The sequence below is a fragment of the Anoplophora glabripennis genome, unplaced genomic scaffold (assembly GCF_000390285.2).
Source record: "Anoplophora glabripennis isolate ALB-LARVAE unplaced genomic scaffold, Agla_2.0 scaffold57, whole genome shotgun sequence".
Lineage (NCBI taxonomy): Eukaryota > Metazoa > Arthropoda > Insecta > Coleoptera > Cerambycidae > Anoplophora > Anoplophora glabripennis.
The window spans coordinates 1,123,845-1,268,023 of NW_019416296.1; positions in this window are offsets into that span (position 1 = coordinate 1,123,845).

The following is a 144,179-nucleotide window of genomic DNA, read 5'->3' on the forward strand; positions in this document are numbered from 1 at the left end:
GGCATTTTTTTTCCGTTTTGGAAAAATTGCCAATTTTTTTTGCCTTTTTTTTTTTTTTTTTTACGAAAAACACTTCAGCGTTTTAGAACATAAAAGTATTTTGCAGCTAGTTGACAAAAAGGATTCAATTTACCAACTGAAATTTTAAAGAAAATGTCGACTTTTGATGATACTTTTCAACAAATATATATTTTGATGATCCTTGGTCAGAAATATAATCAAATTTATTTCAGTTTATGTCAATTGTGAAATGCACTAATGTGTGTCCTGTAGAAGATCAGAAAATGTACCTCCGTTTCGGTAGTAAATGTATAAAAGTTCTTGTTAAATTTCTATTTTCTAAATTCTACAAAATGTTTTGTATATTATAACTATATATACAGGGTGGTTCACAAGTTATCAAAAAAAGATTAGGAATAGATGCGGCATGAGAAATGGAGTCGATATCTTAAAAAACAAATTTGTAAAATCCTTATAGTTTCCGAGAAAAAAAATATTGAAGTTGTAGTACATTCAACCATTACATGGCTGAACAATTGTAGTCTCTAGCGTCATTCGCAATACGAGTGGAGAGCCACGTGGCCTCAGCGACTCCAAATACTGAAATCCGATTTTACAATCGTCGTTGCGTTAGTGTTTACCTGTTATCTGTGGTGTTTACATTAGTTTTTTTAGTAGTTAGTGTCAAAAATGTTTTACGTGTATAGCAACTCGGAATTGATGGATATCGTTTTAATTTGTGCTGAAGCAAGACAACATTTTGTATTATGGTGAAGCAAGACAATAACTGTGTTAATTCGTAGAAGACGGATCCAAATGTGTTTATACATCGGTGAATAAAATTTTGAACAGTTGTTAACACTAGGTATGTCAAATTATTTTATTATTAAAAACCACAAATTGATTATATTAATTAATAATAACAATAACGGCAAACGCAGTTGAATTTGCTGATATAAAATAGGTGCTATAAAATTATATTTATTTCTTTCTTTGCGAAAACTTTTGTCCGTTTTTATCACACTTTGCCGCCATGCCAGTCGCATTGTGCGCGGTCAGGTTTTACAGTGGACCAGTTTCCAGTGCCGTGCAGAAGTGTATTTTTAAATCATTTTCGAACTGCCCTTTTTGATTTTTTCTTTACAAAATCGTATTTGTAAGAGTCGCCCTGTACATTAAAAATTTTTTTTTTGGATACGTTCTGAATCACCCTGTACATTTGTCTTAATTATTCACATTTTTTTTAACTGTATCCGATACAAACCGACTTTCCCTTGACAACAACCTTAAGAATCGTTCAAAATAATGCATTTATAACACACTTTGTGAATTTTTTCCTAACCTCAAAAAATAAATCAAAATCAATCTCGATTTTTTTTAAAAATAGTAAAAAATTTTAATTAAAATACACAGAGGTATTAATAGGGTCAAAATAAAAACTGTTAACTGTTTTAACAAAAAATGCAGATTTCCTCAAATTTTGAGCTATTTTTTGGGGTTAGGGAAAAATTCTATGGTGATGGAGCATTTCTGATAGCTCCATCGTCTTCAACGGGTCAAAGTACAGGGGAGGAGTGGGGTATTTACACTCTATTAAAAAGTATATGAAATTTATTTTTGCCTGTGTTATCAGAAAATGAACTTTACTCTTTCGGACTAAATAATTATTGAATCAATTTTTTCTGAATTTATTTATTTTTGGTAAAGTACCAGAACAAGCTAAAATTATGTCAACAAACGTAATCATCGATGGTTTCCTGTTTATTTTAACGAAAGGAGTCAATCTTTAAACCTTTTAATATTATGAACACCCTCACTAATTTGCTAACAATGGAAACCACCGAAGCCGGAAGCCGGAGTAACTTGTTGCTCTCAGATACGCCGAATCTTGAACAGTAACTAATTGCCGTGCATTACATCTACCAGTTTTAACCCGACGCGCACATTTATTATCTCAGATTGTGGTAATAAGTACGGTGGTTTCTGGTTTCTTATTGCTTCGTACTAACCGTAGAATTTATCAAGATAATGTCCAACCCGCGATAAGTCGCAAGGGAAGTTGAATTTCAATACTTCTAGATAGAAGTTAAATTGGCGTCCTTAAAAACTTCGCCACAGCTTCGAGACTACAGTTGCAGTTTTTCGGTATTTCAGAATTATCGAAGGGATATTAAAAGGTTACGTTAAATTGTAGTTGGATATTTACAGGGTGTTAAAGAAATTATTAAACAAGCCACAGTTACTTCTGTTTTTAAGACACAAGCATACGCAAATGCAAATAAATACTTTTCAGTTTTAAGCATCACTCTTTGATTTTCTCGACATGGTGAAGATGAAAAATTGAAAAGCATACAAAGAGAATTAGACTGAGATTTTTGGTTAGGCAAAATATTTTCATAAATAATAACCCATGACTGATCCTTTTGGCAAAATTTTTTATTTTTTCAGATTGCAACATGCACAGATATATAAAGAAAAAGCTATGCCACAAATAAATGACTTCAGATAATAGATTTGTATGTATTCAATGGCCTGCAAGTAGCCCTGATTTAAATCCGCAGGATACATTTTTGCAGAGGTTGCCTTTAAAATAAATTTTATGATGTGGACTGGTTTTTAAGACATTCGTAATTAAATATCTGAAGAAATAGAATTAATAACAAATACAACAAATAAATTAAAAATTGTAGGTCGAGGCCAGTTTGAACATTTATTATGGACAATAATAAATAACAGTCTTAATGTTTCGTTGAAACGGAACAAAAAAAAAATATCCTCCTATAATTTAAAAACTGTTACTGGCCAATATAGTCTAGATAGCCGAATTGTCGCGGTGTACATTGACTCGACTTTTTCGCGAAGGCAAACGTAAGAGGCTTATGGTCGGTGTAAATCGCGAATGTTCTTGCCTCGACCATATGCCGGAAGTATTTGACTGCTTCGTAAATCACAAGAAGTTCGCGGTCGTAAGCAGCGTATTTGCACTGAGCTGGGTTAAGTTTTTTTGAAAAATACCCTGGCGACTTCCAATCGTTCTCAACTTTTTGTTGCACTACAGCACCAATTGCAAAATCAAGCGTCACACACAAAAACGCGAAAAATGCTTTCGAGGCGGCTACAGAGAGCTTAGCACAGGCAGCTCTACTCGTGCACCCCGGAGAAAATACGCAAATCGCTCTAATGGGTCACTTGCGAACATGTGCACCCACAAGACATCCCTGTTGTGAGAAGCGAATTTGTAACAGCCTGCATAATAATTAAAATATCATCCCAAGTAAGTGAACAAGGACAAATGTTTGAATTCTCGCTTTATACTTAGGAATATTATAACAATTAGCAGGGAATACCTAATGAATCCTAATGAGCTAAGGTCTTTCCCAAGATACAATCCTAATTTAGAAAATTTACATAAAGCCCCTTTATCTCTTTGCTGACACATAGATTATTCTCTAAGATGTTTTAAATACTTTAATGCAGGTGTGCAGTTACAGTTAAGAATTTCTATAATTATTTAACTTTCTAGTATCATCCCAGAACTCGTACACACAATATAACAGTTGTAGAAATATGAGCATTAAATGGACCACAGTTTGTTAACAACAATGCAAATTTTGTATTTATTGAGACATATTTATAAACCAAATTCGAAGCGATCGAAATTTATGAAAGTACACAAAACACTTCCGTCCGCGCATCTTTTGCAAAGAAATTTTAGTTAATTCCATTACATTATTATTAAATTCTTTTCTTATAACCACAATTTCACCTAATTCTATAAACCTTATAGTAATACCAGCCTCATTGTACTCCAGGAATTTAGTATAACATTAGAGAACATTCTTATATTGCAAAAGAATACATTTTTCTATGATTCGAACGTTTTTTTTATCTTATTTTTGTAAAACATGAAGTTTTCATGACTGTATTAAATTGTTTTTAAGATGCATTCTTTTATTAACTGCTCTCTTCTCTTGAAATTCAAAACAATGTCTAACAAAAAAAATTACTACGTCTAATTTTGATAGATGTTCTCGAAGATACTTTTATGTGATTGATTCTTACTAATTCAAAATATAAAGGCTTCCCAAATCTAGCAGTAATTGTTTTTAATTGTTTTACAAATAATTTAATGTGTTTGCTAATAAATATTTCAAGAGACAATGTCCAACTTGTATTCCTCTTTCTTAATACCCAAAACCAAATCCAGTTCCAGCAATAAAATCGAACGCAGTATATCTCATATACGTTGCTTGTACGTGACCCCAGCTTACGACATCATTTCCTGGTGCCGCTAATATACGACAACCAGGGGAAAATTTAATCCGACGCCAAATATTATGGCAAATAGCAAATAAATCTTGTAAATTGTTTTCGGAGAAGTGTCCGACATATGGCCGTGATAAAAGCCAACATTATTTTCGTTAGATTAATTAAAACCTTACCGATTAATTAAATATATAAAAAAATATGTATAATGTAATTAAATATAATAAATATATAATATAATTAAATATAATGTAAATGTCCCTTATTTAAAAACGGTTATTAACATTTCGAATACAATTAAAGACCCTGTATATTATTTCTTTGAAGAAATCTGAAGGATATTTTTTACAAATGTATTATATGTATGAAGTTTATTTAGTAGATATAACTCTCTGATCAGCAAGCATTTTCAAATGTTCTCAATAACAAAACTATACCAGATCCCCACAACATAACAATGTCTGAATTTTATTCATGTTAATATCTTTTAGGTCTAGACGTTTCACAGACTATGTTGTGTTTAGGACAAATATATAAACTGTTCCTCCTCGATCTTACAGCACCAAATAGCATCGATTACTTCCAATATTAACTTATACCATTGTACAATGAATTAGACAGTGGTTTTTACATTTACTGTCTATCTTTTTTTATCATATATTTCATCCAAAGGTTAAGTACCCATTTATGTAAATTATGCGCAGATTAACAGTTTTGTAACCATTTTTGGTTAGGAATATTTAATATTAAATAATAGTACATAACATTTATTCCAAAGTTTCTTCAATTATAAGATATAATTAAAATGTGGATACTTATACCAATTAGTCATTACTAACTATAGTCACCAACAATCACTAAAATGTTGATATAAGGTTAATTAGAGTTTAAAATATTACTAAGAATGTATGCGTTGTTTATGAGACATCCAAAGTCACTTATATTATACACCGTAATATTGTAAGAGTTCAATTAAAAGTATTTTTTCTCGAAAACCGTCCACATTAGGAAGTTCTAACAAGAGTACATTATTTTTAGAATATAAAATTGTACATTAGAAATTGGAGACCGAATGGTAAAAAACCTAACCTTAAAAAAATTAGAACTTAAAATGTAATAGGAAGGTAGCATAACTAGCGCCCTCTATGAAATATCCAAAAAATAAATAGACCAGCGTATTTGGCATCCTTAAAAACCCAGGAATACCAAATTTCATAAAAATATTTTGCACCGTTTTGAAATTTTCGTAAAAATTCTATTTAAAAAATTATATTTTGTCGTAGATGTGTATCTCGAAAACAAGAGGAGATAGACATATAGTCAAAAGACAAATATTTTTATTTTTTGCAGTACTATCACCTCCTGTATTTACGGGAGGTCTTGCTGAAAAACTCTGTATATTACACTGTTACTAAGTCAACATTTCGTCTACTTAATATAAAACACATAGAAACATTTCACTATCTTCATCACCAATCATTATTTCAAGGACGCCATCTCTGTAATTTGATTGTATAAAATGGCGAAGTCGCCAATGTGAAATGATAAGTAAAATTAGTAATAACACGTAATTTTTTTGTTACAAACTTGCTAATGTAACTGTTGATAACAATAATATGGTACATTCACAACCGAATTTAACAGTTAGATCTAACATGCAGCGTAAGTTTTGTCAACAAAGGGAACACAATTTGCGGTGAATCTTGAAGCTTTCTGGTTGATTCGGATACACATAAACAGAAGGGGGGACAAGCTCTCTCTTTAAAACGAATAAAACGGTGCAAATCACGTTCGGTAAACTTATTTATACTTTGCAGATTAGGAATAATTGGAATACTCATTGCAAATATTTATTTTCTGTGCTGAATACATCTGCAATATCCTAATTGTATTAAAATATTAGATGAAGACTTACCCAGAAGCTATGGACTTGGAAAAAACTTGAATAGGAAAATGCACTTACCTGAAAATAAAATAACATTTTTACTTTTAAATATATATTCTAAACTGAACAGGTAATATCAATGATATGGTAATAAATTTTTTATGCGAGAAATAAAACAGTACATTATTATTACCGTTGCCATTTTCATAAAACCAGGTGTTAATATACCAAGCCTACTACATTAATTTACGTTATATTAGGTATTATTAGCAAAGGCAAATTTTAATTAGTAAGTATACAATTAAAATTTAAACGCATGAGCTAAATTAGTATATTATACAGTGTTATTTAAAATCATCGAAAATTCAAAAGTTGGCTATGAATTTAAATGTCAAACTTGACGATCAGGAAAAAAGTTGCAATAAGAATAATTTAATATAAAAATAAACAACTTAAAAAACAGAAATAACATACAATTTGCACTAATAAGTTATAGAAATTGTTCAAAATGATCACCGTTTTATCTCAGGCACAAATTTATTCTTCATCGGAAATTTAAGTCTACTGTAGCCAACAACTACGGATTGTTTCTAATGAATATGCATTTATCCGTAATGCGATTCCACAATTCTGCTCGAGGCGCAACTGACGAGGAATACACAAATTCTTTTAACGTTCCCCAAAGAAAGAAGTTACATTTGTTGAGGTCTGGTGATCGAGGAGGCCAAATTTGTGGGCAATTATTTCCTCTTCCGATCCATTTATTTAAATACTGGTGGTTTAAAAAGTCTCTAACAATATTACTAAAATGAGGGGACGCTCCATCATCCAGAAACCAATTAGTGGAGTCAAGATAGATTTTGACTTCGCCAAAATTACTGGAAGAAAGAACTTTTTATTTTTCGCTTTGTAAAGTTGTCAGAAACAACATATAAAAAGTTACCAACTGTAGAATGTACGCTAAATTATTTATTTAACAAATTAGTTGCAAAATTACAGTTTTTGCAAAATATATAAAAAAAATTATTTTAAAAAACAAATTATCTGCGCCATTCGAAAGAACAGGAAATTTTACATAAAATATATTAATAAAGTTTTTTTCTAAAATGCGAATTGAAGGCTGTAGATTTTTTTTTCTAACGTACGAAAAATGAGACGGGCGGTCCCCAAGTATAGCTCTCGAAGAGCGCGCGGCCCCGAGCGCGCTACACTAAATTTGTTATAACTTTTGATCTAATTGATCAAATCGACCTCACAAAAATTTAAATGAAAGAAGAGTCATCCGGCTATCAAAATTTTATGTCTTTAAACTTGAGAAAAAAAAATATATAGTACGTATACAAAGTTACGTCATTCTATAATTTTGTACAATAATAATAAAATAGCTGTCATTCTTTTAATTTTTAAAATAAATATCTGTAACTTTCACAGATTACTCTTCAAATGACGATTGAAACAGTGAGCGATATGGAAAAAATCTTAAAAATTTAATTTGAAAAATATTGAGCCCAACATATTCAATAATTTTAAAAAATCACAAATTTGACTTTTTAGGCCATACTTTATAGATCAAAAACTATAGTTGTAAACGTGACACTGAAACTTTATGAGAGCACTTTTTAAAGCTTAAAATCTCTACTTTAACATGGTGCATTATATTTTTCTTAAAAAATTTAAATAATAGTTGAAAAAACAGAAAATAACAAAAATTTTTGTTAAATAAAGTTTAATAATGTACAAAAAAAATTTTTTTTGCAATAAACCATCAAAGAATTAAGTTAAGAACTTAAAAAAAGTAAATCCAGCGAAAAATATTTTTTTTTATTTATAGTAATAAGTGGAAAATTGTTATAACAGCAAAAAAAATAACGTTTTTTGATGAATTGATTTAGTATTCATTTTTAAAACGTGTATTCTGTATCTGAAATTGTGAATATAAGTTCTCTTGTTGATGTAGACACAGATATGAGTTTAAGTGACGAAGCTAAGCAGTGAGCACACCAAATATTTTTTTGTTACAGTTTTATTTATTTTAAAATCGTTTTTCGTTTATAAGAATTAAATAATTATTATTATAAATGGTATAAGANAAAGTCATTTTCATAAAACCAGGTGTTATTGTTTATATAAATGAATGGTACCAAGCCTAGTATATGAATTAACATTATATTAGATATTATCAGCAAATGGAAATTTTAATTATTAGGCATACAATTAAAATTTAAACGCATGAGCTGAATTAGTATATTACATAACGAGCGTGGAAAGTAGCGAATAACATACAATTGTGACATTTCACACGAGTGTGTTAATGCTCTTTCCAGCATTTTTTCCCACACAACCCACAACACAACGTAAGAAGAAAAGAAAAACATTACTAAATATTTTATTTTTCTAAACACAAACTAATAATAATTGTATGGAAAAAATTATTATACATAATATTATACACGAAGTTTTACGTCATAAGAAATATTTATAGTAATTGTATTGTAGTTACAATTAGAACAATGTATGGAATGAGACAATGTTTGTGTGTTTACAGTATCGGATAACGATTGATCCTGAACGATGTATACATTTTTAAACTCAATGTTAAAACGAAAATGAAAATTAAAATATGAAAAACATTCACTGGAATAAAATATTGTTTTAAAGATATAAGCTTCAAATAATAGAAAATAAATATATAATTACAAACATACTAATTTGATCTATAAAATATTCACATGTCAGTTTTACAGCACCCAATTTGGGAATTCGCGTCAATAAATAAATTTCACAATAATATGAGTTTAGATATCCCTCTCAAAATGAATTATTTGTGACGTTAAATTTAGTATATACTCGCTCGTATGATATTTGTGTATCTGCAACGGAAATAACTACTGCCTGTAACCATTCTATATTGTTACTCTTGAAATTGAATTGCAATGCGTAGGCTGTAATTGGTATGAATTATAACATAAATAAAGTGAACTAATTCAACACATCCATAAATGTAATTAATGCTTAAGCCCATTAATAACTGTATATGTCTTCTATATGAATACTGTCGTTTTTCTGTATACTTTTACATATTTAGTTAGAACACATTCTCACGAATGCAGGGATATGGGATATGGGGGATATGTTGGGTGTATATCTAACAATAAGGGAAATATGACCATAGTGACGTGTATTGGCAATATTCACCATTTTTGGCCATATTTCTACCACAAGTGGTACACCTACCAAACCTTTTATACATACAGGTATATACACACTGTATATAACTGTAATGATAACGATTTCTAACCAAATATGTAAAATTATGCAGGTTCTCCCAAAAAAAAAACAAAGCACTTTTGTTTTTCTTATTTAACACTTTTTCAATGTCCCTTTGTTTGATTTGATATGAAATTCTAGTGCTTTAGGAAAATTTGTAACTATTATATTTATTTCTCTCTTTTTCTCAAAAAATAACGTATATGGGTGGAATACAAAATATATAGAAACACACGTACTTGGGCAAAAAAATTCAGATTTTGACAGAGGTGCACATAAAATTCTTCCATTAAATTTAGTACATAATTTACATCCCCTTCGTTAATCAATAATTTTATTGCTTTTTTATTAGCTTCAAAGTTTCAGAAGTATTAAATATGACGTTGACACACAGCTCCATCATTTTCTTATATTTTTTTCCCATATCATATTTAAGAAACATCTTATAATAAAATCTACTAAGTATTCATACAAAAAAAAATTGAAAACTGAAAAAATTATCAAAGAGTATGTTAAACTATACAAAAATTACTTAAAACAACAATTTTCATCGAGGAACTACTGCTTTTCAAATTCATACTTTATTTACCACTATTTAAAATCTAATATAAGGATATTGCTATTATAATTGCGTTTGGTCATTCATGGGTTTAAAAGTTCAAAACAAATTACCTACTATACAGCCGATAATCTGCTTATGTCAACATCAACAGGAGTCTGGACTGTTGAAGTATCTCCAAATCAGGAAATTAATTTAAACATGAACATATGTTCGTCTGGGGTTCTATTTGCTATTATTTGTCTTTGTCCAATAGAACTGACTGTATTTCAATTCAAATAACGTTGACTTGTGGTGTGCAGACTACTCATTGTGTTACAGACAACAAAAGACTTGTAGCTTGTTCCAATTTAATGATTAAAGTTCTTTATCCATATTAAGTTCACATAGTTCGACTATTAAATATCTTAGGAAACAAGTTCTATAATTTTTTGACAACATTGTCTCAGTATATTTACCGTTTTTGATCCTTATTTATTACTTTGACAAACTCGTTAAATGCACAACATATTGTTTAATATAAAAACTACAATTTTTGACCCTTTTCATTTTGTAAATAAATTAAAAGATATTCAGGATTTTTGCAACATTAAACCAATACACACATTTCTCTGACCAAGAACAGGACAAAAAATTTATACGAATGGAACACACGCTTGGCTTTTTAAATACAGGATGAACGTTATTTATTTTTATTGTTTGTTGATTATATCCAACGATAATAATTAGTATATTCTGTCGGTCTTAAAAATAGTGTTAAATAATTCGAAATCTAGTCGAGTAGGATCATATTCGATGCAAAGTAATAAATCATTGCTTGTCAAGGGATCCAGTGCAATACGGTTTTAAGGGGTTTATAAATTGAATAATTTCCTTATGCATTATGAAGGGATGATGGGATCAGTTCACGTCTGGGACCCTGTTCCTACAAAAATCCCTTTATTCTGATAAACTATTTATTTTAAATGTAATTTATTATAAATCCAATTTATTTTTTAAATTTCACATATGTACTACATTTCATCTCTGTACGCGCCACTGTTGTTTACTTGTTTTTCGAAGGCAGTCTCTGATTTACGACCAAGCTCACCAGATTAGTATTTGACGTATAACCGACCACTTCGTACATTCGATGAACCTGAGCGACTACAGCTACTACCAGAACACAGTGCGTATGCAGCGGTATTTTATTTACATTCAATTTAATTTTAAATTTGAAATGGTTCATCTTACGCCTCCTAAAAATGATGACACGATTTTCCTTTGATAAAAGACCGACAATTTTTTTTTGCTCTACTTTACAACTCCATGTAACAATGGATTTTTGTTCTCATTTTTGTTCAGAAAATTATCTACAGAATTCGGTTGGAGAAATACTGTAAAAATTTTAAACTGAAAACAAAAGGAAAAGAAGTGATTTTTTTTAAATTTCATATATAGAGCAAAATTAAGTTTTCTGCATTATAGTCAGTATATTCGATGCTCAAAGCTACTTAGAGAAAGTTTACACAATGGCATCGACGCTATAAGAACAGTGACAAAGCTTTTGAATGTCACCAATTACAAAGGCCACTATGGAACGTCTCAGAGCACCACTATTGTCTAAAGGGCGGTTCGGTCCATAACAGCCTTAGACCCAACAACAAGAATCGAAATAAATACCAAGACGGATCTAGGGGTTCTAGTAGTGGGTCCACCCCTTCTGAGCCTAGCCTAATAACAACAAGGGCAGGTCAAAGAGTCCTAGCTAAGGCTAAAGAAACGTAATGTAAGTCTGTAACTGGCGTCAATATAGGTATAGAAAATCAATTCAAAACAAAAATGTTACTTTTGTTCTTTTTGTTTATTTTGGAATATGAATTAACCCTGAATATTTGTCGCAACGTTGCTCCTACATCGTGTATATAAATTTAATAGTCATTTTATAGCAAAGTAAAAGTACTGAGACTACATTCAAGGTCAAGCTATTGGGAATAGAACGCGCGCTCATTTGTCTCAGTCTGTTGAGAACTGTTGTTGTAATGGCGTGTTGAAATGAGGGAAAGACGCAAATTCCAGATTTTTAATGAAATTAAAACTGTTTATGAGGATGGTGCAATGAATCTTAGTAACGTTTCGTGAGAATAAAGCTGGCAGAATGAACATGGTGAACAAATGAGTGAGCGTCCCTCAATCATGACTGATGAGATAGTGAACAAGATCGAAGAAATGCTTCGTGGCGACCGTCGGACGAGATGAATGCAGTGTTTTCACAAATCTCCAAATCTCTTCTTCGTTAATGTTAACGAAGAGAGTGTGCTTATTGCATGACAATACACGTCGCCACAAAGCAACTCTTGGAGTCATTCGGTTGGAACATCATCAACCACCTCGCTCACAGCCCTGACCTGGTACCTTCTGATTTTCATATTTCCTCTTCTCTGAAGGTGTATGTGGGTGGAAAAAGATTTTCTACCAACGATGAGGTCCACAGTGCCGTAAAACAATGGGCACAAAGTTCATTGAAGCTGACTACGTCGAAAAATAGTGTTTGAAGTAGGTACCTTTCTCAATATGAAAAATTTTCATACTGATATTTCGATTTTTTTAAAATTAAGAACTCTTACTTTGTGGATATGCCTCGTATTCCAAGTTTTACAATAACCTTGTCTGACCTTCATCCATCGAGAAATAAAATTTCATTCATCTGATAACCCAACGTTGAAACGTTTATGTTTTTGTATGTAAATTTCGCATCATCTCATCTAAAAATATAGCCCAAGCGAATGCGTGCCGGTTCCGCGCGACGATTTTTTGACAAAGAAACGTAACCAGAAACTGTGTTTATCTCTCCCTAGAGCCGTATAACAGACAATAAAGAACCATAAATATAAATATTATATGTACACTTACGCGTCGCTTTTCTATGTGATACTCTCCCAACAACACTGTTATTGTATTATTACTGGCTATTTACTATTATTGTAGTAACATCTGCAGACAATTTTAGTAGCACGTGTAAAAGATTTACCTAACTTTGTTTGCTTTTACAGATAGCATTTTCTACGTCGAAATTTAGGTTTATTTGAAGTGAGTAAAGTGTTATACATATTTAATATCGCACAGTTGTGTCACCCGCGGTAACGGGAATAAAACAGTATTTCTCGGAATGAGTGTACAAGTTGAAAATAAATAAGTTCAAGGAAATGAAGGTGATTCCTTGTTGAAAATTAAGAGAATTATAAGAAATCGCCTTCCTGCGGATTTTTGACCTTTATAGAAAATGAGGAGAGAAAAATTTAGTTTGTATTTTTCTCCTTAAATGCGGATACAGTTACAAAAAATAAATTTTGTTTAATTTTCCTGCTATTCACTTCAAAATCTATATTAGATAGCTTGATTTACCTACTTGACACAATTAATTTTCTCCAGTTTTTTTCTTGAGCAATAATATTGTATTACAATAAATAGTTATTTGTTTAAGTAGGTAGTAAAGTACAAGATTTAATACCACAATTGATATTTAGACGAGGCGCAGCCGAGTCTATTAAAGCGGCTAAGGCATTAAATTGCGAAGTAAACACATAATTTTTTCGCCGATCAATTTTAATTTTATTATAATATCAAGCAAAGGTAGGTATTTATTTTATATTATTAAAATTGTATGATACTTTCATGAATTTCATCAGGTCGGCTGTGGTTGCTATGAAATGAGCGTTATAAAATAAATAACTGAAGTACACAATAATCGCCATATTGTTCCTATTGAAATCCATAAAAATAGGTACCTATTTATTACTTGAGATAGAAGAATTTACATTATCTCCGCCAGAAATTATTGAATGAGCGAAGCAAATAGAATGTAATTTATTACCAGAAAAATCGAAGAAAGTTCATAAACCATCTGCTAGTGAAAACATTTACAACCTATATTTAGCGACAATAAAAATGATTCTAATGCCTAGGCAGCAAATATGATACTTTAGTGCCTGACAGCTGTCACTAAAACTACGCCTTTTATGTCGATCGGCGAAAAAATACATTAAAACGAACGAAAATATGGTCATTCACAATTAATTTTCTCTATTTTTAGTATTACAATAATAATACATTAAAATGAGCGAAAATCGAATTAATTAATAATGAAAGGAAACCTGTAGAATTTAAATCGGGTGTTCAAGGAGGCCAGAACTGAAGTCCACTACGGCTTAGAAAAAAATTTATAAATTGTAAATTGGAGTAGGAAATATCTATATATCTACAGACTGTCCTTTGTTTTTTATTTTTTTTTAATTTTCACCTCCTAAAGCAGTTCGTTAAGATACTGGCCACGCGTAACTCTTAATAAAGAGCTATTTTCCAGTTAACTTAGTACCAACATATTTTCTACTACATTTTAGAAGTTATGTTCTGTGGTAATAAAAGTTTTCGTGCTACTCTGCACGTCCTAGAATTTAAATGTGATATTTACGACAACATAAAATTTAAATATCGTGCTTAAAACGCCTTAAAATATGTACTGATTTCATATTCAAACTGGAAACCTGTGGGATAGCCTAAATAAGTCTAATTATCATAACGTAAACAAGAATTCAATTAGAATTATAAATATGGTAATAAATACAAAATTTGCACAAACAATTTCTTTGGGTAATGTAGATTTACACCCTAGAAACTGTTGAAAACAGTTTTACAACGCATTATCACAAAATCAGTGTTTATTAAAAGAAAAATGGAAGGAACGTAATAAATTCAAAAAGAAGCCGTAAATAAGAATACAAAATCTAGAAAAATGTATTACTTTTTGATGATAATCCTTTGTACTTAGATACAGGGTGTAACCTTAAGTGGAGATCAGTTTTTTGTGGGTAACAATATGTGTTCCCTAGAACATCTTCAATCAATATCTTTGTATGACTGCGACATCGTAAATTAATCCAAAACAACAAAAAATTTAGCCGCGAATGATAAGCACGGAATGAAAACTATTATACGATGAGCAGTCTGGTTCTGTATGTTTGGCGGGGCCAGAATTTAGAAAATAAATTTAGGATACGTTTTTCTAAAGTCAAAGGTAACTATATAATACGACCTCCGTTTACACTTGTAAAAAGTACAAAAAAAAATAAAGTGAATTTAAAATACACTTTCGCTGAAAATATCATTTCATTGTCATAGGCCCACGTTTTCTAACACCCTGTGTAGTTCCACTACATGTAACTTTTAATAATTGCTGTTTTTATAAATTATTGGATATGATACAATGTCTTGTTACTTGACAAAGGATTAAATCTACAATTTTACATGATTCTTTAGAACATCAATAACATTGCTTTGATCAAACAAGACGTGGGACTACTGTCTCTTGTCCATTAATTACTTTTTGTTTACAGCAGTGGGGAACAATGCCAGTTAAACGGATAATACAGTTGGCTCGCCTTAAACAGCTGAAAACTTAACTTTTAGTTTTCGTATTTCTTTCGAATATTAAATTTCTGTGTTCTTTCGATACTAATAAAATTGATATTTGTTGTCATTTTGCCAAATTTATTAGACGAAAGACAGAATCTGTCTAATATTGTACGATTCGTGCATTTCGGCATAAGTTACAATTTTCTTCAGTGCAATCATTTAGTCACATCTAGAATAATACTGTCTAAGGATATACAGGGTAGCCCATCGAAAACGTACCGCAAGGCATTACAGGGTAGTAATGAACTTTTCGGCAAAATCCAAAAACAGGTAAAGTTTGCTTCTGAGGGGGACAACTTTTGGCCAAAATGCATAGCAAAATCATCAACCCCCTAAGTGGGGGCGCCATCCCCCAAATTTTTTTAAATGGGAATGGGGGTCAAGTGGGGGGTCATTAGAAAGGGCTTTTAATTCTCTATACATCGATTCTTACTTTTTGAAAATCGATCCATTATTTTAGAAAATATGCAGCTTTGAAAATACGAACAATATTTTTGACGAGAAATGCGAAAATCGATTTAATTTTACTTCAAAACTTACGGTATTAGCTTGGTAAATTCCTTCAAAAGAATTCGCTGTTTTTTTTTTCTGATTTGCGAATTCTTTAGCCTGATTTTGGTGAGCAAAAAATTGTCCGCTTTTTGTTTCGTATTTAGATAGGCCACAAGAAGTTGCTAGATAACTGTCTTGTGACTTGTAGTTGAAGAGTACCAATACTGCCGAGTCTTTTAAATTGATTAATTATGGTGTACTCAATTCCAGAAAGAGTAGAAATTATTGAGCTTTTTTTCAAAAACAATGAATGCGGAAATCGGGTCGCCGAACTGTTCAACCAACGGCATCCTGAGAAACATGCGTCTGGAAAAATTGTTCGCGAATTGGTGGCCAAATTTCGCGAAACTGGCTCCGTTCATAACAAAAAGAGGCAGGTTGAAAATCCGGTACTAAATGAACCTACGGAAATAGCGGTATTGGGGCAAGTGGCAATGGATAGTACGCTGAGTACAATGCAATTGGCTACTGCGACAGGAGTGAGTCGTACAAGTGTCCAACGAATATTAAAAAAATACAAATTCCATCCTTATAAGATTCGGCTAGTGCAAGAGCTAAATGAAGACGATTTTGATCGTCGTTTGCAATTTTGCGAAATAATGACTGAACGAGCGATAAACGATAATTTCCTCTTTAATGTGTGTTTTTCGGACGAGTGTACGTTCTTCTTGAATGGTTTAGTGAATCGCCATAATTGTCGTTACTGGGCTGATACCAATCCAAGGATTTTCCATGAGACACACTCCCAACACCCCCAGAAGTTGAATGTATGGGCAGGTATTTTTGGAAATTCCATTGTAGGTCCTTTTTTCCTTCCTGGAAATTTGACAGGCGATATGTACTTGGATTTACTACAAAATGTCATCGACCCAGCTCTAACAAATATCATAGAGGACGACCCTGCTTACAATGAACACGAACTGATTTTCCAGCAAGACGGAGCTCCTCCACATTACTCGCTCAATGTGCGCAATTACCTAAATGAGACGTTTCCAGGACGCTGGATAGGACGAAGAGGTGCAATTGAGTGGCCCCCTCGGTCACCCGACTTAAATCCTTTAGATTTCTTTCTCTGGGGGCACATTAAAAGCAAAGTTTACAGCACTCCACCTGATACCTTGGAAGATCTGCGAGGACGAATCATTAATGTATGTCGCGAAGTAACACCGCAAGTGCTCCAGAATGTTCGACAACGGTTTGAAGACAACCTGTATCATTGTATGCAAGTTGGCGGACAACATTTTCAGCATTTACTTGACTAATACCGTAAGTTTTGAAGTAAAATTAAATCGATTTTCGCATTTCTCGTCAAAAATATTGTTCGTATTTTCAAAGCTGCATATTTTCTAAAATAATGAATCGATTTTCAAAAAGTAAGAATCGATGTATAGAGAATTAAAAGCCCTTTCTAATGACCCCCCACTTGACCCCCATTCCCATTTGAAAAAATTTAGGGGATAGCACCCCCACTTAGGGGGTTGAAGATTTTGGTATGCTTTTTGAGCCAAAAGTTGTCCCCCTCAGAAACAAATTTAACCTGATTTTGGATTTTGCCGAAAAGTTCTTTACTACCCTGTAATGCCTTGCGGTACGTTATCGATGGGCTACCCTGTATGTATAGTTTCCAAATCTAATTACCTCGTAAATTGAGATTGACATTAAACAGTTGGATATCATTTGCGCGTTTCTGACACGTTGCTGGATCATTTTATGTATTAATATATATTCTGAATGACGTTCATTTGCATATCTTCCGCCTCGGAATATTTTGAAAGAAAAAACAAAATTATTCAGCTCTCAAGTATAATAATCTCACTCACTCAATGTCAGTAAACTCGATATTAATGCACTTTGGTATCAAAATATTTATAGTAATACCACAGAAAGCTTTCAGTATAAAAAAAAATCAGAGTTCAGGTTTTCCCCATATACTTTTTTTTCAAAATATTTTAGGAATCTCAATTTTCAACTGGTATTGTGCAATAAAATCCAAAATCAAACACTATTTCTATTTTTCAGGCATTATACATAATGCCTCATTAATTCTAGGAAGTTCCTATGCCAACGAAATAATTGTATCTAAACATTGTTGTATTTCCTAGCAAATGATTCAAAGTTTCAGATAGCGGTCCTGCAGGCGCTATTAGCATTCATACTCCTATTAATTAAACTTCTTAGCACCCTATTAAATCGTAATTCTAGCAGAGACAATAAAAAGAATCCCTTTAGGGGATGAAAGTGTCTAAGAATAATAAACTCTTTCTTTAAATTTTCATTTAGGTACTTGAGAAAATTTAAGGAGAACATCTTCTGTCTATTTTTATTTATAAAAAAAATTAGAATTCGTTAACTGAAAATATACGGTGGATTTGAGTTGATTTGAAACAGTGTCTGATTAATGAACTGTAATTTTTATTATGGTTATACCTTCATCAAAAACAATAATTCAGTATATTAAATAAGAAAAAAGGGCAATGCTTTAAATAAACCCACCATACTCGTAGATTTTTCTGTGTTGATGAAATAGATAATTTCCAATTTACAGAACTGTTAACTTTGGATATAGGGAACTAAGTATCATTTTAAAGTAAATTCTGCATTCTTTAACGTAATAATATACAGGGTGTACCATTTGAAATTTTTAAGTAAATCCAATTTCAACGTCACAATATTGGCCACACGTTTTTTAAAGATTCTGTATGAATTTTTGCAAATTTGACATAAACTGGTTGAATTCCATTGCTTTTAAATTATCCATGCCAAATTTCATAAATAAATAAAACAAAATGTCGGAGTTATTCTATTTTCAAAAATCACTTACATCCCTCAATTTTTTCAGAAAATTAATAATAACTTTAAAACTGTCACATTTTGGTCCATAGTACCTTATATGAAAATAGTCTAGAATTTACCGTAGAATTAAAAAATGCATAAATATACCTACATAGTGCTCCATTTGAAATAACAGAGCTGATAATGACTTCTGGTATAACCGAAAGTGCGAGGAAGTGAACACTATTTTTATTGGATAGATCTTTTTGAAAAACCCCTCTATACAAATTTTCAGATTTCAATTCAGACTACTTTGAGATGGGGTCCTCTTCGTGATACACCCCTCTATTTATTTTCCTGCTTCAGTAATTTCGAATCCATTATTGTTACACTTCTGCAAATAGTAAGGGTATTATAACAAACAGGTGTTAAATTTCGCAGTAAATTAATATAAAGCTGAAATACAATTTAATATTGAAATGCCATTAGTTCTCTACTTCAGCAATAAACCATTAATAACTGTCACAAAAACAAGCCTATGAAATAGAGACACTAAATTAATAATACCTAAGTTGCAAGAAAACCTAGAAATTATATTTCTCGTACTGGAAATCTAACCTTTTGTAGACATTTCTGACAACTTTTGATATGTTTATTAATCGCATGATTAATAGTAACTAAATCCCTTTGGCCTGGTTCATATAAAAAGACATTTTCACTTTTCAGTCAAATTGTGTTTATTCTTCTTGTAATGTTTGTTCGTTTGTTCGTATCTCTATTAACGAAGATTAATTAAACTCTACAACTCCAACATTTTAGGTTAATCTATTCAGTACAAGAGTAATTATCGTAAATGTGTTGCATGTTTTTTTACATTAATGCTAAAACTTAAAGATGTCTTTCCATTATACATCAATAAAAGAGGCTAAATAAATAAAATACACAATTATGTACTGTTTTTAAATTAAAAATTAAAAAAATGGCTAAACTTTAGTAACATAAGGAACTTTCTACGTCTTCTATTAACTGGGCTACTAATGCTAATTTGATACATACTGTACAGGTTCAAAATTGGATACTTTAGTGGATTTAAATAAAAAGACAAACGAGGTGGACTCCGTGTATACCGATTTCAGTAAAGCTATCGAAATTTAACAGAATATATTTATTGCTAAGTTAGCTGGGATTGGTATGCATGATGAACTCTTACGTTGGTTTACTTTTTACATTTATAACAGATCAGAAACGGTAGCAATTAGTGGTCAATTTCCTAAATCGGTTCACATTACATCTGGTGTTCCTCAGGACTCCCATGTTGGACCTCTGTTATTCCTTGTTTTCATTAATGACATGGGTGGATATATTAAAATTTCTAAGTTTCTTATCTACGCTGATGACCTAGATTTGCATAGTATTGCTATAAATTTAAACTTTCATTAAATATTAGCAAATGCCATTCTATTATGTTCTCTAACAATTTTAGCCCTAGTGACTTTTATTATTATATTAACACTCCAATGATTAAGCGCTTTTCACAAATTAATCTTGGTATTATCTTTGACTGTAGGTTACATATTGATGTGTTCTTAATTTTATCCTCTATCTGGTACTGTCATGATCCAATATGGCGTGGCGCCCATAAAAAAATTGAATGTTGCATAACTGAAATTTTGTTTCGTCGCAAATAGATTCCTCGCATCTTCTTATCCCCCAGTATCAAATTTCAGCTCTTTCTGTTGTGGAATAAGGACACTAAATGGCATTTTCTAAAATCGCTAATTTCAGTTTTTTTTTACAATATTTCAGGAACCGCAGCAGATATCTTTGATCTGTTTGGTTTATTTTAATGACCCTGAAAAGGCGCAACTTTTTTCTAATTTAAGCCACCCTGTATATCTTACAGTTTCTCAGATGCCAATGGTGAGCCATGAAAATCGGTCCACCCTGTATATATTGAATTAATTTAAGAAATTTGGGATGATTTTCATTTTGGTCGTTTTTTTCTTCTAATATGGAATAGCTTTTTATTTGTGAAAGTTGCTGATTTTTGTAAGGAGATTTTTTAAACAGATATTTTTCTGTACCTATCTTCGGTTTACGCAAACAAATTGTTGACATGTGATATGTTACATTTATTTTTAAAAGTAACTAAAAAAATATTTCAAATGGATAATATTTACATTTTTTTGAGATATAAGCACCAAGAATTACGATTATTTAAAATTTTTTAACACCAAGTTTGTAGTTCAATGATAATAAAAAACTATATTTGGGTTATAAGTGAAAAATATAATGCATAGAAAAGTATTGCGCCGAATTAATAATAATGGCTTCATTATAAAAATCATTTTTCACAAATTAAAGAAGGTTCAATATTTCTTCAACTGCTTTATAAATAGAAATAAAATAAAATTTTTGTCGAAAATCGAGCCGTAATATCTCAATCATGTTTGTCTATTTCTTCGGGAGGTATGGTAAACCCCCAGTAATTTCAAAATTGGACCACTCTATATCTAAATAACTATCCAATGTATTGCAGAACGAGATTTTTTTAAATTGTTAGGGAAACTGCCGTTTCACTAAGCAAAGTGCTTTTCGGTACCATAAAATATGTAACCACGCGTCATTAATTCTAGACTCTGTCCCTTTTCCCTTTGTCATTTAAATTTTTCAGTCGTTAAACCCCCCCAAAATGAATGAATACGATTCCCTTCCCTAGTCCCAAATCTTCGTACGTTACAGTATTACAGTAAATTTGAAACTAATAATATCAAATAAAATATATTTTTTAAGAGGTTACTTCAAATGATAGCAGCAAGTAAATTTATGCAATTAATTAATTAATTAATTAATTGGTTAATTAATTTACTTTTTCGCTAATTTATACATTAATTAAAATTGTTTCCAAATATCAATCAGCTCTTGTATAGTAATTACGCTGGAAAATCTCTAACGTTAATACAGTGGTAAAGTCAGCAAGAATGTATAAAACTGAAACGAAATATAACGAAAAATGTACCGGATGAAACAAGACATTAATCGCAACCAATGAACCGACAAATGATTGATGAGTTAACTGGAAAAATTAATCCAAAGTTGATGGTAGCGGATGATCCAATTTGTAATATTAAACCCATAAACGAAATATAAAAGCCTTACTGATTAATTAAAGACTTAACGAATTACCAGTTACAAAAAAATAATTAATTTTTCTTTTATTTTCTTTGATTCTGACCTTTGTGAGTTAAACAAAATGTTCACAATTTGCAGATGCTCTCCTAGGGGAGTTATAACTATTTACCATCAACAACGGGGGTGACATTTTTAACAGTAAATTTGGTTAGTGCATCTCTCTCGGTTTTTCAATACCTATGTATGTTTTCAGCCACGAAAATTAAATAATTCCAAATATTTCAAACCATTTTTAACAGTAAAGCGATGTTTCTCATTGTATTAGCTGCGTCCTGTCCAAATTTGGTTAATACATCTCGCTCGGTTTCGAAAATTCAATATCTATGTATGTATGTTTTCAGCCACGGTAATTGAATAATTCCAAATATTTCGAATTTTCACCAACAGTAAGAAAAAGCTAGTAAAATATATAAGTTTAATGAGATGTAACCTACAAGTATGTCATGCCTAAATTACTACTAATACTACTCGATGCCTACTGAATTTTACGTTCTTCTTTTGCTAATTTAAACAAACTTTAATAAAAAGAAATGTCATAAAACTTCTCTGGCCACACTGTATATTTACTATTCTAATAATGGGCAAGATTTATAACAGACAGTATTAAACCGGAGTAATTTTAACCCGAAGAGGAGACATATTAACTCTACCCTCCTTTGTCATTTGAAGAATTACCTCCCGTTGCAGCCGTAAAACTAACCGCCAACAAATAACGAAGGGTCCCTGCTTTTATTTTCTTGTACAAGGCAGTCAAATTACCGCTGACGAAAAAGGCCGACAAAAAACAATCCCAAACTTTTTGTAATAGAAAATACAGGCGATAAGCTTTCTTATATAAAACTAAATATAAATGAATAATTAATCAACGTGTACCTATGCTTATTCAAAAATGATTGATTGATTGATTTTCGTACCTATATAAAGGTCATTCTTTTGCTTGTGATTTGAACTTTCAATTTAGGAACTAACTTTCTTCATCTATTAGTAAAAAAAATCCTTAAATTTAAACATTTTATTAACTTTTCTCTCACAGACCATACATTGTTTGACCAAACCCACAGAACATTATGGAATAAACACAATACAATAACTACATAACATAACCATTGATCATAAAACTCAAGGTATATACAGATTGCGGTCATAGACCTATAGGCCAGGCAATATAGTTTTATTTATGTGACAAAAATACTAACAACATATCACCTGTACAATCATTTAAAAGACTGTCCGTAGATATACTCTGATGAATTTTCGACTTGCAACTCTCATTACTTAATTTGTTATAGCAGGAAATAGTAGGAAATTAAATTTCGAAGAAAATGAAAGGTCGAGCGATTCGATCGGTTGATTAGAACCGGAGAAAATCTGGAAAAACCCGGACAATTCAGCATTTTTTTCAAAAATTCGTAACTTTGTCATTTATGAACATTAAGAGCTGAAATTTGGCACAGAAGTAGATAATGATATCAACTTTAAATGTGCAAAAGGCAGGCGCTGCCGGCCGGACCATTAATTTTTGCGCAATTGCAATTTCAAATTTTTTATGCATTTTTTGCCGGAGATCTACTTGCATTAAAAATAGTCCGATTTTAATTTTAATACCGGTTTTCAAAACTAAAAATAAAATACTATAAAACGTACATTGCAAATTTTCGTTAAAATGCAGCGAGCGCGCAGGTAGTCAGGGAAACGCTTAAAGTTGATACAATTATCTACTTCCGTGACAAATTTCAGCTTTTAATTTTCATAAATGACAAAGTTATGAATTTTTGAAAAAAATGCCGAATTTTCCGGATTTTCTCCGGTTCTAATCAACCGATCGAATCGCTCGACTCTCATTTTCTTCGAAATTTAATTTCCTACAACTTTTCCAAATACGAAATTAATATTGCTCTAGTAGTTTTGGTTTTATAAGCAAAAAACTAAAAAAAAATTGGTTTTTTACACTAAAATGTTAATAACAAATTAATTAATGAGAGTTGCGAGTCGAAAACACATCAGAGTATATCTACGGACTGTCTTCTAAATGATGGAACAGATGGTATGCCATTAGTATTTTTATCACACAAAAAAACCTATATTGGCTGGCCTACTAGGATAAAAACGTTGTTCATAAACAAGAAATCTGATTTGGAATTAAATAGCATATTAAAATAATAGAAAAATCAAGATTATGAAATATTCTATCTCGTTAACAATCTTACAGAAATCCCCCTTAGAGTGGGTGTGCAAATCTTTTGCCGATCCATTGCTACGATTGAACTTTTGTCTCAATGTCGTAGCCGTAAACCCAGTGTTCGTCTTCCATTATGATCCTTTGAATGAATGTTTCATCGTCATAGGATTGTTCAAGGAGTTGCCGACAAACGTCCACACAATTTTCTCTGTGTTGTTCATGAAACGAGGAACAAAATTTCCTGCAATTCGATGCTTACTCAATTTTTTAGTCAAAATTTCATGACATGTACCAATTGAGATGCTAACCTCTTCGGCAATTTCTCTGACAGTCTATCGGCGATTTGCACGCACCAGATCTTTGACTTTCTGAACGTGACAGTCATCAGTTGAAGTCAAGGACCTTCCTAGTCATCTTCAGTTGACTTAAGACCACTTTTAAATCGTGAAAACCATTCGTAACATTGTGTACGACCGAGAGCATCATCTCCGTAAGCTTGTTTCAAAAGTTCAAACGTTTCCGTGAAAGTTTTCCCCAATTTAACGCAAAATTTTGCATTGTTGTTCCAGAAAATCGCACATTTCAAAAATCTTCACTTACACTTCAACACATTGCACTCAAATAACAATATCACGAAAACTAAATGAGATATCAACAATCATATACTTATTATCTATATGGTAACCGGCTATAGGCCCCTGTGTACGGAATTGTCCGGAGAGAGGGAGATTCTTTTCTGTCTTTCCCGGGGAATTAGAACCCAATGCGCATGCCCTGCACACAAAATCATGAACGAATAGAGAGAGCACGACGGCTGTGGTCCCTACTACGGATTGTCCACTGCTTAGATTGTGACAGTTTGCTTGTTGTATCTAGCGTAATTGTCACATTCTCGCATCGGCATCCGCTTCTAACGCATGCGCACCTTTCCTTGTTTACTCGGCAAGGACAGAGCGATGAGGCTTTCCTTCCGGTCAAGATCCAAACAAAACTAGTATATAGATAGCTTATTTTCTGTTTTGTGATAGATAGTATGTATATGTCAACAATTTAAGAACATGTGGTTACAGAGGAGGTTATGTGCGATGCAATGCCAACCGCATATCACTAAATATCTCTATTAGCACGTAATTCTTCTAACTTCGGTTATTTTCTGAACAGACCTCTTGTACTAGCTGTCTTATCCTGTCTTTATAAACACATCTCTCTTGAAAAGTTATAGTGTTTTTGCAGGATTCTACTAAAATTTGAAATTATTATTATTCCATTTCAATCCAGTTTCTATCCCCTGAAACAGCTATAATAAAAATTTCACAACAACGCGATATACATTGTACTTCCTACGTCATACTTAATTTTTGTCAACCAATCTCTTTCGGCTGCGAAGTTATATTCTCTTTTATGGCCGATATTTTTAGTAACGCAACGCAGTCGAGCAATATGAAATTTAATAAACCCGATTGTCCGGCCTATTTTAAGAGTAGGTATATTCAAATGTGCCAAAAAAACCGCGGGCCTACCCTCTACCCACCCTGTTTGTTTGTGTGTGACATTTATTCCACGCTCTAGTTTCGACTTCACTGGACGATCGTTAACGGAATTTATTTCTAAAGCAACGACTGCGGTATTTAAATAAACCCATTCTAAGAGGTATTTCAAACATGCAAATGCAAATTACTGGAATACATAAGTAAGTAGCTGTAGCTGTACATTTTTTCTACTGTTTTGTAAACCTATGACATATTAAAAGGATGATATGTAAGTGTAGATAACACAAGGCCAAATGGAAGCAATATTCGATCTGCATCAGATGTGTTTCCACAGACAGTGTAATTTTGAATTATGCCTTATACAGTTGTCCTAAGTGTTCTGTGGTTAATCGTGTCCAGAGATCGGTTTTTAATAGATGCTATTTTTACTAATGGTGTACGTCATTGTCATGTCTGCGTCTGATTTAAAGCCTCGCATCGATCAATTTATTCGTTACGTATCTAGTGGCACCCTAATTCCTGATTCCTTAAAGGCGTGCCGGTGAACAATCCAGGTTTTTTGCTGAAGGACGTTGCCCATTGCAATTCATTGTCGTTTGTGCGTGTGTTAGTGAGTTTGTCGCTATGCTTGGTCGGGTGTATGGCACATGTTTTTTCGGCAGTTAGTAGCATTGTGTATCGTGAGCATAGAGCGACACACGGGTTGATTATAAATTTAGCCTATTTCTACTACTACAACGCGTATTTCCGCTTACTAGCATAATAGATTAATACTGTTTATTTATTTAACAAAGTTTCCAATGTCTAGTTATGAATAAACTTCAGAATTATATTATTAGCACTCGTATTTGCTCCTTTTACTCAAGTTTATTTTTAAAAATCATATTCTGTTTTTAGCTATCGTAGTTTTTACTCTATTTTAAAGCTAATTCAAACAAATTCATTTTTTTTCTAAAAAATCTTATCAAATGAAGTCAAATAATGCCAGTTGGAACATGCTCCAAAAAGTAATTGTGTCCCGCAATATCAGCGGTTAAAAATCTTATTTGTGAGGTTAGATATTTCTTGTTTACCTAGATTTCTGAAATCGAAAAACATTGTTCATTTGATAAAAGTTTTTAGAAATAAAATTATGAATTGGCTGAATTAGCTTATTACCGTTCAAAAAAGTATATACTAGGTGTAATTACTATTCCTGCTTGCATTCAATTTAAAGAAGGGTATTTTGTAAATGTATTGTTTTTTAAAGAATTTAAAAAAAATTAACACCCTGTATCTCGGAAACGAAGCACTTGTGGACCCATGTTCATATGAACTGTTTTACATATTTTGCCGAGCGTAATCTCCCACATACTTTTGTCACTTCGACTCTGAAACACCCGGTATTTAGTGACAGCTGTTGTCATTCTTCTATGACAATTTGTCCAAACTAATAAATATTTTGTAGTGGTTGATGATGCGTATAAATTTTAAGAACATTCCATACATGCTCTATAGAGTTAAGGTCAAATAGGCTGGCCATAGTATTCCATAACTATAATTTTTTAATAATAGAGATGAAACAATGTCTCAAAACACAATTAATTTTACAAAATGGGCTACTTTAAATCGAATGCAAGCAGAAATATATTTTTTTCTTCCATAAATTCAAATATTAATTTTTGTAACAAATAGTTTAATTATACCGAAATTTGGACAAATGTAAAAAATAAGGAACAAATGCCTAAGCAGCAAACATTCATCAGTGTTGTTTTTTATGATTATAAGTGACAACAAATATATTTTATAATTTTCCTCAATTTCATTTTTGGCATATTGGAAAACTTAGTGCATGGTTGATTAAATTATAACCCCTACTTTTTTACTTTTACAAAGTAAGAACTATTTTTACTACAATTTAGATGTGTGTTAAGTGTAACAAGCCTCGAAAAACAAACAATCCATCTTTGAGAGTGAGGTATAACCCAACGGGATTTTAAACCAAGACCCGAATGAAAGTAAAGAAAACAGCACATCACATTAAAATGTATAGGGCGGAATTATTATTTTTTTTTCAGTTATTTTCTCAATCTAATACATGCACGAATACGCTGAAATCTGCACTGAAGGCGAGTAAAAAGGATAATTAATTACCTTTTGAGCCAACTACTGACTTATGGTTAATTGCCTGTGATAATTCAGTTTTAGATATGAGATTAATTTCGGGAGTGCAAAACCACTGCTTACAATATTAATTTGTACCGGGCACTATTAGAGAATTTTGCCGTGTTGTTATTTTAAATAACACAGATCAACATTTTATTTGAACAAAAGTACTGAAGGAACTTCAAGATTGGAAAAGAAGGGGGGGGGGGGGCTGAAAGGCGTAAATTGCTGGCTTATTTTTTCAACTTAAGTGAGCCATTCATTAGCTCCATCCACTTTGTGGATTAAATATTCCATGTTAAAGTCAACTTTGAGAGTTTACAAAAACATTGAAATTTCTAAATTCGGAAGACTAGTGGCATTTCTAAAATCTAAGCATAAACATTTTCAACCCAAAAAATCCAAGGTCTTAGAACGGGAACAAATCGAACAATTTTTCCGTGAAATCATAAACGAAGATCATCTTCTGAATACGGTAGGTTCTACTGAATAGTTTGACTGCGTTATATTTATTAAATTTGTTATTTTTAGGTGGCGTTGATATTAGGAGTTTTTGGCGCTTGCCGTCGCGAGGAATTGATTTCAAATACTAAAACAAACAAATCAAGAAGCTTCGCTGTGTTAAATGAAGGATTTTGTGTTAATCCAATTGAATTAATTAGAAAATATTCTAAGCTAAGGTCTCAAAATGTGGAGCATAAAAGGTTCTTTTGCAATTTTCAAAAGGGAAAATGCTCATGTAAATGTGTTGGTATTAATAAGCTATCAAAAATCCCAAATGTTGTTGCGCGATTTTTTGATTTGACAGATTGTAATTGAAGACACCGGTGCAAAAAAGAGGTTTTGGAGGACCATTTTAGCAAATTTTTCAGGAGAAGCAAAAACTGTTTTACTACGAATTCTTTGAATTTATATGTTTGATTCATATGTAGGGTTAAGCTGTAGTACTTAATACATAATATACTCACAAAATACGCTTTTTGGAAATTTGGTTAGATAACAATAGCAAAAAGAAAACGTTGGAGCTGCCCCCTTTTTGCACCGGAAAGTAAAAAAAATGTCAAACAAATTTCAGTGCGATTTATAATCATCAAATGTAATAAATGAGGTCTTTGGTTTTCTTTGATTGGGTCTTTGGTAGTCTCCTTTGGTTAGTCTTTTTTTTTAATGCCGATGTAAGATTTTCCTTCAGCTTTCCTTTTCTTAGCAATATTTCTTGTCCACTTACTTCATCTTTTGCTCGTTTCTTGACAACTGTTTTTTTCACAACTGTTTGTTTCTGTTCACTGCCATCACTTTCAGAATCACTTAGAACCAGCGATGAAATTTCAGCACTAAACACAGAAAATTGTCTAACGCTAGGTCCAACGTCATCGGGAGACAAATCAGGATCTCTGTTCGAATCGTCAAATTGTTTGCTTGGACTATTGCTAGCCGACATTTTACAAAAACTATATTGTTCGACACACTCTCTAAATTTCATAAAATTCACGGAATAGCAAAGTGAATTGAAGGTTAATAACCTACTAACGTCAGGGCGAAGTCTTCTACATTGCAGGGGTGCATCCAAGCAGCTAAAGTATGAACTATTTATTCCGTGCAAAAATGAGGCAGCTCCGGAGCTGTCCCCTATTTGCACCGAATCCAATAAAGAGTCATCTATATATTCATTGTATTTTCCTTATGAGTTAACGGAGCTGCCTCGTTTCTGCACCAATCGATGGAGCGCCTTTGAATAAACTTGTACCGATTAAACTCTCTGTAACTCTCTTGGTCAATGCTGGAGGGGATATTACAACACTCAAACGTCACGGTAGATGGAAGTCATCTACAGAGGCAGAAGGTTATATAGAAGAGTCAATTTCCAGCAAAATTGATATTGCTAAAAGGATACAAGGGGTGCAGACTCCTGAAGCAAGCACAAGCGAAGGGGCAACTTGTTCTATAAATTTACCATAATCACAAAATGATTTCAATAAACCTTTAGCATCAAACTATGGCTTTACCATAAATGTTAATGTTAATATTAATAAATAGGTAGATTGTAATTTGTAGCATTTTAGATTATTTGTTGACTTATTACTGTTTCAAATTGGTTTCCAAACAAAAACTAGAAAAATAAACCAAATATTTGTCTTTTTATGATTTCTATAAGTCACTAGTGGGTTATAAGTCATAACTTACTTGTGACTTATGACTTATAACTCACTAGTGACTTATAGGCCACATTATTCCTTTAAAACCAAAGAAATTTTAGTATCATTATAACGAGCGTTCAAATAAAAACGTGGTCGAAGTTGGCTCTGACACATTGGACGTAGGGCGTAGCTTATAGCGACCAACTTAACCTCATTTCTCAACGAGCTGCATAGCAGCTGTCAGTTTCAATAACAAAGCGGCGATACAGCGCTTTGACAGATGACGTTTAAGTTCATTTGCTATACGCTACGCCCTACGTCCAAATTTTCAGAACCAACTTGACCACGTTTTTATTTGAACGCTCGTTATATACAAGTGTTAGATAAATAAATATTATCGAAACGTTTCTAATACATTCCTATACCACAAGAGCGTCGCCAGCCAATGGGCTAGGAGGAGGCAAGATAAGAGAATAGAAGAAATATAAATTATAGGCAGAAATAGATACAGTGTATTAATTTTTTTAGAAATATTTCTAATAAAATCTTTTTAATACAAGAAAAACATAAAAAAGTATGAATAACTAAAAAAATTAAGAAATTCAACGAAAATTAGGTAAAACATAATCTTGGGTTTTTTGAAAATTTGTCAACCATTAATAAAATATTTTTTAAAATATGGAAACGTATTACTTTTTAACATAAAATGTTACTTATACTTTTAAATTCCTTTGTCAACAAATATTTATATTAATTTATTACAATTGTTTTAAAAAAAATAATGAAGTAGTATATTAATTTTCAAAATAAAAGTTTAAGTAAATAAAATATTTTATAAAAAAATTCCAGTCTAATATTTTCTTAGCTTAAGAAAATGTTTGTACTAGCGACGCCCTTGCTATACCATATCTTTTTAAAATGGATGTGCAATTATTTTTCACTTTGTACGTTCTGATTCCTCAAAACATTTACATTTATCTATATATTTTTTTCAAATATGTAACAAGAAAGTTGTGTAATACCCTGTACACAAAAGGCATCCTCATGCAAAATATGACCTAGTAATTGCCCCTCCACTGCTTCCCGATGTATGTTTATACTGTAAACCATGAGCTTAAGAATAAGCTACCGACAAGCGTTGATGAGGTGCACGTCGTGATGTGAATTATAAAAGGGTCTTTTAGCGTTGCCCTAGAATATGTTGTCGCCCATGCGTTCCTCTTGAAGGAAAATGTAGTTCATATAGAGAAATTCCATACATACCAAAATATACACAATAAAATCCGATGATTTTCATAAGAATGTCGTTCAAAAATATACACTGTAACAATTTTTAGAAGATAATAATTATTAATTACAATATACAAGCGATTATTAGGTCTCTTTTCAATTTAATTTTCCAATATTGTACTTAGCTATTTTACGAATATTAATAAATTACGTTTCTCTACATCATTTTAAGTTTCTCTATATTTATTTTAATAATATTATATACAGTGCTATTTTTTAAAAACCCGACATAGACCAACTTTTTTATTTGAAGTAATAGACTAGTACTTCCAAATGCAAAGTTGTAGGAAATAACTTGAATAAGAAAAATTTACAAATAATTTTTTCCGGTGCTGTCAGATTTCTGCAGTAGCTACTAAAACGATATTTTTTTAAATGGCAACGCCTTATTTTTTTAACACAATTTGACAAACCATGAAATTCTAAATAAAAAATGTTATGTCGCATTGCTTTATTGCAGTAGCCGCTTTAGAACAATCAACAAAAACAACGAAAATAGTCTGCAGTCGGCAGGAACTAAAAGAAGCTAAAATAGCAGCAATAGTAGACCTTGCATATTAAACAAAAAATGTGTTGTTTGAAAGGAGCCATCATAATTGTACTGTCATTGTGGTATTTGAATATGTATAAAAATAACGCTATAATTAAGTTGCGAATATGATTTTCAGCCTTTTGCAGATCCTTGGGCACACACTACCAGTTGCTTTTAGTTTTTTTAAAAAACTCCGGATTTGGAAGAGGCGTATCGGGATCGCTTGCGTGGAATTAAAAATTAATTCAACTTTCTCTTGTGGATTGATTGTGGAACTGATTCATCTTAGCAACTGAATTATAACGTTATTTTTTATACACATTCAAATACAACAGCTGTCAAATACCACAATGACAGTACAATAATGATGGCTCCTTTCAAACAACACAATTTTTGTTTAATATGCAAGGTCCACTATTGCTATGTTAGCATCTTTTAGTTCCTGCCGACTGCAGATTATTTTGGTTGTTTTTGTTGATTGTTTTAAAACGGCTACTCCAATAAAGAAATGTGACATAATATTTTCTATTTAAAATTTGATGGTTTGTCAAATTATGTTAATGAAATATAGTGTTGCCATTTAAAAAAATATCGTTTTAGTAGCTACTGCAGAAATCTGGCAACACTGAAAGGAAATATTTTTAAATTTTTCTTTATCAAGTTATTTTGCTACAACTTTGCATTTGGAAGTACTAGCCTATCACTTTAAATAAAAAAGTTGGCCTATGTCAGGTTTTAAAAAAATAGCACTGTATAAGGAAATAATAATAATATTGTAATATTGATTAACAGTTACCCAAATTTACTGAATATCTCCAAAAGTATTTAATTTTTCGTTGTTCTACTAAAGCCAGAAAAGTTAATAAATAGAAGCTTAAAATGAAAATACCCGTTTATTATGTATATTAGTTCTCTAAAGGGACATTATGAAAAGGATGAATGTTTATTTTCTCAAATTTACTTCAAATTTTGTTTCAGACAGTGGCTGAAGGCTCGACACTTTCCAAGGATTTTTTAGTTTATTATTTAAATGATGCAATTTTACCACGTTAGGTTTACTAGTATATTCGATTTTCATAAGTTCTATTTACAAATGTATTGCTTCATCTTACAAGATATAAAAGAATAATCTTTTGAATTAATATAAAATTGTATCTACTCGGAATGATTTAATTTGTTCTTCATCGAATAAAAAGAAATATATAATGTTTAAAATACATCTTCACCTTACTGAAACATTTAACTCAGATTTTGTTTAATAGTTACTTAATTAAATTTATCGCAGCAAAGGGGTAGTTGTTATATTCGCATAATTTCGCTTTGTTTCACATTCATTAAAATGCATTATATTTAGAAATGCAAATGCAGCACAGTTATAGCAACTCATAAATTATAAACTATGACTTTGATCTTATCTGGTTCAACTGCATAGAAGGACGAATTTACGATTTGAATCAGTGTGTATGCGGAAATATGTACACTGTAAAAAAATCGATGTGAGTGAAAGCAATAAAGGTACGAGGTGAATCCATTGAGTGAAATGATTGAGTACATGTTCACTCAATATTGAGCATTTTAATAATTTTACTCATTTGTGATAACATATGAGTATTTTCACTCACATATAGGTACCCATAAAATAAATTATCTAGTTAAACTCGTATTTGGTACACTTTTACCTAAAACGGAGTAAATGTCCTCATAATTGAGTGACCCCACCTCATTATATGGTTGTCGTGCGTTGTCTTTGTATGTTCCCATCGTCCTCATGAAGTCATCTCGTGGCGTGTACTGCTGGACAAGTATCCGTTTATCCGGTTATTTTAGTCGGTATTCTTTTAATCGAGACCTAAAATATTGTCTCCAAAACAGATCTGTGTAGAAACCACTGTGGCATATTAGTAGTTTATGACTTTAATACAATGGTATTTAAATTAAAATTTAAATAGAATATAAACCAAGTCTGAGTAAAAAATTTCTCAATAGTAGTTAAATTTAGAGAAAAAGTCAACTCTTAATTTGTACCTACTCATACAAATAGCGTGAATATTTCACTCGATCGGGTGTGGACATAAATTATTGAGTAGAATTAAGTGAAATTGAGTGAAATTTTGTTTACAGTGTATATTAGGGTGGCCCAAATAAACGAATTTTTTTTCGTGTCTCTTGTGCAAATATGGTAGTTTATCATGTTTTAAGAGCCCCCTCAAAAAATCACCTTAAAAAAATTTTTTTAGAGGTCGCTCAAAATTTTTAAAAATTTCCAGTCGTCAAAAATTGAATTTTTTTAAAATTTTTTCTTCTCGTTATTTTATCATTTTCTAGGTTGAAAAAATCTCTATTCTGAAAGTTTCAAATCGATATTTTAATTTCTAAAGGTCACTCATAATTATTTTAACTTTAAAAGTAATGTACCTAAAATGTTTTCGAGCTACCTCTAAAAATAAATATGAACGAACTAATTTGGAAATTTTTTAAAATCTTGAGCGACCTCTAAAAAAAATTGTTGGAGCTGATTTTTTGAGGAGGCTCTTAAAACATTATAAACTAACAGATTTTTACAACTTCTCTTTAATTTTTAAATAAAATTTGGATGCTCAAAACAATTCCCAAAATTAATTACGGCATGGAAAAGCATACAAATTATGCATAGGGCGTAAGTGACCCATCACCGTGAAATACGCTTTACATGCAAATGGTGTAAATACAATTCATTTAAAAGCTTTAGCTAATAGAGAGGCTGTTCAAATTATTACTACAAGCATTTAAAACTCTTTTCTGAATAAAACTTATGACAATTTAATGTCTGACTAAACCGTCGCATGTAGGAATGTCATTAAATTCATTTAAAATTAAAATACAAGTATTTAATAAGAGTCAATGCCATACAGTCCTGTTTATTATTTGTGCAAGACAAAGTAATCTTGCGTTGTAATCAAAATGAACATGAACGGGGTTTGCTTCCTTTTCGGCATTAATGACTAAGGCAAAACTTGTACCACTTTCTTCCTTTTTCGATAATTAAGTTGGGTATACAAAAATATAGTCCTATTAAATAAGCCTTTAAATCGAAATTTTGGTCAACTTGCCTGAATTTTTGATATCAGTTAGTTTGAGGAATGTTATAACAATAAGTGACAGTAATTTTTTGTTCAACTCCCGGTCAAGGGTGAAAAAAGATAAAACAAAGGGGTTTTTCAAGATAACTCAAAACGGGTAAGGACTAGAAAAAAAAGTTTCGTATAAAAGCATGCAATTCTACATGAAAATGGCCCCTTGACTTTTTCTTGTATTATTAAAATTAACAAAGTTAGGGAGGCTAGAAGTTAAGGGAAGATTTCAGAAATTTAAAAAAATCATAAGCAGAAAAATTATGAATTTTGTAATTTTTTCTTCGATCTACTCTAAAAAATTTAATCCTTTTTTTCAGAGAAACAGATATAATTTTTAATTTTTAATAAGAAAGTTATAACAATTTCAAATTTGTTGTTCATCCTCCTAAACAGAGATTTTAACGAAAACCTCGAAACAGGTCAATTTAAGTCGTCAGTGCCGCGAAAAACAACTACTCCGAGGGCTATTTGCCCCTACCGGCATTGAATTACATTCGCGACACCCAGTACAACAGCTAGGATCGTTCATCAGCTGGTCCCACCAGGCACAGACCGGTTTCGGACTTATTAGTCCTCATCAGTGTGTCATAGGTAGGACAACCGATGAACGATCCAGCTGCTAAAAGTCGTAAACTCCCGACAAGAGGTACATAGTACGCGAAGCACAAAGGCTCCATCTATCGCGCTATATAAAGTACCTGGCAAATTTTAGCAGGTCGCTTCCACCGTAGTAGCCATTTGAATGGCATAGTGGAAGTCAGCGCGATAGATGGAGCCTTTGTGCTTCGCGTACTATGTACCTCTTGTCGGGAGTTTACGACTTTTAGCAGCTGGATCGTTCATCGGTTGTCCTACCTATGACACACTGATGAGGACTAATAAGTCCGAAACCGGTCTGTGCCTGGTGGGACCAGCTGATGAGCGATTCTAGCTGTTGTACTGGGTGTCGCGAATGTAATTCAATGCCGGTAGGGGCAAATAGCCCTCGGAGTAGTTGTTTTTCGCGGCACTGACGACTTACATTGTGTTTCGCCCTCTGTAGGCGACATTCGTGCAATAAAGTACCTGGCAAATTTTAGCAGGTCGCTTCCACCGTAGTAGCCATTTGAATGGCATAGTGGAAGTCAGCGCGATAGATGGAGCCTTTGTGCTTCGCGTACTAGGTCAATTTAATTTTGTCAATTTGTTTACATAAATCATATTTTTAAATCTTTTTGAGTAAATATGATTTTTTATAAATAAAAAATATAGTTCTTCTGAAATAAAAAATAAGAGTAGCAACCCCCAAACACGGAATCACTTGCGAAATATTTGTTTTTTTCATAAGTAATTTCCATTTTGTTTCATTTCAAAATGTTGATTAGAACCCCAGATATTTTGAAAAAACTGTTTTGGGGGGCGAACTTTGAGGGTGTATTTCGCCCCGTAAATATGTTTTTCCGCCGATAAAAAAAAATACGTGTCTCTTTACATTTTTTAAAGTAGATTGAAAAAAAATACAAAAATCATTCGTTTTTCTGCTTGTTATGATTTTTTTAAATTTCTTAAATTTTCCCTTAACTTCTAGCCTCCCTAACTCTGTTAATTTTAATAGTAAAAGAAAAAGTCAAGATGCCATTTTTATGTAGAATTGTATGCTTTACAACTTTTATAAGAAACTTTTTTCTAGCCCTTGTCCCTTTTGAGTTATCTTCAAAAACTCCTTTGTTTTATCTTTTTTCACCATTGGCCAGGGGTTGAACAAAAAATTACTGTCACTTATTGTTATAATATACCTCAAACTAACTCATATTAAAAATTCAGGCAAGTTGACCAAAATTTCGATTTAAGGGCTTATTTAATTGAACTAATAACAGCGATCGAGGGAAGCTGGTGCAAGTCAGTCGTTCTTGCGCATTCAAAGTAAATACTGGGTACTCAGAGTCGTTAATGGATTCTGGGTGTGACTCGCCCTGGGGAGATGACCCTAAGACCTTTTGGTTTATAATATATTTATAGGTATCTTTGTATGTGTAACCCTCCAGGACTGTGGAAGAAAGAATTGATTTGTTACACCCATCTGTTTTTCTTTCTCTTGCAACCTTCTACCTTTGTAGCTGAGCGGGACAATATAAAGTCATAATAATTATATTTGCTGACATTACTTTTACTAAGATCGCTTTTTACCTACTTGGCTTCTTTCAAGACCTATCTCTCATCAAATATAAATCTCTTATTTTGTGTTTTTGTTTGTACGCAATACGTAGCTTTTTGGTGGCGTTTTAACGATACACTACTTGACTTTTCGTAGCTGAGAGAAATGCATTGTGCTTATACGTTATCTGCAGATTCTGATTGCGCGCACGTAATTTGATTGATTTTTCAAATATGCAATATTAGTCTATGTCTAGTAGATGCCCCAGTGGTACCTATTTGGGTATATTATATATTTATACCGAAAAATTCGGGTCGTTAATTATCAAATATAGCTGTAATAGAACAAATTTAAATATTTTACATAAGAGATAACCTTACACCACACGAAGATAGTACATTAAACACAATTTAATAAAATATGAATATATCCTCCATTCTCTTTTATCTTTTCTGCAGTATTTATGGCGAACAGTAAGGCTTCCATTTTTTCTATTAGGGTGACTACTACGTAGAATTTCCATATGCAGCAAGTTTCGATAATGCCTTTACCCCTACCGTGGTCGTTATCCCAGTATTAAAGATATTTTCACATTTTCTCAACTTGCAACCGATTCTTTTATGCCAGGCATTTCGGGAAACATCCCGAAATTTATTATACTACTACAACCCCGGTCGTAATTTAAAACGAACTGGTGTGCGTCGGGATCCCTTGCCGAAATGGATTGCTCACTAGTTCTCTTACATTGTACCGTAAAGGAGAAAGATATATCAAGACCGAATAAAACAATACACGTGCCCCTCCTTAGAACTACCACATCTTATGAGTTTTATTGAATTATATTGACATTTCAGAGCCATTTATAGGTACATGCTTCAGTACCTTTTGGAAGAAATGGAGGCTGAGTAAATTCGGAAAATTTTGAAAAATGTACTGTACACAATTTTACAGCAACAACAAATTCCTTTTGTGTTTCGCTGATACAATAATTGATATTAATGCCAAAAATTGCTGGAATTGAATTTGACCAATAAATTGGTTAGGCCAGAAAAATAAGCTGGGAAATGCCCATTTTGCGACTTTTTGTTTCGGCAAGCTGAATTTATCACTATAGATGCTAAATATTATGTACAATCACATATTAGTTTCCAGTCATAAAAATGGGGGGGAGATTGTTTACAGGGTGGTTAATTGTATAATTTTTACGTAAATTCACGTTTTTCGCTTATAACTTTTTTCCGTTCATTTTCACGAGAAAACAGTAAAGTACTTTTTCGTCCTCCAAAGACCTACAAAACTAGACCTCGAGCGTCAAAAGATATTGATTAGATCAAAAGTTATAAACAGAAGAATTTTATTTATGACTTATGAATTAAACATTTATAAACTGCGTTATTATTACCAGAACGTTTTGGCATCGCATCCTCTTATCACTGTCTAATAACTCACACGAAATCTGGAATCCGTAAGTTGAATAGTTTACAAGCTATGGCCTTATAAACAAATTAAGTAATTATTAGTCTGGACGATCCCGAGCATCTTCCACAATCGCACTGATTTTTTTCTTGGTAGATTTCATAATAATACATTGAATTTTTTTTTAATTTCAAATTTGCAACTTGGATTTTTTTTTATTTTTTAGTCTTGCAAAATGAAATATACGACGCACGAGCGTGATATAGTTATATATTATTACATATTCGGAAAGTTTATGAAAATAGCTTTAAGTTAAAAAAAATCGTCAAGATTCGTTGAAAAACAACGGAGTTACAGACTGTCAAAGTTGACGGCCTATTATTAAACAAATTAGGTTGGTAGCGGCAAAAAAAAAACCTGTCATAACTGGTAACCCGAGTACTGCCCCAGGTAAAAATATTTTATTTGTGGAAATATGTTAATTGCATAAGAAATATTGCAAAAGTCAGTGAGTCGCTTGATTTTCGGCGAGCCGTGGCGCGGCGGAAGGGTGGGGGAAGCGAATCCGTAGAAAATAACGATAATATTCATAGTCCTGCCGTTAAATAAGCGAAATTCGCTTGAAAATTATATATTTGACAGTCTGTACCTCCGTTGTTTTGACGATTTTTTTTTTAACTTAAAGCTCTTTTCATAAGCTTTCCAAATATATAATAATATATAATAACATCACGTCGTGCGTCGTATATTTCATTTTGCAACTAAGGCTAAAAAATAAAAAAATGATAGACTTCAATGTATTATTATGAAATCCACCAAGAAATAAATCAGTGCGATTGTGGAAGATCCTCGGGATCGTCCAGACTAATAATAATTAGTTAATTTGTTTATAAGGCCATAACTATTCAACTTACCGATTCCAGATTTCGTGTGAGTTATTAAACAGTGATAAGGAATGAGAGGATGCGATGCAAAAACGTTCTGGTAATAATAACGCAGTTTATAAATGTTTAATTCAAAAGTCATAAATAAAATTCTTCTGTTTATAACTTTTGATCTAATCAATATCTTTTGACGCTCGAGGTCTACTTTGTAGGTCTTTTGAGGACGAAAAAAAAGTACTTTACTGTTTTCTCGTGGAAATGAACGGAAAAAAGTTATAAACGAAAAACGTGAAATTATGTAAAAATTATACAATTAACCACCCTGTAAACAATCTTCCCTCCATTTTTATGACTGCTGAAACTAATATGTTATTGTACATAATATTTAGCATCTATAGTGATAAATTCAGCTTGCCGAAACAAAAAGTCGCGTCCAACTCTATAGTTCCTGGCCTATGGTGGATTTATTGCATATGTAGAAAGGTGCCACAAATACAGCAAAAATTCTTCATCGCTTTCTTGAAGAATTAGTTTGTTCAAAAAAGAAGAATTATTCTTAGTATTTGTGGTAGTCTTTTATTTCATGTATACTGTCGATTATTTATTTTTATTAACACAGCCATGTCGTATTTCTTATCTCACGTGATAGCAGCCCTTGAACATTTTAGAAATATAAAATTTTGTAACAAAATTCTTTGTTGAAAAGTCAAATAGATACAGCGATCAATATTAATATGGCTAAATTAGATTATAATCTAATCTAAATGCCTCAAATAATATTTAAATATTAGCACCGTTTGTAAAAAAGTATAGTATATTTATGTAAATAAAAAAATAAAATATAATATATGTAATAACTAAATAGCTTTAAGTATACCTATTATAGATAAATATCTCGTTAGGTTCTTGTTCGTGATCAGGAAACATAACTAACATTGCATGTCACTGCAATAACGTAATTATTATTACACAATCATTAATTCGAATTAAAAAAATATATAATATAAATAACCTATGAGTTTACATAATTTACATAATAAGAAAACTTGCCGCCAGTGTGGAATGTGCAGGGGCACCATCATGTTGGAACCACTGACTGTTTAAGTCATCCGGTGGAATATGTCCCTGCAATTGGAGCAAGTCGTTTTGTAAAAATTGCAAATACCCATTACCAGTTAAGTTTCCTTCAAGAAAATGTGGTCCAATGACATATTCTCCGCATATTCCCGCCCAAACGTTGACATTAAAGCGCTGTTGATAATCGTCTTGTCTTATTAATCTGGGATTATGATCGGCGTAATGGTGATAATTATGTCGATTCTCTCGACCAGTATTGGCAAAGGATGACTCGTCAGTAAATAACACCTTTGAAAACAATATTTCATCTTGTTGTAGCTTTGTAGTTGCCCACTCACAAAACTGTACCCGCTTCTGAAAATCTTGCTGTGTTAAGAATTGGTGATGCTCAGAATGATAGGGGTGGAAGTTGTTTTTCTTTAACGTTCTATTAACCACACTTTTGGAAATACTAATTTCATCACTAATTTCTCTGACACTTGTAGATGGATTTTGGACTGCACATCCCAAAATGTCAATTTGACTATCCTGATTACTGCATGCGTGTGTTCTTGTTGTCTTCTCATAATTTGCATTTGCCGTTCTTTCAAGCCTCTCCTTCAGTTACAAAACACTTTGTACGAGGATATCTTTGTAAATCTGGATTATTAGCTTGGTAAATACGACTTGGCAAGTCTAAACAGTTACCATGAGTTTTACTAATTATTCTATTATTTATTTACTAATTCTTCTTTAGAGTAATTCATTTCACAATTGTTAATGTCGCTTTTCTATTAAACCTTATGTGAATCTAAAAAATTTTCCAGATTATCATTTGACAGGAGCCTACTTTGTTATTTTACATATAAGCTATTTGTAAACTTCGCATTTTTTCATAGAAATGAGAGTTCATGAAAAACTAATGAATTTTGGTATAGGAGCAGATATAGCAAAGTTGTAGAGAATTTAAATCTGCATCTTATGGTATGAAAATATACAAGGTGTTGTATTTAAAAAAATCGAGATTTTTCAGTTTTTAAATTGTCAATTTTGACATGATATTTTGGACACCCTGTATAACGCAGGCCAGTTTTTGGAGCATGATTCGAAAGAGTCATCCTTACTAAACATCTGATAAAAAAATGGGCTTAGCTATTAGTATAACCTGTCAGTATCAGAAAATGTAAGCAGCCAATATCGACTAGAAAAACCTTTCAAGCGAGATATCTCAAAAACTGCGAATAATTGAATAGAACTATTCTACACAAAGTACCCTTTATTTTTTATGTAGAATCCGAAAAAAATATATAAAATATGTGTTTCCATTTAAAAAACCAAAGTTGGTGTCTGTCCAGGAAAAGTGGGACACGCTGTATAATAATTAAACAGATATTAATGACCAATTTTCATCTTAAATGAATAAATGGCAAATAGAGTAAACAAATTTATAAAAATGTTATTAATGTGTTTTCAATTTTATTTTGAACATTTTGGAAATAACAAAAGATATTTTTCACGCAGGATTAATTAAATAATCCAAATTTTCCATCTCGGAATATCGTGAAAAATTATATTTTCACAGTAAAATCCCTTCTATTGTTCGAGGCAAAACAACGCCATTTATTTGACAGAAATATTCCTGAGGTTACGTCTGGGAGAAGACGTTTGGAAACAAAACAGCAAAACGCTAAGGGCACCGGTGTGTTTGCCCTTTCACTTCAGCCCTTACGATAAAAAACCATCGTCAATTTAATTCCACTGGGAGAAAAGTTTTTTAATGGTTTATGTTTCGAGGTTTGAGAATATTGTCGTGTCTTCAGTTATTAATGCTTGAGGATGCATCTAGGTCAAGAAAACATATTTAAAAAGTGGGGCAATAATAATTTTTTAAGGGATAAATGACATTCCGTTATGTTATGATAATAAAATGTGTCATAATTTATTTTGATATTGTTGTCGTGAAAAAGGAGGCCATTTATGTTTTCTTTTTAATGGCCTTGTTTACAAACAACGTATTCGAAAAAAGGTCCTTCCATGTGAAGAAGTAAAAATGTGTGGAATAAATCCGCTTCAAAAATTAAGTTAATCACGTGCACGTAGTATTCTCTATGATATAGCATTCCATCAAGTTAAAATGAAACTCCTGAAACGAACAAAGATGACGAGAATGTTAATGTACAGAAATTCTGCGAAAAAAGTGTAACTACTTGCAATGTAGAAACTTATAGACCTACTGGCGTTTTCAAAAATGAAGAAGAACTATGAAGCCAAAAGATTTTAAAATTCTGGACATTCCTAAGTCCACAAAAACAAAAAAAAATAAACAGAATAACTGCAAATATTATAGGTACCTCATAAAATTTATTCTTAACAACCATTACTATAGGGATAGGCTATTGATTATATATAAAAAAAAAAACAGGGTTAAAAGGAACTATGAGTTCAAGCTATTTTATTGCATGAATCGTTCAAAGGGTCATTTCAGATGGAAAAACAGATGACTCTAATTTATGTTAAAAACGCCGAAAATATAAAAACTATTTAAGTTTGACCGGTTATAACTCAGTCAAAATTAGTCCAAAAACAAATGAATACGCATCATTTTGAAGGAAATCTCATCTAGTTGTTTTGTACAGCAATTTTCCTTGCCTACTTCTACTAAAAAAATTAGTGTCAAAAAATTTTTAAAAAGTAAAAAAATATTTTTTACTTTTTTAAATTGTTTATTGACGATTTTTTGCATAAATTTTTCTTTTGAATTTTTTAAATAAGCAATTTCGATGAGAAATTCAATTCTCTACAAAATTTTACCTATGAACTATACCGAAATTTTGTTTCGTTTTCGTGTTATATTTAAAAAACTGCAAAAGTGGGTGAACCCCTATCTTCAATTTCAACCCTCTAATTTAATAGCACCCCGCGGTTTTTTCATTTTTAATAACCCTTCGAACAAGACATGTGATGAAAATCCTAGAACAAATCCTTCCTTTTTTGCAAAAACTGAGAATTAAAACGTATAAGGGTAAACGCGACAAAAATCGAAAAATTGGCTAAGTTTGAGCGGCCATATCAGTCAATTGTCATTCAACAATACTACTGTACAATCTCTTTTTTTGAAAGAAATTTTATCTACTTTTTTTATGAAGCAATGCCTATACCTATCCTTACTCAAAAAAAAAACTAGAGACAAACAAGTAAAAAAAAAATTAACTATTGAAATCAGATTTCTAAAAAGACTCCTTTTTTCTGATAAAGCTATATTCCTCCTAAATAGTCGTGTAAACTATCAAACTTGTCGGTATTGGGTAACTGAAAATCCACATTAGAGTATCACACTTGGTACCCAGTAGTACCAACTTTTTCGAAGGAACCTTAATAGGTCCCCGATATTTACAATTTCTGCAAGAAGATTTGCTATGCGAACTGAATAGGCTGTTTCCAAACATAAACGATTTGTGGCTTCAGCAAGATGGTGCCCCCCCACACTAACCGTAATGGTAAGAAACTACTTGGACAACTCCTTTCGAGTTGGATAAGACGAAGAGGATCAATTGAATGGCCATCTATGTCTCCAGATTTAACTCTTCTAGATTTATATTTCTGGGTATACTTAAAATGTAAAATATCCCAAAATATACCACGAAATCTAGACGCATTAAAAGAACCCATTCGGACGGAGACGAAACAAATAACTCCCGAAGTTAATAATAAACTCAAGCATCTTGTCTCTGTAATACCTTGTATTGTGTTTCTTTTCTTTTTTTCAACAATGTAACAAATTAGCATGTGAACTTTTTTAGAAAGAAAATATGATCTTACTGTTACAAACTCCTTTAATGTAATAAGATTTTGGAAGAAAAATACTCGTTTCCTTCTCCTCTCAAGTAACATAGCTTCTGTCGAAAATAAACCGATCACTCTTAGGTGAGATATTAGTTTCTGTCGCACATGTTTGTAACCCATTCAATCAACGATTTACACCCCAATCTTTTATATTGTTAGTAATTCTCAGCTCACTGATTTGGTCCGCACATTTTTCGTCAAAAAAGTCGGGACAGTGCCTGTACACTAAAACCAAGTATGCCTTTATACATTAGTGCAAGATGTTAATTTAAATAGAGAATAATTCTTCCAAAATTATATAGAATAAAATTCATGAAGGAAAAGGTTTTACGTATATTGTACTTCTTTCTTAGATATTAATTCCTTTTGCAATTTTTCTCATTAATTTATCTTTGGATTTTATTGAGGAAAAATTTCACAGCAATTAATATAAATTACGTCTAGGCACCTAGTAATTAATAAACTAAAGTTATTAACGGTAAAGTGAGGGTCATAAACAGCAGTAATTGTGAGTAATACGCATCCATAATTTCTGCTGTGAAATATAATTGCTTTTCCACTTTATTTTCTTGCCACCCTCTTTCTATGAGTAAATACATTTTCAGAATCACAGTTACTGTTTTGATAATGAAATGATAGCAATGAATACTCTGTTAAGAACAAGTTGAATCATGGTGCCAATTAGACATTACTTCAATGTAAAAATTAGTTCAGTTATTAACTTTTCTTCTTATATATAAAGAAAAATATTTCGGAGGGTAATTCTTCAAGTCATTTTATGAAAAAAAATTATATTTACATACATGTTATTGATTGATGCAATTGATTTTCTTTCTTGTCGATGGTAAAAGGGAAGAATAAATGAAAATGCGTTCGACAAATTGCTATTTGTGGTTCACTTATGAAATTAATCATTAATCACACACAGATCGTATCACACGCCCTGTAGTGTACCATTTGAAATTTCAAAGTTGATACCTCGATCTACGAAGGGGTGGCAATTACAAAATAATTAATGATGTAAGTCGATGTCCCCCTAAAATTAAAAATCGACGTTTTTGGAATTTTTTCAAAACTTCATATTGAACGAAATGTTCAGGTGGAAAGTTTTATATGGGACATCCTGTATACATACATTACACAGTTCTGCAAGGTTTTGTTCTAGAGCAGCTGAGGGTGATTCCCGAAGTATTTTTTTGCGTAGAATCCGAATCCAAAATGATATCCTAACCTAAAAGTGCGACTTTATATTACATCGCGAAAATTTTTTTTCTGAAAACGAGTCTTGTCATCTAAAAGTAGAACTCTTACCCTTCAAAATGTCGTTTTCAAATCTGAAAAATATTTTTTTTCTCGGAGATATCATTAAATGAAGTCTAGTACTTTAGCGATTTCATAACAGCAGTATCAAAATTGAAAAATACATTCCTCTGTTTTTTGGGTTGCTGAATCCGAATCCAACCTCAAAATTGTTCAAACACTCAAAGGTTCAGAATTTTCCTAACCTAAAAGTGCAAAATTTACGATTTACATCTGAACTGTTGGCATGAACCACTATATGCTGTAACCTGCGATCAGCAAAATAACCTGAAAGCGCTATCCCCACTACAGGTAAACCTAAATGCACAATAACCTGTTAACCCCACAACAGGTTAATCCGAGAGCGCAATAACCTGCTACCCCCACGTTTTTCTTTTAAGTGACTAAGTGGTATATTCAATTAATATTTTAGTGAACTGTGATGTATTTAAGAGAAATATAGCCGTTTATATGAAGAATGAAATGGTAGATATGTAAAAGCTTATTGTCTGTGCACTGAAAGGGCACGCGAATTGGTACGGAGGCCAAAGAAATATTTCAATTGAAAGTTGCGGTAAAAGCTAGTGCAGTTGGTATACATTAAATTATTACAAATATCTAGTGACTACTTAAACTTTTTAAATATTTTAAAGAAAAATATAGCGAAAGTTGTACAATTTGGTTTGGTATATACATTTTGTTGTGTCTATCTACTATGTATATAAAGATAGTTTATTGGTAAAGATAGGAGTGCCAAAAAACATATACTTCTTCTTCCTATTTCATATAAAACAGTTGATCTTTAAGAGTTCTACGTTATGCGTAAATGCTATAGTGCAGTAAGCGGTTTTCAACAAATTTTCTTTAAGAAATCAATATTTATTTGACTTTATTATGTATAAACGTATATTCTACATATCAAATTGTAAAGTCTGTGTACATATTTATTATTCACCCTATTTACATCTTACCTCTCGTCACCGACTTCTCTAATGCTTCCGTACGAACTTACGAGCCTAAAACTGGTTCTAAATTGACATAATTAAAATAGCATATCAATTTGTTACATGAAAATAAGTATTTTTCTAAAGAAAGACAGAAATAACATAAATATTTATTATTGTCAGTTTCACATCTTGAGATTATGATGATTACTTCTTTTACCACCAAAAATAGGTTACGTTTAGCTTTCTGGTGATATTCAGCCCAGACAGAAAATAAAAGTGTCTCGTACGCTTCTTAGTTTCTATTTTCTCGTACGTGACTTTCCTAGAATGGGCTAAAACGGAGTGAAAATGCTTCCATGTATTAAGAATATAGGATAACACATGCCCTTCGGAGAATACGAATGTGTAACGCTAATCTAATATTAGCTGTTAGGGAAAGGAATTTCTCAAAGTGAATATTTCCCAAAATATATTGAGGTATGGTGTTTTGTTTTATATAAAACGCAATTTCCTTTTGATCCTTTAAATAAAGTTGTTTTAGTAAATAAGCTATTTGAAAACTTAAAGGAATTGCGTATACCTACCGTGAACTAAATGTTAGTCATATATTTCAACAACTAAAATTGACTTGGTTCTGAATTCCAAAAAAAAATAAAAATATATATTTCTAGACCATTTCTTTAAGGAATCCTTTAGATATTAAAATTGACACTGTAGTATAACAACCCTAGGTTCAACAAATAATAAGTAAACGTAGTTGTGGCCAAAAATATGTGATCGTCATAAGGAATACCTACGTTGTGTGTATTTATTTTTAATTGACCGGAAGGCACTGGCTACTAACTTTGTAGAGGGGATGTATGGTTTAATTATATAAAACAAAAGCAGAGTAAATACACCTAACCTTTATTTACATACAATTCAAATTAAACATCTGACAAATAGAAAGAACAACAAAAACATTAACAACCATTTAACATCGAATTAGAGTGCCAGGCTCACCTAGAGCTCCTGTGGGGAAAGAGCATGGCAGAGAAACCCACGATCTTTGCTCTTACCACCCAAATATAAATACAAAACAACCGCCAACCAAAGGCATACATTAAGAATGATAATTAAAACTGGACTTACTTAATTTCTCACTAAATGTCATCTCACTCAAGTCTGACATACACACTTCCAAGTAAAACTGAAGAGGTTTTAGTAACAATAATAGCAACAACAACAAGAATAATAATAATAACAATAATAATAGGGAAGGTACTGGAGTCCCATACGGGAGGCAATCCAGCTATAGATGAGATTTCGGAGGAATAACAATAATAATAATAATAATAGGTAAGGTACTGGAGTCCCATAATACGGGAGGCTATCCAGCTAAAGTTGAGATTTCGGGAGAACAACAACAATAATAACAATCATAGGTAAGGTACTGGAGTCCCATAATACGGGAGGCTATCCAGCTAAAGTTGAGATTTCGGGAGAACAACAACAATAATAATAATCATGGGTGAAAATGTTAGTAAATTCAACAAAGCTCTTACATACGTATGACATAAAGTGAGCATAAGAAATCAAAGAACAACGTAATCAAGATAAAACAAGTTAAATGTGAAACAAAGAAGTTGTTTTGCAATATCTGGGTAGACACGACAATATATACATATTTTAACATGTAATAAATAATGAGCAATCTATAATAATAATTGTAACAATTTTATATTAGAAAAATATACGCCCCTGAGCGTAAGATAATGAAGGCTAAACATATACAGAATTATTATCATGAAACATCTATATTTTACGTAAAACGTAATCGTGGCAAAAACAAGTTAGATGTGAAACAAAGAAGTCGTTATTGTAATGTCTGGTAATCAGGTCAATACATATATTTTTAACATGAAATAAATAATGGGCAAACTTTAAGTATAATTATAACAATATTACCTTGGAAAAATATATGCCCTTGAGCATAAAACAATGGAAGCTAAACTTACAAAGAAACATCATGAAACATCAAAATCATAAGATTACATAGAACAATTAACAACAAAGCACTTAAAGAATGTTACCTGCTATCTAATACCGGTTAAACACTTAATTTTCCACTACTTCTATATTTTTCACACTACACTGATCGTCATACTTTTCACTCCGCGCTGTTCTCACTTCAACTGCCTATCTTCGACTATTTAGGCTTCCTTCCAGATCTCCTTACCTAAGCGCTTGTTTTTGTGCTTCCTTCTACCGACCGTTAATATTACTTTTTCATAATTATACAACACTCAAGGAACAGGTGACGTCGAAGTTTATAAGTACGGTTTTGCACAACACGTACTGAAAAAATTGTTCTGAAATTAATTCAGTAAATTATCCTTAAATCCCCGTCGCACATTTCCAGCACAATGTAGTTATTGCCCCGCTGCTGAAAGGTGAACAATGCCATTTTATATTTATAAGCCGTGTTTGTGATTTTATATCCTCAATCTTGTCATGCTTTATATATTATTACAAGCTCATCCCGCGCTACCTTTGTGTCCTTTCCTATCGTTTTAAAAATACTTGTAGTACACAATGTGACGAATAAGTAATGTCCTGAATGTATAAAATGTCTTCTGTCTCTTCCGGAGGATTCGGGATAATCTACAAGTTCTTACAAACGGCACGTAAACGATATCTATTCCATATCTGGAGTGTAGCTACCAACAGACACTTGTCAAAAACATTTTTCTTTAAAAGACTGTATTATATCCGGGCAGAATTCAATCAAAAGTAATCAATCTTTATTTAGAGCATTAAAGTGGGCTTTGAAATGTAATGAATCATAATAATGACACTGTCTGATGTTTATGAAGTATTAAAAACTTTTAATCACTGTGTATCCAAAGATTTATTCTGAATTTATGAACTAAAAACTACCGGTTATTTTATTATTTCTAGAGTCAACAATAAATAAATTAAGTATAGTTACAACAAAATTATTTTGAGGACACAACTTTTTTATAATTCGCCTTAGATTTTTATCAATAGAAAAGCTATCAATTATGTTTTGTTAAAAAAAAATAAATCGTTGATTGAATACTGAACACTGATGTTAATACTTTTCTTTGAAAGAATGCTTTTCCGTCAATTTTGGAAGCAATACCTGGAGCCTCCCTGCCCCCCTTGGCGCCTTCTACTTCATGTGGAGCGTCCTCTGAGTTCCCTAGTACTTCCATGACTGCTTTTGCCGGGATTGGTACCTCTTAAATGGAGATGGCTTCGTAGCTCAAATTGGAAAGTGGAGCGAAATTTGTAATGTATGAACATACTGAACTCATAGCTACATCAAAACCTGATTATAAATTTTAACTTGTAGCAACTTGTTAGAAAAACTTACCCTTCAACTTGTAACCGAGGTAATGTAGGTAGTCACCGTTGTGTTTCCGTATTTATAGTCAGCACAGCACCATCCTTCGCCGACTGCAAGAAACAAAGCAGCTTTCTCGGCGACCCTTTATTTGCCGTACCTTCGAATTACACCGTGCCCGGTGTTTACAGACCTGGTTTATAACAATTAATTAAATCTAACCCTCACACGCTGACACCGGGAATAAAGGTTGCCCCTAATTAATTTGGCGGAATAAAGACGGCGACTTTTAGATGAACGCAGTTTGATAATGAAGTTCCTCGTTACGCTTGCTGTAAATTTAATTGGGTAGAGGAAAATTGTACTGGAAATAGCTACTGGCTGAACAAAAAAGGGAATGGGCTCGTTGTTCGGTTAGAATTTCCCATTTTTCGTGTAAATGCGTTTTGTTTTGGTTATATCTTGTTCTTATAAAGAATAGTCCTTTTTTCTATTTTTCAATTAAGCTAATAATTCAAAATTGTTTTCGAAAAAATTTTATCAAACAATGTTCTTCGTATGCAAAACATATTTAACTCCACAGACAAGACCGTACTTAGGAAACACCCCGTATATTTTAGCGTTTAGAAGACATCCTATATATTTATCTCAATGTTTAGTTTAGAAACCGAAAGATAACGTTTTATGTCAATACCTTTTTCCATTGCTATTCTGCTCTCAAAATATCTAGGTTAAGATTATTATCAGTTAATGTAAAACCAATAATTGTCTTAACTTGTAATATACTTTTTCTGTTTTTTGTTTTGCTGGCGTGTCCCCTTATATAAAAGGGACTATGATCAAAATTTACGTAATTACGTCAATACTAACACTGTTTTTCTTTAATATTTCATAGTTATCACAGTTTATTTGATTACAGAACTTAATTATTTTAAATCTTCTTAAAGGTATGGCAAAAAAAGAAATCACTCATTACGTCCCACGTTGGGCGCCAAGTGATTTCTTATAGGCCCCATACACGATCAAACAATTTGCACAAACTTTTGTTGTACAACATAATGTTGTACAACTTGGTGATTATTTACACGATACCTCAGTTTGTGCAAATTTAATGAAAATAGGTATGTCTCTGTCGGCATTTTCCTCTATTTTCCTCAATTTGTTTACTAATTTATCATAGCCTGCACTTTTTAAATTTCGATTTTTATAAAGTTCACTTTTAACTTTCCATAGTTTGGTTAAATCGCGATACATCTGTATAAGTTCTCGCCAAAATTCTTTATTTCCAACCGTAGGTAAAGCCATTGTATTTATATTTTTTAAAATAGCTCGAACAACTCTAGTTGTATGACACTAGTCGTTTGTTAAGTTGTACAACAACTTCAAACATCCACATACACGTTCAAACCTGTTTGAGTAAGTCACACGTTGCACAAATAATTTGAAACAAGCTCATATTTACTTAAACTGTTGCACAACAACTCCAATCAAGACATACATGATCAAAATGTTTGCACAACGCCCTCTGTTGTGCAAATTGTTTGATCGTGTATGGGGCCTATTATATTTCATCTTTGCCGATATATTGGCCAATAAATCGACCAATATGTTGCGGAAATGAGTGCAAAAAATTTAGAGAGTGTGACGATTTTTTCCCACATATAAACCATGATCTTTTGGTTTGGAGATATGAGACATCAAAGATGATTTTTTAAAACAAATTTTAACAATATCTTTTCCAAAAAACAATGTATTGCATTGAAATTTGGTTCAGGTAAGATTTTGAATGCTCTTAATACGTCAATATTGTTAGTTTTTTATAATGTGTTAACTACTATCTCTCTTAGTATATTACATTACTTTTTTGAGGCTAGATTTTTATAGTGTATGTCTTTTATCAGAATATAAAGTTTAATTGCTTACAAAAAGTTACTTGTTAAAATCGTTGAAAATACTACACTATTTTGATGAAAAATCCAGTTGACTGTACTAAAGTCGACCAACCAGTCTTTAAACAAAATTTAAAGGCCTGCAGTTTTTTAAAGAAGCAGAATTGTGCCAAAGTAAATTGATACAAACATAAAGGAGCTGCACCTGAAATGTTGTCACATTTATTAGATTTATCTCAGAGAAAGAAACATTTCATTATTTAAACTTGTCCTGTTTATTTATTATTCTTTCAATGCTATGTCATGTAATCAATAAACATTTAAATCCGGTCTGCTTCTTTCTCGGCCTTGATGACTAAGGCAACAACAAGATGCGCCTCTTTTCTTCCTGTTTTGATAATTAAGTATTATACTCGTTTACAAAATTAAGTGGTATCGACGGAAACTGGTAAAAGTGCAGAAGTCAGTCTTTCCTTAGTATGAAAAGTGGATACTCAGCACTTGGAATCGTTAGCAGACTATATGAGTGACTCCCACCTAGAAAATGGCCCTAATAAAATAAGACCTTTCTTTTCGTACTTTTATAGGTTTTTTTTTGTATGTAACATATAACCCACCAGCACCTATGGAAGTAAGGATCCGTTTTCTTACACACATTTGTTTTTCGTTATGTCACCAACCTTTCACCTTAACAACTGAGCGTGCGTTTACACCCCCAGACGTGACAATACCGCCCATTAGTTTGCAGACACGCTTCATATTAAGTTATAATCAGCTGGATCACGTCGGCTTTGCACAGGTACTGCGATTTAGGCGATGATTAAGAACAGAAGCCGTGTTACTCGAAAACTTGCGTTTTCACCGATTTTATAAAAAATACCCTTTTTTCTGTAAAATTAAATGTTGCATTCTCGTACAAGGCATATGAAAAATATAACCTCAAAAAATTTATAAATATAATTAGTAATGAAAATGTCACTCTATGACAAATTAACAAAACTTGAATATTAAATGCACTCAAAAACTTACCAGTACCTTTCAATACAATACAAAAACAAAACACGAGAGACGCATGGCCCACATAAAAAAAATGGTTTTATTTTTGATGTTCTGTCGTCCACCAAATTTTTTGTACACGCTGTATGTTTTTCTATTAACTCTTAAGTGTTGACCTGTAACCCGCAATCTCACCCACGTAGGTGTTGCGACACATAATACAGTATATTAATTTGGCTAAAGCTAAATACTCCAGCTACTTTCTGACGGCGGCGGCGGTTCAGCACCTCGGTCATAAAAATACGAACGGAGTAAATGCCTTTATGTTTATGAAGCACATTGCCACCTATAAATCTGTAAAGTACAAAGGGGTAAATAGGGTAGTGCATAACAGGCGACCGCCAAGCGAGACGGCAGACTTTGGCTTTTACATGAACGGTTAAAGAGGTTATATTTAAAAAAGGCGACGACTGCTGGCCTAATTCTGTACAAGAAAATCAATTATTGTCTGTCTCCGAGCACACGACTTGGGGACTAGGGAAAATTTAATTCCTTTATGGCGTTTTACAGTCGTTTTTGGGGTGTTTGATAATTTATCGCGAGCTTTGCGTAACGTAAACAACTTGGATGTCGTCGTAATTTGTATTTATACGATCTTGCATCTTTAAAAGAAGTTTGTTTAGAAGCCTAATGGAGTGACAAAATGGAAAACAATTAAATATTATTTTCTTCAAGACCAAAAATTGAAGATTAAGAATTATTATTATTACAATAGTCTTGGACTGATTACACCGAATGCGTACAGCTGTGGACAATAAAATATTTCCTGCTAATCTGTTTCCAATATTCTTACGTTCTTTTTTGATGGATTTACAAATACTCAAATAGCAGCATTTTTTGCTGTCACAGGATGAAATAACAGTTTCAATACATGTATTTTTAATTTGCTTTGTTTGCCATAATATCTAACAAATTTAATTATAATTATTGGGCCATTATCATAACTTAATTGCTTTAATATTTGATTAGATTTGTTCGTTATTTTTTTATTGTATAATACCTATACAGCGGTTCAATTTTTTAATAAAACTTTAGAAAATTGGGAATAATGATTATTGTAATATGGCATATTGGGAAAATTGATAAAAAATTTTGTTCACACGTAATACACATTAAAAAAAAAAGAAAAAAGGTTAATGCGTCGAGTTCGAAAATACTATGTTTTTGAGATGCAGGGTATTAAAGTTTCTCAAAAAATATTATAGGCATCGGGCAAATATCTTGATGTTTGATACTGGACTATTTCCAAGAATCCCAGAATTTCGGCGCCACTGAATATTTTGGATTCTCGATTTATCGCTGAACAATTGTATTTGAAGGAGAAAATATATGTTCAGAAATAAAGCATTTTTGTTTTGATAAACACTACATATTTATTTTTTTTAACCTTTTTTTCAATACACCGTAGTAGGTATATCCACCGCACTCAATATATTTACTTTTTGGGATAAGGGATGTAAAAATTTCCCTAATGAAAACACTTTTTCTCAAATATCTTCTATACACAATTTCCATCTTCAAAATTTTTTGCTATTTATAATTTTAGTTTAGTAATTTTTAGTTTAGTTTTATCAAGAGCGACCTCTTGACGTGAAATGTCCCCATGTCCTAATATATAAACCGAAAAAATCAAATCTAAAAAAAATATATAAAGAATCAAAAAACCAAAAAAAGAAATTTAGAAAAATAAAGAAAAAGAAAATATACAAATTAAGAGAAAGAGAAAAAATAAATTGGTAGGTGCAGACATACATAAGATAAATAGTAAAATGTATTGAAGTGTGATGATTTTTTTACGTTAAAGAGGAGTATAGTGGATATTTTTATTTAAAAAAATGATATTCCATTAATAAAATATAAAAATAATTTTTACAATAAAATAGTGCTCTTCGGGTTTCCTCCGACCATTTGTGAATAAAGTACGTTTATTGAAAACGTTTCGTTGTTAATAAATAATAATATAATAATAAAAGTTTTGTGTACTGTGCTAGTAATAGAGGCAGGGTGTTTTTAAAAAAGTAGCACAAATAGTACTGGTGAATTTACAGCTGAAAATAACAAGTTTTGCATAAAAATGTCCTTCGTAAAATGTTCACCCCTTAGGAAATACGTCTCAAAGATTCCAAAAAAATATGGAATAGTGACTGTAATTTGAGAACCAAAAAAGGTACAATAATCAAATTTTACACAAATTTTCTACTAATGCATATGCAACGTCTCGAGTTTCGAAAATTCCTGCCCCTTGGAGAGGCAACTTTTTTGTTTGACAAAAATTAAATATTCACAAATACCTGTCAGATAGCCTGGTTTATTTTAAAACTTTTACTTCTCTTACTGTTTTGCAAGGGGCAGAAATTTTCTAAAAATTGTTGATAAGTTGCACATGCGTTAATAGAAAGTTTGTATAAAATTTGATTATTATACTTTTTTTGGTTTTGAAATTATAGCGGCTACCTATTCTATTTTCTTTTTGAAACTTTGAGAGGCTGTATCTCCTAAAGGATGAACATTTCACTAACGTCATTTTTATGCAAAATGTGTTCTTTTAGCTGTAAATTCACCGGTACCGTTTGTGCTACTATTTTTGACAACACCCTGTGTCACCGGAAGGGTAGTCTTCACTGACTAGTTAAAAAAAACCGTGATATATTTGGGCATGCAATCAACAGTGCTAAGTGCTAATATATTAAAAAAATATATAGAACCATAAAATACCAATACATACTACAATAATTTATTTTAACAAATAATTTTTCAGTTTATTCAAACATTGAAACAATTTTTAACGAAAAGGAACAATGTCACACACTGTTAACCAATTTTTTATATGATATAAAACTGATAATACCCCCTTATCACTATGAACTAAATCCAATTTAAATTATACAGGCGCAAATAAAAAATGATATTTTGAAAGAAATAGAACATTTAGAACCGATGTAGAACTACTTCTTAAAAGAGCATAAGATAGTGTATAAATTATTTTCAGAAAGAAGAGCAAAAAATGCACACCTTAGATATTTAGGTCGGCCAATTCATAATCAACACTGAAAATAGTGAGTGACAGTGACAGAAGTAGTAACAGCGATAATAAATAAAATATTTGTTCTATACTTAATAAAAATTTGTCTAGATTAAGTAGTACTATTGAAACGTTGTTAAAACAAATAATCTACAGGGTGTTAGTAGTTTGGCTGCCTTAATTTTAACAGACAATAGAATACATTAAAATAAACAAAAAAACCATTTCCGAGAAAAAAAAATTATCAAAATCTCCAACTTGATGTACAAAAGTTCGATTAATTAAGAAATAACATAACTGCGTGCATAGAATACCATAAAATACCATGTTTATCACTTTTTTAAACTTCTTTATGCTTAATTCTAAATAATAATAGCGTTGTAATAAATTTAAAATTCGATAAAATTCATATCGAGCAACGTGACAACGGCGCGGCGGTTTATTAACACGATGTACTAAGCTGTCCAGCAATACGCAATTCAGTTGGTATCTGAAATTGAACCGTGTCCGAGTGTTTTTGCGCACCATTATTACGTTTTCTTAAGGTGTTTTCCAGTGTGCAAAAATTGGATTCGAAGGTGTCGTGTGTGCATCGAAAATGGTGCGTTTAAAAATTACTGAATTTTGCTTTTTGGTAAGTACCTAAATTATTTTTAATACGTATGATTATTTGGATAACGTGGTTCTTTGGGTACTTTAATTACATATATTTCAAATTCATAATTTGATTAAAAGTTAAGTTCCTATTTTAAGAGATTCATAATTACTAAAATTTGAGCAAAAATTTAAGCACAACTCTATCTTCGTACTACAAAATCAATACATTTTATTTTATTTATTTAAAAACTGGAAAACAATTGACTTGAAATTTACTTAATGTTTCACAACAATAGTTGTTTACATTTTTTCCGTAGGACAAGTCTGCCACGTGAACACGTAGTATGCACCAGATGTGTAGTGTTAGGTTAAGCGCTGTTATCACGTTGTGATGAAACTTCCCAATATTAATAGGTACTCTCTGTGAATCTTACGCCCCAGTAATATACAACTTTTTTGTTCATTTATGATTACTCTATCTCATGTTGAAATAATGACAGTCAAACTTCTTCCACCCTGTATATCCATGCATTTGGCATTATTTCTAACCTTGCCAAAAAAAAAGCATGGGTAATTAGGCAATCCAACGACCTGCCAAATTTTTAAGCAATATGACGCTAATGGCAAACAAATTATGTTTACATTGAGAATGCATTGAAGTTAGTCCAGAAATTTTTAGTTAAAAGCGTTTAATCCGAGTTTTTTGTAAGGAATTATTCATGTATTTTATTTAAGGAAGTGTTCAACTTGTCTTTTATTGAATTGTGTCGCAACGATATGTATTACTAATGCCGGTAACATGCATATTAGTGGGTTGTGGAAGTCGTGGAAATCGAGACCAAGTTAGCTTTCATTGTTTACCTGACGTAGTGAATTCTAAATATTTTCCTCATTTAAATGATTTATTGAGAAAACGGCGCCAAACATGGATATATAAAAGAAGAAAATTACTAGAAAATACAAACGAAAATAGAATGGAATTATACTTTTTAAAAATCAAGAAAAATTTGTTAGGTACTATCAAGAATTTTTACAATGATATCAATACATTTCAATTCCTTAATTTATGTATTTTTCATTATAATGCCAACGTTACATTAATTAATATCCTTATATTAGCTTCTTTAAATAACCACTCTGCATATTGATTGGTAATAACAAAGACACCTAACTACAATCCACGAAACACTCATTATACAGTCAAAGTTCAAAAAAACAAAGCCAAGCCAACAGAAAAACGCAAACTCTTAACAAAACACACATAAGTTTATATGAATCAAATAAATGTTTGCCCTCGACGCCATATTGAATTCCAATTTTGTCACGTGGTTTGGATTGCCTAATGACAAAGCAATCTAATCTCTACCAACTAAATTTTTTGGAGATGAAAATTTCAATTTTCTTATTGTTTTATTTTCAATTATGAATACAACCAAACTATACAAGAATGTTCGTTGCAATACTGGTGGTGTGGAAAGCAAGATAAATATTTTTATTACACAACACAATCTGGCTTAACTTTTCCATTTCGATGTTTTGCACCCATAAAGATATGTAATAACTATCACACAGTTACTAAATGATCCTACATAAGGTTTTAATATCAAGCGTGATAATGGAAATTCTATAAATATACCATTAAGCTCTAGCCGTTCACGTTATTATCTCGGTTGACTATACTTGTATATTTTTATTGATCTGGATCCAATTTCGCACACTTCCTTGAGTGTAAGAAACTGACCATCTTATTACAATTGACTCTAAAAGCTTCCAAAATCATCTTCAAATTATACCCAACACATTCATTAATAGGGTATTCTGAATTTGGAAAAACCGAGAACAAATTATATTTTTAACAGATCACGATTTTTAAAATGCAAAAATGTATTATCTAATGTATCGTGGCTAAACTTAATTAACAATTAATCTTTATACAAGTGATTAGTTTCAGTTAAGAACAAGAATAGAAGTTGTTTTCTTTGATGATTTGAAATATTATTTACTAATTTCTATACGACAGGTAGGTACGTAATTCTTTCTAAGTACAATTTGAGTTTGATGTAATAATAAATAATTTAGGTAATTGAACTGTTGAACATATTTAATAAAAGCTACAAAACATTCTAACCTTTCCTTTATATAAGGCATAATTTCTAGTAAATAGGAAATATATACGAGTATAATACTGGCAAAGGGGTTTTATTGAACATAAGTCGAGGGGAGATTAAAATTTAGGAACTCGCATGAAAAATTCATTGAAATTGTTATAAATAGACAAACCAATGTATTTCAGTTAGCAACGACAACTCTAGCGCTTAAATACATAAGAGGATTATACAAATGTTATTAAAACACTATGAACTAAGAACATTTTAAGCCACTTTGTTTGTTAGAACTGAATAAAACTTCTGAAAATATATTTTTATAATGACGTCAGTTATAATTTCACAATTACGAGTATTTTAATAAACACCTGCAAATACTTTTTAAAATATTTTTAGCATACCTACTAGTGCCGGGAAATAAATACAAAGTTATGATAGCAGACCATGAAAATTTTTCAGTATTGATAATATAATAATTACCAATAAAAAGCGATATTAATAACGTTTTTTATTTGTGCTATAAAATTTAGTTTTACATAATGTTTGCCCTAACGGTTAAATTCAATTTGAGATAAATTTAACACTTTTTTCGGTAGTCGCTCACAATTTCTTTTAAGCAATATATTCCCTTGATTCCAAGTGATATATGGTTGGTTTTAATGGTGCCAAATAATACATTTCTCAGTGTTTTTCGCTCACTTTAAAAGGCATCGGGTGACAATAGCTGGTGGAGGATGCACGTTCCACAAGGACTGATTGATGTATCAGAAAATTATTTATCGGAGTAGGATATATTCCTCGGCAACTTCCCCAATAGGCAATAAAAAGATAAGGGTTTAAAAACTAGTTTATAAGATAGTTTTTAGTTGAAATAATGATGTGAATAAATTTTAAACAGTTAACTTTAGCTGAAGTCAATAAATTGTAAATTTTGTTTGTGAACCAAATTTTAAAAATATTACAGATATTGAGAGATATTTTGGTGATCAACCATTATGTGTCAACGTGAAAATATTTTATAGTTCATTATTGTTTACTGTTCATAATTTTGTAGTAGAATAAAGATAGAATAAAATTTGCCTAAAATTTTTAATACCTATTTGGATTTAGGAACATGTCAGAATGGTAATATAATGATATTTCCTAATCCTGAATTCCTCAGAAAAAACATCATAACTTTTTTAGGCGAACAATTTAGTAAAAGTTGTAGACCTTCAAAACCCTTTTTTTATTTTTGTTTAATTTATTTTAAAGATAACTTACTTTTAAAGATATTTCAATGAAATTGATTCGGAAATTGCGATTTTTTTTTTGGGGAATATGAATATGACTTATTTTTACATAAAACATATACATATATCTCTAAGAATGCCTTAAACAGTCTTTTTATTAATAGAGATTTTTTTTAATCGAAAATATATTTAACAATTACATTTATTTTATAATGCAATATCGCCATGTCATTTTCGTACGACAAATGTCACTTTTTATACATATTTTATGTCATGCTGTATACCAAAAACTTACAACCTTGAAAACACGAAACTACTTATAGTGTCTGTGAAGTAAAAGTGGTAGTAAGGTAACTGCGTTCATGAAGTATTTGCGTCTGTAAAGTAATATGGTTTCCAAAACGTAATACTAAGCCAAAACATTATTTAACTGAGGGAAGCCAAATTATTAATGTCAATGGAAAAATTCAGTATGCATCTCGACCATAAACTTCTCCATCTTGGCCAACTCTAACACTTCCATAATCGGAGTAAATGTCCTCTTTAATTAGGTGGTTGTTGTGCGTTGTCTTTGTCTACTTCCATCGTCCCCATTATGCCATTTCGTAGCGTGATATATGGCGTGTAGTGCTGGACAAGTGTCCAATAATCCGGTTATTTTGGTGAAAATTATATTTAAATGCAGTGGTTTGATTGCAATAATTAAAAACAATAATATATTTGGTTAAATAAAGGGATATTTAAATAGGTTAGGTTAGGTTAACCTAACCTAACCTAACCTATAGTTTCTTACGTATTTGTAACTTACAATATAGGTTTTGGCAATCTATCAGTTAACTAATTCCTTTAATAGAGACCTAAAATATTGCCCCTAAAATAAATCTATATAGAAACCACTGCAACAGCTTAGTAGTTTATGACTTTAATACAATGATATTTAAATTAAAATTTAAAGAGAATATAAAGTGATGCAAAACTAGTCCAGATATTAATGAAATTAAAGCAAAATTACTCAATTTAAATCATATTAGAGAAAAAGTAAACTCTTAATTGGTTTTACACACTCAGATTAGAGTCAGATGTCATTCACTTGATAGCAGAAACGCAGATTTAAGTAAAATTCACTCACTTTTGTTGCAATAGTTTCACTCTTAAAATTTTAGTTGCACTCGTACTAACAGAGTGAATATTTCACTCAATAAGATGTGGACAGAAATTGATTCATTATTGAGTAAAATTGAGTGAATTTGAGTAAAATTTTAATTTTTTTAAGAATTTGTACTCTTACAATTACTCCCTTAGATTTGTTTTCTGGAATTCTTGAAGACTGAAGAACTTGTGACAAATGTGTCTAATATATAATCTTACACAGTAACAAATTGTGACTTTTCCGCTTCACCGAGCACCCTGACGTGTCCCTTTTACCAACCCACGAAGTCCTCTCAGAACGTCCTTAAAACTAATTTATCAGAAGCCTTACTGACCACCTGTTCATCGGTATAACTGTTTTCTCCCCTTAGGTTATCAAATTTTATTTCAATCTGCCTCTAGAATAATTGTTATACAAAAGTTGTATATTTGAGAGTTTAATTTTTTTAAGTTGTCCGTATTTTTAACGCACTTTTTTCTTTTGTCCAAGGTTTAAACATTATTTAAATAACATTTATCAATCCTCTTGTACATTTACCAATTTTTGACACAATAACTTGACCAAGACATTGGCCCAGTTATTTGGATATATGCAGTAGATACATAAATAGTGATTTTCCTGCTTCAATAAATTGGCTAACGAATTGAAAAAAATAAATCCTCCTTTATTGGTCAGTTTTGGTGACTTTTAGTGACCTTTAATAGTTATTAACAGTACCAATTTTAGTTACATTGTACAATTCTGACACTTTTATTATAAATATTTAAAGAATAAGTCTGTATACGCGCTTGTTATTGCAGCTACGTAAATCTGGCACAAGTTATAAGTTTATTATAGGTGGTGGTTCGCTGTTATTGATTTTTATTCTACAACTCTAATTTGAGCAATAAATTGTAGCATTAAAAAAATATAAAATATAGTGAATTGTAACCAATTTGTTGACAATTTTTTTAACAACTTACTAGCTTTAATATAAATAATATTAAGTACTTCTCATACTTTTATTTTTAATTATATTATACTTATACAAGTTTTCCCAGAAACTTTGAATAATTATGATGATTTAAGCCAACTTACCTGAACAATATGTTTACAAAGGTCGTCTCTGTTTACAAACTGATAATGTAATTTTAATGATAAATAAAGTCAAAAACATTGAAACTGCAAAACGGTGCTTAAAATTAATAACAATTGTTAAAACTTATTGAGAACCACTGAAATCGTCCCCAACCTGCATACTGTATAAAAAAACAGTAAATAGTTGTAGCCATAGATTTAAAATTACTATTTCAATTTTAAGTCATTGTCATTTCTACTTTAGTTTTCATTACGAATATGTGTGTCTTTTATCATTTAAGTCTCAATAAAAATTATTAATAAACAAATATTTAAGTTTAATTTACTTTTCTGGATTCTTATTTCTAACTGTGTTTTCTGTTGTGAAAGGCCAGTCAGTCTGGGGAATGCGTATGTATCAACAAGTGCAAGTGCTGTAAACAGAGCTAGCCTAGCTACCGATAGAGTCAGTAGTTCCAAAAATGTTTCTTTGTTGTTGCAATTTATGATTATAAATATCTTTTAGGTTTTGTTCAATTTGGAAAAATTATCCTACCAAAAATTCCTGAATTCCTCAGTCAACACAATTCAGGTACTCAACACAAGTACCTAAATTCTACTACAATGAATATTTTCTTGTGTAATCTATTGAAATGATACAGTAGTAGCGATGCAACTTTTTTATTGTGGAATATCGGTTAGAACTTAAAAAGAGGAAAACAAAGCATCAGGATGGATATAATTTGTACCAGATGTGACAGCGTTCAATTTAACATTCCAATCCCGCACAAAATAAGGAAACTTTTCAAAAGCAATTTGAATAAAACACAACTTCTAAACAGAGTAGGTAGTACTGCATTTAAATGATATGTTTGAAATGTTTCAATTTATCTCTATTGCTGCAGCAGATCTCTGTTGTGATTTTAACTGATTTTAAACCTGATTTTAATACTGACAATTTAATGTTTTCAAAAGTATATCATAGATGGTATTCTATAAAATGTTAAAACTAGGGAGAAAACAGGTTTCACTTCAAGGTCACCTCGTATACTCAATATCCAAACGAATGCTTATTGTGGGAAATTTGCAACTTTACGTACAAAGAAAGAAACCATTTCCAATTTTAGCGAACTGCTGCCGGGGCACTTACATTTTGACAATACCTTTATATAGAAATCTTGAAATAGAATATCCGGAATGAAAATACTCTATTGTTAAGAGAGTATGACTCCACTTTTTACCATAAGACGCTTTATTTGTAGCTTTTTATTGGTGAAGGTACATTCTTTACATATTATTAGGTGCTGTTTTACCAAGCTGTTTTATGATTAGATGGTTGCTGTCTTTGTTATTCCTGGTTAAGTGTGACGAACTAGTGAAAGTGTACATAGAGCATATTGAAGAAAAAAGTGATCATCGTCAATGAAACTCACTGTTTTAAGGAATACCGTCGTTATAGAAATACCGTTGATAAAATAATAAAATTGAATATATCAATCAATTGGTCCAAAAGTAACTCAAAAAAATTTTTGTAAGACCAGACTATGTGAGAGAAAAATTATAAGCATTTTAATTATTAGTAATTTAACACGTAGTCTTATGGGTATCGTATTTCCAACGACAGTTATCTTCAATTTAAAAACAATTACTTTAAACAAAACTTAATTAATATTTTAAGCTGAAATTTACAACACTTATAAAGAATACAGAGACCTTCGATTCAAACTGCACTACCGCTATTTAGAAGCAAAAATTAATTAATTAAATGCAATTGATAACATGGCTCATATTCGCTGCTTTTGATTTTTTACAAGAAAACAAATTGACGAATTTTAACCAACTTATTTTGTAGATATTTTTAATACTTACATATAAACTTGTATTTTTTATTTTTCACCAGTAATAACGGTTCGACAGTTACAAGCAAAAAACCGGCTTTTCGTACATTAGTTCATTATTTAAACAATGTTTTACCGCTAGCACCTTACCAATATCTTTTCTACTATTCTGATACCCTTCCGAAGAATTTCCAATAATGAAATACTATCTTAACTTTTTTTTACACAGTACTTTTTGAGAGTAATCTGACTAAAGGGAGCTGTATAGAAAATGCAAACAAAATACCTACAACAACTAGCTGACTGTTTCTTAATTATAGGCAAGGAAAACCTTTATACTTTCGGAAAAACAAATACAAATATTGCCCGATTCCTGAAACTAGAAAATACAGAAACATATACCGGTCACTCATTTCGCAGACCAACAGTTACTATCTTAATACTCCAGTCGAATGAGAGTTTGAACGTGAAAATATTGTAATCAGAGGGGTTATTTCTTTATCTATCTATACATATATCGTTATGACCAGTATCATAACGAGTCTGGATTTCAAAATAGTGTACTATTCAATTCTCGAAAGGGAGTTTATAATTATCATTATACTTTAATTAATACGTGGGACCTTAAAAATGTTGTATGTTCAGAGAATGAATTTCAGGCACTTACCCTGTATTGCTTACGTAGAATGTAATCCAGTGGCTGGCTATACAGGGTGACACTGAAGTTGAGAGAAACAAAAGGAAACACCAAAACTTCCAGGAAGGGTTTTAATAACAATAAACAAAACAAAAAAACAAAATAACAACACAACGGCTCGAACAACATTATTAATTAATTTATTGACACGCGACAGCGTACCGAGATTCAGGGAATGCGCGCTCCACGGCAAAATTTGGAATGACTTTATCCATTATTAAATTAACCCGAGACTCTAAAACTAAGTAGACTGCTCAATGTGAAATCCAAGAAAGGACTGCTCCTTTTTCGGATTTCGGATTTTCGGATTTTTTCGGACACGCCCATTTCTTGGGTCCAGACGTTTCTGTTCTTATCTTACTGGCGGGAACCCTAAATATCGGGACGCTTTGGCATAACTATGCCATGTTAATAGTTATCTAATTAACTGATTTTACAATTGTCTAAACTTACTTACAAGTAACCCTAGCCTTCCTCTAGTGACTCCGTGTAGCGATACGGGACGAATTAGTCGATCTCATTTAATATATCCTTATTGCTTGGAAAATCCGCCAAAAAAACAGCTATTTCATCTATTACTTTCTTTTACAATTACTATCTTTAAAAATTTAATTTAATTCTACTTTGGAACGTCTACGCTCTTCTCGTGGTTTTGCGCGTTATTAAAAATATCGATTTTTCTCTTTATTCCTGCTCAACACAAGGCCCCGACTCTAAGTGAACTTGTTCTAAAAATATTGCTAAATTTCGTAAAGCCTTCCCCGAAGGACGGTCTTGGCGACGTTAAGCCTACTTGAAAACCATTAACTTTCCGATAAATTGAAATTGTTGACTGAAATATTTTACTTTTTGGCCCATCCGTTTCCAGAACTAACAAATAAATTACTACGCGTCCCGGCTTTTGTTACAATATTATTAGTAGATATTTTATTGCACTTTATGATGGAGAAGAGGATGTAGAATGATAATATCAAAAAAGTAACTCGAAAAAAGTGACGCCAAGTTGGCAAATTGCAAATAAGTGGCAAATTTATGTGTTTTTCACTTTTTTACTACCCACGAAAATCTAGACGATCTATCGGAAAATTAGTTATTTTATGTTGTCAGAGCCATTTCTCGCTAATTTGTTAACTGTAAAATAAGGGTTGAACGCGGAGATATCAGTTTTCGAAAATTCCGCATTATTATTGCAAAAAGCTATGGATGATGATGAAATTTATGGGAAATACGGTCAATTCGATGACCAACATGTTTGAACGTTTCAAACTTGACCTCGAATTCGTGATCAGCGACTCCAAAAACCCCCTTAAACCAAATTTGGCGCGAATCTGTTATTCTTTGAAAATTTGGTCGGCCATCTTGGATCCGCCATCTTGGATTTTGCAAAATTGGATCCGTGATCAGCGACCTAGAAAACCCCCGTGTGCCAAATTTGGCGCGAATTTGTTATTTTTTAATTGACCCGTTTTTTTTGAGGTTAGAAAAAGAACCATCAATTCTGACCACGCATTCACGTTCAACAGGGTCTTAGCCATATAAATTAATATTTGAATATAGAAAAAAAAATTGTATTTTTCTAGCACTTCTTCGTGAATTTTTGCTATTTTTGACCTGTTTTTTGAGGTTAGGAAATTCCTGTGATGTGATTGCTCAATTATTCTGACACCAGATTCGTGATCAGGAGGCAAAAATACTACGGATAACATAATGTCGCATTAAAAGTACAGACAACTTATTTTTTTGTGTGGCTGTGTAATTTATTAAAGTTTTCAGGTTTTATGATTCTAATTCGACTGGAGTATAGCAGGATGTAGCGGAAATATCACTACTTTGAAGCATTTTATTGAAAAAGTGACAAAGTAGCTGAAGGATATGTCGATTATTCTCTTCGACAGAAAGTCAAAATTGAGAAGAAAATTTTGAACATCTATTTAAATTATAATTATTTTATTTCACATGTGACTTAAAGATCAACCTGTAAAACTTACAGAACTGCAACTATTGGACGAAATACATTGGGAATTCCCTTTGCAAATCAAAAGACGTTAAAATCACTGCTGAAATATTTCTTAGAATTCCTCTTTGAACTCTAAGTAGGTGTATTTTACAAGGCCGTACAAAGCCCTTGGGGGCGGATAAGGGATTGCTTTGATTCCGGAGCATTATTCCACTTCTGTTCTCCTTAAATCCCGCTCTTTTTCTCAACTTAAATATTACTGCCCTTGCCTCACACCCCGACCACATGTTAACATCGCCTGGATTTATCTAAATCCGTTTGACTTTCCCTTACGTTCACTCAAACTGAAAATTATCGTCGATGGCAATAAGACCGAGTCCAAGGGTACGCTTCTTCTTGCGCGGCCGTTATAAATTCCTGTTTTAGGAATTACTTACCTCTTAGTAGGTACTAATGTCTCTGGTAAAAAAAATAATTAACATACTAATTCATTAGTTATTATTTTCTTAATGGAATGTTTATAATTCATTAAATAAATTTAATACCTAGTCTTAATGAATGGCATACAACTTGTATTTAAGAAAAATCTGAGAAGTGGAGTTATTTAAATACATTTTCCCCTGTTTTACACCCGCGGTGACATTTTAATCCTGCTAATTGCTCTGAAAAAGAATCGGTCTTTAAAACATTTAATAAATTAAGCTTCGTGTTGCAGTCACTTAATGGTTTTTAAAATACTTTTTTATACGACTGCCTTGTGAAAGGGGGTTTTGCGCACGAAAAACACGCTCTGAATACGGTATTTTGCACACGCCGTGTGCTAAACATTTTGCACACGGTTGTCATCTTTGCACACGCGTCTCCAGATTGTGATTTTTGTTTGATGTTGTCACCCAAATTGTGCAATGTTTCAAGTTGGCTGCGTTTCATAGCAACCGTCACGGCTCCTTTATTTTGTTGATTAGATACTTCAAAAATTGTTAAATTCCCGAAGTTTTGGTGTGAAAATGTGTGATTCTGAAGAGATTTTACAGAAAGCAAGCGAAATATGTTCGGAACTGCTGCCCACAAAATCTAGAAGCAGGTATGAAGCTGAGTTAAGCCGATTTATGGACTGGCGACTAGCCAAAATTGTCCACACTTTCTCAGAAAACGCAGTAATGGTGTATTTTGAAGAACTATCTAAGAAATATAAATCTTCGACGTTGTGGATAATTTTTTCGATGCTCAAGTCAACGTTAACTGCCAATCACAATATAGATCTTGGAAGCTATAAAAAGTTGCAAGCGCTAATCAAACGAAAATCCGAAAACTACGTCCCAAAGAAGTCCCAAATCCTCACAGAAGATGAATTTTGCCGGTTTTTGACGAAAGCATCAGACGACAAATATTTACTTATCAAGGCGGTGGTGGCAGTTGGACTATCTGGGGCATGTCGAAGGGAGGAATTATGTTATCTCAAAATAGAAGACACCAAAGAATTCGGCAGTGCTATGCTGATTAAACTGAAGAATACAAAAACAAAGGTACCAAGGTGTTTTACAATTACAGGAGACCTTTACACTATCGTACTGTATGTACTGTGCTCTTCGTCCTCCTAATCTGAAGACAGGCAGGTTTTTTTTAAACTATCAAAACGGAAAATGTTCAAGCCAAAACGTTGGCATCAACAAAATCGCCAAGTTTTTGATGCTAGAGAATTCTGGCTCAAATCTGCTTGCCCTCAAACGCCATGGAGGGTGGAAATCCAGTACAGTTGCCGAAGGCTACGTTGATGATTGTTTGAGAAATAAAATGGAAGTTTCGAAAAAGATAGAGTCTTCAGTGTCTTCTACTGCCACAGAACTAGAACAACGATCGTCTACTGGAATACAACAAGAAAACAACGACCGCACGCTGAAAAACTGCACTAAAAACACGACACCAAAAATATTCTCTATTACCGAAAACAAGGTGCACAATAATACTGCTTTTCCCATCATAACCTTGAAGGAATGTTCAAATGTTACCATAAATATTAAATATTAGTTTCTTTTGTTAATGCGTTAGCAATTTTCTTAATAAAAACGAGTTAAATTAAAAGTTGTATTTAATTTATTTTGTTAATGCGTTGGCAATTTTAGTAATAAAAACGATTTAAATTAAAATTTGATTTTTGTGGTCTCTGTTTGCAGTCGTATAAAAAGTATCGTAAAAAACTCGTTTGAAAACCTCTTTGCACACTCGCTCGACTTGTGGACCTCGCCTCCGGCTCGGTCCACCAATATGTCTCGCTCGTGTGCAGAGTCGTTTTCAAACCTTGTTGTTTAATATACTATTATATTCGTTGGGTTTTTGGAGAAAATAAAATATTTTTGCCTGTAATTATTTATTTGTGGTGTATATTACTCCTTTTATGTGATTAGGTATTTCAATCACACCGAAAAAAATTATTAACACGTTACATCAAAAGGTTCAGTCAAAGGGTTAATTTTGTTTTGTTTAACCAGAAATATCTCACAATAATAATTCTTCACAACTACACAATAGTAATAAATAATAGTTTTCTCAAACTGTGAAATTTCATGAAACAGCACGTGATTCATATATACCTAACTAATATTTAATTGTATTGATTTATGTACAAATTCTGATATGTTAAAAACGCATTCCTTTACTTGAAAGGAAATTACCATTTTCGATAAGATACGTCGGTTGTGAAACGACGAAACGAAATTTTCATCGCTATTTCATTTGATCATTTTTCACGTAGATAAATTCTAAAATTAAACGAAAAATAATTTTCTTCTTTTTCAATAGAGGGGATGTTTCAGCCAAACTTATCGTATTCCACCTCTATTTGGAAGTAGATGTTAAATTTACAAACAATACCACCTGGAAACAAAAAATATGGTGATATAGGAAAAAAATTCTAAGAAAGATAGTGTTTTTTTTCCTATGGTGCATAAACGGCGAAGTTAACCTAAAAAATTCATAAAAGACAAAAAACGGTTTTCGCTAATAAAAAAAAAACTTTAACTCCAATCGAAAAAAGTTAAATGAGAAAGTTGTAGCTATTAAAAAAACCTATCGATTAGTATTTTTAAATATTCGATTGCTATATTATTTTTCGAGATATATCGAAAAGACCGACAAAAATCGATGTTGCTGTATCTCTTGCAAATTAAGGTTTTAAAACTTGTTACTTGATGTAAATGTAGCCTTCGGCAAGTAAAATATTCCTCTTTTTAAATTAAAAAATAGTAAAAATTTTTCAAGTTAGGTACATGTATATCGATTTTTCGTAAAAAAGGTCGTCTCGAAAATCGACTCTTCTTGCTCGTCATAGAGAAACAAATCAGGGCTTAAGAGTTGTACTTTCATAGTAAAAAAGAGTTATAACGATTTTATTCATTTCAAGTGTCCCAAAATGACTGAAAGAACTAAAAATGTTTTGGTCGCGTTTATCTTGATTCTTTTTCCATTTTCATTTCTCGATAATGTCTATTACAGTCACTTGTGTCAGGTTATTGTAGTTTTTGTGTAATTTTGTCTTGTAACACTTTTTTATTGTCGATTGAACGATTTTCCAAATCGTGGATACATGGGGGAGGTGCCATGCGTCGGCCACCACATTCGCTGACCTAAATCCTCTTTACTTTTGATTCTGTAGACTTAATAATTCGGAATCAATTATATTTTTATACCATATCGTTCAATATAAAGGTTTTTTCTCCAATAAAAAAAAATCTAATTTAATCTAATTGTGAATTTTGGATTGTTTGCCACATTTCACTGGAGTAGGATAGGATACTGACAAAACATTAATTTAATTGTGTAGTGCAGTTGTATCTAACTAACAGTGGAAGTACAGTTAAGTCAAATTACGAAAAAAATCGAGCAATTTCATGTAAAATCATGTTATCGAAATAAAATATATCGATAGTTACGAAATACTTAGCAAACTAGTTATATAAAGTTAATTTTTCATTTTGCTACATTTCATTTATTTATATTTCATCGTAGAAGTTGCTTATTAAGATAACAAATATAATTATTTAACTCATATCAATGTTTGAATATAAAATAATAACAAATAACTAATATAGGTACTATTTAATTTAAGCATAAATTTGCGCTATAAATAAAAAAAGTGTGAAATACAAATAAATTAATACCATAGAAATTTGTGCCACTGGACAAAAATTAAAGGTGACTAAAAATAACTATTGACTACAATTTATTGAAGCTATAAGTTTTCAAACAATTTTTGTATTACTCAGAGCAATTTCTTAATTAATTTATTGAGAAGAAGTTGTAAATATAAAACAACCTTTACACTTCATTCAAAAATACAGGGTGATTCACAACTTATTAAAAAAAATTTGAGAATGGATGATGTATCATGAAAAATAGAGTAAATATCGTAAAATCCTTATTAGAAAAAAATTATTGTATTATTATATTGTATTTTCAACCCTTACATAGTTGGGCTAGTGTAGTCTCTAGCATCATTCGCGCTGTGCGCTGCACATAATGCGCTCTCTTTCCCCAGGCGATTCCGAATACTGAAATCCGATTTTAGTATTAACGGATACCGTTCACATTAGTTTTCTAGTGTCAAAAATGACTTACGTGTGTAGCAAGTAAGTGTGTAGTTGATGGATATCATTTTAATTTATGCTAAAGCAGGACAACATTTGTGTTATGGTGAAGAATTTGTGTTAGTTTGTAGAAACTGGATAATACGGACCTAAATGTGTTTACACGTCGGTGGACAAAATTTTGAACAGTTGTAAAACCACAAATTAATTTTGTTAATTAATAATAGCAATAGCTGCAGAAGCAGTTGAATTTGCTGATATAAAATAGGTGTTATAAAATATTATGTATTTCTTTCCTTGTGAAAGGAAGTCTTTAATATTTTATTACACTTTGCCGCCGTGCTGGTCGCCAGCTGCATACTTTGCCTTGCTCAAGGTTAGGTTTTACAGTGGACCAATTTCCAGTGCCGTGTAAAAGTGTATTTTCGACCCTTATAATTTTTTTACAAAATTGAATTTGTAAGAGTTCCCTATTTTTTCCAATTTTTTTTTTTTGGATTAGTTCTGAATCACCCTGTATAAGTCAAAAGTGTACTTCTCCTTTAATTTTCAATAAGTAAATTAAAACGTAGATTCTCGGCTATGTATTATATACCTACCTTTTCTTCCAAATTGAAATTCAGTTGCGTTTCAGCACTTCAGCGATAAATCACGTAAAAACTCTCATGTTTTCCATGAAACTGTGGAGGAATTAGTGACATGGAACTTCTATTTTTGTGGGACAGGTTACATTTTCCTTAATTTCAACAACAGGGAAACTTTTCCCAATGTTGTATTTATAATAAATGCTATATAGGTTATCAATTCCGCCGCGTTGACACGCTAGCTTCTAGGGATACGGAAATTGTCTGGAATTTATCTACCGCAAAAATTTAAATTTTAATGAGTTAGAGTGATTTAGTAACATTTGAATGTAAAAGAAGTAAACGAGCTGATATATCTCCCCTAGCAAACGAACAAAACTAACTAAAAAAGTTTTTTTATGTGTTTATCTTGGACTCTGACTTTCGACGTCGTATTTGCTCTTGTGTTTCGGACACATTAATCAATGAAATTAATCTTGGAATTACAGTATTGGAAGCTACTAGAAAAAAAAACTTTAGTTTTAATTTTGAAGTAGTAAACATGATATGATTTAAAAGAAATGTGTATTTTGGATTCAATATACACTAAAATAAAGCTGGGTCAACTCATATTAAATGTTTTTAGGAAAATACAATAAAATATAAGTTAATTAACAATTTCCGACCTGGTTTCGACTTCGCTATCATCTTCAGAAGAAACTTTGAAGCTAGAGATTAAGTCTTCTGGTCGGTATTAATATACGCTGTGTACACAGTATGTTTTGTTTATTTATTAACATATATATGTATGAAATTTAATAATGATATAGAAGATGTGCCCTTCTTATCTGCTTAGTAAAAGTTTTTAATTATATTTATTTGTAATCAAACAAATAAACAATTTTAAAAATTCAAAGTGTGCTTGAGAGTGAATGTTGACCTATCGTATTATTCGGTCACTAACCTAGTTTTTACTACGTTTTTAATATGTAGTGGACGACAAGATCTTTTTACCTAGACACATGAATGAATAAGATATTTTTTTACATTTTAAACGTAACAAGTATTATTTAATTGTCAATATAAGGATAATAATTATTTTCGAATATTAGGTTATTACAATTTGGTATTTTTAATATTGTTAACGTTTTCACTGTGTTTTATAATTGAATATGAGTTTTAGTAATATTTTCAATTAATTATTCAGTTTGTAGTACGTATTGTGCAAAACCATACTTATCTTATCAACTTCGACGTCACCTGTTACATGGGTGTTGTATAATAATGAAAAAGTAATATTGATAGTTGGTAGAAGGAAGCACAAAAACAAGCGCTTATAGGTGGGGAATTCTGGAAGGAAGCCTAAATAGTTGAAGTGAGAAAGTAGTGAAAAATCAAAGTGTTGAATTAATTAGCAGGTAATATTCTTTAAGTACTTTAAGTACTTTGATGTTAATTGTTCTATGTAATCTTATGATTGTGGTGATTATAGATGTTTCATGATAATAATTCTGAATATGTTTAGCCTTCAATGTTTTATGCTCAGGGGCGTATATTGTTACAATTATTTATTATTAACGATTGCTCATTATTTATTTCATGTTAAAATATATATATTGTCGTGACTGCCCAGATATTGCAATAATGACTCCTTTGTTTCACATCTAACTTGTTTTTGTCATGATTACGTTGTTCGAAAAACAAATAAGAAAGCATTTCTTGGGCTCACTTTATCTCAAGACGCATCTAAGGGCCTTGTTGAATTCACTAACATTTTGGCCCTTGAGGCACGAATCTGAAAAAAAGAATAATTAAATATAAAAATAGAATTGCTAAAACAGATCTTCCGAAATCTCAACTATAGCTGGATTGCCTCCCGTATGGGACTCCAGTACCTTCCGGCCCTGCCGGTTAACTAACACCAAACCTCTTCAATTTTACTTGGAAGTGTGTATGTCTAAATCGAGTGAGGTGACATTTAGTGACACATTAAATAAGTCAGGTCTTATTTATCATTAGAAAAGGATCTTAATGTATGCCTTTGGTTAGCGGTTGTTTTGTATTTATATTTGGGTGGTTAGAGCAACGATCGTGGGTTTCTCTGCCATGCTCTTTCCCCACAGGAGCTCTAGGTGAGCCTGGCACTCTCATTTTATGTTAAATGGTTGTTAATGTTCAATTACTTCCCCTATTTAAAGTTAGTAGCCAGCGCCTTCCGGTCAATAAAAAATAGATGTATACAACGTAGGTATTCCTTATGACGATCACATATTTCTGGCCACAACTACGTTTATGTTTTTTTTTATCGAACCCGAGGTTGTTATACTACAGTATGCCTAGTGATTTATTGTTTTTGAAAGAGTAATATGGTACCTACCTATTTAAAATTGCCAGTACAGTTAAAACATCCATCTGTCCACAGCATTTTGTTAATAAAGTTGGGATCGGCTGCACCTTAATTTTGAAACCAGTTACAAAATTTGGAGACGACTGGGGAAATCAGCCGTTTCGCTTCAACGTTCCAACGCTCTGTTGTTCTCTGACGCGACGCGTTCCCGGTCAGAAAATTTGATGCGAAGTAGTGATGAGAAGAGGTAATTTGTTCATCTTCTAAAAGATCGATTAAACATTTTCTGTCTTTATTAGGCCTTCTGAATACGTCATTAAAATTAATGCCTTCATTAGTGAATCACCCTATACATTTTCAAAAAAAGGCATTTGGAATTTAATTTTTGATTTTGATTCTTTTTTGCAGAAATACATTGACAGAAAGCAAAGATTTTTTTTCCAGATGCCCAAACAATTTATTTAATTGGCCATTATTAAACAACTGCTTCTGGTGTAGAATGTAGTGCAGTTGTTAACTTCATTATTTTTCAATATTTCCATTTTATGCCTAAAGTCCCTAGTTGCAATGAACATTTACTCATATAGAATATACATATATTAACGATACCCTGAGGTAAAATTTAACTTCTACCTACGTTATCATTCAGGTATAGTGTACAAATTACAGAGATTTACGATCTGGTGCGTTATAATTTATGTATCTACACAAATGTTCCGAATTTTCAAGAAACGTCGAGGTATAAAACTCAGTAACACGAATTTATTTAAGTAGTGAAGTCAATGGTCTTTATATAGGGTGATGCGCATCTTATCCAAAAATAAATTCCATTCATTTCCATAACGGAAAAAGAAATCAGAAAGAACATTTTGAAAACTATTTAAAAGTGTTTTTCTTCACGCAATGGAATTTGTTCTACTGTAATACCTGACCTAGCGATAGTTTTTTTTTGTATAAAAAAGACCCACAGTCAATCGGCATCCACAAAGAGAATTTTACTTCACCTAATTTAATTAAACACATTTGGGCACGTTTAATCCAGGTCGTTGGTTTTGCAGTGGTAAAGTCTTGGCGGCAGCTGTAACTGTAACACTAAATCATCAATGAGTGTTATAAAATAAATAAACATTAAAAAATCGTCAATAATGTTCACTTCAGAGGGTTTCAGTCCAGAGGGTTTAAATCCGGAAACCGCGGTGGTCACACTACCGATCCTCCTCATCCGATCCGCCTACTTCTTGAGTTTCACTAAGGCAATCTCGAATATTTTGAGACTCATGTCATTGATATAAAAAGTCAAGCAACGCTGATCCCGGTTAATATTTGGATGGTTGACCATCTGGGGAAGGCTAGCGATACTCGGCCATCTTCTAGTGACCTGTAAGTTGGTGTATTCTCAGAAGCTATACACATTTAGGTGAGGTTTGTATAGGTAGACATACCATCCCTCGGAAAAAATGTGAAACCGTTGCTTCCTTGTTTAAGCAATGTTAAAGAAGTGAAAGATTTTACTCCACGACAAAGTGGGGGTTCGACTAAATCTCCAGATTGGAGCTTGCTCGTCTCCTGACATCGGGTTTAGCCATAGCAGCAGAAATAAGCCGACGTAAAATAACCAAAAAGCAAAAAGCAAAAAAAACTCTTTTTTCTCGAAATTTATAAATATTTGATATACCTTTTTTTAGATAGAAGTGAATCACCCTGTAGGATACCCTTCCGATGTTTACTACATACCCTGATCCTTTAAATAAGAAAATGTTTTCCAAGCTCTTACACTGAAACCGCTCCACAGACATAAGTATGTAAATTTTGGATGAAATCTGTATAAACGAAAGAATTTACGCTTGTAGCCTGAGGTTTTTCGTATTGGTTCTCTCGTACGTATGCCAATGAAATTTGATATGAGAGGAAGTTCTAGCGAAACTGAAATCTTGCGGATCTTTCCATTTTAAAAAAATATCACGAACGTTTTTATTTAATGGAAAATATTCTGTCCAGTTTTATACAAGTAGCATCCATTGAAATTGACATGATTTGATACTGATAAAAAAATTGCCAGAGATACAAAAAGCTTATGAAATATTTAATAGGTGAAGGGACAAAAGGGATTGATAAAAATTTAATGCTAGCATATTTTTTTATGAGGTAAAGTATTTTTTATAAGTAAAAGTGTTTTTATATTTAATATGTGATTTATTGTTTTAGGCGAAAGTTCTTAAGGCATCCAATATTGTCAACATATGACTCATATGAATAAAAAAAATCAAAAGAAAAACCTCGTCGAATTTTTGAGGAGCATCAGATGTTGTTTACTAATTTTTGGGTTAAAATTGGGATAAAATGACTATCACCACCACTATTAACTTTCTTTACAATGACCCCAATTCAACAGTAAAAGATGCTCTCAAAATCTAGGTAACTCAAAAATATTTACTCGATTTTATCAGTTTACAACTACTTGAAAATTTAAAAGAGTTAAAAGCAAATTCAGTTAAGCAGTTTTTAACAACAGAAATTTAACATATGCTTACTTTGTATTTCCGTCAAAATAATCGGTTTGGATAACCTGTCTCGCAAACTCCCTTTAAAAAGTTTTAATAATGCAGTTAACTGCAATTCCTTTTCTACTACCCTAAATATCTAATGCCATGCCTCACGCTACCCTTCCTGCTCAGTAACTTTATCTACATGCAAGTTTGCAACACGTTATTCGGGAAATTCGCCCATATATTTTCTACAGATTATTTTTTTTAACCATATAAATTTATTCCACCATTCCGATAATAATTGAAAGTTTCGTTACAATTTGATATTCCTGTTTAAATTACAAAAAATTAAAAAGATGAATTTTTAATAAAATAAAATATGCAAACTATTTTTATTTCGTTTGGTTTGAAATTACACTGAAATTTTAAATAAGGATAATAGACTGACAACAGAGAGAAAACAGAGCTATTAGGTAACATCATACCTGTCAGTGTCTATTTGGAGAAGGAGTTTTTTTGCTTTTTTATGATTAGGGTTTATACGATGTCTGTTCAGAATATAACCCAACTTTTTGCCTAATGGCACTGAGGAAAACTTTCACGGAAAGGTTTCAACATTTGAAACAAGCTTATTGATTATTAAAAACCTGTGTCAGTTGTCATGTTGATTGTTACTTAGCTTCACGGCCAACCTAAAATGTGCGAAACAAATGGAAACATCATTTTAAGAAAAGGGAAATGTTTATTCGTAAATAAAATGAAAACCACTGGGTTTGGGTATACGGAAACTTTAACAAAGTTACACACTACACACAAAGTTTCCATTTAAAAATTTCGAGTTTTCCACATTTTCTGAACTTCATATTCGGTAAATTTTTTTTGACCACCCTGTATAAAAACTGGATAATTTTCATGTCAAATTCGATAAATTAGGTCTTCCTCTACAAAATGTCCAATTTGCACAAAAAAATAACCTTGTGTTTCCGGAAAAACTAAATTTTGCTGACAGTCTGCATCTGTCAATTTTTGCTTAAAAATCAAAATATATCAGAAACGGTCAATCCTAAGTATGGAGTGTGCTTTATGTTTTCAACTTAAAAATAGATGTTCTTTCCAAAAATGCAATAATATACCGGGGGTTCCATTTAAAATAAGAAGGTATCGACTTCCGGTATAACCGGAAGTACGATGACCCACGGTCCTTATCACGCCATCACAATTTCAAAAAAATTCTTCTAGCGGTTTCCCAGATATTCATCGATGGAGTTCGTGGTGGGACACTCTGTATAGTTCGGTTGTTTTCTGAACAAACCTCGTAAGAGTGAATAGAAAATAATATTCCTTTACAAAATGGGCTTTGGTTGGCAAACAAATAAATAATAAACAATTGACAATATATTATATTTGTATTACAGCATATTACGTCTCGAGGTTATCAACTTTATGATTAAGAAACAAACATATTATTATGATACGAAAGTATTAGGTTCTTTATTCCCATTTATTTGTTCTTTTGTCAAGCGATATGTTCTGTAATTGGAAATTATATTGTCCTCAGTTTCCTTGTTTCTATTGTTCGAACACTTTGTATAAGATTATATAAAGGACAATAAATTACATCCTTTTTTATAAAATATTGTATCAAGCACCTGCTGAATTTCTTACTTTAATAAAGTCTTTTAAAACACTAGTCAAATGTGAAGTATTCTGGAAAGGTGTTTATTTTACCGCAATTTTAAAAGTCTGATTCAAATGTGTGATCTACAAATTGAAAGAGTTAGTTGTTCCTATTTTGTATATATTGGAAAACGTTCCAAACTTAATACAAAATGCAATTGATCCTTAACAGCTTTGTCTAGATATTTGCGGTGATACTTTAAACGCGCCCCAGTGTTTAAAAGCATTTTAAAAGCACCAACTTGCGGGAAGCATTATCCCATTTTAATCCAATGTTATACACCCTGACATACAATTTTGCACATGCGACATTTCTCTTAAAAAACTCAGAGCACCTGCTAAATGAGCTTTCATTCATAAAGATAATGTATTTAAAAATTATGTGACTAGTATTTATACTATGTGTACTGGCGATGACATTTGGAGTAGATCGTTTCTACAGCAAGAACACTCGGGAAAAGCTGTTTTTATCGTCCTTGAGATGCTGTAGCTACATTGTGTTTGCTTTAAGATGCGTCAGTCATTGTATATAAGGAAAATAGGTTGTGCCAGAAATTCTCCTTTTTCCTTTTCCTTAAGTATCCTTCTGACGGGGTGTTCTGTATTCCTGTTCGTGTACCTATTTCCTCTAAGAGCAGATCGGATATGCTGTAGTTCATAGTCTGGCTCACAGATGGCACGTGCTGGATGTACTAATGTTTCTGCAACCTCTTGTTCCTGGGCTAGGTGCCATCTGGTTTCTCTTGACCAGGAGATCTAGGAACGGCAGGGTACCATTATGATCCATTTCCATGGTGCAGCTTATGACCGATGTATTACTCTGCTGTAGTTCAGGAATCCTCCCGTGTTATTATTACCAATGGATACGAATGATAAATTTATTTTGGTAATCATTTTGTTCCTTAGAACAAAATATTACACGTAATGAATATAATGCTGTTGATATGAAATTGAAAACCGGTAAAGATATCAAGTACAAAATAATTAAAAATTGTGTAATTTCCTAACAATGATTGTAGGACGTAAAACTTATTACAAATTTTAAGCAGACAGAGGTTATATCAACAGAAAGAAACCAAAATATGTTATACATTTTTATTCAAAACCTATTATTTCATTCATGCATTCATACAGCAATCGTGCAAGTATTAACAACAAATAGAGTGTACATTAATAAACTCTAATGGATACATTTTTGTTTGATTAACTTTTAAATCACACATATAATAAAAGTGTTATAGCACATGGTATCACTAATATCAAACAAATAAATGATAGCAATTGAATATCGGGTTTCATATTGGGTATATAAAGAAACAGGAAATATTGTCTTTAAGTGTAGGTATGTATGTATGCTTTTATTTGATACCAAAATATCGAAAAAAACGAAATTGCTACATCAAATCCAAATCCAATAATATGGATTTAGGATATTAATGCCAATTGCACACACGTTCTGGGTGTGAAAAAATACGTCTATAAATTATTACCATTAACAGTTTTGGTTTTAACATACCTTGTTGACACAAAGATAGCTTTTTAATAGGTATTTTAACCAGTGGCGTGCTACTGGAGGTACCGCCCCATTTTCCTAAGGAAAAAATACGCCACTGGCGGTTTTTTGTAGAAATAATTTTATTTCTGGAAAAAATATCAAACGTAATTAATAAAAAAAACATTAGCAAATTGGTGGAGTAAGTAATTAAGTAACAAGTCCTACAACAATTGTCCAAAACGAAGTCCTTCCGCATCGACACACTTTTGGAATCTTCTAATCTGTTTATAGAGGAACTTATCATGACATGATTTTCCCTGGGGAGTTTACAGTTTTCCTCTATTCTTTGCCACAATTCGTCTCGTGTATATAAGCGCAACAAGGACAACAGCTTCATAAATAAATAAACAAAGCTAGTTATAATTTTAAAACGAGATCATCGTAAAGCTTACTAACTGGTAATGCAGACAAAAAATTCAATTTTTGCTGGTAAATTTTAAACAAATATGAGCAGGTGGACTAAATTTGCGCATTATGGTCGACAAATAAGTAAATTATCTCCTAAACAACTGCTACTATTAAAAAATATCAAGAATCACTTCATTCATTTAATGTAAGAGTACCTGAATTTAACATTATTTCTACAAAAAATTACTAGTGGTGTATTTTTAAGGTTTAATTACGTAAATACGATGTAATAATTCAATTCCGTCAGCGCATTATAAAGATATAACAGACAATATATTTTTTGGAAACTTGAAAACCCTGTATCTCGAATACTACGTCCTCCAGGAAAAAAGAAACTAATCTAATCCTGCAGTTTCTGTATTTAAAGTCACCCTGTATATAGCACAAGTTTTTGGACATGTGTCATTTTAACAATTTGAAAATGATTTATGTAAAACAAACAACTTTAATACTATTCCAAAACGGTTCATATGTACTGTGATTAAAAAAAAAATTGAGAACGTATAGTGTCAAAATTGAAGTAGATTTTGTTTAAAAATTGTTTTTCTGTTCCTTAAAGAACATGTCAAAAATATTTTTAAAATTAAATAGTCTAATTTTTTTGTGATTTGTATTAAGGTGCACTATTTGTTTAAATTGCTTAGTAGTAGACTTTAATTAATTAGTGCACTGTGTAGTGCGGTTTAGTAACTTTTTTATGTGGTAAAATTATTTAATAATTCAGTTTTCTTTAGTTTAGTTAATTAATTAGTGTAGTTGTGGTTCGATGTTTTTTTTTTTCATGACACATGAATTCATTTATGCGTCAAAACTGCTACAAATTTTATCCACCGATTTAATTCCCAACATCTTGTCGTATCCCTTACCCTACATTGGCCCTTCTTGCGAGCCTCGACCCCGATTCCTCTAATAACGTACTGTACTCAAGGAATGTACGTTGTTAAGAATCTCTCGCTGGTCGGCCTCTTTCTATTTCTGCTTTTTCATATAAAGCTTGAAACCTGGTGTATACAGAGTGGAACACACACTTATTTAAGATCTTCCACTATCTTTATTACTGGAATTTTAAGCCGTTGAATTGTAGTGAAGCTTTTTTTAATTATGCGAGAAAACGTATAAAAATAGATAGGTAATGATACATTTAACCCACCAAGTCATTCTTAAAAATTTTCTCTTTTTGTCTTTTTTTGGTCTTTGAAAAACATATATTGATTTGCCACCTCTACACACAAATTCACCTCTATCATAGGTGCTTTGGAAAACTTAGTTATCACGCTCAAGTTCATTTATAGTTCACTTAAACATCGTTTAAGACGAAGATCGCTGCGGAACCTCTGCGAAGCCATCATACGAGGTGCACGAACGTCAACTCTGGTAATGTACAACTCATTGACCAGAGAGGGATACCTAGTCAGTACGCTTCAAATCATGTCTAATATATGTAACGAATAAATCTATTTTTTTCACAATTCAAAACATTGTCGAAATTTTCCAAAGCTCTTTGCGAGCACTTTGCTCCCGGTCTAGATTTTACATCTAGTTGACAAATCTCTCAGGAGTCTCTGATCCTTCCTAGAGCTCAGGTACTTTAAGAAACTCATATAGAGTGCTTAAGCAAGGCAAAGGCTACAAAGACAGTAATAAAGACACTAGAGTACTCAAACTCGAAGTACATAAAAATACATTTTAACAGAAAAGGGTTAAGTTGAAAGCTTCCAGTGAAACCAGTGCCATCTCGATGGTGTATCCAGTGTAGTTAAATGCGAATAAATTAGAGCAGAACCCGTACCCTAAGACAGAACCCCCACCGACATGTGAAACATACTCTTACTCAAACATCCGTTGGGGTTAGCGTGAATAGAGAGACGTCTGATCATCCCATTCGCCTCTTCACCGGCGAGCAAGCGACTAACATTCCGGCACCGCAGGTGAAAAGCGAGGATTTTGGAACAAACACCGGCGACCCCCAAAATGGAGGCATGGGGGACAAAACAAAAACCGTATTCCGCGACATTATTATGTACCTTATGTAACCTTATAATTTAAATCGATAAGAAAATGGCTAGACAGCTTGCTGTAAAGTAATCTTTTTGACAGCGGACAAACAAATTAAGTGAGTATAGGCAAATTTACGAGGTTAAAGAGGACCTCGACCCAGATGCCACTTCGGTTTCTGTTTGGGTTGTTAGTTAGCTTCGTGGCTTTACTCACCCTCTGAAATACAAAGACCGCAGATATCGAATAGATGGAACAGACTGTTCTCGATATGCCACGCTATTATTTAGTATAAATTACGATCATAATATTGATATGATACCTAATAATTGAAGTTAAACTAACGCTTTAAATGTGTAGATATACAGCGTGGTAAAAAAGTGCTGCATAAAATTCATATTTTCGTTAAACAATTTTTTTTTCGAAAAACGGTGAGACCCGTCGATTTTTATTTGATCCAGGGCACCTTGTTATGTGGAAATTTTTTTTCGATAATCCACTTACGGCAGCGATGACATAATTTTTTTTTTAAATGACAGCGCATATTTTTTTCGTTCGAAATTGATGACAGTGATAATTATCTAAACAACGGTGTGAAAATTTCGATGTCTTACATAACAATTTTTTTTAGAAAAATGCACCTTAAGTTCTTATAAGTGATAATTGTCTACTTACACTATTAATGGCTCCGAAAAGGACAAAGTTGACAAAATTACATTTCAAACGAGTAAAATTACACTAATGTTTGTGTAAGTCTAGCGAAATTGTTCGAATTGCCCACCCTGTACCATTTGGCATTGTCCTAAGCGTGTGTAAACGCCGTCTACACTTCGTTCAAGCATTCCCGGGTCGATTTGATTTATTTCAAAACGAATACGGTTTTTAAGTTCTTCCAAATCACCTGGTCTGTTTGTGTACACACGCGATTTCAAATAGCCCCACAAAAAAAAGTCTAGAGGTGTTAAATCAGGCGAACGCGGAGGCCACTCGATTGTTCCGCGTCGCCCGATCCACCGGCCAGTAAACGTGTTATTCAAGTACTCCCGTACTTGCACTCCATAATGGGGCGGTGCACCATCCTGCTGAAACCAAATTCTTTCCTCAGGAATATCAGGATCCTCGTTGTTCGGGAATAACTCTGCTAAGCTTGGGACCAAATCGAACCGCAGGAAATCCAAATAGCGAGCAGCAGTTAAATTTTCCTCGAAAAAATACGGGCCTAAAATACGACGCCCTATTATTCCCGCCCAAACGTTCACCTTTCGGGGGTGCTGATGATCTACTTCTTGCACCCAGTGCGGGTTTTCCTGAGACCAATACCGGCAGTTATGTCGATGCACCGATCCATTAAGATAAAAAGTAGCCTCGTCAGAAAAAATTATGTTCTTGAGGAAGTCGGGGTCTCCGTTACATCGATGCATTAAATCTTCACAAAAGTGGAGACGGCGGTCTGGGTCGTCCTCAGTCAATGCATGTATCAAGTGACCCTTATAGGGGTGAAATTTCTCTTTTTTGAGAAAGTTCACCACAGTTACATGTGAAATATCATTGTTCAATGCAATCGACCTTGTACTAGAATGAGGGTTGTCCTGGAGCTCCACCAGGATATTCAATCTAGTTTCATCATCTACTCTAGGACGACCCGCACGAGGAGCATCTTTCACACTACCAGTTTCCTCAAACCTTGCCAGTACCCTACTAACCGTAGATTGCGTAATTGGTGGTCTGTCAGGGTACGTTGCATTAAATAATTGGCAAGCTTCTTGATGGGTTCGTAACTTATCGCCGAAACCAATCATCCTCAAAATATCAATTCTTTCGCGTTCACTAAGTTTTGCCATTTCGAATTAAACGATTTCACCAAAGAATGTTAAATCGGTACTGATTTTTAGTCTTCAATATTTCAGGTAATCTACTCCTTTCAAGTAAACATTTCTTTGGATCTTTTTTTTTTGGGGAATTTATCGGCAAACTCGAAGACAAAAAGTCGACCTTAATTTGCTACATACTATTTGGATTTTGTGCGGTTGAACTTGGTTCTAAATTTTGCAGTTTAATCAGGATCCTGACAATATCTGATGAATAATTCCGCAAATATTACATAACACCAGTTGCAACTTAAGTTATCTGAAATGCTTTCTGCCGAATAAATTTTTTTCTAAGGCATTTGATCCGTAAACAGCAAATTATTGCATTCAAGAACTTAAGGTGCATTTTTCTAAAAAAAATTGTTATGTAAGACATCGAAATTTCAAAAAAATATGCGTTGTCATTTAAAAAAAAATTATGTCATCGCTGCCGTAAGTGGATTATCGAAAAAAAAAAAATTTCCACATAACAAGGTGCCCTGGATCAAATAAAAACCGACGGGTCTCACCGTTTTTCGAAAAAAAAATTGTTTAACGAAAATATGAATTTTATGCAAAACTTTTTTACCACGCTGTATGTTGGCTCAAATAACGGTTATTGTCCACAATATTCAATTTTACACAAATCTTACAGGATGGTGTTAGTTATAAAAGTAAATAACTAAATATTCCACAAATCTGACAGGATGTGTTTAGATATAGAAGTAAATAATTCTTGAAATAACCTTTGATAACACTTTTTTTTAACCCATATGTTTACATTTAAGAAAATTATATTTTTTAAGACCAGTCCTTACTACTTCCCCTTGAGTCGCGAATACAGGATGTTCTGCAAGGTCTATGACAAACTTTGACAGATGGCAGTTGGGTTAATTTCAAACGTTTTTTCTTCGAATGTAGGTCCGATTCGTTTTTGTTTAAAAATTACAATCATTTTAAAAAATATAATTTCGTATTTCAATCAAAGTATCCTGATAATTAAATACTATGGTTTCTATTACAATAATTATTGTAATTTAATGGTAGATGGACAATAGTGGATATCTGACAGTAGTTTTCTATTAGGATCAATTTTTCTTAATAACGATTGTAGATATTGTAAAAAATAAAGGTACTTTACTCTTGACTAAAATTTACATTTTTCGACAAACCTCCTATACGACTGTAAAAAATTGAAATCTGATTACTTCATTTTGGGTTTTAGGCCATGAAGAACTTTTATCATGAATAACTTGTTTTCATAAAACCATTAATAAAAAAGTTTCCCATATGGTGTCGACTTAATTGGACACACTGTATATTATATGTATGTTACAAATAAAATTACATGCTTAACCTTATCTTTACGTCAAAATAATCTAACGATCTAGTGTGTAATTTTCATAATGTTTTTTAAGCGAATTGAGACATAACTTGTAGTCTCCTGCGGGTAGATAGATGAATTAATTCTCGGGATGAGGTACTTCTAAAATGAACATTAAACTGAAACAAAGCCGACAGGTCGGAGTCATGCACCAGGTCATGAATGAACCGAATGTTAACGCTGCTATAACACGTCTATTATACAATGCAAATTCAAAGCGCAGATCTCTACTGCGAACAAAATAATTATCAGACGCTCTATTATATTTTCTGAACTGCAAATACTTTACAAAAACTTTATCTGCACTATTAGTGTCAATAAATGGCTGCGAAGGTCACAGCAGCGAACCGTATTCAAGATTATGCCATACCAAAACGTAATAAAGTTACAAAAGTTATAAAAGTAATAAACTGAATTCAAGTTATGCAATTTCTTTGCTTCTGTTAGGATAGGCACTCAAAAATACTAAACTGGGATATTCTAGTCCTTATATTCAAACACTTAATAAAACGAGTCTTAACTAAATCCGTCTATATCGTATCAACTCACAAACGCGTATCCCCATTCTCTGGCAACGTTAACATTTTTAGTTTGTGCTTAAAAAAAATAAACATCCCGCGTCCGGGGCTGTCTAGTTGCCTTGGAGCCGCAACCTGCTGACCCATCACTCTTACACTTCTCTGCTTACAAAACTAGTTTCGTAAGCTGATGAAGTTATGTTTTCAAAATAGCCTTTAAATGAAAGTTTTGTGTCAATTGTTACTTTTTTACAAAGTGTTTCACACCCCTAGTTTTGTTGACAATTAGCGTTAGCCTTCGCTACTGCCGCTCGCCTTCCATTGTCATGGACTTTGGACTATCACTGGTAAACAATACTCTTCACAAAAAAAACTCAAGAGGCTCATAACTTTTAGTTAAATCTAGTTAGATATTTTAGGTTGAGCTAACTTAGTTTAGTACGTCAGTAAAATAGTTAATTGTTTGACAAGTACAAGATTTAATGCCACGGCTGGTATTTAATAGACGAGGCACAGCCGAGCATCCAAGCAATAGTGGATAAAATCGAAGATAGTATGTGACCGTACTAAAAAGACCAAATCCTGCATCCGGATTTGTAAGATACCTTAAGCATATCGATACACATTCCTTCTATCTACATTACCTACTTGCGAAATCAAATCCGTAGTTATAAGCGGAGTGTAATATCCGACGCAACTTAGACCGAAGTAAAGCAAAGCGACCTGCCGGAGCCCAGGGGAAATCAGGATTAAGTCAGGTCGAAGTAAACATTTGACAAAAACGCACTGCAAATACAGATATCTGTTTTTCTAAGTCTAGGGCACTGGAATTACTAAACGTGTATAAAAAATTTTATATATTTGGTCATTAGTTTAGGTGTCTAAATAATAATTTAACGCTAAATGTCTCCAAGTGTAATATCATTACATTCACAAAAAAAAAATTCTGTACTATTCGATTATAAATTGGATAATATAATATTGCATAGACCTGATTACATAAAAGACCTTGGAGTTACATTTGACCCTACATTATCTTTTACAAAACATATAGACATAATTGCGTCATCAGCTTTCAAGAGTATGGGGTTCATAATAAGGAACTCCAAAGGCTTTATCAGTATTTCTACACTACGATTGCTCTACACTACCTTTATTCGTTCTAAATTAGAATATGCATCAACAGTCTGGAACCCAATTTATGCTAATCAAATTGCAACTTTGGAAAGAGTACAGCGTAGGTTTATGAAATCAGCTGTGTACTTATTGGATCTGTTTTCCAAGTAATGTTCTTGTATAAAGTTCTACATAACATTTTGGACTGTCCAGGTGTTTTAAGTAATATTGATATCAAAGTACCGCGTTTATCTGCTAGAAGTAATAATGTTTTTAGCCTACCCGCAGCACGTAGTAACATCCTAGTAACATCACCATTGTATCAAATTGTTTCGAAGTACATTAAGATAGAAAATAATGTCGATGTTTTTTGTTGTATGCCTAATGACATAAAAAATGCTTTACTTAGGTAGTCATATCTGTCTGTTATAGTTTGTTTGCCTTTTATTTTTGTTCTTTATATGTGTGTTATTTGCAAGTTTGTACTATTTTTTTTCTCTCTATTTTTTCATAGTTAATTTTTGTCTCTATTACGTTTTTATATTTTATTACTAGACTTAACATATCCTATTATTGGGCATCGCCTGTTGGATGTTTATTTAAATAAATAAAATAAATAAATAAATAAATAAATAAATAAGTACTCAAAGCACGGTATTACTTACTATTTCAAAATATAAATAAACCATATACGTTACACAGGGTGTTTACTAAACATAGGACAAAAATTCAAGGGATTCCTAGAGTTATTTTAAGATTATTTTGTCGTTTGATGAAGCAACCTGGGTTGTTTTTTTTTTATTGAATTAACTATCGGATTTCACATATCTTCTTCATTTTCCACTGAAGTAGGAAAAACTTCAAGGAATTTAACACCAAGGATCGAACTGGTCTTAAGTGAGGTCAGCCTCTAGTCTCCAATCTAACGATGTTGCTGTCAAAAACTCACGAGTTACATAAAATCATTCTATTTCATGATAAAGAACTTCAGTGACAAAAGTTTAACTATCAAAAATAGAAAATACAGAACGCGGTCAGTTTTGTCAACTTTCAAAGAGAGAAAATGTCACGTCCTGTCAAAAAGTCACAAAACCTAATAGTCCGCAGTACATCGCTCTTGCGTTTTAGTGATACATGCAAATGCCAAACTTTGCGAGTGCCTTCCTTATATCGAGTCCGACAAACTTTTCCTCTTTTTTCGGCGTCGCCGCGTTTTCGAACAATGCGATATATGCAATTTTCTTTTTTATCGGAATGGTCAGTTTTTATGACAAAACAATTAACACGTTGACTGCGGTACATACCTCGGGGGGTATGTACTCATTATAAAAAATATTCGAATCTCAATAATCACATTTTTACTGTATCTTGTGGAAGTTGCAGAATCTATAAATTTTAGAAATAATGATTTTTCTATTATTTCCTTTTCAAAACTCTTTGCGAATGAAAACGTTAGTATCCTAGGATATTACAGATACATGCAAGTTTATAGCAATAATTGTGTTATTTTTAATTTTATAGGGTCAAATGTAAAAAAAAATTACATATCCCCAGGGATATGTACCGCACACAGAAGAAGTTTTGTTACATATCCCCGAAGATATGTATCGCAATCACGGACAAAGTACATTGACATTATCTCGCAGTCAACGTGTTAAAAATATTTGTCCGACAAAAATCATGCCGCTTTCCCATTTGTCCACCATCCCCAAAACGTCAAAATGACGTCATTATGTCTTTATACATGCAAGTTCCATTTTGCGTAAATTGCTTAAGTAATTTGTGAAACAAACTGTGGTCAACTTGTCCGACAAAAATCATGCAGCGTGCAGGTAATCCGACGCCCCAAAAATGTCAAAATGACGAGATTATGTTTCCTCATACATGCAAGGCTATTTTTTTTCATTTTGAATAAAGTATTTATTACAAAAAAAATATGCGTCTGACAAAAACAGCACCACAAATTAATAAAAAATTGATAAAACATTTAAAATACTTTAATCGAACTTTTTTTAAAATAAATTAACAATTTAGAAAATGTATAAAACATAATAAAAATAAAGTTTCAAACTTTAATTTAATAGTCGAAATTTTATTAAATACGAATTTTACTGCTCCAGTCATGATATAGAAATATCATCGATATAGTACTTTTTCGTAGAGGGTGCTTAGTAGAAAATAAAAATGTTAAAAAGTACAGCTATTTTAGTCTATTTTTTTATAAATGTAATGTTTATATAATAAAATATGATTACTTGATCTTAAATAAACATACATATTTCTTAAATAAATAAGCTATTGATAAAAAATAAAAGTATTGATAAAATAATTATTTAAAGANAAATAGGCTATTGATAAAAAATAAAAGTATTGATAAAATAATTATTTAAAGAAAGTCATTTTGTTACCTACTTTTAAGTTTCATTTATAACAATTACGATAACAAAATATTGAATGCAAATTTAATTTAATATATTTTTTATTACAATAAAGAGTAAATGAAAAATGAAAAAACAGATGCTAGGGTTCACAGATAAAATGAGGTTTTGTACTTATTGATTAATATTAAATTGCATCTTTTCTCGTTTAGTACAAAATTTGTTTTACCTGCTATTTTGACACATTGACACTTAGGTATCTTCCAGACGACAGTAACACTGACTAACTTTATTGTGCAGATTAGATTAGCGAAGTTATAAACAAGAAAGTTTAAAAGTTGGGAATACAAACTTAAACTTGCAAACAATTTGACCCAATAAAAATTGTATACTTTCCTTTTCTTCTCCGTTTGCAGGTGAGCAAGGTTACAGTTCACACAAAACAATGCGAAACCAAGAAGTGTATCTTTAATACCCCAAAATTAAAAACTGTACATAGTTTTTAATAGGATGTATATGTTGTAAATAATTAATAATTTGTTATATTATACTCGATTTTAAATTACATTAAACATAGAATTGTGCATATACATATAATCTCTCTCCAAATATTTTTGCTTAAAAAAACACATATTTTGTTTTTTAGCTTTCTGTTCAATGTTTTTCGTTATCAAAGGACAGTTCGAAAATGATTTAAAAATACACTTCTGCACAGCACTGGAAACTGGTCCACTGTAAAACCTGACCTCGTACTATGCGATCGACACGGCAGCAAAGTGTGATAAAAACGGACAAAAACTTAAAAAAATTTCGCAAGGAAAGGAATAAATAGAATTTTATAGCACTTATTTTATATCAGCAAATTCAACTGCTTTTGCGTTATTGTTATTAATAAAATTAATTTATGGTTTTAATTAATAAAATAATTTGACATACCTGATGTTACAACTATTCAAAATTTTGTCCACCTACGTCTAAACACATTTGGGCCTACCTTACTAGGCTAGTTTCTACGAACTAACATAAACCATAGCACAAACGTTTCACGATAATACAAATGTTGTCGTGCTTAACCATAAATTAAACTACTAAAGAACTATTGTAAACACTATCGCAACGACGATTTTAGTATTCGGAGTCGTTGAGGCTCCACGTTATTGCGAATGACGCTAAAGACTACAGTTGTCCAACGATGTAATGCTTGAAAGTACTACAACTTCGATAATTTTTTTCTCGGAAACTATAACTATTTTACAATTTTTTTTTATAATATTGACTCCATTTCCCAATTTTTTTTGGATAAGTTATTAATCACTCTGTATACGCAAAGGATATCCAAATCCACAGACAAGACTACTAACTGCTGATATTACGGAAAACAAGTAGGTACTCTATGGGCTATATGCTAGTTATTATAATACACAACGCTAGTACCTAGTAACAAATAATTATCCAAAATAAAAAGTAAAATTTTATCTAAATATAATTAATGTAAAAACACATTCCCAAAATATTGAAATTGTCAAATAATGCAGTCATTTAACGGAATTTAAGGAATATTATGTATTCCTGCTGTCCTCTTATCACCCATGACAAAGTCTAATCACGTCAAAAAACACTTACTACGAAGAGATCACTTTGTTTCCACATTTTAATTGGGATTGTTTCATCAGATAGCTTCCTTTTTGGTATGGAATTATAATAATTATTAACGGGAACAAAACTATTAGAAAATAATATACCCTATTGTTCTAGTGTAACTGACTTTTAAGTCTAGCATGATCTATCCGAGTTCATCTATCTTTCCAATGTCTCAAAGTCCATTAGGATCGATTATTCCTTTATTACTTAATACCACTGAATGCTAATAGTTCGAATGTTTTTAATTGTGACCTACAAGTATGTTATAAACCGGCATATGTCTGGTGATACTGCTGGTCTTAGCTATATATTTAGTAGATATTGTGGATGTAATTCAATGCTAGATGAGGCTGCATAATAAGAGTAATTATTTTCCACAACATTGTTAGTCAAAATCTAAAATTTTTTTGGTCATTTTTTGTTTTGATAGTACGTCTACCGCCTGAGTCAAAATTGGTTGACATTTATTGGCATCTACAAGTCTCTCATGCTTTGGATATTAGTTTAGTGTAGATAAAATTGCAATAATTGATTGCCATTTTTATTGATGATTGAATTAGTCAATAAATTATGTACATACGGTGAATGTAGACAAAATATTTCTACCGCAGTACATCATTCTTTAATTAACCATGAGCAATTATAACCCCAGGTAGCAGCATGTGAGAATCCAACATGTCATTCCCTCTCGACCCCAGCAGTTCTCAATAAGTTCTACCTTTTTTTACCAAAGTAGAATTATCCTTAAACATAATTTCCAAGTTCCCTGTATACTTTTTTAATTCAAACTGTTACCTCCCATCTTTCCCCTCCACGCCACTAATTATGTTTCGTCTAAAGGTTAAATTCCCGATTGTGTTATACTATTCGGTGTAATCAACCTTTTTGTAAATTAACAGGTCCCCCTAGAATCGGGTTTACTAGTAGCAACCATCTGTATAAGGGCGTGCGAAGGAAGACTAAAATATTATTATTTCCTCTTATTTCTCCCAAGGGATTAAGAAATAATGTTCTTAGCGTTTCAACACATCTTCCCTATCCTGAGATAAAGCGGTCCTTCAGCTCATGTATCACTTTTGATACAACGTTTTTAAAAGCACTTTTAAGAAAAATTTATACTCTCCAAGAAAAAGAAAACATAGGGGTATATTTCATATTCGTGGAACTTTCAAGGCGCGCAAAGCCCCTTTAATTGCATCATTATATTTCGACGATATTATTTAAGGGTAAAATATCGTTATACCAAATAATTTACACCGTTCTCGCCTTAAGAAGGGGCGCTTTCAGAGAGTTTACCCGTTGGGCTTCTTTAAATCATCATCAGTTTATTTGTGCAAGACTGTTGCCTTCTAAAAAGAAAATGGAAGTTAACAACTTCTTTACAATAATTGGGTTATTATACAGGGTGTTGCATCACGAGAGGGACATGGCTTAATGGGAGATAGAGGACATCTAGGGTAACTAGGATCGCCTATAGAAATAGCTCCTTGGCCAATCTTTATTGAGATACAGGGTGATTTATAATTTTTGGTCAAAACTGCTTTATGTCGTAACTTTAGTAGGGAATGGAATAATGGGTTCATATTTGGTAGGGTTAATGCACTCACGATACTTCATGTATGCATGTATGACAGCAAAAAAATCCAAGTCCGGACTGCAAAAATTGTTAATTTTTTGTGCAAGTCTAGAAAACAACACTTGTATGTATTTTTTCAAATTCCGATACGATATTCGATAATCGTATGGGAATACTAAAAAAATACATACGGGGCGATGTTTTCTAGAGTTACAAAAAAAAAATAAAAATTGTGCAGTCCGGACCTGGAATACATATTATTTAAAGAAAATGAGGTTTAAAATATGCATGCTTATTTATAACATCTACCCCTCAATTTAGCCCTCGCTAATTTTAGTTGTAAAACCATTTTTATCATGTGTCCTTCACATAATTTAGTTTTAGAAGCCGTAGTCTCGTATATTCAATAGCTTATTTAAATAACCACCAAAGTATAACAAAAAAAAGAAACACGTCTTTAAGATCAATTTTTTATGTTCTTTCTGAATATGCTATCGGAATTTCAAAAAAATACATACAGAGTGTTGTTTTCTAGACTTGCACAAAAAAACTAACAATTTTTGCAGTCCGGACCAGGATTTTTTTGCTGTCATACATGCATATATGAAGTATCGTGAGTGCATTAACCCTACCAAATATGAACCCATTATTCCATTCCCTACCAAAGTTTATGACATAAAGCAGTTTTGACCAAAAACCATAAATCACCCTGTATCTCAATAAAGATTGGCCAAGGAGCCATTTCTATAGGCGATCCTAGTTACCCTAGATGTCCTCTATCTCCCATTAAGCCATGTCCCTCTCGTGATGCAACACCCTGTATGTTCATTAGATATTATATAAATTTAATATGCAGGGTTACAACTTTTGTCCAATATAGATATCTTTCTTATTTTAAGATACAGAAATGGTTAAATGAGCAAAAATGTGCAAAATTTTTTACCAATCACGGATTCGTTTTTAAATTTAGAAGAAAAGAGGAATTCTCTTTATAATGCTGTATAATTTATGGGGTTTTCATAAATACAGGGTGTCCGGTAAGTACCTCCTAATCTCTCGGGAGTGTATAGGGGAGGTCAAAATAAAACTAGTCCTCCCTATAATTTTTTTTTTCCTATTGTGCCCATTAACGGAGTTATGGGGGGTCAAAGGGGTACCTAGAAATTAACGTTTAGGGTTATAACTTTGAAACCACCCTGTATATTTTAATAAAATTTTCGTACGTTGTATTACACATGGAGCTCTACGATTTGATGCTAAAATCAACTTTTTGCTATTATCAGGTGTCCAGAAACGGACTGGCCCTATCACAATTTTTCTCAAAATTTTGACAGAAGTAATTTTATCAAACTGAAAATATTATTATTAGATACTCTGAAGGTTTTTCTTTAAAAATGGTACTCTTTATTTATTTCGAAAAAATGAACGGTTTGCGAGATAAATCGGTTTTGAAAAAAATTGGTAACAAATACAACAACAATTAAAATTTATTTTTTTACAATAAAATCATTCCCGCTAGTGCCAGCCTACAGATTCACCATAAACATTTACTGGTGGTGAATTAAGGGAATGAATAATGCCGTTTCTTGTAAAATCAACATCTATGACCAAAATACATCTACAAATTATTATTGCTCTTGTCTCCATGGAGTTCTTTTCTATTGTTTTCGTTGTTAGACCCTGTTGATTTTAAAGTACTTGTCAAAGGCGCGTGACAGAATAAAAATTCAATTTTATTGTGGTATTCGTTTTAAGCCGTTAGAAATAACATTTAAAAATGGAAGAATATTCCTGTGCAGAATATGCTGATATGCACCTAATTTATGGGGAAGCATTATGCAACTCCGTGGAGGCAAGAAGACTTTATGAGGAAAGGTTTCCGGGTCGACATTTGCCGAGTCCAAAAACTTTTGAAAGAGTTGATCGTAGTTTAAGAGAAACAGGTAAAAAAAAATAGTGAAAAACGTTAGTGAAACTAATTTCTTCCGAATCCTTTATTTAGGAAGCTTTTTGCCACGCCGTGGTGGAGCAGGAGCCCCGAGGAGAGTACGAGACCCTCATGTAGAGGAACAAATATTGGAAGACGTTGCTAATAATCCTTCAAATAGCATAAGGAAGCTTGCGGCGCAAAACAATGTTACAAAATGGGCTGTACATGAAACTCTGAAAGAACAATTGCTTTACCCGTACCACATCCAAAAAGTACATGCTATGTCTCCAGATGATTATCCAAAAAGACTTCAATACGCCAATTGGTTTTTACAGCATCATATTCGGAATCATAATTTTGGTACATCTATTTTGTTCACCGATGAAGCAGGTTTTACAAGAGACGGCATAATTAATTCGCATAATCTACATGTCTGGGATGAAGAAAACCCTCACGCTTTAGTTCAAACTCGCTACCAACAAAGGTTTATGGTGAATGTGTGGGCTGGCATTATCGGGAATCATTTGATTGGTCCATTTATTCTGGAGCAAAGACTTAATGGTGCTCTTTATTTGCAATTTTTAGAGGAAAATCTAAATATTTTGTTAGAAGAAGTGCCCCTTCAAATAAGAACTGAAATGTGGTACATGCATGACGGTGCACCACCCCACTTTGATCGTTTAGTACGTCAACATCTGACGAATGTTTTTGGTGATCGATGGATAGGTCGAGGCGGACCTGTATTATGGCCACCTAGGTCGCCCGACCTAAACCCATTAGACTTTTTTCTGTGGGGTCATTTAAAAAATAACGTTTATTCAACACCCGTAAATAGTAGAGAGGAACTTCTGCTGAGGCTAACACAGAACTGTGACCATCTCCGCAATAATCACGGAATATTATTTCAAGTGCACCGGGAAAACATTCGTAGGATTAGAAAGTGCATTGAAGTACGGGGTGCTCATTTTGAACATCTACCGAAGTAACATTTAGGTACCTTTGTTCATTGTTGAATGTTCTTTGTTGCATGTCTTGTAAGTAAGTTATTTTTCAAATGTTATTTTTAATTGGTCACTACTTGCTCATAAAGTATAGCCAACCCGTTCAAAGATTTCTGGACTTGATAAAGTTAAAGAAATTAAATGCATGAAATAATATGTAAAAAAAATAAATTTTAATTGTTGTTGTATTTGTTACCAATTTTTTTCAAAACCGATTTATCTCGCAAACCGTTCATTTTTTCGAAATAAATAAAGAGTACCATTTTTAAAGAAAAACCTTCAGAGTATCTAATAATAATATTTTCAGTTTGATAAAATTACTTCTGTCAAAATTTTGAGAAAAATTGTGATAGGGCCAGTCCGTTTCTGGACACCTGATAATAGCAAAAAGTTGATTTTAGCATCAAATCGTAGAGCTCCATGTGTAATACAACGTACGAAAATTTTATTAAAATATACAGGGTGGTTTCAAAGTTATAACCCTAAACGTTAATTTCTAGGTACCCCTTTGACCCCCCATAATCCGTTAGGGGGCACATTAGGAAAAAAATTATAGGAAGGACTAGTTTTATTTTGACCTCCCCTATACACTCCCGAGAGATTAGGAGGTACTTACCGGACACCCTGTATATAACCAAAATATTGAATATAATTATAATTTTAATAAAAAAGTCAAGTAGCCATACGAAACATTAAATTTTTCTCTATAAATTAATTTAATATTACTTATTTTTAATACATTTTGACACACCAATCTTTATTTACATAACAGTTACAAGAGCAACGAACAAAACAACATAGGATTAATAAATTTTATCACAATAGTTCGACTTTTTCTATAAATATTTCTATTTTTTATTGCATTATTCTATTCATACTAAGGTAAAAATACGCTCTTTTCTTTTCTTTATTTTGAATGTATTATCAGTTGTCTTGTACCCCGTCTAATTTCTTAGAATTTCTAAAATGCTGGACAAAAAAGTGTGAATGATGTAAAAATGACTTCAATTCTGAGTACAATTTACAAATGCTATTTGTCTTCAAAACGTACAATAACAGCAGAAAATTCAAACATTTTACAATAATATATGTTTCACTTTTAAATTATATGCATTTTTCTTACAAATAATTGCTGAAAAGTCACTGGTTTTGAAAATATTTGAACCTAAATGTTTTTTCTTTTTTCACATTATGTTGGTCTGGTTAGAATGGTACTAAAACTTATTTTTTCCAAATTTCAGGATGCCCAAAAAATTTAGTCATTGAAAATACTTGATTATGTCACATCACTTATTTAATCAAAACTAAATGCTGACTAAAAATTTAAAAAATTACTATTTCGATAAATTCATAGTACCTATATATTTTTAGTTGTGCATAAATTTTGTTAAAAAATTGGCCAAGCCATCAGTTTATGTTTGCTAAATTTAGTTTTTTAGATAACCCCGCCAGAAAAAATGAAGTTAAATCAAGAAAATGAAAGGCACATAATTTCCGTCAAGCAAGAAGACAGATAATTTTAATATGATAAAAGTCCCAAAGCACCTTTGACCCAAAATTAATTTTGAAATGTTCTTATCAAAAATAATTTTTTGAGTAATCACTTTATAATATTTTTTACTGAATTTTAAATATCTCTATTATTTTTTGAAATACCAAGTTAAAGAATTTTTAACAAAACACTCTGTATTAAATACAAAATATCTAAGCTTGCTAAATAAATATATAGTTGTCTAAATCTAAAATTCATATTGACCTTTGGCCAAAGCTATTTAAAACGAAAATAGTGTACCATTTTTTTGAAGTTTTGCTACATTAATGAAAATCACAATGTCATATAGACCAATCGAAATACATTATTTAGAGGGGGAAAAAATTCTACTTAGAAAAATCATCGTACAGAGTTCTGCCGGCGAACATTTTTTTCTTTTTGACATATACTTCTTGGTGAAATAAAAAAATGCAAAAAAAATAAAAAATGACTTGCAACAATGAATTTTTCAGTAATTGTTGATAATTTGCTTAAATTTAAAAAAAATCTAAAACTGATTACACCATTCAATTGTACGGAAAAAAATACAAAATAAAAACTGTCTCATTGTTTGACTCAAAACTCTATTTTTGTACAATACAATTCATTGTTGCAAGTTATTTTTTTGCATTTTTTTGAACTGCGATTACAGATTTTTTTATTTCACAAAAATTATATGTCAAACTAAAAAAATATTCACCGGCAGAACTGTGTACGATGATTTTTCTAAGTCGAATTTTTCTTTGAAAAAAAGTGTTTCAAACCGGAAAAATTTAATATCTCGGAAACTTCTTGAATTTTTTATCTAAAAAAATTTGTAGTTATTTAACACACAGAAAGGTATACTTTCACCAAGTTTCGCCAAAATTAAATTATTTTTGCGGAAATGAAAAATAAAAAACGAAAAATAAGAAAAAAACCTGTTTTTCGCATTTTTCTCGGAAATTTTGAGGTTATCTTAAAAAGTTGTAGATTTTCTATATAGATCATCTATAACTTTTAATTTTTTGTTTGACGTCAATTTTTGCCAGAAATCGCAATGATGCAATTTTTCACAACTTTTCAACCCCCCAAATCGAGCCTCCGCCACCCCCTGCTCACGCATTTATTTTTTTACGATTATTTTACCATTTCCATTTATAAAAGTCCAGGTAACAATTTTTTTTTCTCCAAGTGCAATTTGGTTGAACTAATATACGTTTTTTCATTATTACTGTCTGACTTCATCTTTTATTTTTTTAACTATCATATCTTCGAGGTTATTTTTTAGGATTAATTTGAATTAGCTAAAGTTACGAAATGTTTGACTTGTTGTAATACTCCTATTCAAAATTTCCACAGGTGATTATAACAATCATTTATAACTTTATCCATTAATAACAGAAAGTTTCACTTTCTGTATGGATTTAACCAAGCAATAATGTCAGATACAAAATATAACTTACGGTGAAGAAAAAAACTAGTTAGGATTTAATCATGTTTATAGTGTTAGTATAGCAACATCATTAAAATGTATTTATACAAGGTGTTACAAAAAAGTAGGCCAAGGCTTTAAATACATTTGCTTTGGGCGATAATAACGTCGACACTCCTTATGTCATTTTTCAAGATGTATGGGAGTCGAACTTAAAATATGAAAAATATTTTTGTAAACAACTCAGTTTTGTTTTAAGATATTCAAATGAAGTTTTATTCAGTTCTGTATCTCAGGCATTTGTGTAAATTTAATTAAAATAAAATTGAGGAAGAGGAAAAATGGTTATAGTGATTTATCTAATGAACTTTCCTTAGTGCACGAATATGATTCAAAAGTATTGTTTTATATACAATTTTTTTCACTGTAAAACTTTAATTTAGGACTTAGTTTTCTAGATATTGCAAATTATTTATGTAACGCTTAAGACCTGGCATTCTTAAAACAAATTGGTACATTTTAAAATATCGACTTCGAAAATATGAGAGTTTTTGTTAAATGCTCTCTTAATTTCCCTAATCTAATTTGAGACACTAGATTAACTTACAATGGAAATTTTAAATTTAGCTGGATTGTAATATTTAGAACTCAGAATACGAGACAAACATTAAAAGTTTAAAATTTCAATCATCTCATAGCACCAAATGAAATATTTTTGTAAAACTTAGTACGCCAGTTAAAAGAAATTAAAAAGTAGAAAATGAGACAATACAAAATATTAAAAATATTCACGACCCCCTAAAACGGGCCAAAACCAAATTTTATCTAAAAATTTTAAATAATAACGATTTTGTAACGAAATCAAGAATTCATTCATCATCATTAATTTATTGTTGATATGAAGTTGTCCATGAAGGAAAACAAAAACAAAAAAATGAAATTAATTAAACTCTAATAACGTGGTATTATAATAATTATTAATAATCTTAGTTTTGTCAAATTTAAAAATGAAATAATGAAATTGAAACCAACAAAAGTTAAATACTTCATTATATACTTGTCACTTCTATCAATCCACCATTTGTTTCTATGCACTTCTCAATTCTACGTAAGTTCATAACTCGGTTCATAATTACTTTTTTTATTTGGTTTGGGGTAATTTCTGCACAGGCTTGCATCATCCTAAGTGTAGTTCGTGTACAGTTTCTGTCCTTGATTTATAAACTTTTTATTTCAATAAACCCCAAAGAAGCAAATCTAATGGCGTCAAGTCCGGGGATCTCGGCGGCCGCTCAATTAAAGAAGTATTTCGTCCTATCCAACAATTCTCAAAATGTTCGTTTAACCTTCTCTCACCGCAGCAGCGTTATGAATAAGGCTCCCATCTAATTGAAACTTCAAATTAAGGAGATTTCTTAAAGGCAAATCATCTAATGCATTCTGAAATTCGTTATTAAGAAAATTTTAAAATCTATTCGCATCCAAATTGCTGTCAAACGAAAAAGGGCCAATTATTTTATTATTTAGTATTCCACACCAAACGTTAACTTTTTGCGAATACTGCATCTTGGTGTTTACAATGAATTCTGAATTCTCAACTGACAAATGACGACAATTTTGGGACGAAACTACCCCATTTGTAGTAGAAGTGTTCTCATCACTAAATAAAATTTCACTTAATAATTTAGGATTTTTTAAATGTTCCCCTTTAGCCAATAACAAAACTCCAAACGTCTTTATTCATCTCCCAACTCCAAAGAATGGACAAATAGTTATTACACCATTAAGGAGGTAGGTATTATTTACCAGTCGAGGACGATGCTCTATTGCCAGCCCTGGAGCGAGGGCTGGCAATAGAGTCCGAATCCGTCTGGGTTCTGTTTCTCACCTAGAAATTCTCAAGAAATATATCAAGATTAGATTGGAAATTAAAACTGAAATTTCACATTTTTTTATGCACTAGCAGGTATATGTTGCAACCAACCAGTCGGCAAGATTACCCTTTCTATGATACCTAATAAGATTGCACAGCTTTTGAAATTAGAACATCCTGAAATACATACAGGCTATTCATTCCGAAGAACATCGGCAACGTTACTGGCTAATACAGGAGTTGATGTATTAGCAATCAAGAGACAAGGTGGGTGGAAGTCAGCCACAATTGCAGAAAATTATGTTGCTGACAGTTTAAGTAACAAAAATGAAATATTTCTATTTATTTGTTCATAAAATATGCATTTATAACTGGAAATCGCTTTTTCCCTAGTGAGGTAACTTACCTCCCGTTGTCCATAGCAACTTCCACTTAAAAACAATGTATTAGTCTATTTACTATAGCAGGATAAATTTAGTTTAAAAACTAATTTATTTTTTGCCAGACACTTCCCCTAGGGATACTACTAGCCACTCTAATACTAGCGCGGGGAATTACTATTAAAATATTGTAAAATATTGTAAAATTTGATTATTACTTCTCAAAATTTTAGGATGTCCGTTATGTCTAGTTTTAAGTAAATTTTTTGAAACAGATCGTTTCATTGAAAACTTTATTATTAGATTGTACACTACTTACTCGTCTGTCTGGGTGCGTAGTATTAAATTCTTTTACGGCATTTTTTGCCGAACGTACATTATCGCCAACAAGTACAATTTCTATGTTGGCTTTTAAATCTATATTTTCCATGATTATTAATACACGAGATAAACTTTAATATACACTAATTTGTCACTTTTGACAATAAGCTACCTACCTCATTTATTCTTTTGCTTCATGGACACCTTGATTAAATTAATGAAAAAAAGTAGACTTGTAAATTTTTGATTTGGCTACAAAATCGTTATTATTTTTTTATGAAATATGGTATCGGCCCGTTTTCAGGGTTCGTGAAACTAGTGGCGTAAATATATTTTTTTCTCAAAAAATCCCTAATATAAAACATTAGAATTTTTCTTCCAAAAACGGACGTAGTACGCCTTGGATTTTGTGGAATCACGTTCATTTTCCTTCACAAAGCACACTTCATCAAGATCTAAATCTTTAAAAAAAATCCGGTTAAAAACAAATGGGTCACAGTGTATAATCAAATTACCAAATTGAAATTACATTTTGAGTACCTTATTTACTATTACATTTTGTTGATTACTGGTTTCTCAAACAAATGTCAATTGAAACAATAGTGTGAAGATAGCACCACTCCCATTTAGGAGTGAAGCTATTTTCATTTAAAATACCAAGGTCAAATAATTTGGCCAGCGGACTTCATTCATAAATTAACCCGATGTATCTGCTGATCTGTCTATACTGTGTTATTGGTTGGTTTAAAAACCGCTGAAATATTCCAATTTCACAAAACTCAATTTTTGTCGCAAACGCCTGTTCAGTAATGAACGAACTGAAACCAAATTTGAAAGATAAGTAATATAATTGTGTCATTATTGAACGCTGCTAAACAACGCAGTCATTTATTTCTATCAAGGCTATGTAGATATTTTTTCTAGTACCCCTCGTATATTGTTCTAAAGAGAAAAAACAAAACAAAGACTAATACAAATTCGACTGGAAACACTATTGTTGTATACTTGGCAATGAACAGACTCGTATTATTATTATTCCTTTTTACGGGGAAACAAAATAAAATTTATTATCCACATCCACTTTGCCACCCGCTAAAAATTAGCCTTTTCCGAAATATGTATTTTATAACCGTGTTACATTTAACTGTTTGATTTGTGTGTTTCGCATGGTAGAAGGGTAGACATCGGTTTTTCATGTCAATGTACCCGGAATCAAATCCCTGCCAAGCTGATTCTGTTTGTGAAAAAGGATTAATTTGTTTGGGTTTGTGTATAATCAGTCAAATGAATAGCGGTTTTGCCACCATCTGAATTACGTTCAAAATGTAATGTTAATTTTATTATTAGCTGTTCAGGGAATCTTTTGACATGTTTTTCACTATACAAAATATGAATAGGACTAGCTCTATTTTAGATACTTATTGCATATAAAATGTAGCGGAATGTCACTATAGTACGATCGTATACGATGCAAAGTAGAGCAAAAAATTGTCGGTCTTTTATCAAAAGAAAATCGTGTCATCATTTTTAGGAGGCGTAAGATGAACAGTTTCAAATTTAAAATGAAATTTAATGTTAAATCTAAAATACCGCCGCATACGCACTGTGTTCTGGTACTAGCTGTAGTCGGCCAGGTGCATCGAGTGTACGAAGTGGTCGGTTATACGTCAAATACTAACCTGGCGAGCTTGATCGTAGAGCAGGGAACAATAAACAGTGGCGCGTACAGAGGTGAAATGTAGTACATATGTGGAATTTAAATAACGAATTGGATTTATAATAAATTACATTTAAAACAAATAGTTTATGAGAATAAAGGGATTTTTGTAGGAACAGGGTTCCAGACGTGAACTGATCTCTTCATCGCACCCCATTACGATTCTTTTTTTTATAAGGAGAACGAAGTTTCAAAGCAAAAACCTTGTATAACAGATATACTATAAATATTTACAGAATGAAAACAAAATATAAATCCTATGATATGATTCTATCAAATGAAAACACTAACAACAATTCTCTACCAATCTCAACAAAATAAGTTATTTTTCTATCAAACAAGGAATGTTAACAAATTATAAACAAAATATAAATTCTATGATTTATGTACTGTACGCCAAACTGCATTTTTCTCATCTTCATTTAATATTAATTTCTTCTTTGCACCCCCTTTTTTAGGTTTCTTAACGTCTCCTTTAATTTTCTTCTCTCTTAAAATTTTGAAAACAGATAATTCGCTTACTTCAGTATATCTAGAACACATTTCCACCAAACCAGTCTTCAGTTTCATGGGATGATCCTTTTCTAAAGGGTTATAGACATTTAATATTATCGTTTTTTCTCTGTAACTTAATATAGATTTTTTTGTACCCACAGCAGTACATCCGGCTCGCGAACATCCAGGCACCGCCTCCATTTATCCATATAACGACAACAGAGCAATAATAATACAAAAAACTTCACTTCACTAGCACAGAAAATATAATAGCATTCACGATACACAAACAACAGCCCGAAACACACACAGCACACAAATAAAACACTAAAAACACTTTTGTTACGGAGCACAAGAAATATGATTTCACTAACAAATTCTCAAATAATAGCGCGAAACACACATATAGCCCGAAAGAAATATAATTGCACTTATAACAGTTATAACCTCACAAATATCGCGAGCGAGAAACACGCAGCACCAATACAACCGAAACGAAACTGACCACGCCAGGCCGGCACGCGCGCCGCCGCAAAAAACACAAGACACAAGTCATATGAGGGATAATGAAGGGAGTAATAAAAATGTATTGTTGTCCTGCCGCCCAATGTGCGAAGGAGATGCCTTTGTTTTTCATTTTGTCCTTCATAAATATATAACTGTTAATCCATAATGCATAAAGAAATTATTCAATTTCCAAAACCCCCTATAAAATGTGTTGCACTGATTCCCTTGACAGGCAATGATTTATTACTTTGCATCGAATACGATCGTACTATAGTTTGTTTATTTATTAGTTTTAATATTTTACAAAAGACATAAGGAAAAAGTGCACACAGTTATAAAGAGATATACAATGTGATTGCAGCGATATATTTTCAAATATTACCTAAATAAAAGATGTAATTATGGATAAAGTAAAAAAAATCAAAAAAATATATATCCATGATATTATATAAACAGTACAGAAAACGAATGTCTCGTACAAAATTATTTATATTTTAAAAATTCGTCTATGCTGTAACACACTTTATTTAATAGATACTGCTTGACTTTATGCTTAAAACGTCTTAAATTTTAAAGTTTTATTTCTTGAAATAGCGCGTTATAAAATTTAACACTGCAATATCCAGTCCCATTTCTAGTTTTACTCATCCTGAGTTAGCAATTTTGGAGCTTATTTCTGTTCCTGGTAAAATTAGAATAAATCTCATTACCTACCTAGTAAATGCAGTTGTAAATTTTTCTTTATACGGGGTGATTCACAAATGGTGACCAAAAATGAAATGATTTTTTGGTGAATTTTAGGGTATTTCCTATAAAATTTGTATCTAGGACGCTTTGTTAAAAAGATACAGGGTGTTAAACTTCAAAAAATACTTTTATTTTTTTTAAATAATTTAAAAACTAGTAAGTGAAATAATTTGAAATTGGGCACATTCAGTTGGTTTTTTAAGTTTTACTCGAAAATCAGGCTTTTTTCGAAAAACATAAAAGAGTAGTAATTTGTAGAAAATTAAAAGACGAATCCGAAAATATTATGGTTGTTACTGTAAAGCAGTGGCGTACTATTTTATTTAGAAAAATTTGCCACCGATACCCTGTATCTCCGCTACTGGATCATGTAAATTTTAGAAAAAGCCCTCAGATTTTGGACAATGTTTACATAAATACATTTGCCCAATTTCAAATTATTTCACTGTCACCCTGTCTGTATCTTTTTAACGAAGCCTCCTAGATAAAAACTTTATAGGAAAGACTCTCCTTAAAATTCACCAAAGAATACAAGGTTTCATTTTTGGTCTCCATTTGTGAATCACCCTGTATACAGCAAACATTGCAAAGTATGCATATAGGTACAAAAGAAAATTCTAAGTAGAAATAATTTTTCTCCAGTCATTTCTGAATTTAAGACCAAATATTAATCTTATTACTTTTCATTCTAAATTAAATAAACTGGAAATAAATAAGTATAAGAAATTACCGAATAAGGTCAAAAGTTTATATATATNAAATAATTGATATATATTATAATTTGACCTATTTTGTTATCTGCTAATGTAAATGTTCTAGTTTCGGTTTTAGTTGTATTTAAGTTTAACTGACTGATTTCGCTTATATAATTTAGTCAATCAACTCATTTAATACAAATCCTTGCTCAGTTGGTAATAGTTGTATCCCCAGCAAAACGGAATAGTTCATAATTATGTTGTCTATAGAGCTGAATCAATCGTTAGCATAAATCAAGAATGGTACAGGTCCAAGCACAAATTTCTGTGGCACTCCTGCACTGAGGGTGAGACAGGTTGATCTTAAAATTATTATGTAATATACTGATGCCCATTGGTAAGGTACGACATAAGTAAACCATAGAAGCGCAATTTGTTTAGAAGAATTTCATGAGATATACAATCGAATACTTTAGGAAAATCTAAAAATTGTAACAAAAGTTGTAGAAAAAATCCAAATTGGTTTGAGTAGAGAAGAACAAATAATCAAAAAAAAAAAAACGTGAGGTTAAGCAATAAAAAATTAGTGTTTAAACTGTTAAAAATTACTATTTAAACTGTTAAACTGTATTTACACTAGTGTTTTTGATACGTAATATTATAAAAGTCAATTTTTAGTTCACTTATGAACAAATTAAAAATGTAATTTTTTAATGACAGTTTTTCAATAAAACACTCTTTTTCTGCGCCTGTATTGTTTATCATTATAACACACGTTTGCGTTAAAAATGTAGCTACTAAATGAATGTTAAAATTCTTTTAAGGACCAGAAAATGACACTCGTCAAATGAAGTATCACATTTAGGTAATTTTTTGTTGAAATGGGGTTCAAAGACGACTGACTATCTCTTGGTTGTTTATTTTAATAGATAACTTTATTCACATGGGCATAAAATCTGACATTCACGTATCCTACCACATCAAATATGCTTTACACCAGACAACCAGTCTGTGTAACAGTTGTCCCTTTATTTTATTTTTATTATTGATTGAATTCTGTATCTTCGCTTTAACTATGGTCCGACTGCCAGTCATCGTAAACAGATAACATAGTTTCATATTGTCAATATCTTAAGTAAACGAATTTTGATAAATATAATAGAGCAGAATATCGCTATATTTGTCAGAAAAATACACAATATTTTTATGTAATCACAAAATGTTCGTTGCAGGGTGTTAAAATATATCTCATTCAAATAACATGGACAACAGTTTGTACTTTTCCCTGGATAAAAAGCAAAAAGTGTCCCTTGCCAATAAAAACTCGGCACTTTTTCATTGTCAAATAAAAGCCTAAAAGCTTACTTTATGTAACTGTCGCATGGAAATGATTCCATTCGAGAATCACCCTCGCAATCAAACCAGTGGGGTTGTAAGGGTAGGTACCAATTGGGCGGAACTGAGGTTACAGGAGAATTTAAGGTTCTGTGTCAACATATATTATTCAGGGTCCAGATTTCATTTGCAGGTATTGTCGTAAATTATTATTCACAGGACGTTCTTGGTTTTAGGGTATATCTTTTTTTGCTAGCCTTGTTAAATAATGTATTACTGTAGTGGGCTGTGAAACGACACTTACCAGATGAGACCATTTGTTCGGATCATATTAAATTTATAGAGGGAATGAATTCTTTATAGACAGGGCCATATCCGGCGCGCAGATGTTATATTTAACTACCCCATTTTTTATAAATAAGAATAAAATAAAAAGTTTGATAAGGGAATTTGATGCATATAGATTTTTTTGCAACCCACGATTCGAATGGATTTTTTATTTACGTAGATGTATTTTAGACAAAATGTAAATTCCCGAAATATTTGTAAAACTAATCGAATAACAGTCTGCTTGTAAATTATTATTTTTGTTAAAATTGTAAGCATCCCCAATTCATTGTAATTGACGAACTATGTACTTCTATAACTACATAGAAAAAACTATAAGTAAAAAATTATAATCATATTGTGAGTCCCATTAAAAAATTTTTAAAAATGTCCTGGTCCATAATGGACCATCTGTATAATATACTACATTTTTTTGTATGGTCTAAAGTTATTTATTTGTGTTATAGTTTTAGTTTTTTTCTTTAATTATTGGGTCAATATAGGGACAAATTATGTCAGACAACAACGGGAAATTATATTCACAATAAAAATTCCATATATTTCTATAGTATCGGAAAAATTGAGAATACATAACAAATTGAATGGTAGAAAATTTTTCAGGTAGACTTTACGGTTTACGCACGTCAAAGACGTGCCCAAGTAATGATCTTCAAAATTCCAAAAAAATACATTTATAGCATACATTGTGCATGAAATAAACATTAATCTTTATGTTGGACAGACTTTCGACCTGTAAAAATTAGAATATACGAGTGCAAATTGAAAAACAATAATTTGAGAAATCAATAATTTGTGATCAAGCTTGGGGAGACGATCATATAATTCAATGGCGTTCAGCTAAAATTTTGGAGAAGGAAAATAGTACTGACCGCGATTATTTTGTTGAACGGTAAAAAATTCAAATTACTCTGTGACCTTCATTATAAGTTCAGAGAATGAAACGGATTTTTATAATTTATTGTTTGTTAGTTTAGTATTTTCCTGTTACATCATACATTGCATAATGAAGTCGATATATCTCGAAAACAAGTAAATATAGGGAAAAACTTTATATTATAAAAATTACTCAAATTTTAACGATCTCTCCAGGAATCAAAAAATTTTTTAGTATCGCCACGCTATCTATACAGAAAGATTTGAACTAACAGTTCTAACTGCAATTTGAATCTATTCGAGGAACCTAAGAACCCTACTTTCCGGAACTAAAATATTTTTTTTTATTTCAGAGATTTCAGCGGGAGTGTTAAAATGGCACACCCTGTATATTATATTGATAATATACTATATAATATATATAGATAAAGATATTATTATGAATGTATATAATAATATCATATATATATTTTTTTTTTTTCATAAACTGTTTAGCCACATTTTTGCGTTGCATTTCTATGAAAAAAAAACACTCACTAAATAGGTATATTATATCATACTGAACTTACTTTTGGAATCATTTAATTGAAATTCCTGTCAATCCTAAGTAATTCATTCTCATCACGAACAATATGGTTGTAGGATTAATCAAAGAAAGGAGGTTGGTTATTGACATAAATATGTATTTATTAAAGCTTATATGGAAATTATTAAATAATTTCTTCCTTATTGATGATTAATATATTCTATTTGTATCAAATAATATCAAGTTTGTGGGGAAAAAAATAGATTTTCATTCGTTTGAATTTGTTAAATAAATAACCAATCTGATGAGTATAAAAGTATAACCGATATTTCTGCAGAAATAGAATTTTAGTTTAATGAAATCAATGAAAAATACAAAACTGATAATATAGTACCTATTTGATCTCTTATTTCTCTGGAAAAATCTTTAATAAATTAATAAAGCAGATGACGAGTACCCTGTATCTAAGTAGAACCAGTTGTTTTGTAGATTTGAGTAATTGCTAGATCACAGTTTAGTTGTCGTCTCAAGAGATTGTAATTAAGATAATGTTAGATTGAAGATGTGATCGATAAAGCCTAATCCATATGATTTAATTTCAAATAAATCTAGAAGTTGTGAAAGTTGCTGAACTTGTAGATTTTAATGTTTTCTCATGCAAACATTGGAGAGAAGAGTGAAATTTCCTCATTTCTACATAACTACTATAATAAAAAAACACAAATCTACAATATTGTTGACATCTACTATTCAAATGAAACATATGAAAATGGGGACAAATGGAAAAATTTAAGTTTTACTTCGTACCTAATTTGTGGAATATTTCGTTTTAAAAGAAAAAAGATAATGTGAAATCAGTGAAAAAACTACGCAACATTAAATAATTGAAATGTCTTAATGCTTTAAAATTCATAAACCTGGGCTCTCATTGTTTTTTGTAAAAACTATTATTTTATTTCTAATTATTAGCTGTACGTCAATTTTTATACACCGTGTCCACCTAGTGCGCGTAAGTCCAATATCTAGGATTAATAAAAGATATAACTTCATTTTTTTTCTACAGAGTTGCCTACTTTCCCGAGGTGCACAAAATGAAAATATATTTGAATATACAGGGTGTTCAGTTTTTCCTGGGCAGGTACCAACTTAATTTTTTTAAATGGAAACATATTTTTTATGGCATTATCGAATTCTACGTGAAAAATTAACGGGACTTTGTGTGATCCCTATTAAAATATTGATAGTTTTCGAGATAATCGACTTTTCATTTTTTTCTTATGTTTCGTCACTTCTAGTAGTTGACATAATTATGATTGTATGACAGCTAGAAATTATTTTTTTTCAGGGACTGTAGAGTGAAGATGGCTCTTTCAAAAAACGTATCAAAAGTTGACCTGCGATATACAGGGGGCAAAAAAAATCGTGCTACACCTGATAATTTAAAATTTGAAAAATCTCGACTTTTTCAAATAGAACACCCTGTGTTTTATGATTTCATTATATGCCTTTCTGTAGACCCTACAATTTTTTAACAGCTTTTCCTATACCTAAGTTGCGTAGTTTTTGCAAAAAAAAAAAAACATTTTTATGTAAAATACCGGATTTGCACCTGTTCCTTTGTCATTTCTTAACAATTGAGGCGTTATAGTTAGAAACTCGTTTTGAATCTTTTCTTTTAAGTCTTGAATATTCGTTGGTGGTATTTCGTATACTCGCTCCTTGATATAACCCCACAAGAAAAAGTCCAGACTATTTAAGTCAGGCAAACGTGCGGGCCAAGGAATTGGACCACCACGACCTAACCACTGGTTTGGATATACGTGATTTAGGTGTTCTCTAACCTGAAAGATAAATAGGTAATAGGAAGAGTATGATAACAATAAAATAATCACATTACAGCCAAAGGAACGGGCGCAATAATAAGTATCAATACTATAACGATAATTTGATATATTCGTTCATCTTTGGCAATTTTACTCTTCGGGTAAATCATTGTAAAATAGTTTTGTAACAAAATTTTCGGAACAAATTTACCCGACGGATAAAATCATCGACGATCTAATATTTATCCATGCTGAAGTAAGTGGATGTGGCAATACCTTACACCTCATGCTGTGCATACCACTTCTAAAATGTCAGGAAAATAACTTTATAAAATCGTTTGCGTGTAAAATGTGAAAAAAATATTTTACTGTTATGATAAGTATAATATTTCTTCATCCATTATATTAGTATATGACTTAGGATATCAATTTTCGTGCGATCAAGTTTTCTTGCACTGACGTTATGAAAAACCTCTTATTTTTACTCAGACATCAATCTCACTTGCTTATACTAGCTTATTTCACTCACTTGTAATAAAATGTACAATACGTACAATACGTTGAGACGTTGAGAAGAATAAGCCAATAAAGTTCTGTTATCGGAACTACTGTAACAATGCGGTTAATTCCAAGAAAGTGTGGCAGGGGTCTTCTTGGAATTATATCTCAACAAGTATCGTACGAACTGTATTATTCTAATATTTGATTTTGTCGTTACTGTTCTGCATCTATGGTACCAAATTTTGCTTAATAATAGTGCATTTATTTGTTTTTAATCATTTTTAAATTTAAAAAAAGGCGGCTATAACTTGTGTTTTCCGAGTTGTGTACAGTAAACTATTGTACAATTTTTGGAAAGCTATGTCCAACCACGGTTTCCATGAAAAAAATAATAATAATAATAATAATAATAATAATAATATAATAATAACGTCTTTATTGCAATTTCTAAGTGAAATTTACAAAAGGCGAAAGTCTAGCCCACTGGCTATTCTAAATNTTTAGCTATTTGGATGTCTATATGCCAATATGTTGTGGATCTGGGATCTGGGGAAGATGTAAAGTATATGTAATATGTAAATTGTCACCCACCTATTGGTGATAACCAATAATAATAATAATAATAATAATAATAAGCTCATCACTGGATTCTACCCGAAAAAATGTATAAGATAAGTGTCCACATTTAAAAATTCCGAATACAGTCGTTATAGGGGTTACTCAAAATAATAAACTTTAGATTTTTTGGCCAACTCAAACTCTGGGAACATATCGAAAATCTGTTTTGACTTGAAGTTTTGTCGCGAAAAATCTGAATAATTTTCAAAATATTTGTTTACCAGAATTAAATTTTTTGAAGAATTAAGTAACAAATTTCCCAAAGTTAATTATTACTACTCACAATACATAAATCGCTACTGCGAACAGTCAACTGATCATGCAAATTAGAACAGCATCAGCCATTACTGTGCATAGAAAGTTTGACTTTTGAGAGTACAGTGTTATGGATGAAGTAGAAATTATATTTACAATTTAAATCTCCTAATACTTAATAGAGTTTTAATCACAACTGAATGTATTGACGCTAGGTTGATTTTTATTTTCCAAATTTTTATTTCCAGATTTTCATTTTTTATTTCCACAGAGTCTTCGATATATCCCTCAGCTACAGAGGACGAACGCCACCCACCGTGCGTTTTAAGGCCTAAGTTATATATTGCTTGGTTTGCCAGAATAGTTGCAGAATAAGATGTTTAGTCCGCCATATACAAACAAATTATTTAATTGGCTCCAATAAATGTCATTTTTTCCGATTTAATTATTTCCCCAATGTACAGGGTGTCCCAAAGTTCGCTTCTCGGACCTATAACAGACTAACGAAAAACATTTTCTGTGCAGAAATGTTTTCTCTATCTATTCTCCTTAAAAAGATACAATAACAAACATTATACAAAAATGTATCCTATTGTATTAGAATTAGTCATGATTTAATCAACATTGCTGTGAAAACAACGGCTGAAACTGCTGTCACAAGTCTGTTTACATGTTAGTTTCTGTCAAATGTTATTTCTTGCATGATACATAAACTAGTAAGTGGTTGCTAAAAATTAAAAAATGTTCACAAACCATGAAAAAGATGATATGTTTTTAATTTATGGTGAATGTCAAAAAAGTGCCACAAGATTAATTAATTAATCCAAAAATATTTGCCAGAACGAAATTTGCGTGCTAACGAAAATGCATTTTCATCAAGAAAATGGAAAGGAATTTCAAAATTATTGTGTAATGATATTACCGTAGCTAGGGTATTACAATATTTTAAGGAAAATCCTAGAAATTCTATACGATAGACCACTTTTGCAGTAAATTTAAAAAGAAACTCTGTGCAAAGAATTTTGAGCTCCACTGGTTACCATGACTATAGGCTAAATAACTTATCTGACATACATGCTGAAAAAAGATTTAATTATGTAGCCCAAATAATGGTTAATTTGGAAATAGATAATAGACTCTTACAACACATTGTTTGGACCTATGAAAGTCGTTTTATAAGTAATTGCAAGCCAAATAAAGGAAACGAAGATTACTAGGCCACTGAAAATCCACACTATGTTAATCCCATTCAAAATTAGGGCCATTATGGAATAAATGTTTGGTGTGGCATTATTTGAATGCATTAAATTGGCCCATACTTTTATGAAAATGTATTGAACGCTAATAGCTACTCGTACTTACAGTTTTTGCAACAGGAGCTTCCAGCACTGCTTAAACATGTGCCGCTGCAGCTCAGAACTTTGGAACATTTAAAGCAAAAGACATGTTTGTGAGAATCTTTCCAGAGAAAGAAACGTTGTTTAAAGCTACACGGGAAGTCAGGAAAAGATTGGATAAATGCTCAGAAGTAAGAGGCATGCATATCGAACATTTTTTAAAGTAATAATAATAATTTTATATTTTGTTTTGTGTTTTGTTTCTAGTTATTGATGTATTTATTAGTTACAATTAAAATTGTTTAATATTTTCTATATTTGGTTATGCTATTTAACCGTCAGTATGCGTATTGTTCCATTCTTCGTAAGAGTGACCTTCTTTAAGAAGAACATAGCAACTAATATGTAAACAAATTTGGACAGGAGTTACAGCGATTGTTTTTCACATGATGTTGATTAAATCATGACTAGTTCCAGTACAATAGAATACATTTTTGTATAATGTTTGTTATTGTAACTTTTTAAGAAGAGATAGAGAAAAAATTTCTGCACAAAAAATGTTCATAAAACGTAGATAATTTTAGTTATCATAAAAAATGTTTTTCAGGTGCAAAACGGACCTTAGCGAATCCCGATTCACGCCATCTAAACAGACCCGAACTTTGGGTCACTCTGTGCATAAAATTGTCAAATATTTTTGACACGATATTAAAAATATATTTTTTTAAACAAAAACTGATTAAAAACTATTGGCCATTATAGCAGTATATCAACCATCCATGTTTGCAAAAAATATTTCTGTACCAGCGGTTCCCAAAATGCTTTTTTATACGGATTTTTATTAAATTTTTGAATTTATATTCCTACATCGTACACCAAGATGTCTGTAACTTTTCCAAGGAACGTCGCGGCTACAAAAAGTTTACGAACCAGTGGCCTCCTACATTTTATTGACCACGAACCTCTAGTAAAATATTCCGGAATCCAATCAAATTCCATAAACATTTAAGAAAGGATGACTCAACCTATATATCCGTTCATCACGTACCGGCCCTAATCTAATATTCTCCCGAATTGGACCATGGACAGTTTTACTGGTGGAAACTAGCTTAGAGGGAGTTTCACAACAATTTTATGACGCTTTCGGAATTCGAAAATATAGATATAAATGCCTCCTGGGGTGATAGAGCACGTACGCTTTATACGTACGTGATGTATCAGAAATATAATTTAAAAATCTAGTTCAGTTCCAGGATGTAGTTGACGAAAGCTTGTTATAAAGACGTACACAACGAACAGAGATGAATTACTCATATTTGATTTGGGTCAAATTTGTGCGAGGAATAAATTTTCTATCTTCCTGAAATCCTAAAATTACTTTTTTTATTACTTATTACATATACAGGATGATTCAGAACTGATCCAAAAAAAAAATTTTGGAGATATAACGGACTCTTACAAATACAATTTTATAAAGAAAAAACCAAAAAGGGCAGTTCGAAAATGATTTAAAAATACACTCCTGCACAGCACTGGAAACTGGTCCGCTGTAAAACCTGACCTCGCACAATGGAACCGGCACAGCAGCCAAGTGTGATCAAAACGGACAAAAAGAATTTCGCAAAGAAAGGAATAAATAGAATTTTATAGCACCTATTTTATATCAGCAGATTTAACTGCTTTTGCTGCATTTGTTAGTATTAATTAATAAAATTAATTTGTGGTTTCAATTAATAAAATAATTTGACATACCTAATTTACACAAATGTTTTACCATCACCATAATGCAAATGTTGTCTTGCTTCACCATAAATTAAAACGATATCCATCAACTTCGAGTTACTATACACGCAAGCCATTTTTGACACTGACTACTAAAAGACTATTGTAAACACTATCTCAACGATGATTATAAAATCGGATTTCAGTATTCGTTCAGGGATGTAATACTTGAAAGTACAATAACTTGTAAGCGATATAAGCGTTGTAAATATGTACTACAACTTCAATATTTTTTTTTTACGATATTGACTCCATTTCTCATGCCGCATCTATTCCCAAATATTTTTGGATAAGTTATGAATAACTCTGTATATCATTTAGCATAATTAGCAACATGACATGAAAATGTTTATTTTTTCGTGAATTAACGAAAAATAGTGTTTGAACTCGAATTTGAAATTCGTCACTCACATAGTGTGTCGTAAACTCTTGAACTTGTGAACTCTTTCAAGACAAAAGACACATTGGTGTTGAAGAATGGTCTTCTGTAATTCAGCTCTACCGGTTTAGAAAACTATTTTTTTTTTTCACAAATAAAGTGGCATTTCTGTATAAGATTCGTATTCGTGTTCCAGTCCCAAATGTTTTTTCGAATTTCGCTCAACTTTCGAAACTGACATATGAAGCCCTTTGTGCGTGCTAACTAAACTAACCCAAAAGAGTTGCCTATGTTTGAGAGCATCTAGGCGACCATCCAAATGAAGCAGAAGACGCCAAAATTTTCACCTATGTTTCTAATTCATCCGCAAACCCCTCCAAATACCCTAAGCCGCAGCAGATGACATCAAGAGAACCCCATGCTATTAGCAGAGCCACCACCGACAGTCTTCACGAAACCCCCGAAATTTTATCACAATTCCGAAATTTTCCTCGTAAACAATAATGAATCGTCCGGACATCCTGGAGAGGCTAGACGTCAAGATACAAACCGAGCAGGTCCCCGAGAATTCGCGGAGCCACCCCGAAGTGTGATCGAACGTTGACTCTGTGATCTTGCAGTCAGTTAAGTAACCAAAGTGGAAGTCTCTGACCAAAGTCACGACCTGAATTCAAGCGAATTCGTTATTTTTCAATAAGCACGTTGAAGTTGTCCTTGCTTATTTAGAGAGAAATAAATCCCAAGAGTATACTAAAGGTTTCACTGCCAAAGAACTTGAAAAACTAAATACACTTTTTTCCGAATTCGTTGATCAATTTCCAACTTTGATTATATAGTTGCATTGTATTGCACCGCATTGCTTGTGACATAGCCATATTTTATTTAAAAAATTTACAATAATAAACTGTATGCAATTCAGAACATTGTAAAAAATTTGTTGCCAGCGCACCGCTCTAGATGTAGACCAGGCATCTAGCGTCCAATTTAAGGACTTTCTGTGCCAGTGGGGAAGGTCCTAAGGAATAAAGCCAAGCTTTAAAAGCAGTGCCAAAAAGGCTTAAATACAAGACACAGAAATAGTGAAAAAACTAGCCAAAGTTCAAAACGTGCTCGCAACTAAGTATTAAAACAATTCCGTAGATAACAGCTCAATTGGAAGCCTTACCACCAAGCCAGCGCCATCCCGAGGATGTATCCAGTGTTATTAGGCTGACAAACCAAAGCGTAGAGCAAATCTCTAAGCAGAACAACCATCCAAAATGGAGAAAAAGCAAATAAAAGATAGAGGTATGGAAAAAACAAATAGACGATGAAATGTTAAGAAAAACTTCTTAGAATGAGTGCAAAATGTCAGTGACTTAGACCTGCTTTGATATTAAAGTGACTTTTCTCTATGAGACACCACAAAATGTTAAGAAATATTTCTCAGAATCTGTACAAAATTTTAAATGCCTTATGTCCCATTAGACTTTTCCTAGATTTTGGACTTTTTCAAAGAGAATTGCGAAAAATTGCAACTATATTGAAAAATACTGCATTAAAAATACTTCAAAATAAGCTCAAGCACTTCAAATCACCTTTACAATACATCAAATATGTAAAAACCACTTCGAAATAAATCAAAATGCCTTAAAACTGCTTGGTAGTACATAATAATAAATTCAGGGCGTATCATCATGCATCAAAACAGTTTCAGAGTCCATTAAAATTTCTTGAAGGAGATTTAAAATCCTTCAAAGAGCACAAAAACTTCTAGAAATATATAAAATTATATCCAAACGGATTCATATAGTAGAATAGAATAGAAGTACTTTAGAAACTACCTACCTTTAAATATGACGAAACAATTCAAAGGCTTCAAAATATCTGGAAATACTTCGAAATTCCTAGAAATATCGAGGTTTTTGGAAATACTTCGAAGACTTACAAACTTATCTAAAACCTTAAACGTTAACGACTCCGAATGCCAAAGTTTAATGACCCTGAGGCCAAAAGGTCAATGACCTTGGGTGCCTAAGGGGATTGACCTTTGGTCCTTTTGATATTGATCCTTCGCATTCGATCGTTGCTCTTTTTGAGTATTTACACAATATTCCTATATTTCTCAAAAGTTCTTTGTTTTGAAGTATCTTCAAATTTAATGAAAAAAATACAACTCCGTACACTGTAGATGCGTAATTGTATAAACATAAAAAATAAAAATTCTCTGTCCAAACTGTATTAATGAAAAAATAGGGACCTGTTATACGACGTCATTAAATAATAATACAGGGTCAACACGAAATTCAGCCACGAATTAATATACTTCCCTATCTTAGGGATAACTTTTGTGTTTCTTGAAAAAAAAATAAATAAAATTGTACTGCGCTCATCTTTCTCATTTCAATAAGTATGTAGCAATATTATTTTGTATGTATTTTAAATACGAACAATTCAGAAATTTATTCTAGATTCTAACGAGCGCAAGAATGTTTGTTGTTAGATTTCTAAACATTTAATTCATGGAACTTCCTTTGTTTATACGCACCAGAATCTGAATTTAAATTCCCGTTAAAAGCTCTGAAACAAAGATAACTAGAGGCGAGAATTTGTTGCTCTTCTTAATGTCTTTCTTTGTATTGTATAGAGATGAATTCGAAAATAACATTCCAGTATATAAATAATTATGACTTTAAAAATCCTAATTCATCGATGGCATACAAAGCAAATTTTAAATGATTTTCTTCATTCTTTTAGCTTAAGTTTATAGAAGCTTTTCACAAAATGTTTCAATCACTGATTAATTTATTTTATGACTTTAAAAATCCTAATTCATCGATGGCATACAAAGCAAATTTTAAATGATTTTCTTCGTTCTTTTAGCTTAAGTTTATAGAAGCTTTTCACAAAATGTTTCAATCACTGATTAATTTATTTTACAAATTGACGATCAAAATAACTTATACCTATTATTTACTGCTTTAAAAGGAGTATATGTAAACATATTTGTTAGCTTATATTGAGTGCGTTTAACTGTTTATTATATTCATTAAATTTTCCTCACATACCCGTTTTATAACAACAGAAGCCCATTAATTCGCCGTATCGTTCCTAATCAAAACATTTAAAAGGGTTTTAGCACGCAAATATACAAAATGTAACTGAAACGCTTCCTTTTCGAACTACAAGGTGTTCAACATTAATTAAAAAGCGTGTTTTGTTTCAAGTTTAAAAACGATTGATGGGAAGCTTGTAAATAATGTTTTATTTCGTTTTCACGTCGAGTGGCATTTGTTGTTGCGAATTAATATTTTTTTAACACAGTTGTGGACCGTCAAAATTGAAAGTTTCATAACAACATGTTAGGTACTTTATTAATTCCCGACGTACACTGAGAAATTGCCTAAGAGAAAATTAATTGCTGACAAACTACAAACACCTAAATACCACTGCGTCTAAAGTCAGAATTACAATATTGAAATGATACGTTGAAATGTCTAAATGACAAAAAATGTGTCGAATACCGCATATAATTTCTAGAAGAAATTTTTCCCCACGCCACCCATAGTAAATGCCTGTGATAACTTATGTGCGTTTTTTTCCTATGACACTTCAGATTATTGTTTTTTTTTTTCTGACGCTGTGTCATCATTTTGAAATAAATTGATGGTCTCCGTTTCCATTTTTTTATTATTTCATTTTTTGTGGTGGCTTCTTATCAACTCTGTTTTGTCGTTCTGTAGTTGCCTTTTTTGTGGTATTATTTGAGTACTAACTGAATGAAGATTTTCTGTTGTAGTTTGCTTCATTGAGAAATATATTTAAAATTTGAATTATTACTTGTTAGTAAATTTATCAGTTCTATATTTGATTCTCTCAAATTGATTACTTCTCGTTTCAAGTCTTGTCTCCTTTCAGTCAAAATGTTTTATATGTGCTGAATCTCATGATATTGTTGTTTTTATCACTCATTAATTTTTGTCCAAGAAATATTCGTTTTGCAGTGGCGGCTCGTCGTATGAAGCAACTGAGTCCTGCCTCACTTTAAAATTTTACTCTCACACCGTATATTTTAATACCTACTATTCTACTACTAACGTAAATAAACAGTTAGGTAAACTAATTTCCAATTACCTATTACATTTATCAAAAATCAAAATAACAGTATAAAATAATTGTTTGTATATTGAATTTCTCGCCGCTCGCCGTTTCAATCGGCACGGAATTGGATACTGTTACTCCCCACTAGTCCCCACCACAGTGAGGCCTGAAGTTCTTTGCTTGTAGGTGCGTCACACTTGCCTACAATATGCTACAGCCCCCCTCCACGTAATTTAGGAGGGAACTGAGACCGGCTCAAAGTTGCTTATAGTTTCAGTTCGCGGTTAAAGTACGCGTCGCGTAGTACGCGGGTAGTGTCTGATGTCCGTGTGAGGGATAGTACAAAAACTTTAAAGATATGGACAAGGCAGGTATTAATTTAAAGTAAATAAAAATCAACTTATTTACAATAAATCAAAGTAAGACTAAATTCAAGGTAATTTAATAGATACTTATTATATTATGTAATATTTCGATAGGTAGCTAATAATAAAACTAGGCGCGGTGGTAGCCGAAGCGGCCAAGGCTTGCCTACTGAGGCGAACCAGGGCTGTGCGGCAAAACCGTAGTGGGTTCGAATCCCGCACGCGGCAGGAAAATTCGAAGGAATTTTCCTGTCGTACCCATGGATGCTTGTGACTGTTAAGGCGGAGGGTAGTTTAAGTTAGTAGGCAAAAAGGGCCAAGCATGGCCTAATTGCTAGTAAGCTTCATGACCTTTACCTTTTTTAATAATGAAACTATCTCACAATATTGTTTTATCTCTTGAAACACCTTTTTCAAAACGTAATGACGTAAACTGCCGCTCTAAACAAATTAAAATCACTAATCAAAGAATTTCTCAACTAAGAAACGAAGAAATATTTAAAAATATTTTTAATTATTGGAAAAATATTACTGCACTACCAAGTAAATGGGGCAAAAGTTGCGACGAATTAGAAATATTTTCGAAATATATTTCCCCTTAATTAAATACCTACTCGCTTTGGGAATTTACATGATTAAAATATTTTTGCTTTAATAGATTCCTCAAAACTTCACGAATATGCAAACAAATTTGCCAAAAAATCATTTGAATGTTTATTAGAAAAGCATCCAAACATTTTTGAAATAGATAAGTTGAAAAACGAACTTAATATTTTATACAGAGACGAACAATTTCGTAATTTAGAGGTTCAAAAAACGATAGAAATATTATACCTACAAGGAATTTAAAATGGTATTTTTGGAAACATACAAATTGTTTTACCCAGTTTTAACAATTCCTGCAACAAGTGTCTCGGTAGAAAGAAACTTTTTGTGTCTTAAGCACATTAAGACTTAGAAATACGATGACACAAGAGCGCTTTAACAACTTATCAGTGATGACGACGGGAAAAGAATTATTGCAAAGTCTTAGTGCCGATCCTCAATTTTATGAAGACATTATAAGTAAATGTGCAAATTTAAAAGAAGGACAAATAATTCTATTTTATAAAAGCATTCACTATGTGATTAAAATATTTTGAAGTGGAGGCAAACGAATAGTCCAACCAAATTACACTTGGAGAAAAAAAAATTGTTACCTGGACTTTTATAAGTGGAAATGGTAAAAGGGCTTATAATAAACCTAAAAAAAAATTAATGCGTGAGCAGGGGCGGGGGAGGGTTGATTTGGGGGGTTNTTTTTTCTATAATATTGTAAATGCAACTAAAAATCTCCAGATGCATTTACTCGTTTGACCTTGAAAATATAAAAAATTTTTACTGCGGCTCTTTTTTTTCTTTCTTGTCCAGTTAGTAAAAAAAAGCCACGGGCCCCAATATTCACATTGTCACGAGCCGCCACTGTCATTTTCAAATAAAATCAATGTATTTTTCACTTGATAATTGTGCAAAATTAACTGATCATCAAACTCAAGTCAATAATTTTAAACGTGAAACTGAATGTTAAATATAAAAGATAACAATAATTGTAAAGTAATTATGCTCAAACACTTGATTTTGACTCACTTAAGGATAGAGCATTAAGTGGACAAATACTTACCTTAACTATTACACGTAGATAAATGACGTTTGTAAAACAATTGTTTTTTAATTAAAAACTATAAGGTTCCTATGAGAAAAATTAAGAGTATTAAAAATTTTGCAAAACCAACTTTTTTAAAACAATCATGTAAGATATTCACTGACGCACATATAAAAGTTGTGGGGGCGGGGGGTAAAAGCTTGACTGTATACCTGAATTAATGCTTCAAAATACGATTTTTTAATAAAAATTTGCTTTGAATACTTCCAAACATTTGTGAATCTCAAAAATCACGCAACATTGTACATAGGCAAGTGGGGTTAAAATGACGTCATTTTATCTCTTGCCAATCTTATCAATGTTCCCTTAAGTTTTGTCCCCATTTCTAAGGGAGACATTGTATATGCTGTAATTTTTTGCAAAGGTTTGTTATTGGTTTAAGAATGAAAAACAAATTTATACTAGAGTGAATAATTTGAATACAAATAATGCAGAAGAGACATAACAGCAATAACGTTTTTAGTAAAGTATTTCTGCTATGACAAATAATCCAGTGTGGTAAGGTAAGCTATTCTATACCGGGTGATTCAGTTTGGCGTTCGCGGCACTGTATCTCTTTTATTTTAACAAATAGCTAGAACAAACTCTATATATTTTTAAATCTCGGTTCAAACTCTATCAAATGACATTATTAGATCGTCTCCATGGTAACATATGTCAAAATTGCTATAGTCAACTGTTTTTGTTCAAATGGCACACTATATATTTTTTTATCAATTCTAGAAGATATTTTTTTTTCTGCGATCAGCTATGTAAGGAAGTTTATAGTTGTATTAGAAATATTGCTAGAACAGCAGCAAAAATAGATGAACCCTACTTTTCGTAGCTTTATTCTGAAAAATAATAGCCAGCTGCAGAAATAAGCTGCTATGTTTTTTAAAGTAACATATTTTATATTTAATACGATAATAATACAACAATTTAAAACAATACTTATTTCAAATGTTCAAAATGACCTCCATTTGCTTCCAAACACAGAATAGCTCTATTTATCACTCCCTATCTACAAACACATTCTAGTGTTTCTTCATATAATCACCAACATTATATTCTTATTCTTTTTTTAACGTTGTTAATATCATTTAGGGAAGGCCAAAAAAGGAATCTAAAGGATTGAGATCCGGAGGTCTAGCAGGTCATTTAACATCTTTAGCGGATGTTCTTAATCTCTTGCCCTTCTGGGTTTAAAAACTCTTCTTTTCTTTTGAAAACTTCCATCTGCCGCCAAATTCCTGGCTAACTTCCCGAAAATTTTATCTGATGGAAGTTGTCTCTGCAGAAAACGATGTTGGTATAAATACCCGGCAGCTTTAGCGTTCTTTTGGCCCTCTCCATAAATTAAAATCTAGTTTTTCTTGGTTATTGCAAGTATTTATGTTATAATTAGTTATAGATAGAATAGATAGGTACAAAATGTCAATTNGTTGTCTCTGCAGAAAACGATGTTGGTATAAATACCCGGCAGCTTTAGCGTTCTTTTGGCCCTCTCCATAAATTAAAATCTAGTTTTTCTTGGTTACTGCAAGTATTTATGTTATAATTAGTTATAGATAGAATAGATAGGTACAAAATGTCAATTATTATGACAAACCGTTATTTAGAAACGTCAAAATTCAGTTGTTTCCGCAGCTGGCTATCATTTTTCAGAATAAAGCTACTGAAAGTAGGGTTCACTTTTTTGCTGCTTTTCTAGTAATATTTCTAATGAAGCTATAGACTTCCTTATATGGCTAAACGCAGAAAAAAAATATCTTTCAGAATCGATAAAAAAAATATATAGTCTACCGTTTGAACAAAAACAGTTGACTATAGCAATTTTGATATATGTTACCATGGAGACGATCTAATAATGTCATTTGATAGAGTTTGAGCGGCAATTTAAAAATACAGAGGGTTTGTTATAGTTATTTGTTAAAATAAAAGAGATACGGGGCCGCGAATATCAAACTGAATCACCCGGTATATATTACAAACCATCACTCGAAATATTTCACTATTTCACTCCGATCATGCCAGTTCCACCCTTGTGACTGTGATAAACAAGATAACTGGAAATTATACATATATATATCTGTCAGATTTCTGTCTAAGGAAAGTCCATCTCGAAATGTTGTCTCAATTGGGCTGTCTGTTGTTTGTTCTCTGGTTTGGGAACAGTTGTAAGTAATTGCACTTATTTGCCTAGCCTAGATCTTTAACATTTATTGTTGTATATTTTTTTGTGTTTATGTTTATATTTTTTAATAATCAAGTATATGTTTAAAATAATAATCAATATGAGACTGACTATAACAAGAATAATTTGCAAAACAGTTCGCTTGACATAAAATTATAAAGGGTGTTCCGTTAATAAGTGCTAATATTTGAAATACATTAAAACCCAACTTAAAACACATTTAAACTCATTAAAAGCAACAATTTGTCTTTAATATTTATTTTAAATGGCTCCTACTTTTCTGCTNCCTAAATTTTACGCCACTGGAAAAATTGACTTTTGACAGCAAATTCTAAAGCGCCAATGAATTTTACACAATAAGAGTTCTCTTGGTTCATTGCTCTAAAGTCAACCGTTTTCAAGAAAAATGACTTTTTATGAACAAAAGCAAACATTTTGCTAACGTTTCGATAATCTTTTGTAATTCAAAAAAAGTTAAAATCCTATCTGTTGTTAAATTTCGTTAAAATTGTTAATTATTACTACCTATTTTTTGAATTACAAAAGATTTTCGAAACGTTAGCAAAATGTTTGCTTTTGTTCATAAAAAGTCATTTTTCTTGAAAACGGTTGACTTTAGAGCAATGAACCAAGAGAACTCTTATTGTGTAAAATTCATTGGCGCTTTAGAATTTGCTGTCATAAGTCAATTTTTCCAGTGGCGTAAAATTTAGGGGGGGAAAACCCTTACGATACCTTAAAATCTCCACCACTGGCACGTCCAATGAATTCGAGAAGGGTGCGAAAAAGTAGCTATTAATAGTGGTAATGTGTGCACAAAAGCTCAGTCCTGTAGTTCAAACGATTCCTAAGATATTGGCGAAAAACTAAAAAAAAAATAAAGCTTTGACACAGTGTATCTCGAAAACGAAAGCCCGGAGAGAAAAATGGAAGAGGAAAAATATGTTTCTTTTTTCAAGAGGAATTTACAGTTTTCCGTTGCGACACTTATTTAGGAACACCCTGGGTTTGTTATAGCTATTTGTTAAAATAAAAGAGGTACGAGGCCGCGAATATCAAACTGAATCACTCGGTGTATGTAAACACCTTGGCTAGTGCCCATTTCCCAACTTTTTTAGCTGGTAGAGCTAAAAAATGTGCTATAGCTACGAAAAAAAGTCTCAGGGCATTAAAGTTTGGCCCGGAATTTTCGTTACACCCAGTATAGTTCGCTAAGCGTAAAAATCTATACGCCCACGAAAAGCGATCCCGACCACCAGTACAAAGGGCCAATCAAAAAGTTTTCGGCTAAGGAGCCGGCTCGCTAATTACATTAGAATTTCAAACGGCGTTTGAAAGCTTAGTGAAAACCGTCGACTTACTTCTAACGTCCTCTTCTGGCCCGACCCCTTGATCCTGTGCTCCGGCGACGGCCTCAGGTTCTTCGTGTCGATGTGGACGTTCGTCTGCATCCTGGATGGGCCACGTAACAGGTGATTGTAAATAAACACGCACTACGGCCTCGGCGTCATATCGGGACGGCGACGTATCGCTGCGCTACTGAAATCCAGCGCGCCGCGACACAAACTGAAAATGCGCGCTTTCGGCTTTCCACGGCCGGGCCCGAACTTGGCAGTGACATTTCGTGTCCGAGGACTGTTTTGGCTTTCGCAGCCCCCATCTCGTGTTAATTAAGATGTCAGGGATATGGGCGGGTTTCCCTTCGATTGCTGACTAGTGGTAATCTCCCATTGACCTGCTTCCTATATATTTTCGCATGGCTTTGCTCCCCCAAAAAGCTAGTTTTTATCCGTACTTGTTCTCTAACTCTATAGGTTTCTCTATATTTTTTTATACAGGGTGTCCGGAAATGATGAGCAAAAAATTCAGGGGACAATTCTAGACCGAAAATAAATGCTACCTCTTTCTATAACATTTTTCCCAAAACTGATTAGTAACGGAGTTACAGGGTGTTAAAGTTAAATTTTATTTGCAGTTTTTTTGCAATACTTTTGCCACACTCATAATATTTTGACGAAATGGGAGTTTTTCGGGATGAGGATTATAAATTTGCCCACCGTTTTTTCGCATTTTGTAGAGGGCACCACATACGAGCCTTTATTTTGATTTGAATGGTTCCAACTTTTTTGTGCTATACTTTATGCGAAATTTGACTGAATATTTTTGTTCTCCTAACCTTTTGACATAAAAAAGGTATACTTTATTTGTTTCGATAAATCTAACCGTTTTCGAGAAAAACGCTAAAATAACATTGCTTGCATGTGATGAATACGAAATCATTTTAATTTATTTTCTACATTAAACATAGCATGCTTTGGAAACAAGCGCTTAGTTGCAGGTATTGCAAAAAAACTGCAAGTAAAATTTAACTTTAACACCCTGTAACTCCGTTAATAATCAGTTTTAGAAAAAATGTTATAGAAAGAGGTAGGATTTATTTTCGGTCTACAATTATCCCCTGAATTTTGCTCATCATTTCCAGACACCCTGTATATTTGACTGTAACATGACCGAACTTTAGTGGCGGTTCTTACATCACATATTTTTATACAGTGCGTGATGAAAGGAGCAAATTCGTTTAAAATTCAGGTCATTATTTTGTAGAAAAACGCTCGATCACGTCGATTTGTATTTTTCGTTGCGGATTTTTTGACATAAGAAAATTGTATATAGGGTGTCTCAAGAAGAACATATGCAGTCATCATTGATTTTTTTAATGGAACATCCTGTATATTATGCCGTTTTTTAATTGTACCACAAATTATGAGCACTTTTTGTATAACATACCATATTTCTAAAATTAGCAGTTTTCGTAATAATGACGTTTGAAATGTGATAAATAAAAAAAATAACGTTTAATCATAAAAACGTTATTTAAATAACAATTGCTTTAATAAATATTCAATGTTTTCTCCGTTTACTTCAACACATTATTGTTGTCAAAGTTTTGTTTCCCGTCGAACGTTTTCAATTACCTCAGCTGGAATAAGTCTTATTTCCTGGCGTATTCTCAGTTTCAGGTCATCAAGATTCACATAAACTTTAGATTTCAAATAACCCCATAATAAATCTAAAGGGGTTAAATCCGGTGACGTTGGTGGCCACTCATTAGAACCTCTGCGTCCAATCCACTTATTAGGGAAAGTTAAGTCAAGAAATTGTCGAACTGCAATTGCAAAATGAGGAGGTACCCCATCGTGTTGAAACCATATGCCATTATGAGGAATATCTGGATCTTGTGGATTAGGAAACACAACAGCTAAAACGAGGATGAGTTCAAACTAAAGAAAGAAAGAAAAAGAAGCGTTCTCCACTTCAATTTTCTTCAAAAAAATAAGGCCCAAGAATTCGGTTTTCGCCAATACCTGCCCAAACATTTATTTTTTGACGATGTGTGACAGACTTGTATCCAACGAGGATTTTCAGTTGCCCAATACCTGCAGTTTTGCCTGTTTACATGTCCTTTTGAAACAAAAGTAGCCTCATCAAAGAAAATAATCTTTCTGGTGAAAATTTTGATTATTCATCTCAATTATCTGCTCACAAAACTGCGTTCTTCCGTCAAAATCGTCTTCTAATAGTTCATGTATCAACTGTACTTTATAAGGATGATATTTATTTTTTCGGAGTAATTGTGACACACACCCCGATGACAAATTAATTACAATTCCTGGAGCTTATAACAACTACATGGGGATTATTTACAGTTTCTAGTAAAACGTCTAGTTTAGAATCTTCTGATATTTCTGCTAATCCTCTTTATCCAGCATTGCTTTGTGCCAGTAAACATTAAGTAGCAATGGCAATTAGGATATGACATACTTTTTAGGTTATATTTGAACCACAATTAAATTATTTATATTACAAATAAATCGTAATCCTAAATATTTTAAACACTAGAATTATTTGCTGTTTTTTCCTTTTTTTTCCAGGAAACGTTCCCCTCTAATGACATTAAAGACCTGCCAACCACAGTTTAAGGGACAATGATAATGGAAATGGTTTTACCACCGCATCCGCATGCGGTTGTCTGACTCTTTAGTATCCCGTCGCGTCGATACTCAAAGTTTCATTTATTCTGATCACAACTTTTCATTTAACTTTTGAAATGTATCTCTTTATCTGAAACGTAAACCAACCGTAAAAATGATCCTCTTCATAAAACACCGATCTTCGATAAAAACATGAGGAATATTTTTATTCGAGCTAGTATATAGGATGAATTTTTATCAAATACGTTCTTTTTAAGCAGAGAATCATAAATTATATAAAAAAGTATAGTTTCGAATATTATTATAACATTTCAAGAAAAAACAGCCTGGAAATTGTAATATTGCGATGATCATACTTAATAGGTTTCAAATACGTTTAAGAAAGGGCTGTTTCAAATTTTTTTATAAAATATATGCGTTTATATTAGGATGGGTAAAGAAAAAGGAGGCGAGGGAGATTGAGGAGATGTGATACACCACGATTGCTTTTTGAATTTACATATAAAAGAAATAATATTCCTTCATTCACATATATTTCACAGGGGGATAAAATAATGTATTTTGAGCAGTGAAACGTAGTTAATAAAATACGTAAAAAAATTTATATATTTGTTTACTGGGCTGTATGGTTTCTATGTTTCTACTACTTTCCTACATTTTTTTAAAGGGGTATAACTGGGACCCTCCAATATTCGTAAATAAATTCGCAAAATAATGCATACAGTGTGCAGTATGATGGAAATGAAAGAAATAAATTAATTATTTCATAAATCGTAACTTTACCAATATATACCACAAAATCTAGATGCATTAAAAGAACTCAATGATACGGAGATGCCATAAATAACTCCGGGTAGGTGTAAACAAAGTTCGAGAAAAGGTTACTGCTCGTTTTTCACACTATATTATAACTGAAAGCCGTCAATTTGAAAATCTAATATAACTTGGGTTGTTAAAAATACTTTCTTGTTATTAATGTTACATTTGTATACAATATTTTCTAGTAAAAATCAACATTTGTAATCAACAACTTATTTCGATGTGTAGGTGTTATATAATAATCATATACAGTACTGAATTGATATTTTCAATTGTACAGAAAGTTTGCTTAGGAAAACTAAAAAATGATATAATTTTAACGTGGGCAATTTTAATTCCTCCTCCCGGATATGTCTGCCCAGGTAAAGTTTAGCGAAAAATGTTTCAGATAAAAGTTACTGGACTCAGAGGGTGACATGTTACGGTGACATTGCCTATGACCTTGAATGTTATTTTCAAGGTCATTTCAAGGTCAACTTTGTTTTTTTAAATAGGAACCCCTATTTTTTTATCCCAGATTCGGAAAAGCGGGAAATTCTACGTTCAGATGATGTATCATATGTGCGATCGGGTGACCACCCAAGGTCATGTAAAGGGCAATTTTATTTTTTCCTCCATCTTTGCACCCAAATGTTCCGCCAAAGGTAAGGTTTAGCAAAAAAATTTAAACAAAGTTGCTCAACTCCGAGGGGGACATGTTATGGTGACCTTGGCTCTGACCTTGGGCGTGACTTTCAAAGTCATTTCAATGTCAACTTTAGTTTTTTTACAGCAAACAATTGCCTTTGACCTCGGATTCAAGTAGGGCGAAAAATGAGATGTATCATATGTGGGGTCGGTTGACCACCCAAGGTCATGTAAAGGTCAATTTTATTTTTTCCTCAATCTTTGCATCCAAATGTATGGTTTAGCTAAAAGATTTTCAAATAAAAGTTGCTCGACTCCGAGGGGGTATGTTAAGGTGACCTTGACTCAGACCTTGGGCGTGACTTTTAAAGTCATTTCAAGGTCAACTTTAGTTTTTTTACAGCAAACACTTACTTTTGATCGCGGATTCAAGTAGAGCGGAAAATTCTACATTTAGTAACACTTACTATGATAATATAAATGGTTGCTAAATGTTGTACGAAACTGTAAATGACAAATTCAAGCATCGGTTTTGTAACCTGAGGGATTATTTCTTTATTTATCTATATATCGTTATGACCAGTATCATAACGAGTCTGGATTTCAAAAGAGTTTACTATTCAGTTCTCGAAAGGGAGTTTATAATTATCATTATACTTTAATTAATACGTGGGAACTTAGAAATGTTGTACGTTCAGAGAATGAATTTTCAGGCACTTACCCTCTATTGCTTACGTAGAATGTAATTCAGTGGCTGGCTGTACAGGGTGACACTGAAGTTGAGAGAAACAAAAGGAAACACCAAAACTTCCAGGAAGGGTTTTAATAACAATAAAACAAAACAAACAAACAAAATAACGACACGAAGGGCTCGAAAAACATTATTTAATTACTTTATTGACACGCGACAGCGTACCGAGATTCAGGGAATGCGCGATCCATCGCAAAATTTGGAATGACTTTATTCTTTATTAAATTAACCCGAGACTCTAAAACTAAGTAGACTGCTCAATGTGAAACCCAAGGAAGAATTGTTTTCTTCGGAGATAACTCCTGAATTCGACACCTCGCTTCGACACGCCCATTTATTGGGTCCAGAAGTTTCTGTTCTTATCTTATTGGCCTAATTGACTGGACTTACATGTATATGAATAATTCTGTGACTAATTGAACTTACAAGTAACCCTAGCCTTCCCCTAGTGACTCCGTGTAGCAATACGGGACGGATTACCCAATCTCATTTAATATATTCTTAATACCTTGGAAAATCCGCCTAGAAACCAGCTATTTCATCTATTATTTTTCTTTCCAATTATTATCAATTTAACAATTTGACTTAATTCTAATTTGGAACCTCTACGCTCTTCTCGTCGTTTCGCACGCGTTATTAAAAATATGGGTTTCTTTGTTCTGTCCCAGCATAGGTTGGCGCCTCCCGGAGCGACAGATGACTGTCACATGGCCCCGACTCTAAGTGAACTTGTTAAAAAAATGTTGCTAAATTTCTCCGAAGGACGACGCTAATCCTACTTGAGAACCCTTAACTCCCGATAATTTGTGTTGACTGAAATATTTTACTTTTTGGCCCATCCGTTCCGAGAACTAACAAATAAATTACTACGCGTCCCGGCTTTTGTTACAATTTTAGCACTAAAGCAACTAAATTTATGTTACAACATGGCCAAGGTCATAGGCAATGTCACCATAACATGTCCCCCTTCGGGTCCAGTAACTTCTGTCTAAAACATTTTCGCTAAACTTTATCTGAGCAGAGATATTCGGGTGAAGGGATTGAAATGGCCTACCCTGTATATGATTTTTCTCTTATTTTTATATCAATATTTTTATATTCTGAATTATTTTTGTGTGTTTTTGTTACTCTACTCTAATTGTTATGTCATTGTTTCATATTTTGAGTATTATTCTCTTACAGTTTTTACTAAATACTGTTTCTAATATGAAATATAACGTGTTCGATTAATAAAAATTATTATTTGTATTATTAAATTAGAATGAACTTATACAATTCAAATTTTAGTGGCCCTGGATAGTTCTAGTTAATAAGAAGTTCGTGTGGTAAATTTACTGCAGTACGTTAGACATCCATTAGGACGCCGCGCCGTAGTGGAAATATTAGATACGGCGGAATCGTGATTAATTTACCAATCACTTTCATCAGCAAACCCGAGCTATACATGTGCACATTATCATTTCGTTTGGATATTTCACATAACCCAGTAATTAATGAGTCGTATTGTCTAAAGGGGCTAGGTTTAACATTCGTTCGTTAACATGTTGCGGGAACTTTAGTTTGAATTTATAGGTGTTGGTAAACATTTCCTGAATTTATTATGAGATAACCGCGATTCGGTTTTGAACTTCCACTATATTAAGTGCGCCCGGAATATATCTCTATACAGCCACAGCCTGAAAGGTTTAAATGCTCTATGAGGGTAATTCAAAGTGTCACAATTTTGACTGAAAATAGCAGTGGTGCACTGAAAGAAACGCGCTTTATTCTTCATTAGAATTCTAAATGCCATTATAAGAACATTGTATACTGAATACATGTGACAGATAAACAGGTGAATATTGGAAATAAAACGTGTATTACTAACACACTAATTATAAGTTTTATAATAATAAATATATTAAACTGTTGTATACAGTCTGTATGAGTTAAAAACATACGATATTAAATATTCAGAATTTTTATTGTCGAACCTAATGACGAGAAGAGATTCCAAACATTTAAGTATTAAAAATGATTATAAATCACCCCCTAAACTGTCCATCTTAACTTCTTACAATTAGTAGCGATGCACCCGTGACTTTTTTAGTCCAATCCCAGTCGATATCTGTTACGGGTTGGATGTTTTATATAGTAACGCTAATTTTTGTTAGGAATAGTTCTAAATATTACATAGAATAATAATTGCGATCTGCCCCCGCTAAAAAAGTTGTGCATAATTGTTAACGCAAGAAAATGTAAAAAAAAAAATTTAAAGACGCTTTTTTTTCCCTTATTTCATGTATAACTCGGAGAATATTGACATTAAAGAAAATAGTCAAAGAAAAAAAAGATTCATTGTGAGATTCTCTTTAAAATAAAATTAGTCTGGAATTTTTATGTGGATTATTGTTGCTGCAATACAGTATAGACCGAAAAAAAAATTGTGAAAAAAATCGTTTTTCCATAAATTTATTTCGGACTTTAACTTTAGAGCAGCTGTATAAAAAGTATGGGTCTGAGCACTTCACGATATGGTAGTATTGCAGAAATTTTTTCATCGAAATCGACCGGGTAGATTTCGCACAACTGATTTGTTAATTTAGAAAATACAAAATTATACTTATTTTTCAATTCTCCCTCACGGTAAAATCAATGATTATTTTGAGCTCCTAATTTTTTACATACCCTTGGGAGTCTCAACTATCAATCCCCATCTAAAAATTTTCGATTTTATCCATTTTAGCAACAATTATAAACATTTAGCTGGAGCTAACGTATTTGCATATTCTTCAAATGTATTTATTGGATCAAATAGAGGAAGGATTGACGAACAAAATCCACTTTTGATCTTGTGGATACGAGGAATCGTCATAGAGGTATATGTTTAAAGTTAAAGTGAGTTTACGTCAAAACAACGTACTAACATAACAATAACAATAACAATGACAATAACAATAACAATCAAAAGTGATTTTGATTGTTTGACGCAAAAAATCTTTTTTGCATCAAAACGGTTAAAGTATATTTTTCGATTTAAACAAATTTTCATAATTATAAAGCCTTTGCGTCAAACAATCAAAATCACTTTTGATTACTATTGTATAGTACGCTGTTTTGCCGTAAATTCACTTTAAATTTGAGCTTTCATATCTCGACATGATAGTAAAGAAAGATTTCTAATAGGGCACACTAGTAATTTTTAAGATTTGGAGAAGATTCAAATATGAAAAAACAAATCAATTACAAACTATAAAACAGTCGCATATCTTTTCACTTCACACAACGCGGTATGATCATGTATCCCACAAAACATGCGTCTATAGATATTCTCTATCCTCATCCAACTAGAAGAAGCATAATAGTCGATGCATAGCGGACTGTCGGAAATTTTACTATCACAACCGATTATGCACCGAGAGGTGACGATCACTTAACCATAATAGGACACGTTTTACTCATTAAAAACTGAAAGATAACCATTATGAAAACGAATAATTCAGTTAATACAGCTGTTATATCCAAATTCGAATATTGATATTTATAAAACAAATCTTCCCTACCATACAAATAGAACATAAAGCCTATAAACACATAATAATTATATTCATTATAATATTATAATATTTCATAGAATTAAGCTATTTCCAGTTGAACTCATTGAATAATGAGTATGCAAGTAAGTGTTTTTTTTTAAATAAAAGTTGTGTATTTGTTATTATTCTAGAGAAACATTTTAATAAACCCATTTCTTTCAGTGCGATCAAAAATATTATTAAAAGATCATGTTGAAGAAAACATTTTCAAAATATGATCCCAAAATCTATATAAACATCGAATAACTTGTTATTTGAGACCGCTGGTACTGGTGTCAATTGTAGTACCTATAGTAAGAAATAGTGGAAACAAATAAAAAAGTAGAAGTTGTAAACGGGTTATAAGGCTAAATTTTTTACGACACCGATCTTAATAAATTTTTTACAAGAAGTTCAAATCTGGTCTAGCATTGCTCCTTGAACAAAAGATTTTCATATTACTAGAAATATTTTTGAAACAGAAACACAAATCTTCTCCCCAAACTTTAGCTAAAACGGTATGATGGTTTCTGGGATTATTGTGCACTGGGTTATGTATACCTGGTCGCCGCCAGTCTTAGCTAGAAAACTTTGACCGCCCCTTGTTGTTCTTGGGCTAGGCTCTGTGGCGGCGGACCCGCTGTCAGAAACTCTAGGTCCGTTTTGTTGCTCATTTCGGTTCTTATAATTCGTTCTAAGGTCGTTGGACAGAACTGCTCCTCAGACAATGTTGGCCCTCTAAGACGTTTCGCTGTGGCCTTTGTAACCGATCGCATCCAGTGCTTCCAAACGTTTCGTGATTCTCCATTGTCGCCTATGGAAGGACAATGTAGATATACAACTGGCAGCGAAACGGGTTTTTTAAATGAACTTCAAAGGTTCGAAATAATCTGGACGACTTTTTCAATTCGTTAGTTTTGTTCCAAAAATCAGATTACTAACCTCTCTCATCCTCCTTACTCTCCAAACCTGACTCCTTGCAACTTTTTGTTATTTCCGAATTCATGACATCAAGGCAAGTACGTCACAGATTTTAAATGCCATTTCAAATGAGGCTATGCAGGACTGTTTCGCGAAATGAATACACCGCTGGGAAAAACGTGTGAATAGAGGAAGGTAGTAGGTACTTTGAAGGAGACAAGGACTGTTAATGTATAAAACGAATACTAAAGTTTAAAAAAATAGAGTTCGGTTATTTTCTGAACAGACGTCGTATATTTAGCAGAATTAATTCAAGAAAATTATATTTAAAAAATGTTGTGTGCAACACATCAAAACGTCTCGCAATATTCAGATTCGTTCACACAACTATCTTGCTAGATAATTTAACTGTTATTTCGGCGGGATTTTTCTACTTTGAAGCTTACTGATATTTATGTCAAATATTATATTCAATTCGGACGTCTTTGAACGGAACAATCCCATGTTATAAAGCTGGAATTGCCTCGTTTCTCTCCAGCTGCGTGAAGTAATGGTGCCTTTAAAGAGAGGCGAACGCGTAGAAGGCTTTGTAAACTTCACGGTAGAACTTTCTATTACGGCTTCACGTGAAATGAGTCGTCTAAACGATCTCCGTGTTAAGTTTCTATTTATAGGCTTCGTTTTAATTAATTTTAATTAATGTGACCTGGGAATGTTATCGACATTTTTTAAATCAAAAGTTAATTAAACAGATCTCTGAATTGCTTTAAGAGGCATAAAATAAATAAAAGACAGATACAGACACTCACACATTTGTAAGGAAATAATAAAATTCAAAACAAATTTGGATGAAACAATAAATAAAAAAGTGCATTATATTGCAACTGAACGAAGTAACTCAAGATTGTTTACAGGGTGGTTAATTGTATAATTTTTACGTAAATTCACGTTTTTCGCTTATAACTTTATTCCGTTCATTTCCACGAGAAAACAGTAGTGCTTTTTTTTCGTCTTCAAAAGACTTACAAAACTAGCCTCGAGCGTCAAAAAATATTGATTAGATCAAAAGTTAGAAACAGAAGAAGTTTATTTATGACTTTTGAATTAAACATTTATAAACTGCGTTATTATTACCAGAACGTTTTGGCATCGCATCCTCTCATTCCTTATCACTGGAATCAGTAAGTTGAATAGTTTACAAGTTATGGCCTTATAAACAAATTAATTATTAGTCTGGACGATCCCGAGCATCTTCCACAATCGCACTGATTTTTTTCATGGTAGATTTCATAATAATACATTGAACTCCATCATTTTTTATTTAATTTCAAATTTGCAACCTGTAAAGTTTTTTTATTTTTTAGCCCTAGTTGCAAAGTAAAATATACAACTCTCGCGGCTGATATAGTTATATATTATTACATATTCGGAAAGATTATGAAAAGAACTTTAAATTAAAAAAAAAATCGTTAAGATTCGTTGAAAAACAACGGAGTTACAGACTGTCGAATATTTTATTTTCAAGCGAATTTCGCTTTTTTAACGGCAGGACTATGAATATTATCTTCGGATTCGCTGTCGTTCGCTTCCCCCACCCTTCCGCCACGCCACGGCTCGCCGACAAATATTTTTATCTGGAAAGTACTCGGGTTGCCGGTTATGACAGTATTTTTTTTGCCGCTACGAACCTAATTTGTTTAACAATAGCCCGTCAACATTGACAGTCTGTAACTCCGTTGTTTTTCAACGAATCTTGACGATTTTTTTTTAACTTAAATCTATTTTTATAAGCTTTCCGAATATGTAATAATATATAACATTTTGCAACTAGGGCTAAAAAATAAAAAACTTTCCAGCTTGCAAATTTGAAATTTAAAAAAAAAATTATAGATTTCAATGTATTATTATGAAATCTACCAGACTAATAATTAGTTAATTTGTTTATAAGGCCATAACTATTCAACTTACCGATTCCAGATTCCGTGTGAGCTATTAGACAGTGATAAAGAATGAGATGATACGATGCCAAAACGTTCTGGTAATAAATAACGCAGTTTATAAATCTTTAAATCAAGTCATAAATAATCTTCTTCTGTTCATATCTTGTAATCCAATCAATATTTTTTGACGTTCGAGCTAGTTTTGTAGGTCTTATGAAGACGAAAAAAAAGTACTCTACTGTTTTCTCGTGGAAATGAATGGAAAAAAGTTATAAGCGGAAAACATGAATTTACGTAAAAATTATACAATTAACCACCCTGTAGACAATCTTCCCCCCATTTTTATGACTCTGGAAACTAATATGTTACTGTACATAATATTTAGCATCTATAGTGATAAATTCAGCTTGCCGAAACAAAAAGTCGCGAAATGGTAATTTCCCAGCTCTTTCTCCTTTTCACTCTCAGGTGAAATAAACGACGTATTGTCCAAAAGTTAAAGTTTTTTAACGAAAAACCAACTTGAAGAGATATTTTAAAAAGTCACAGTCAAGTCTTAATTGTCAATGTCGGTCGTCATGGGCAGTTGATAAATAACAAATTTTCTGATTTTGATCCAATACCTACGTCAGATAGACAACTAACAATTAACGTTATAAAAAAAAAGTAATCTTTGCAACAAAAAGGCGTATAGGTAGTTTCTCCTTTTTTAAATTACTGTAAAAATAAGCTCTAATTAATGCAAAAAGAACGAATTCCCGAGCGGCCTTTGCCTGAGCTTGGAACAATTTGTTTATAACGCTGTTTTGCACGTCCTACTATGTTAGTTGTAAAGGGTAACTTAATTTCAACATTTTGAATTTTTGTTCAATAGTTTCTTTGAATCAGTTAGAACCTATATCTACGGTATTAACTTCTAAAATTAACGTTTAATAATTAAACAGTTAGTTGAAAAAAAAAAAACAATAGCTAGAGCAATACAAATAAGTTTTGTGTACATTTTTGTATCCGCATAGGAGACCTGAAAAATTAAATCCCGAACTTTTGCAACGATTAAAGTTCATTCAGGACATTTCAGTGTTATCCTGGAAAATAAGGAAGTGAAAATTGTCTAAGTTTTATAAACTTGCCCAACCGTTTAGAAACTACCTTCGCATCTCGAATTAAGTTGAAGTTCGTCCTAGAATTTTTGCCGTTCTTAAAAACTAAATAGTATAAACAAAGTGTCTAAAAACCACGAGTAAAATGTCCTTAATGATTTCCTAAACATCTTCCCGAAAGTTCAATACTGTTACGTCAGCTATGCCGTATGTCTCCACCAAATGTCATATATGGTATAGTTTTTCCGAAGTCAATTGAAGAACCAATAATTTCAAGGTATGTACCAGGCTCGGTCGCTAAGCAGCAACTCGACATTGAAATATTTGAAAAACTTGTTCCCACATTTATTTAGCCATATCCATATACAGATCTGGTCGAACGAAACGTGCAGGTGGTAGAAATGTATACGCTTAGTTGAAGAATGAGCGTGCGGGCAAAGAGCAATGGGCACTGTTGCTCTGGTCCATTGTGTCATAAAATTCAAGTCGTCTAGCAGTGCAGTGCGGGAATGCGGAATTTGGTGTGATTCAGATAATTTTAATTTATTATAGGCACCCTTCTATTAATCACTATATCACGATTACGAAAGGGAGAAATAAGAGAGATATTTGGTTTACCTACTAATATTATAACAACAAGGCATTTTGGAGACCTTTTGAATCGGAACAAAACGAAATTTACCACCAATATAATAAAATCGTTTGAGAACATAAATAATTAAAATATGTTGTTGGTCAAATTAACATATAATAGAAATTTTCTACACCTTATACACAAATTATTATAATTTTCTACCTTTGGCAGAAAACTTTTTTAGGGACGCCAATGAAACTCATTAAATTTGATTGCTCGGTTTTTTTATGCATGTTCAACTGACTTCGGAAGAACTATAACTACATGTACTAAATATCACATTTTGTGTGTATCTGTTCAGAGAATTTTTGAATTACGCGCTAATGGAGATGTTTAGTGATATGCGGTTGGCAACATTGCCAACTTCTTTATACCTAAGCACATATTCTTGGATTGTTGATATCTCATTTAGTTTTCGTGACATTGTTATTTAAGTGCAGCGTGTTTAAGTGTTAGTGACGATTTTTGAATACACGATTTTCTGGAACTACGATACAACTTAAATTTTGCTTGAAACTTGTCTGGAACTTATTCTAGGAATTTGAAAATAGAAATTAGTCAGTAGCAATTCATATACAAACTAGATTATTGTGAAAGTTTAGGGTTTTTAAACTATTTAATAATGCTAACGTGTGGCTGATAATACTGTTTTATTAGTATTTAATGGATGGGGGTGTATTTCCGTCCTGCTCAGAAGGGGCAAACATTCGGCTGTTAAAATTTATTATGCAGTACATCCAGTAAAAAACTTCACGGGCTGCCACTGCCCTGTATACATACAGGTATAGTTGTTACGATCTCAATTGGAACATAAAAATATTTAACTCATAAATTCTACGGAATCCATAGACGTCCAGAAAAATTTAGCCCTGTTTCGTCTAGATATACTATATTCCGAACTACAGGGATGGCCAGAAGTACGGAATAAAATTCATATCTTTTGAATGAGTTAATTTTTTAAAAAACGCCGAAACACTTAATTGATTTTGATTTTTTCCCATCTTTCGGTTATATAATAATTAATTATTCTTCAACCCCCTAACCCCCAGCTACCCCTACTTTTTTTTCAAATGGAAACATAAGGCATGAGGGGGCTCGTTGAGAAGCTTATAGAAAACCGAATCCAGCCATACCAAATAAACAAGTTTTATTTTTTCAATAGCAAGGTTTTTAGGGTTGTATAAAACACCTACTTAACAAGTGAAATAAAATTTAATTATCTTCAGTGTTATCCTCCATGAATTTGCACAGAATAAAATAAAGAATTTGAAACTGTACCTATCACTGCTAACGCAAAAAAGATATATTTTTTATGTTGCGTTTTTTTGGCACCACTTACTTGCCAGGCTTTCTGGTTAATTTTTCGCTTTAGTTGTAAATTGGAGTTCGAAACGTTACTATTGTGTCAAAATCAAGTTATTTACTGAATTGCAATGGTATTGTCGGAAAGGCAACGCATCGAAATCTTGATATTGCTTGGATGTGGAGACAAAATAAGAAGTCAGGCTGAAGTGCGCGATTTATTTAATGCGAAATATCCCGAAAACCAAATCTCGCAAGGGACAGTTAGTAAAATATTTCACAAATTTGAGGAACACGGTACAGTACAGACTTTGCCCAAAACTGGACGGGCACGTGCTTTGAATGAAGAAAAGAAATTAGACATTGCATTAGAACTTGTTGAAAATCCTCATACTTCAACTGTTTCATTGGCCCGCAATCACGATGCTTCTCGAACTGCAATTCGAATGTTTCTGAAACAAGAGAAATACCACCCCTATAAGGTATGTCTTGTCCAAGAGCTTTTGGAAGACGATTATGATAGGCGATTACAATTTTGTGAAGAAATGATGAGACGGTGTGACGACAATAATGGTTTTCAACGAGACGTACTTTTTTCGGATGAAGCTACGTTTTATTTAAATGGAGTGGTTAACAGGCACAACTATCGCTTTTGGTCCCAGGAAAATCCACACTGGACATGCGAATCGCATACGCAGCATCCACAAAAAGTTAATGTATGGGCAGGTATCATCAACAACAGAATCTTGGGCCCATTCTTTTTTGAAGAAAATCTTACTGCCGCACGCTACCTGGATTTCCTAACATTTGACCTGATACCTGCTCTAGCTGTGATTTTCCCTCATGAAATTGATCCAGATATACCGAATGAAAGAATTTGGTTCCAACAAGATGGCGCTCCCCCACATTTTGGTATTGATGTTCGAAGATACTTAGATGAAATGTTTCCAAATCGCTGGATTGGTAGACGGGGTACAGTTGAATGGCCGCCAAGATCCCCCGACTTAACACCCCTGGATTATTTTCTTTGGGGATATTTGAAAGAAAGAGTCTACCAGGACAGACCGGATAATATTGAGAATTTAAAGAACAAGATTAGGGCGGAGATGCATAATTTACCAGCTGAAGTCATTCAGAATGCTGTGGACAGCTTTTACTATCGTCTTGGAGAATGCCAAATAGTGAATGGAGGACATTTTCAGCATTTGCGACATTGAGTTTATTTTTGTAAATTATCTAGTTGTTTCAATTTCTAAATGAAAAAAAACTTGTTATTGAAAAAATAAAACTTGTTTATTTGGTATGGCTGGATTCGGTTTTCTATAAGCTTTTCAACGAGCCCCCTCATGCCTTATGTTTCCATTTGAAAAAAAAGTAGGGGTAGGTGGGGGTTAGGGGGTTGAAGAAAAATTAATTATTATATAACCGAAAGATGGGAAAAAATCAAAATCAGTTAACGTGTTTCGGCGTTTTAAAAATATTAACTCATTCAAAAGATATGAATTTTATTCCGTACTTCTGGCCATCCCTGTATATTACAATATAATTGCCATACGATTGTCAAGTTTTTTATGTTTAAAATCGCATTGTAATAAAGCATGTCGTAAAATATCTAAAGATTTATAATTATAATCAGGATAATAGGTTAATCTATCTCGAATCATGTTTACAGTAGGAACTTTATTTTCTTTATACATGTCATAAATTGTGCGCCGCATTACATCTGATAAAATCGTAAATTTTCTTTAATTTTGTATTTTTCCGTTTCCTCTTTGTACCGTGTTCAATGCTTCTTTAATTACGGGATAAATTATCGTTTTTAATATCTTAGTTAATTCGTTAATCCGTTTCCTAACTTTTATATCACTATTTTCAATTTTCAAACATTCATATATATTTAATATAACACGTTGACTTTTTACATGTAAATCTTTGTTTTTAAACTCTGAGTTTGTTTGGATATTTTCGACAAAAACCGGTTCCACTATTTGGGGATTTTCCCGAGTTTTTTTGTTATCCTCCGCTTCAAAGAGTCTCCAGAGAGCCACGCTAAATTACTAGGTAATTACATACAACATTTATTTTAATAACTTACCCTTTGCTGGTTACGATATGAACAAATAATAATATAAACAAATAAATAATAATACGTACCAACAACATACCCCGCCAAGCAATGCTCTGCACTGCACTGGCAAAGCGGCAAAGCTAAGTGAACCCGTGTACCAAACAAAAAATTATTTACGACCTAGTGGACCAAGTTTGCTTTGATGACCAGCGCGCCGCCGTCAATTCTACATCAGGCGGACTAGTTTACCAATACCGGACTCGCCGATTTGCTATTCAAGTATAAATTACGAGGCAAATCATGGCCAAAGCATATGAAGAAATTTCAGGGAAGTGCATACGGTCCTGTGCTTTAAGATTTACAGGTTCCAATTGGCATCGTAACAACTATATGTGGTGTTCAAAACCGATATACCGCTTATTTCAAATATTAACTCTTGTAGACCCCATAATCCTGTTTACAGAAACAAAAGCAATGCCCTACGTGCCCTCGTTCCCGCATTTACGATTTAAAACAAAGTTCCGTAGCCCAAAACGCGTTTTGAATCGAACGTAAAATGAACTCGGCTTAGCCCGTGGATAATATTATCCCCTTTTTACGAGGAATACTCGCGTTGAATACACAAATCGTTGCGGAAAATATGCTGGAAACGAAGGACGCCACGATTCATTATTTCTAGAGAGCCCTATTGCCATGTAAATTTTTTACGCCAGATCTGTTCCTACGCATTTTAATTACATTTGCATAAATTCCATAAAATATCGTACGTCGCGATAAAATCGAAATATGAAGCGTTGAAAAAGCCATATTCCATAAAACCAAGAAATAAGTTCACTTGAACATATGTATGTTCGGAAAGGCTTCGTTTCCGAGATGGATAAGATGTTCATTAAAAAACTATTCCTAAAAACAGCATTTATTGAAAGCAGGGTAAATTATACAATGAAAGTAGGTACTTTTATCACCGTTTCGAGAAAATTGTAAAATTAGTACAGTCATTGAAGCTTTTCACCTCCGAATTCTTTGAAACTGAACCGATCGACTTGAAATTTGACAGATAGAGAAAAGATCAATGAACATTAGTGACATAGCGCCGATTGACGCTTCGACCCTGTTGGGGGTTGACACCCCTTCTTTAGGGTGGAATTTTTTTTCAAAAATAACGCTGGAAATCGATAGAGGCTCAAATTTTGAGCATAAAATATTCCAAGAATTTTTTCGAGAAATAGTTTTTTAGTTATTCACGATTGAAAACTTGGAACTTCGAGTGAAAAAAAAACATTTTTTCAAAGTATTTTTCGCGAATAACTCAAAAACTACGCATTTTATTAAAAAAAAAGTGTAATGAACAAAAATGTAGCTTATAAATAAACAAAGAAAAGCGTTGTACGTCCTATACAAAGCGAAATATGGTTTGTGGAAGGGGATTTGTTTTGGGGGAAATACTCGAATCGATGTATTCAACTTCAAATAACAGAAAAAGGATTAATTTTACGTGTTTAACGATCCTGGAGAATTTTTGTAGTACTCAAAAAGACCTTCAAAATGAGCACTTATAAAAGTTAATTAGAGCAAAATTGAAGGAGTTATCGTCAAAAACAGATGGGTTGCTCATATTTTTTTAAGGAAAAATGAGCAGTTAACGCCGTACCATTTCCATCAGAATTAAAATTAATCGTAGACCCTTTAGAATTAGTTTTGTTATAGTGTTTTTCATACGATCCTGAAGTTAGACCGGTTTAGAATGCGTATTCTTTGAATAATGTACGGTAAAAGTTGAAAACGCATTTTTCATTATTCAAAAAAAATTGTCTTATTTATATAATAACTCTAAAACTATGAAAGATACGTAAAAAATGATAGACAACCAAATTGTAGCTTTTTTTCAATAAATATTTTGCTTTTTTTTATTCCTATAGCATAAAATATAAAGGATCCATTTTAGTGAAAAAACGACCTGTATCGAGCCCTTTGATCCTTTCTCTTTAAAAAACTCATGACTTAAAAGGTTTTATATGCAAACGACCTTACAGCTCTTGAAATTATCTTTAAAATGCTTTTTTGTAGGTTACTATAGCTTCAAAATTAACCGAGTTATGGTAAAAAAACCAATAACATTTTTTCATAGCAAAATAGGCTTTCTCATTTTTGAAGCAAAATGTTAGGATTCAAGTGCGCGTCAGCGTGTATAAAAGTTTATATGCAGCATAGCAATTTTTTTATAATTGATTATATTTAAAAATCGATTATAATAAAAATATTTTACATTAATGTTGGTAAAAGGGTAGTTTATAATGGCAAAAATAAAGTATTCTTTCATAAACAATATAAGGGAATTTTTATTTTAAATTATTGCACAATTATAGCATTCTAAGATTTAAAACTTAATTTTTTATCATTTTTTTAGCACAGGGGTGATTTATAAGGGTTGAAAAGTGTTATGAGATACAAATTCTTTCGTAAGCAATGAGGGAATTTTTATTTTAAATAATTACACCGTTAAAGCATTCCAAGTTTTTAAAAAGTAATTTTTTATTATTTTTGTCAATGCAGGGGTAGATTTTAGGGGTTGAAAGGAAAAAATTCTTTTATTGGCTATAAGGTAACTTTTATTTTAAATAATTGCACGATTTAATCATTCAAAATCTTTAAAAAGTAATTTTTTATCATTATTTTTTGCATAGGGGTAGTTTTTAAGGGTTAAATAAAGGATCGAAAAGATCAAATATATCATAAAACATGATCGACAACATGGAACATTATTTAATCTTTAATTTAATTAATTTTTTAAATTTTTTTCACTCTTGGGTAGTTTTTACCCCTAAAAACAAAAAGCGTCAATCGGGCTTATGTCACTTTTGAACTTGAGCCTAAGATGAGCCTTATTCTAAATTTTCATACAAATCCATGCAGTTTCAAAGAATTCGGAGGTTACAGCTGATTTTCAGCTTCAATGTAATTTTAAAAAATTATTCATAAAAACAAAAACAACTTAACGTTTATAAGAACGCAGATAAAGAATTAATTGTGAATGTTTTGGATTGCAGAAGGAAGATGGTTTAAAATATGTGTATGCTATTTATTTTGGGTGTGAAAATGGAGTGTGTCTGTTGATTTCACATTCAGTTATAATTGTTTGTGTCAGATTCCTCTAATAGAGCCAATTTAATTATAATTATCATATTTTTTCCGTTAAAACCTATTGTGAAAAACAATTACTTCGAATTCTCATTAGTAAATATCGTTTACCACAATCCATTTTAATTTAATATGACTGCAAGTACCTCTAGTAACGACTCAAAGTTTAGTATGTCCTTAATTGTCTAGG